Source organism: Loxodonta africana, chromosome 19 (assembly GCF_030014295.1).
Source record: "Loxodonta africana isolate mLoxAfr1 chromosome 19, mLoxAfr1.hap2, whole genome shotgun sequence".
NCBI classification, from domain to species: domain Eukaryota; kingdom Metazoa; phylum Chordata; class Mammalia; order Proboscidea; family Elephantidae; genus Loxodonta; species Loxodonta africana.
In genome coordinates, this window is record NC_087360.1 from 19195965 (window position 1) to 19322060 (window position 126096).

Here is a 126096-nt window from a genome sequence, read left to right on the forward strand (position 1 = left end):
TCGAATCCACCAGGCGCTCCTTGGAAACTCTATGGGGCGGTTCTACTTTGTCCTATAGGGTCGCTATGAGTTGGAATCGACTCGATGGCAATGGGTTTGGTTTTTGTGGTTTTGGTCTCATCTTTGGCTGAAAGGTGGACTTCAGGAGTGGCTTCAGTTCTGAGTTAGCCGGGTGTCCAGGGGCCATAGTCTCGGGCATAGAAAAAATTATTAATCCCCACTTTATAGGTGAAGAAACTGAGATTTGGGGAGTTAAATGACTTGCCCAAGGTACACAGCTTGAACCAGGCAGAGCTAATACCGGAACCCGCCTCCATCTAATTGCAGTACTGCGCTCTTTGTCGTTACACTCAACTGCCTCCATGACAGCGTGATGGAATAGAAAAGCCATGGACTTTGGATGCTGACAGAGCTGGATTTAAATTCAGGTTCTACCACTTATCAGTTGGGTGTCCTTGGGTAAATCACATTAGTCTATGGACCCTACTCTTCTCAACTGTAAAGTGGGAGTCATCCAAATGCTCCAGTCATGGGGTGGTTTTAAAGATTCAATGAGTTAACCCATGGTGAGCACCCAGCACTATGCCCAGCACATACCAAAAAAAAACCAAACCAGTTGCCAGTGAGTCAACTCCAACTCATGGTGACCCTACGTGTGTCAGAGTAGAACTGTGCTCCATAGGGTTTTCAGTGGCTGATTTTCCAGAAGCAGATTACTGGACTTTTCTTTCAAGTTGTCCGTGGGTGGACTTGAACCTCTGAACTTTTAGTTAGCAGCCAAACTTTGTACCATTTGTACCACCCAAGGACTCTTATGCCCAGCACATAAACCAAAAACCAAACCCGTTGAGTCGATTCTGACTTACAGCGACCCTATAGGACAGAGCAGAACTGCCCCATAGGGTTTCTGAGGAGCGCCTGGTGGATTCAAACTGCCGACCTTTTGGTTAGCAGCCGTAGCTCCTAACCACTATGCCACCAGGGTTTCCACCCAGCACATAACCCCAAAACCCAGTGCCATAAAATAGTAGGTGCTTAAAACATGTTGATTCCCTTCTCCCCAGTTCCTTAAATGATGAAATTAGAAGTACGATTTCCCATGACACTAGTTCCTCCCAGATGACACCATCACGAAGGTCATCAAATACACGGAGAAAGAAGAATGGCAAGACTTTTGCCTTACAGCTGTGTTTCAGTGCCTCGTTTTGTCTCTGTGTTGGAGAGGTAATTCTTGCAGACAGTACCAAAGCCAGAAGCAATGTCACTTTCCCTAAACACCCCCACCCCCACTGTCAGAATGTGGTCAGCTGAGAGCTGCTACTCCTAGAAGCAGCAGGAAAATTGAATAACCCTTTACTGGAAGTAAACCCCAGCATCTCGCTGTTCTAGAATCCACCTGTCTTAGTCAGCTAGTGCTGCTGTAACAGAAATAGCACAAGCGGATGGCTTTAACGAAGAGAAATTAATTTTCTCACAGTCTAGTAGGCTAGAAGTCCAAATTAAGGGCGTCAGCTCCAGGGAAAGGCTTTCTCTCTGTGTTGGCTCTGGAGGAAGGTCCTTGTCCTCAATCTTCCCCTGGACTAGAAGCTTCATGCAGGAATCCCAGGTCCAAAGGACAAGCTCTGCTCCTGGTGTTTCTTTCTTGGTAGTATGAGTTTCCCCCTCTCTGCTCACTTCCCTTTCCTTTCATCTCTTGTAAGATAACAGTTGGTACAGGCCACACCCCAGGGAAACTCCCTTACATTGGATCAGGGATATGACCTTAGTAAGGGTGTTAAGGGTGCTACACCTCCTCTTTAACATAACATTAAAATCACAAAATGGAGGACAACCACACAGTACTGGGAATCATGGCTTAACCAAGTTGACACATATTTTGGGTGGACACAATTCAGTCCATGGCACTACCTCAACCCCTTTGTGGGTCTGAAGGTAACCTTGGCTCTGTCCCAAATGGTGGGATTTGGGGCCAGGTAAGATGCTGAATTTGAGAGTCCTTTCCTGCTCTCATGAGTCCCTGGGTGGCAGAAACAGTTAAGGGCTCAACTACTAGCCGAAAGGTTGGCAGTTAAAACCCACCCAGTGGTGCCACAGAAGACAGGCCTGGTAACCTGCTTCCGTAAAGATTACAGCCGAGAAAACCTCCATGAAGCAGTTCTACTCTGTAATACATGGGGTCACCAAGAGTCAGAATCGGCCGGATGGCTACAAGTTTGGTTTTACTGTTCCCAGGAGTCCCTGGGTGGTACAAATAGTTAAGCACTTGGCTGCTAACCTAAAGGTTGGCGGTTCAAGTCCACCCAGAGGCACCTCAGAAGAAAAGCCTGGCGATCTACTTCTGGAAAATGCGTCACTGAAAACCTTGTGGAGCCCAGTTCTGCTCTGACACACATGGGGTTGCCATGAGTCAGTCAACTCGATGGCAACTGGTTTGGTGCTGCTCTCAAAAGCTGGTGATTTCTCAGGGGTCATCTACATCAACTGGTACAACATAGTTCATAAAGATAAAGCTCTACATCATATTTTGATGAGTAGTGTCTGAGGTATTAAAAGTTTGCATGCAGCCATCTAAAATACATCCATTGGTCTCTTACCGTCCGGAGCAAAGGAGTGAAGAAGACCAAAGACTCAAGGGAGCAATGAGTCCAAAGGACTAATGGACCACATGAGCCATAGCCTACATGACCCTGAGACCAGAAGAACTAGATGGTACCCGGCTACCACTACCAACTGTTTTGACAGGTATCACAACAGAGGGTCCCAGACAGAGCAGGAGAAAAATTGTGGAACAAAAAATCAAATTCACAAAAAAGACCAGACTTACTGGTCTGACAGAGACTGGAGGAATCTTTGAGACTATGGCCTTAAGGCACCCTTCTGAACTGGAACTGAAGCCATTCCTGGAGACCACCTTTCAGCCAGGCCCATAAAATAAACAATAATACCCCAGAGGAATGTGTTGCTTAGAACAATCCATTATACGAGATCAAAAGGGCGACATTTGCCCAAAAGCAAAGATGAGAAGGCAGGAAGGGGTAGAAAATCATGACAAAAGGAAACAGGGAGCCCAGGGCGGAAATGGGGAGAGTGCTGACGCATTGTGAGGAATGAAACCAACATTATAGAACACATTATGTGCAAGCTATCAAACAGGAAACTAATTTTCTCTGTAAACTCTCACCGAATGCACAATAAAAAATTTTAAAAAGCTGGTTATTTCTTCAGTGACTCAAAGCAGATACTGAATGAAGAGAAACGTAATAATCTGGAAAAACAAACGTGATGCCAAACCCCACCTAATACAGGTGTCAGCACATGCGGGGAAGAAGAAAGAACCATGGTGCCTGCATCAGGGCTTCAAACCAGCTCATTCCAGTTCGAACCCCTACTGAGAATATGCATTTCTTTTTTTTTTCATTATTATTTTTGTGTGTATGTGTGCTTTAGATGAAGGTTTACCGAGCAAACGAACTTCTTCTCGTTAAGCAATTAATACACATATTGTTTTGTGACATTGGTTGCCACTCCCACGACATGTCAACACTCTCCCCTTCTCGACCTTAGGTTCCCCGTTACCAGCTTTCCCATCCTCTCTTGCCTTCTAATCCTTGCCCCTGGGCTGGTGTGTCCATTTAGCCTCGTTTTGTTTTATGGGCCTGTCTAATCTTTGGCTGAAGAGTGACCCTCAGGAGTGACTTCGTGACTGAGCTAAAAAGGTGTTTTCCCGGGTGCCATACTCTCAGGGTTTCTTCAGTTTCTGTCAGACCAGTAAGTCTGGTCTTTGTGCGTGTGTGTGTGAGTTAGAATTTTTGAGAACATACATTTCTAACAAGTTCCCAGGTGATGCTAATACTGCTGGTTAGGGACCAATTCTGAGAACCACTAGTAGGGCAGTGGTTCTCAAAATTTATTATACATAAGAATCACCTGGGGGGCTTGTAAAACTAGATTCTGATTCAGTATATCTGGGGTAGAAATGCAAATTCTCGGCAGGGGTATGAACTGGTTTGAAGCCCTGGCTTGCATCCACGGGCTCCTCAGCAAATCATTTTTCTAGTTTCTCCCAGGACCAAATGGGGATGTGAGTCTTGGGTGGCCAGGGCATCCTAGCAGCTGAGCGAATTCGCTCTGTGGAAGCTTAACAAATAATAAAATTAAATAGATGAGAGACTAAAACCCCCTACAATAACATGAGTAGGCAGGACCCCTAAATGAGCAATGGAAGAGGGCAAAACTTGAAGAATATTAAAATTCACCCTACTTTAATAAATCTTGGTTCTCACTGCGTTGGGGTGCTTCTTTATAGAAAACTCAAAGCTGGAAAGGTGCTGAATGGTTGGTCCTGCCTCAATGATTGATAAGCCTGTTACACTGGAGTCAAATCCAACTCATGGTGACCCCATGGGTGACAGAGTAGAACTACGCTCCACAGGATTTTCTTGGCTGTAATCTTTACCAAAGCAAATCACCAGGCCTTTCTTCCATGGCACTGTTGGGTGGGCTGAAACCACCAACATTTAGGTTAATAATCAAACTGTTAGTGCCATCCAGGGACCTTTTTAGTTAATAGTATTATATCGATACTAGCTCATTAATTGTGACCAATGATGCTAATTATAGAGAAAACTGATGTATATGGGAACTCTCTGTACTATTTTGCAAGTTTTCAGTAAATCTAAATCTATTCTCAAAAGTTTATTTTAAAAAATACAGTTTCTGGTACATCGTAAGCCCTCCATGAAGGGTTATTAATTATGATTAATTCTTATTTTGGCATCAAATCTGTGACACTTCAAAGAGAATGTCCTTTAACTACCTCCTAGGGGAGAGAAACCAGGGCGGTTTATGATATAAACTGTGATTGCGAAACGGTCCCAATTCATCGTCCCTACCCGTACTCGCATCCCTCTGCAATGTGACTCTGCAGCTCTTCTCATCGGGACATACAGTCTGCTTCCCAGCCCTTGAATCTGGACTGGCCTTGTAACTTGCTTTGGCCAACAGGATGTGGCCCAAGGGTCTGTTGTGCCATTTCAAAGCCTAGACCTCAGAAGGTCTTGGGCATTTCCACATACTCTCATGAAACTCTGCTGCAGCCAGGTAAACCAAACCAAAAACCAAACGCATTGCCGTCACGTTGATTCTGACTCATAGCGACCCCATGTGTGTCAGAGTAGAACTGTACTCCATTGGAGTTTTCAGTGGCGGATTTTTACAAGAAGATTGCCAGGCCTTTTCTTCTGAGGCACTTCTGGGTGGATTCGAACCTCCAACCTTTTGGTTAGTAGCCCAGCCTTTAACCGTTTACACCACCCATGGACTCCTACCCGGGTAAACAAGCCTGAGAAAGTCTGCCACAGGATGGGAAACACAAGGGCCAGCCAACCCCAACGTGTTAGCGAGGCCACTGGAGCCCAGCCAGCCCCCTGACCCACCACCAGACCACAAGCACAAGCAAGCTCAGTTGAGATCTGCCAAGCCTGATCCAGATCTGTAAAAATGCCCAGCTGACCTGCAGACTTGTGAGAAATAATAGATGTCTATTATTTTAAGCCACTGAGTTGTGGAAGGTTTGTTACACAGCCAGGAGCCTAGTGAGGTGCAAGCGATTTACAATCGGCAACTAACCTAAAGGTTGGCAGTTTTTACCCACCCCATGGCAAGGTGGAAGAAAGGCCTGGCGATCTGCTTCCGTAAAGATTATAGCCAAGAAAATCCTATGGAGCAGTTCTACTCTGTATCATGTGGGGTTACCATGAGTCAGAATTGACTTGACAGCAATGGGTTTGTTACACAGCAAGAACTAGCTGATACAAACTGAAAAGCCCTCAGAAGAGGTATTCAACTTGGGCTCAGTAATTCCACTCCTAGATATTTATCATAAGGCAATAGTCATGGTCACATGCAAGGACATATGTATAAGGACACTTACCACACCACTGTTCACTACGGAAATGACCCTTCATGTCCAAAAAGAGGAGATGGGTAAATACATTCCAGTGCAGTCAATGGGAAAAATCTATTATCTAGAGACACTAACAGAAAGACAGACTGACACCAGGCACTGGAGGGAATAATACCAAACAAAACAAACCCATACTGTGGAGTCAATTCCGACTTCTAGCAATACTATATGTTAGAGTAGAACTGCTCCATAGGGTTTTCTTGGCTGTAATCTCTACAGAAACAGACTGCCAGGCCTTTCTTCCCAGGTGCCATTGGATGGGGCCGAACTGCCAACACCTTTAAGGTTAACAGTCGAGTGCAAACTATTTGCACCACCCATGATGGAGGGAATAAACAGCAGCCAAAAATGTCTGTACCTTACCATGGCGGCAAAAATGACACCCAGTACCCAGCCTCTGCCCTCGCCCTTCATGAGGCCCGTACTTTTTGGCCTCCACCTGTCCAGGCAACACCTGTAAAAGGCTGCAGTTCTACATGAGCCAGGGAGCATGGCCTCAGCATGCTCCCTCTGTGAAGCCTGACTCTTCCCAGGCTGCTGGGAGCCACTGAAGATTTTTAAACAGAAAGAAAAATTGTAGAAAAATATTTCACACAATCATACGTAAGATGTTCCCAATGTACTCTCAGGTGAAAAAGCCAGGTCAGAAAACAGTATGTTTCACTTTTATAGGATACACTTATGCACATACACATACCCACACACTTGTATATACATTTTACATATATATATTACAATAGAAATTACCTCTTGGTAATGTCGTTGTTGTTGTTAGGTGCCGTTGAGTCGGTTCCAATTCATAGCGACCCTGTGCACGACAGAACGAAACACTCCCCGGTCCTGCACCATCCTCACAATCCTTGTTATGCTTGAGCCCATTGTTGAAGCCACTGTGTCAGTCCACCTCATTGAGGGTCTTCCTCTTTTCTGCTGACCCTGTACTCTGCCAAGCATGACGTCCTTCTCCAGGGACTGATCCCTCCTGACAACACGTCCAAAGTATGTAAGACGCAGTCTCGCCATCCTTGCCTCTAAGGAGCATTCTGGACTCACTTCTTCCAAGACAGATTTGTTCGTTCTTTTGGCAGTCCACGGTATACAGAATATTCTTCGCCAACACCACAATTCAAAGGTGTCAAGTCTTCTTCAGTCTTCCTTATTCATTGTCCAGCTTTCGCATGCATGTGATGTGATTGAAAATACCATGGCTTGGGTCAGGCGCACCTTAGTCTTCAAGGTGACATCTTTGCTTTCCAACACTTTAACGAGGTCCTTTGCACCAGATTTGCCCAATGCAATGCGTCTTTTGATTTCTTGACTGCTGCTTCCATGGGTAATAGAATTAGAATAATGGGTACCTTTCCTTTTTACATTTGCTGTTTTGTATTTTCTAAATTTTTTTGCAAAGTACATTCAATGGTTTGAAATCAGAAAATGTGTGTGTGTGTTTTTTTAAGGTGGGAGGGGAATTCTATAAATACACAGTGTTGTATGAAAACTCTGAGTCCAAAGTCACCCTTTGGTAATTTCAGCAAAAACCCAGCGGGAAGCATTTCCAGTTGATGTTCCTGTGCATATTTTTCAAAATTTTAGGTATAAATCTTGGAAAAGAAAAGTGCTCGCTCAACTGTGGAAATCTCATGATTGAGGTAATAAACCTTGCAACTGCCTGTGCCCTCTTCATCGGCGCCAGCTGTAGCATCCGAAATCCAACCTGTTCAATTCTCCCTTCAAAAAACCTGTTGCCTTAGCTTCACATGAAATGGGAAAGAAAGCCCTGGTGGCATAGTGGTTAAGTGCTACGGCCGCTAACCAAAAAAGGTCGGCCGTTTGACTCCACCAGGTGCTCCTTGGAAACTCTATGGGGCAGTTCTACTCTGTCCTATAGGCTCGCTATGAGTTGGACTTCATGGCAATGTTTTTGGTTTTTTGAATCAGAAGAAAAGCTTAGACTAGAGATTCTCAACCAAGGACAACTGTCCCCCTCCCCACCATCCCACACACACAGGTGACATTTGGCCATGTCTGGAGACATTTTTGGTTGTGATAACTTGGGGGAAGGGGCACTACTGGCATCTAGCGGGTAGAAGCCAGGGATGCTGCTAAACACCCTGCAAAGCACAGGGCGGTTCCCTGGGTGGCACAAATGGTTAGGCACTTGACTATTAACTGAAAGGTTGGCAGTTCAGATCCACCCAGAAGCACCTCGGAAGACAGGCCTGACAATCTGCTTCTGAAAGGTCACAACCTTGAAAACCCTATGGGGCAGTTCTACTCTGCACACATAGGGTTGCCATGAGTCAAAATTGACTCAAGGGCAACTAACAACAACACGAAAAGCACAGGACAGCCCCCTACCGCAAAAAAATCTCCTGCCCCAATGTCCATGGCGCTGAAGTTGAGAAACTCTGGCTCAGATATATGCAGCCTCACTAAGGCTTCCTGAGCTCAGTATTTTACAGGCAGGATCTCACTGCATCCTCACACCAATCCTGGGACAAAGATTTCATTATGATATCCATTTTACAGGAGAGGAGCCCTGGCAGCACAGTGGTTAAGACCTACGGCTGCTAAACAAAAGGTCGGCAGTTTGAATCCACCAGCCACTCCTTGGAAACCCTACGGGGCAGTTCTACTCTGTCCTATAGGGTCTCTGTGAGTCAGAATCGACTCGACAGCAACAGGTTTTTGTTTTTGTTTTGTTTTAAACAGGAGAGGAAACTGAGGCTTCCAGAGAAGAAGGAATTCGAGATTATCTAGCTAGTTGCAGAATCGAGAATCACGCTGGGTTTCAGACTTCACAGCCTGCATTCTTTTCCCTGCTCCCAAATTGTTGTGTCATTGCTGTTTTGCTTAAACTATAAAAACTTTCAGATATAAACAAAAGTAGAGAAGCCAATCGAATGGGCCCCCCATGGTCCCCTACCCAGCCTCAGAGCCTCCTTGTGGGACCTCAGGCCACTGCGCTCACCTGCAGAGTTGAGAATCTCTGGGTACCCTAAGGTGAACCCCACCAGACCTGTGCCCTTTAGGACGTCAGTTCCTCCTTCAGGTGGTTTGGAATTTCTTCCCTTTTCCTCTGCAGCTTTGGCCTTTCCCAGAAGAGTCCAGTGTCAGATCATCTGTTTGCTCCTCAAGTAAAACATCAACTCCTTTTCTGGGAGGCAAAAAAATGGCTTTTCCCAAAGGAAAGCTGAGATGAAAAGAGAAAGCCCTGGAACACACTCCTGCCACCAAATTTGATAACAGCAGGAAGGAACTATTAGCAACATGGGAGCCTGAGTAGCACTCCTCCCTTTTCTGTATGCATACATAAATAAGCGGAATACATGGCAACATGGTGTATTCAAAGGAATGTCTTCTAGTTTCTACCTTGTGCCAGGCTCCACTGGGCTCAATCCTCAAATACAGGCAAGAAGCAAAACAGGCTTCTTTCAAATGAGCCCAGACCTTAAAGTTGGGATGGGAGAAACCAGGCTTGCAACCCGGATGGTTGTTGTTCTTTTTAGTTGCCATTGAGTCGATTCTAACTCATGACCCCATGTGTGCTGGGTAGAACTGTTCCATGGGGTTGTCAAGGTTGTGACCTTTTGGAAGCAGATTGCCAGGCCTGTCTTCCAAGGTGCTTCTGGGTGGGTTCGAACCGCCAACCTTTTGGCTAGTAGTGGTGGGCCCACTGAGGGACTGACTCACATGTGCTGGGAGGGCAGCAGATGGTGGTAGCTATGAACCTTTTTTTTTTTATGAACCTTGGCTTTGGAATCAGACAGTCCTGGGTTTCAATCCCAGCTTTTCTACTAATTAGCTGTGTGAGCCTGAGTAAGTTATTCAAACTCTCTGAAACATAGTTTCCTTACTTATAAAGCAGATGGTTCATTCAACATGTTTTGAGCCCCCTACTATGTGCCAATAAATGTTTCCTCTGATGTTTATTGCTACTTAGAACCTTTTCACCTTTCATTGTTTGTCCCAATCTCTCTGCCAGCACATTGTGGTAGACTGCAAAGAAGGCCACAAATTATTCTCTTTCCTCTACCTATATCCCCCAAAAAACGAGTTGCCATTGGATTGATTCAGGCTCATGGCAGCCCTTAGTGTGTCAGAGTAGAACTGTGATCCATAGGGTTTTCAATGATCGATTTTTTGGAAGTAGATCGCCAGGTCTTTCTTCCAAGGTGCGTCTGGGCGGACTCAAACCTCCAACCTTTCGATTAGCAGCTGAGCCCCTTAACCATTTGTACCACCCAAGGACTCAAATAATAAATTCCCCAGTTGTTACACGCATACCATGCACCAGTCCCTATACTGGTTCGTATGTATATCTCATTGAACTTCAAACCTCACTATGAGGTAACCAGAAAAAACCAAACCTGTTGCCGCCAAGTCGACTCCGATCATAGCGACCCCATGTGTTACAGAGTACAGCTGCTCCATAGCATTTTCTTGGCTGTAATCTTTACGGAAGTAGTTCACCCAGGTCGCTGGGTGGGTTCCAACTGCCAATCTTTAGGTTAGCAGCCTACTGCAAACCACTTGCGCCATCCTGGAACCTTCACTATGAGGTCATATGATTATTGTCCTCTCTTTTTATCGGAGGAAACCTAAGGCTTAGAGTCATATAGGAACCAGTCCAAGGTCACACAGCTAGCAGGAGGTGTAGCTGTAATTTGAACCTAGTACAAACTGCAACAGCTGTGGCCTTTTGACTACATTTTGCTGCCTCTGTGAACAACCCCAAGCACAAAGATCACCATGAATCATACCATTGAATTTTCCCAAAGCCCAACAGTGTCCAGGATATCAAATAAATACTTATGAATACATGAATGACTGAATGCATGAGCCCTAGAGATTTCTCCAAGGGCACGTGCGGGTTCCCTGGGTCTATGAATCACATGAGGTATCACGTGAGTCAGAGAAACTAAGGCCAACCTCTTCTTTTTCTGGTTGGAGGGCCTCTGATGAAATATTCCCTCCTGAGCCAGATGTTTTGGCTGACACTCCTTATCGAGGTTTTGAGAACCCAATGAAAAAAAAGGAGCAGCTAACTTAAGATTTTTTTTTTTTTTTTTTTAACTTAAGATAGGCTGGGTTTTCTCTGTTGCCCAGTTTGGCCTGTTAGATGGTTTCGCCGGGCAGAGTAACAAGCTGTGAACAGCCAGCCCTGGAAAGGCTCACAGCCACAAATCAAAATCCAATCTTCGTGTGGGCACAGCGCGGAAAAGGCTGTTGGTCACCCACAGGGCTTTCTAAATACATCTCGCATCCTCACAGCTGATAGAAAACTCCTGTCAGGTGGTCATCTTCAATCTTGTCAAAATAAGACCCAGCAACCTGGATATATGACAAAGTAAAAAGAATGGCATTGTCCATCATGAGTTTTAAGAAAGTTCTGGTCGCTGATCCAGTATGTTAGTTATCTATTGCTGTGAAACAAGTCACTCCAAACTCATAGGCTTAAAAACACCAGAGGCATTTGTGATCCCTCAAGATTCTTAGGGGTCAGATGGTCTCGGGGAACATCTAGCTCAACTGATATAACAGTTTATAAAGAAAATGTTCTACATTCTACTTTGATGAGTAGCTTCTGGGGTCTTAAAAGCCTGTCAGCAGCCATCTAGGATACTCCACTGGTCTCGCCCCTTTGGGAGCCAGGAAAAATGAAGAAAACTAAAGATACAAGGGAAAGACTAGTCCAAACAACTAATAGACCACATCTACCACGGCCTCCACCAGACTGAGTCCAGCACAACTAGATGGTGCCCGGCTACCACCACTGACTGCTCTGACAGGGATAATAATAGAGGATCCCAGATAGAGCTGGGAAAAAATGTAGAACAAAATTCTACTCAAAAAGAAAGACCAGACTTGCTGGCCTGACAGAGACTGGAGAAACCCTGAGAGTATGGCCCCCAGATGCCCTTTCAGCTCAGTAATGAAGTCACACCTGAAGTTCACTCTTCAGCCAAAGATTGGACAGGCCCATAAAACAAAATGAGACTAAAGGGGCACACCAGCCCAGGGGCAAGGACTAGAAGGCAGGAGGGGACAGGAAAGCTGGTAACAGGGAACCCAAGGTTGAGAAGGGAGAGTGTTCACATGTTGTGGGCTTGTTAACCAATGTCATAAAACAATATGTGTACTAACTGTTTAATGAGAAATTAGTTTGTTCTGTAAACCTTCATCTATAGTACAATTAAAAAAAAGATTATTATGGGCCAGGAATTTGGGAGCAGCCTAGCTGGGTGGTTCTCATTCAAGTTCTGTCATGAGGATACAGACAGATGACAGCCAGGGCTGGAGTCAGCTGAGGGTTTGACTAAGACTTCCGTATCCACTTCCACAGTGTTCACCCACATGGCTGACAAGTTGGTGCTGGATATTGGTGGGAGGGCTCAGCTCCTCTCCAGGTGGGCCTCTCTACAGGCTGCTGGAGTGTCCTCATGTCATGGCGGCTGCATCCCTGACTGAGAGATTGAAGAGACCCACCAAGGCAGAAGCTGCAATGCCTTTTATGACCTAGCCTTGAAAGTCACACACTGTCACTTCCGCCATACTCTATTGTCCACTCAGGCCAGCCTTGATTCATTGTGGAAGTGGACTACATAAGGGTATGTATAGCAGGAGATGTGGATTGTTGGGGGCCACCTTGGAGGTAGGCTGCCATTTCTGAGAATCTGGCCTAAGGAAAGATGACAGGTGCTACAAAAGCTTCAGGTACAACGATGTTCATCACAGCATTATTTATAATAGCAAGAAATGGAAAACAGCCTAAAAGTATACGAGACTGGCTAATTCAGCTTCAGCAGAGCCATTTAATGGGATAATGACAAAAATGACACACACTCTCTCTATATATATCTATATATACCCCTTGGTGGAGCAAATGGTTAAGCGCTCTACTATTAGCTGAAAGGTTGGCAGTTCAAACCACCCAGAAGTACCTTGGAATACAGGCCTGGTGATCTGCTTCCAAAAGGTCCCAACCTTGAAAACCCTATGGAGCAGTTCCACTCTGTAATTGGGTAGAAATTGACTTGATAGTACCTGCTGTTGTTAGGTGCCGTCAAGTCTATTCCAACTCATAGTGACACCATGTGACAGTGCAGAACTGCCCCACAGGGTTTTCTAGGCTGTAATCTTCACGGGAGCAGATGGCCAGGTCCTTCTCCTGTGGAACAGCTAGTGGATTTGAGCCACAAATCTTTCAGTAAGTAGCTGAGTGCCTAACCATTGCACCACCAGAACTCATACCTACTTATATATACATATGTATGGGTCCCTAGGGAAACCCTGGTGGCGTAGTGGTTAAGCGCTACAGCTGCTAACCAAAAGGTCGGCAGTTCGAATCCCCCAGGTGCTCCTTGGAAACTCTATGGAGCAGTTCTACTCTGTCCTATAGGGTCGCTATAAGTCAGAACCAACTTGATGGCACATAGCAACAACGACATACATATATATTACATATATATTTACTTATTTAAAAAAAAAGATCATCAAGTCAATTCTAACAGGGTAGAACTGCCCCATAGGGTTTCCAAGACTATAATCTTTATGGAAGCAGGCTACCATATCCTTCTTCTATCACCCTTTCAGTTAGCAGTCAAACATTTAACCCCTGTGCCATCAGGGCTCCTTATACACAGAGAAAGGACTGGGAAAATGCACCCAAGCTTTGAGCAATGGCTATTTCTGTGGAAGGATATGGGATTGAGGAATAATGAGTAGGATCCATTTCCACAGAGGAGAAAACTGAGGCTCAGGGCACCCAGACGTGGGATCAAATGAAGGAAGGAAAGAAAGAAGCTCTTATTTATAAATCCAGCTTGCCAGGGCTACTTTCTCCTCAACTACCCAGAAAATTAATGCTGAGCATTCTGGTTTCTGAGTACTTGTGTGGCTAACACAACCCTTTAACCATGCGGTGTCTACAAAGGAGGCTTAGCAGTCAGCTACTAGGTTTGAGTCCAAGCTGTAGACTGCTCACTTTGGATACGTCATTAGGAAAGACCAATTGCTAGACAAGGACATCATGCTTGGTAAAGTAGAGGGTCAGGGGTCTGCTGTCATCCACTTCTTTCATCCTCTCTGTCACCAACACGGATTAGGATCGGAGGCTCCTATCCAGCTCCCAGGACAAGTAAAGGCCACGGGGGTATTTTCTTTTTTTAGCTGTTGATTAGAAGCAGACATTCATCCACTGTCCTGTTCTCCTTCACTCCTTGGATAGGGAGTGACCAGCCATTCTCTTGACCCCAACACATTCATTATCTAGGGATTGCACAGAAAATGAGGCCCTTTCTGGAAGCAATCTATGGCCGCATTTGTCCCTATTTCCCTAAGGCTCCTCAGGTCTCAAAAAGCTTTTTGCAGACACAAATGCAGGGTCACCCCAGCCAGATTGTTGTGTTCTACCCACAGATTCAACCTGGTCCTTTCTCAGGCCTGGAACAATGACATCCCTAAAGGGAAGCAGCTGATCAGGTATAAGGATGTCAGCAAGCCCAGTGTGATAAAGAACAGACTTTTGGCTATAATTAAAAACAAGAAAAAAATTTTGTGGTGAAATATATAGACCAAAGCATTGGCCATTTCAACCATTTTTATGTGTGCAACTCAGTGGCATTAATTATACTTATGAGGTCTTGGATGGTGCAGACATTTAAACGCTCAACTACTAGCCGAAAGGCTGGCAGTTGGAACCCACCCAGAGTTGTCTCAGACGACAGGCCTGGTGATGTGTTTTTGAAAGATCACAGCCTTGAAAACCCTGTGGAGCAGAGTTCTACTCTGCACACACGGGTCACCATGAGTCAGAATCAACTCAATGTCAACAGGTTTTTTTTTTTTTTTTAATGGCGTTTCTATGTTCAATTTTTTGAGGAACCACCAAACTGTTCTCCACAGAGGCTGTACCGTTTTACCATCCCATCGACAATGGATGAGGGTTCCAATTTCCCCACATCCTCACCAACACTTGCTTTTATTTTTCTGATATAATTTTAACACTGATGCAGGAGTATGGCAGGCGAGCGCAGAGCTTGGGAAGACAAACAGACCTTGTTTTGACTTACATCTCTGCCAGTCTTCCTGTGTGACCTCCAACAAGTCACCTCACCTCTCTGTGCCTCCACTTCCTCGTCTTAAAAAGGGGAAAATAATAGGACCTATTTTTCACGGCTGCTGCGAGGTTTAATGTGAACATTTAAAGCCCTTAGCAAAGTGCCTGACATACAATAACAGCATAATAAATGCTGGGTGCAATTGTATTACTGTAAATACACAAGACTCCATACACAAATGAGATGATGGAAGGATGCACCTATTGTAAAACTGGAAATAACCCGGTAATGTGAGCAGCATTCCTTGCTATTTCTTTCTGGGTAAACAATTCCCACCTGGGAATTACGGTGTTTTTCACCATGGTGTGGTTTGTTTACCCAGAAAGGAGGGGTGGTTTGGGGGATGAACCCTGGTGTCAGAGCCTGAAGAGCTGGGTTCAAGACCAAGCCCTGCTAGTCTAGCCGGAGCCTCTGTGTAATTAGAAAAAGGTGCCCTGTGTGACAGTGGGGCAAATTGTTCAACCACTCTGAGCCTCATCTCTGAAATGGGATAAATAAGACATATCTGTCTTACTGGGAAGGAGCCCTGGTGGCGCAGTGGTTAAGCACTCAGCTGCTAACCAAAAGGTAGGCAGTTTGAACCCACCAGCTGCTCTGTGGGAGGAAGAGATGTGGCAGTCTCCTTCTGTAAAGATTTATAGCCTCGGAAACCCTATGGGGCAGTTCTCAACTCGACAGCAACGGGGTCTTACTGCAACGTCCCCAGGTGGCACAGACAGTTTGAGCTTGACTACTAACCTAAAGGCTGGTGGTTTGAACCCAGCCAGCAGCTCCTCAGAAGAAAGGCCTGGCAGTCTGCTTCTGTGAAGATTACAGCCAAGAAAACCCTATGAAGCAGTCCTACTTTGTAACACATGGGTCGTCATGAGTTGGTATCAACTCAATGGAAACGGGTTTATCTTGCTGGGATGTTCAGAAACTCAATGGTAAGAATTGGGGCAGACTGTCAAGCACTCTACAAACACTATTAGACCTCACTGCATAACCACACCGGCCTTCTCCCTTCCTCTTCAACCTCCCCTCCGCCTTTTCCATCTACCTGTGAACAGGCTCAGGTCTTTCATCTCACGGAAAGAATTTCCTTTCCCTACCCTGCCTCCCCTTTCAGTAACAGTCTTAACACCCTTCCCAGACACAGGCTTCAAGAGTTGTAGCCACTGGCTGCCTTCTCTTCTTCCATTTCAGTCCACATGGCCAGCTGTAATCTGGCTCCTGCCCCTCCAGCCCTGAAATTTCTCTTTCCAAGGTTACCTCTAACCTCCTAGGGCTGGATTCAGGGCCTTCCTGTCCTGGCCGACCGGCCTGCTCAGGTGATCTGATACTTTCTCATAGCTCTCTCCACGGCTCCCCAGAGCCCTCAGGATAAAGTCCAAACTCCTGACAATGGTGTGAGGCCCTACACGGTCTGCTTCCTGCGCATCTACGTGTTCTACTGGCCTCACACTCTACCTGTTCTACTGACTGCTTAGACTTTGTGGAAGCCACAGGGCTCGCTTTGCCTCTGGCCTGGGCCTTCGCAATAGCTGTTCCCTCTGCCTGGGAAATTCTTTTCCACCTCCCCACGCCTGAGGGTTCCAGTTTCCTTTTCTGCAGCTCTAATCCATGCATTTAGGACCCTCAGTTTTCACATCAGTAAAATGGGATAACAGCACTTTACCTCCTCAGAAGGGTTACTGTGGGAATTAGATATTGTTACATCAACAGGGTAGGGGCTCTGTAACTCAGTTTCTTTGTTGACGGCCTTATATATGGACCAGATACTGTAATTTTTTTTAATCCCACAGGTAAACCTTCCTCCCTCAGAAATGAAATCAAATCCTTGAGTAGAAAGAGTGGAAGTTCATAGTCCAACCCCTTGTGGAAGAGATAAAGAAACCAAAGGTTAGAGGGGGCCAGGAGTTTGTAGGAAGGAACACAGCAAGTAGGCGGCAGTACTGAGAATGTAGGTCTTCGGATGCCTCCTGGGATAAGTGCCCCGAATCTGTGGGCCCAGTGGTCGGGAGGGAGACCCCGAAGGCTCTTACCTTTTTGGGTCCTCCCTGAGAGAATCGAAAGCTGAGATGTCTCTCTGTGTCCCCTGGGGGTTGCTCAAGAGAGGGCGCACCTGCAGGCCTTCAGGCGCACAGGGCTCCTGTCAGGACCCTCGGACCCGAGGCCAGAGCCTCCAAGAGCTGCTGGCAGCGCTCACCCTCCTTCACACAGTACACCATGGGCCGTGGCGGTTCCAGGCTCTGGCAGGTGGCTGGAGAGGGCCCCAGAAGTCCCCTGTAGGAAGCTCAGTAGATGTTCACATGTGCAGGGGTTCATGATGTGGAGGACCGGGGGGCGGGGGCGTGGAGCAGGCAGCGCCCCATCTGGCCTTGTGCCACGCCCAGCCCTAGGGCTGCGGAAGCCGGCCTGATGCCCACCTGCCGCCCCTGGGGGCTGAGCACAGGCCTGGAAGACTTCTATGACTTGGGGGCTAGGGTGAGGGCGACAGGGTTCCCCTTACCCGCGCTTCCAATGAACCGCCCAAGGTGCCCTGGTGGCCCAAACGGTTAAGAGCTCAGCTGCTAACGGAAGGTTGGTGGTTCAACCCCTTCAGTGGCTCTGCGGGACAAAGCCCTGGCGATATGCTTCCATTAAGATTACAGCAAAGAAAAACGGCTCTATGGGGCAGTTCTCCTCTGTCACATGGGGATGAAACCCCCAAGCACAGAAGCCACAGGCATTGTGCCCCCTCCCCATTCTGGGGTTGGAGGAGGCAGACTGAAGCCCCCAAATCCTAGAACTCACCGTGGCTCGGTGGACTGGCCACTGTCTCCTCCTTCACTCAACAAACAGATCTGGCGCTGGGTCAAGAGCTTCCCTCCTCCCACTGGACACTTTGGCCAAATGCCTCTACCTCTCTGAGCCTCAGTTTCCTCTTCCGTAGAATGGGAAGAAAAAAATACCACTTTTATAGTGTTTTCAGGGTTTTATGAGAAAACAAGTAAAGTGGTTAGCACACAGTAGGCCCTCAGCAAAGGGGACTGTTCCTGTGGATACTTTCCTCCACTCCTACCCACCCGGCTCCCCCAGCCCAAGGGAGACCCCCTACCTGCAGGCTGTCTTGGGGCTGAGCAAGGAGAACAGCTAAGCCCACTACTAGAACCCACATGATACAAGCTCTGTGACCCTGGACAAGTCACTGCCCTCTCTGGGCCTCAGCTTCCCCATCTGTAGAAGACAGGTGCTGTCCTGCAAAAATTCTGATGGACAGCAACGACTGGTACATTTTTTTGGTTTAATTTTTTTTAATTTGTTGTTGAAAATATCCAAAGCAAAACACACACCAATTCAACAGTTTCTCCATGTACCATTCAGTGACCCTGATTACATTCTTCAAGTTGTGTAACCATTCTCACCCTCCTTTTCTGAGTTGTTCCACCCCCATTAGACATAAACTCACTGCCCCCTAAGGCTCCTATCTAACCTTTTCAGTTGCTATTGCCCATTTGATCCCATATAGATAGTAATTTAAAAGAGCACAATGCTTAAGGCAGACATTCTTTACTTGTGAAGCTAAACTGTTGGGTTTAAAGAAGACTTCAGCGGATATTTTTGGTTTAAGGTTTAAAGATGATTTCAGGGCAATAATTTTGGGAGTGCATCCAGTCTCAGTGGCTCCAGAAAGAATGATGGGTACATTTATGGGGCATTTACTGTATCTGCCATGTTTCACCCACTTCCCAACAGCCCTAGGAGGCCACTATACAGAAGTTGCTCAGAGAGATAGACTGTCATATCCACAGTCACACAGCCAGACGGAGTGGTGGTAGACTGGGCTCTCCTGTCTGAACAGCTCAGTCCCCTGACGTGTTGGGCCAACTTTACAGGGGCTTCCACTCCCCCCTCCTACCCTTCCAGCTCCTTTCCGTTATGCACTGGGAGCCCCCCTCCCCTAGTATCCCTCTCCCCTACCTCTTACCCTCCCATCCCCCGATGTGGAGCAGCTGCCTCACTGGCCTCCACCAAAAAAAAAAGACTAAGCATAAAAGGCAGTGACAGGACTGTGGCTCTCTCTCCACCTAGTTGGGAAATGAGACGGTGTTAAGGATTGAACTGTGTCCTTTGAAAAGTTATATGCAAGTCCTAACCCCTGTACCTGTAAATGTGCCGCTGTTTGGAAACAGGGTTTTCTTTTGTTATGTTAAAGAGAGCATACCAAAGTAGGGTAGGTCCTAAACCAAATCCCTTTTGAGTGGTGTCTTATAAAAAGAGCGGAATAGACAGACACACACAGGGGAAAGGCAGTCTTCATGCTAGTATCCCTCTCTCTGCGAGCTAAAGAAGGCCCAGGAATGCAGGGGCTACGGGCCAGGAAGGACCCTCCCCTAGAGTGGAGGCCCTGATTTGGACTTGTAGCCTCCAAAACGGCAACAATAAATTCTTGTACTCAAAAGCCAACCACTTGTGGTATTTGTTTTATGACAGCACTAGATAACTAAGACAGATGGGTAAAAACATTCCGGAAGCAGGAATTTGCCTGAGGTGAGGAGGGTGTTCTGGAACCTTTTGTTGGCTCTCCGGGCCAGTGGCCAAACAGCTGCAGAAAAGGAGACTCTTTTCCTTCAGCCATCTGTGAGCCTCCTGAGCTCCCGGCACTGAGCTGGGCCCTCAGAACAGGGCGGAAGACGCAGGAGACATCCCTGCCCTTAAAATTTCTTAGAGTTGCCATTGAGTCAGTTCTGACTCATGGCGACCTCATGTGTGTCAGGGTAGAACTGCTCCATAGGGTTTTCAACGGTTGGTTTTTCAGAAGTAGATTGCCGGGCCTTTCTTCCAAAGCACCTCTGAGTAGTCTTGAACCTCCAATCTTTCAGTTAATAATCAAGCATGTTATTGTCTGCACCACCCAGGGATTCCACTTGTTTGATTACATGTTTTAAAATTTTTTTTAGGTATATGCCTAGGAGTGAAATTACTGGGTCATATGGTCAATCCTACGTTTAAATTTCTGAGGAACTGCCAAAATGTTACCCACAGTCACTGCACCATTTTACATTCCCATGAGCGGTGCCCGAGGGCTCCAGTTTCTCCACATTCTCATTAACACTTGTTATTTCCTTTCCTCCCTTCCTCCCCACCTCTCTTCATTCCTTCTTTTCTTTTTACAGCCCTCCTAATGAATGGGAAGTGGTATCTCATTGTGATTTTGATTTGCATTCCTCTTTTTTTTTTTTTTTAATGACTTAGGGAGGAGCCTGAGGGGCCCAAAAGGTTGCTAACCTAAGGGTTGGAGAACCGAACCTACCCAGCAGCTCCACGGAGGAAAGGCCTGGTGATCCGCTTCCGTGAAGATCACAGCCAAGAAAACCCTATGGAGCAACTCTACTGTGTAACACACAGGGTCACCATGAGTTGGGGGACCAACCTGACAGCAGCTAACAACAACTAACGATGTTGAGCATCTTTTCATGTGTTTATTGGTCATTTGCAGATTTTCTTTGGAGAAAGGTCTCTTCGAGCCTTTGCCCATTCTTTAGTGGGGTTACAATTTGAGGTATGTGGCACCCCTGGCACAGTGCCTGGCTTCCACCGCATAGTGGATCCCATACATCACGAGATTTTGTCACACTACGTTGTGTTTTACTTAACACTCAGGAAAAACAATAACACCAACCAGGACAGCGTACTGTATTTTGGGAGCGGGATGGGGGACAGGGCAGCTTTGTGAGCCTGGCTGTGAGGGAGACTAGGAAGGGAATTCAGGAGGGCCCAGTCTCACTGTGCTCCTGGGATCTCCTCCCAGGATCTCCAGGAATAAATTAAGAATTAGGAACTCTTCCCTATGGGAAATGTTTCTGTTGGGGAAGTACAACTTGCTTCCCAGACAGAGCGTGTGTATGTGTGTGTGTGTACATTTGCATGTGTGTACACGTGTGTATATGCATATGTGCATGTGGGTGCATGTGCATGCATGTGCGTTGGGGGTGGAATTCAGGGTGGCTGCCCAGATCACTGTTCTTCTCCATCCCAGCCTCCCTGTGCCCAGCCCATCCAGGCCCCACCGCCAGCCGCCAGCCACAGCCGTCTGTTGTGGCAGATGTTTGGCTTCGCCATGGCAACACCGGAACAGGATGTACCTCTGGGTCCTGGCAGGGACAAGCCCACGCTCACAGGCCGCCCATGCTGTTCCCCTCCCTGAAGGCTTGTTGCAAAGAACTGCTCAGGCCCAGGTCAAGGACAAGTGGTGTTTGTCTCTGAGGAGAGGGAGACCCAACGTCCTTCTCTTCGGGTCAGTGGCAGGGGATGTGGCAGGACAAATGTGCAAACCCCAGCTGAGTTCCTCCTTTGTGAGCAAGCTTGCCTTGCTTCCCTCTGCTTGTTCGGAGATGCTGAGGAAGCAGGGTGGAGGAGGAGCTGCCTGCCAGCCGAGGATCTGGTCCGTGGGTGGCTGACCGTGACGGGCTGATTCGTGTCCTCCAAAAAGATACGCTTGTGTCCTAACTCCTGGTACCTGTGAACGGGACCGTCTTTGGAAACAGCATCTTTGCAGATGTAATTGTTAACTGAAGTCATACTGGAGTAGGGCGGGCCCTGATCCAATATGACTGGTGTCTTTACAGGAAGAGAAGAGACACAGAAACAGACAGACACTGCCAAAACGGCATGGCATCAGACCTTGCCTAACTTCAGGAGGAGGGGAGAGAATTACCATCAATATCAGCCCAAGGTTGACTCCTGTAAGATGGAGGTCAGACATACCTCCTCTCTCCAACCTTTTTACCAATTCTGACACCAGGCATCCCCCCGCCCCTCTGCTTCCCTGCGGGGTTTGATAATTTGTTGCAGTGGCCTCACAGAACTCACAGATCATACTGACAGTTATGGGGTTTATTAGGGAAGTAACAGGTTCAATTCGGGATCAGAATCAACAGGCTACCACTCAGGGTCAAGATCAGGAAGCATGTAGGCGAAGTCTGGAAGGCTCCCCCAAAGTGGAGAGCACACCCTTCCCTTCTCCAGTGCAGGACAGCTCTCTCAGTTCCTCTTGGCTGTGCAAGCAAGCAGGCCCTTCTCTCTGCCATGCGTGCCTCCTGATGACAGGCCTCCTCTAGGCCCCCTGAGGACAGGCTTTTCTTGGCCCCCTCAGGATAGGTCCCTCTTGGCCCTGGCCCCTGCCCTTCTTGGGCAAGTATTACAAAGCTCCTTAGCTCTGCAGTTAAGTGCCCGGAGACACCCCACTCTGTCAGCAAGCCTCCTGAGTGAAGGTGTTCAACTCTCGCTCCTTGGGTCAGCATGCCTAGCTTTGCCAACAAGTGCCTGGAGGCACCCCACTCTACCAGTAAGCCTTGGCCAGAAGGGTCTCGGCTTTCTTGTTCAGTAGCCTGGGAAGCCAACCATACTGTCTCACACTGGTCTCTTGGTTCCTGGCATCTCGTTCCACTGCTCCCTGCGGTGTTACTCCTCTCTCTCTCTCCTGGGTATGGGACCCTGGGTCCAAAAGAGTCGCTCCGCTCCTGGCTCTTCTTGATGGTAGTGAGATCCCCTTCTCACTCTCTGGGATTGGCTCTTTTTAAACCTAGCAGGATGGCAAAACTGACCTATCCCCTACAAGGATGCCGTACATCTTATTTGCATAGTCCTGCCCTCTCCCCAGGGTTCCATGCACCTTATCTTCATTATTAGCAGGCTGTCTAGTCCCCTTGGTGGGCCAGAGGCACCTTAGGTGCATAGTCCCATCCAATTATTTTGTGGGAGTCACAAGGTCACAGCTAAAGGAGCCATATTAAAGCAACTCACTACACCGCGGGCACACAGGGAGACTATCACATAAAAGCGAAGGCAGAGATTGGAGTGACTGGGGAGAAGATGGTGGGGTGGGAAGTGAAGGAATTTGGGGTTAGGCATGCGAGGCCTCTACCCCAGACTGGTTATGTGACCCTGACCCATGCTACCTAACTTCTCTGAGCTTCTGTCTCTTCATTTGTAAAATAGGGTCATATTGGCTGTGAGAATTGGTAATGTAAGCAGAACACCTGCAACCAGGAGATGGTCAGTATAGGTTACTTCCTTCCCGCCTCCCTCCCCTCCCTTCTGCCCATACCAACAATTAAAAAAAAAAACAATTGCAGTCAAATTGATTTTGGCTCATGGGACCCCATGTGTTCCACAGGATTTTTCAATGACTGTGATCTTTCACAAGTAGATCTGCAGGCCTTTCTTCTGAGGCAACTCTGAGCGGATTTGAACTGCCAACCTCTTGGTTAGTAGTTGAGCTCTTAAGAGTTTGTGCCTCCCAGGGACTCCTACCAACAATTAACAGCCATTTATTCTGCATGTGTCAGACAGAAGGGGTATTTCACACACTACCAGTTAATTCTCCAACGATTGGCCCTGTGAGGTAGGTAGCCTGGTCCTCAACCCGTTTTGATATCCAATTTCAAGGTCCAGAGGGAGCGGTGCTCCTCACGTGTATCACTTGTGGGAGAATTATTTCAGTGCCAATCCAGGTGCATCCTCGCCTGTGGTGGGAGGCTGCTAATGTAAACGTGGACATTTTAGTTGCTGAAACGGCCAAAAAAGTAATTTCAGGCTGAAGCTGAACTCTTTACAAGTCTACTTCAGGATTTATAAGTGGTTTCCCTTTAAATGTAAAATGTGGTGAATCCGATTTGGGGGAGGGACACACACCTTGAGTGGCTGAAATAGTCTTTGGAGCGTCAAGTGGGTCAGACTTCTTAAGGGCTGGAGGCTTCATGTTGGACTCCGGTTATCTTGCTGATGTCTAAAGGGAAATCAGGATGCCCATTTAGCTTTCTGCTACTTCTGGGTGGGAGGCACAGCTCTGGGAAGGTTTTGCACAGGGAGGGAGCAGTAGCTATATGGCTTCATCACTTTTTAGCTGTAACCTCAGGCCAATGACTTAAGACTCAGCAGCCCTTTTTTTTTTTTTTTTTTACTGTGCTTTAAGTGAAAGTTTACAAATCAAGTCAGTCTCTCACACAAAAACTTATACCTTGCTACATACTCCCAATTGCTCTCCTCCTAATGAGACAGCCCGCTCCCTCCCTCCCCTCTCTCTTTTCATGTCCCTTTTGCCAGCTTCTAACCCCATCTACCCTCTCATCTCCCCTCTGGGCAGGAGATGCCAACATAGTCTCAAGTGTCCACCTGATCCAAGAAGCTCACTCCTCACCAGCATCCCTCTCCAACCCATTGTCCAGTCCAATCCATGTCTGAAGAGTTGGCTTTGGGAATGGTTCCCGTCCTGGGCCAACAGAAGGTCTGGGGGCCATGACCACCAGGGTCCTTCTAGTCTCAGTCAGACCATTAAGTCTGGTCTTTTTATGAAAATTTGGGGTCTGCATCCCATGGATCTCCTGCACCCTCAGGGATTCTCTGCTGAGTTCCCTGTCAGGGCAGTCATGGGTTGTAGCCGGGCACCATCTAGCTCTTCTGGTCTCAGGCTGATGTAGTCTCTGGTTTATGTGCCCCTTTCTGTCTCTTGGGCTCGTAATTACCTGGTGTCCTTGGTGTTCTTCATTCTCCTTTGATCCAGGTGGGTTGAGACCAATTAATGCATCTTAGATGGCCTCAGCAGCCCTGTTTCATCTGTGAAATGGGGATAATGTCAGTGAACCCTCAACATCGTTTAGAAGATTCAATGGGATTTCTTATGTAGGAGTGCTTGGTGCATTGAAGCCCATGTTAAATATAGTTCTGTCCCCTCGATTTACGGTGGAGGGGTGGATGGTGGTGATTTCTGGGCAGGGCTAACATTGTGCGTGGCTCCACTGCCATTGTATTGGCAGGCATCTCCTTTAGAGTGAGTGTACCTACAACGAGGTGAACCCTGGAAATTCCAATGCACTCTCTGAGTTCTGCTGTCTGGAGCCTCTTCCATGCCAGTTTGCCAAAAAGGGTTTCTCTAAACATGAATATGCATGGGCATGTGGATCCTCCCCTGCAAAGCCACGCCCTCTGTAGGGGCAATCTGGGATCACACCCAACCCCGGGATTGTTGCTCAGAGGCTGAAATCAGGGCAAAAACAACCAGTGACAGGGGCACTCTGGAGCCCTAATGAGCGAGTATCTGAATTTTGGGAACACCCACATTCTATTAGGGTGATGTGAGTGTTGTCTCCAAAGAGCATGAGTGGAATGTGATTGTAACTAGGAAAATGTATGCCTACTTAATTGCGTCACATTCTTATTTTGGTGGTTTCTAAATTTGGCCGTCAGAATTCCCAGAGAATCTATCAGAAACATACTATGGCTGGGCCCCATCCCCAGAATCTGATTCAGGTTTGGAGCCCAAAGATTTGTTCATTGTCCCTAGCCTTGCCAAGAAAGGGAGTGTCCCGAACCATGAGCCTGTGTTTTAGTTTTAAAAGACATCTCCCTGACAGGCTATACCAGGTGATTGCAGCTCGGTCACACTAACCATTAGAATCATCCATGAAGTCTTTTGGATCTCATACTCAATAAGCAATTTCTAACCATAAAATTTGGCATCACATATAGATTTACCTAGAAGGACTGAAAGTGCTAGGTGGCAAACGAGATCATCTGGTCTGTTTGACAGTTACGACTCCTGTTGTAAAGTAAGAAGCTTGCATTCTGGTTTGTTCATCAGTCTCCTGTGAGTCAAGTCAAGAGACAGAGCCGCTTTAGATGAACTAAGCAAAGGACTTTCTGGATCCACTGGTGCTGGGATTTAGTGGCCAGTCAGTGCTCACCCGCTCTCTGTGTGCACCTTATGTCTCCTGGTCTCCCTGTCAGCTGGGTTGGGGCCGTGTGACTAGGTCTCACCAGTGGGATTTGATTTGAAGTGACGATGTCTCTCACCCAAAGGCAGTGAAGAGCAAATGTCAGTCCTTCATACTCCTCATGCTAGAAGCAAAGAGCTCCAAGACGGGAGAATTACAAGATGGAAGCAGCCAACTTCTTGAGGCACCTGGGGAGGACAGCCACGAAGAGCTGCTGACCTGCAGTGGACTGTAACTCGGGCACAAGATCAGCTTTCACCGTGTTCAGGGACCAAGATTTCCCAGGAGTCCTACTTTGGCAGTTCACGTTAGTGAGGCTTCACGGTCCTCCTTTCCCATGGGGTGTGGGGTGAGTAGGTTAGCTGGCTCTCTAGGTCACACCCCAAGTCCAAGTCCCCTCCTGGCAGGTAACATTTTTGGGGGTTAAACAAATGACAGGTGGGCCTGTTCTCCCTTCTTGACAAAATCAAGAGGGAAAAAGACTATTGCTGGGAGGACCTAACATTTCTTCCCCTTGGTTCTGTCTTTGGCCTAATGTGTCCAGATTTTTTTAGCACATAGTAGGTGCTCAACAAATACCACTGACGACGTTAATGATGAAGACTCAGACTCTCCTGGCAAGGGCAGAAGAGGCTGTTTCCTTCCGTAAAAGTCCATAAGTCATCAGGCATTTGTAAAGAAAAAGTTTATTTTCATCACAAGAAGCACACGGACTATATACAATACACATCAACAGATGTAAAAAAAAGTGCATTATGCCTCTCCTACTGCAAATTCACAGTACAAAAGATACTGCCTTTTAAATATGGAATATAAAAAAACAAGAAAAAACAATAGAATAAAAAAAAATCATTGATAGCATAACGTAACACACTGGAACCTACTGGCAGCTTCTGAAAACCAAACAGCAACTCTTGTGGGGCTCCAGGTGTGACCCAAGGGGGGCAGGGGGGCAGTACCTGCATTTTGCTGCAAAAGAGCTCAGGACACCAACAGAGAGGAAAAAATAGGGTGGCCTAGGTGGTAATAAGTCCCTGTGTAGCGCAAATGGTTAAGCACTCAACTACTAGCTGAAAGGTTGATGGTTCAAACCCACCCAGAGGCACCTCAGAAGACAGGCCGGGAATTCAGCTTCGGAAAGGCCACAGCCTTGAAAACCCTATGGAGCAGTTCTACTGTGCACACATGGGGTTGCCATGAGTTGGAATCGACTCGACAGCAACTAACAACAATAGGTAGTTATAAAATTTTATTACCCAAGGCTGCAATAGGGCGATTGAGGGAAATGGGCAAGGTGCTGGGCTGTGGTTCAGAGGGGGTCTGGACTTCGCCACCCCTCAGCTGGCTAGCAAATGAAATCACATTCTCTCACTGGCTACAGTGAGGCCCGTCCCAGCCTATGCCTTCCTTGCCTGCAGGGAGGACCAGTGCTGTTTCTAGTGACACTCCCTGGACACTTATGGACACGTAAGGTAAGACTGCATAGCAGGATAAACACAAGTAAGGAGTAGGGCCCGCTCAGGTCCTAACAGTCAACTACCACTGACAAGACCAAGTATCCAATCACAAAAGGTAAGAGCTTAACAGTTTCGCATAAATACATAGTATTTGTAAACGATTATTAAGGCACTCAATTGTAAAACAAAAATTACAGCGTAGAAAAGAAAAGAAGGGAGAAAGCAGCTACCTTCTCATGCAGCTAGGCCAAGAGACAGGCCAGCGGAGGACAGGTGGTCTGGTTAGAAAGACTCTTGGTGAAGACAGTGACTGGAGCCGAACTGCATCACCTACTGCAAAACCCAGACAACGCAGTCGCCCCCAGCTCTACCAAGGGCGGCACCAGACAGCAACGCTTCTGATTGTTCTGTAGCTCCGGAGACCCAGCGTGGTGTGGGTGAGAGAGACAGGATGTGCATGATAACTGAATTCAAGTTCTGTGTCTTCAAAAATACATGTGTAGCATGAACTCGGACACACAAGTGTGCAATTGTGGAGCAGACAATAAAAAAAACGACTTGAGCAGGGGGTAATCAATTACCTTTGTCTGGCATGTAACATTAGCAAGAACCCGGGTGGGGGGCCAGAATGGGTGAATCTGCACTGTGGCTGGCCAGATGGTACCTCTTGCCAGGGGTGAGGTGGGTGCCCCCAATGGGTGGTATGGGTTTGCCGGGAGCCCTGCTAGGTGGCAAGCCCAAGAGTCAGGGTGGGTGGAATGTATTCTGGCTCCAAGGATCTCCAGCTAACAGAAAGCAATTCCCTCTTCAAAAACTTCAGAGAGGTTACTTACAGGATCTTGACTATATGATGTTGCACTGGTACCCGCTGGGGAGAAATGGCCCCCAGGGAAGCAGGGGGGGTTCAGCAACCTTTGGGGATCAGCCCTGTGCGAGGAGACAAGGGTGCAGAAGTACAAGGTGGCGCTGAAGGCGTTAACGCTATCGCAACCTCGCTCCACCCTGCGGCATCCTCCGGGTTCCTCTAGAAGGAAGGGCCACAGAAAGGACTGGAATGCTCTTTAGCTGGAGGGCAGGGCGCAGCAGGACAGGGCTTGGGTAGCGCCTGCGCCCTGTGTGTAATCTGCATGCTTGAGCATCAGGGTGCCCAGGAGGAGGGTTTGCTACTTACCATGGAGCTGATGACAACCCACAGGTTGGCATGGGTCCCTGCATGGAGAACAAGGAGGAATACAAGGGAATGCAAACAAGGGGGAAAAAAGCTTGATCTTAAGAAGTTCATGCAACCAGGGACATTTCTAGAAGATTCTGAAGAAACTCGAAGACAAAGGAATAGAAGTCAGCATTGTCACACTATGATTTGGGGGGCAGCATGGTGCTTCCCTTTCTCCATGCCCAGTTTCCCCCTTTTACTTGAAAGACCTTGACACCAAGGCCTCCCTGCATCAGTGAAAGACGAACATCTAGAAAATTTCAGTCTAACTTTTGGCATGCCATATGAATTCAAGGAAAACTGAGGGAGAGGGGAGGGGAAAGGTGAAGCACGGCCAAAAGCACAGGGTATCAAGCTGACTGAGATAATTTTTCCTGCCATCCTAATTCTACCAGAGGCAGTCAATAAAAATGGCTGTCCCCCAAAGAATGCCTTTCACAGCATAAATCTCTGCCACCTCTCAAAACCCTTCTGTCACTCTGGGATTTTCACTATCAGCTAAGTTCACATACAAATATCAGTCAAGATATGGGAGATTTTACGGAGCAAGTTTTCTTTCTAGAGACCAGCGGGGTATCTGTCTTTACCAAGGTGCCCTGAGCTGGGCTGAATGCCTTTCTGGTCTAGTTAGTGTGACATTTTAAATAGCAATTTGCCATCTGTTTACATGCAACTGATTCGGGTCTCAGAGAAAAGTCTTTATCTTTTTGTTCGGTCCAGAGTGCTAATCATCAAATCATTTTGCTCTCACGATGGGGACCAGACACAGCTTCCAAAAACGAATGGCTAAGTTTGCCAAAAGCCAAGAGTCACTCGTATTTGAAACCGTCCCCCCCGCCCCGCCTTTAACTGCATAAGAAAAATTACAACTTTCAAAATAAAAGTTTTCAAAAACTTATCACTCTCACACACAGACCTGGTTGAAAAACCAACATGAGCCCGTCACTGCCAAATTAAAAATATATATATATTTTGACACAAAAATCGATCTACCACATGAAATTTAATTTGGCAAAATGTATTGAGCTTGGTATTTCTTGGAGAATAAGCTTTTGTTGGCTGAGGGAGAAAGAAAGAAAAGAAAAAAAAAAACTCCACAGGGCTTTCAGAAATGAGTGGATAATCACCTTTTCAAGTGATTTCAATTGACAATGGTAGGAAAACAAATTCCTATAAAGTAAAATAATGTATATTCAAAAAAGGAGAAGGTCAGGGAGAAAAAGTTCCTGGAGAGAGGGTTTTCTGCAAAAACTCTACCCACTAGTTGAAATATGAACTAACAACCTTGTTCCTGAAGGCCCTGCCCCGGGGGGCTCTCCAGCACAGCAGTTTCTGGCAGTCTCCTTTTGACCCATGTAAGGAGGCAACTCAGCCCCTCCCCTCCGAATGTGACCAGTCCTCAAAGGCTCTGAATTAATCTGGCTGACCCAGCTGAGGGCAAGGTGCCATTGTGGACAAGCTCTGGCCAGCAGCTTCCCTTCACACACACTGTGACGCCATACTGCACGAGAGGCGGGCACTGGCAAGGACTGGGGTCAAGAGGAGCACGGCCTGAGGTGTCAGAGAAGCAGGTGAGGCCTTCGAATTTGCCCAGTTTCTTTCTGGAAGTCTGTGGGCAGCTCTGTGCTATCAAATAAAACCAGGGGCTGGTAAACTGTTTTTGTAAAGGGCCAGGGAGTAACCACCTGAAGGAGCCCTGGGGGTGCAAGGGTTAAGTGTTCAGCTGCTAACCGAAAGGTTATTGGTTAGAACCCACCCAGGGGCTCCATGGAAGAAAGACCTGGCAATCTGCATCACAGCCTAGAAAACCCTATGGGGCAGTTCTACTCTGTCACATGGGATTGCTATGAGTCAGAGCTGACTCAATACCACCTAAACAACAACAATAGTAACTATCTTTGCCGGCCATATATGGTCTTTGTTGCATGTTATTTTATTTTTTATAAACCCTTAAAAATGTAAAAACCACTCTTAGCTCACAGAGCCATATGCCATAGTTTGCTGATCCCTGAATTAGAAATCCTTCTGTCTTTCTACCAAGCGTTTTCTGTCTTCACAATGTTTTCCCATTCTGTCTCGCTGACCAACACCAGTCAAGTCCCTTGACTCAAGCTGAGGCCACGAGTGGCCCGGGACTTGCTAAGCGTCCTCGGTTCTGCAGGGAGCCCACAGATCCAGGCTCGGTCTGCAGGTCCCTCCTTCACCCCACCATTATGCTGGCAAGAGCCAGAGAGGAACCGGAAGCAGTACCTGCACTGCAGGAAGGGGCGACTGTAAACATCTGTGAGGCTTTTCAACAGGCTCACTGCCCTCAGAGAAGCTGCTGCTGGGCTGCTCCTGGAGAAGGACTGGTAGGGATTCTCGCTGCTGAAATCTCCTTTTCTCCCCAGAGGTGAAAGGAAGCGGCCTAACAAACCTGAGTGTCAGAGCTCCTGGCGGGACAACCCGCATCCCGGAGCCACTGCCCCTAGCGGGCACACTGGCACTTTCCAAACCTAAGCACAACCAATTCGGTTCAACAGCAGGTTTCATGGGCCCTTCCCCCCAATAGGGGGCAACTTAAACGTCCCTGGGTGGGGCACATGGTTAAGCGCTTGGCTACTAAATGAAAGGTCAGCCGTTTGAATCCACCCAGAGGCTCCTCAGAAGATGGACCTGGTGGTCTGCTTCCGAAAGCCACAACCCTATGGAGCACAGTTCTACTCTGACACACATGTGGTCGCCATGAGTCAGAATGGACTCAACGGCAACCAACAACAAAAAAATTAGCAACGACAACTGAGAACATCGCGTACATTTCCCCCCACGTGATCCCAGTGCTGGCCAAAGACACAGCTTGCGGCTGTAACAGCAACCCCCGGGGCAGGGAACCTCAACCGCACGGAAGACACCACACAGCACACTTAGTTCACCCACAGCATTCAACGCCTTCATTCAACTTCATCCAGCAGCGCTTGGTACAGTCAAGTTAAGTCTTAACACTTTTTGGGGTCCCAACTCCCCCACTAAAAAAAAATTCCCCCCCCCCCCCCGGAAAAACCCTTTCTGACACAGCATTATTCTCTGGAATGAGCTGTGGTCATTATTGTATTTTAAAAACAAAAAGCACAGCAAGAACAGAGGTAGGACTTATGTTGCCATCCAAGAGGCTCCCGCCAGGGCTGGAATGAGCGAGAGCGCCCCGCCCGGACCATGAAGCCATCGTCAAGACTACTCTTGGAAATGTAGTCTTTGTGACGTGTGTGTTTAACTGGACACGCTCTTCCTAAAACATACTTCTCGTTGACAAAACAGGTCTTGAGGAGTAGCTTGGTGTAGCTTGGAGTGGCCAAGGGTTTCTGGCTCTCCCGGGCCACATGGCGGCAATCTCCCCTTCTAACTTGTGCTGCGTGTTAGTTATTTTTGTTTCTCCCCCTCTCTATGGCAAGAGAGGGGAAAAAGTTAGGGCAACTTCAGTTTTTTTGGGAGAACTCAAGATGTACGGGGTTGACCGGAATCCACAGTGAAACTAAGGGAGGGATCATCTGAGAAGGAAAGTCCAAACACAGCAGAGTGGGTCAGCTCTTACCCCCTGGTGAGGGGCTTGTCAAGTTTCCTGGGGCAGATTTCCCTGATGGCTTAGAGGTTGCGATTGTGTTCCTTGGGGTTGGCTGGGGCTCGTGCAAGAAGGACAACTCGCTTAACTTGGCTGCCTGGGAGTCGGCGATGGTGGACACGTCAGCCTCACTGGACAGGTCTTCCGTGGAGAAGTTGAGGCTCCCGAGCTTGGCGAGCGAGTGGGAGCGCTTGAGTGGGGAGGAGACCGTGAGGCCAGCCAGCCGGAGCCGGGTCTCGATCTCCTGTGTCCTCTGCTTCACCAGGCCTGGCTTCCCTCGCACACTGTGGATGCTGTCACTGCTGGAGCTCCGGGTCAGGTTGGAGCTCATGGAAGACGAGGTGGGGGTGTAGCAGATGGTCTTCAGGAAGTCTTTCGAGAAATGACTGGTGTGATCTAGGCGGCAGAGCCAGGGAGTGGGGCTCTTGAGAGAGGCTCCTTCCAATGGCGGGTGGACGGCCTCCGACTTCTCATCGCTCCCAGCCTGGCGGGGCAAAGCCGGGGGCCCCGATGGATGGGACGGAGCCAGCTCCTGGTTTTCCTCAGGAATGCTGGCCTCCAGCCTGCTGGTGACACCGTCTCTGGAGGGGGATGCCATGTCTGCCAGCACGCCCTTCAACCTTTCTAGCTCTTTGGTGTGCTTGCGAACCAAGCCTGCCTTCTGCAGCTGGATGATGGACTCCTGGTGCTGCATCAAGTAGCTATTAGTTGTCGGTTTCTCAGATTCTTTACTGAACAGGAGCCGCAGGTCCTTAGCTGGTTTCAGGTCCTTCTTGGGTGGTGGCTCTTCTTTTACCACTTCCATGCTGGGAGGGGTCTTGTCACAGTGAGAGTTCTTCACAAGGAGGGACTTTGGTAGGACTTTTTGGGTCTCTCTGGAAGGTTCCAAAAGGCTAGCTGGTAGGTCCGGGGCAGCTCCAGGCCCAGAGCCACTGGTGTCTGGCCGCCTGGCGCCTGCTGGTGGTAGAGGTGAAGGAGTCTCGGTTGGGCCAGAGACCAGCTTCTCCAAAGCTCGGCACCTGCTGGACATGTGGGCCATGGGGGAGGACGTGAGGTGGGGCAGGAAGGTCGGCTGGGTGCAGATGGCGGGAGCGCTGGGGTCCTCACACTGCTTCCCAAAGGCCTCAGGAGCCCCGCTGGCTGTAGGATACATGCAATCGGCACAGGATTTGTAGGAAGGCTTCACTTTGTTAAGGATCCCAAATATAGCATCATGCTGAAAAGGGACAAGAGCATCATGAGAGAGGGCACTAAAAAGCCAAAGACCAAAAAATCTAAGGAGGGTGCTGGGTCGGGCTGGGGGCAGGCTTGGAGAGGGAGTGCTCTCACGTCACTGGGTACAGGAATAGAGACCTCTGAGAACCTGCTCAGCTGTGAATAACGTAGGTTAGAGATGGGCTAGAGATGTCCACCTAAACTTTCTGGAAGCTAGGTGCCCAAGGTCCACAGCCAGCAGTCAAAGGGAGCAGGGTCTCCCTTCTCAACCTGCCCCTGCCACCTTCACTGTGTGACCTGCTCTGAGCCTTGCTCTCACCTAGAAACCAGAGGTATCAGGCCCTACCCTGTACACTGTGAGACCTGAGCAAGATAGAGTTTCTGGCATAGTAGCTGCCTCCGCCTTTCTTTCCCTCTCAGAAAGAATTTGCTCTGGGGAGTCTGTAGCCAGACAACGGAAGCCTTCCTGTCTACCATGAACCCAGCATGGTTCCGAATAACCGTCATCCAGCAGTGGTCTTTACAAGAGCGAAGGCCAAGCCCTAAAACAGTGTTTTGAAAGAATCCAACAGAGCCAAACACAGGTGCCACAGGCCCCGATGAAAAAGTGACTTAGGCCACAGTGGTTTTCATATTCCAAGGGAACATGCATTTACATTGTTTCCCAAGGAAAACCACCCTGCCTCTGGTGGTGGTTCTTACTGTGTGCTGCTGAGTCAATTCCAACTCATAACAACCCTATCTATAGGACAGAGTAGAACTGCCCCATAGGGATTCCAAGGCTGTAACTGTTAGGAGAGCAGATGGCCTGTTTTTTTCTTCCACAGAGTGGCTGGTGGGTTTAAATCACCAACCTTTTGGTTAGTAGCCGAATGCTGAACAATTGTGCTGCCAGGGCTCCTTCATCTCTGGTTACCAGGGGTCTAAATGACACGACACGCATCTTTACCTCCCCACCCTGAGGACAGGCAGCTCAGCCATGCACGTCCCTTATGGGCCAACTGACAGGAACAAGAGCTGCTCCTCTGGACTCTGAGAGGGAGCAAAGGAAAGCAAGAGGGAGCCAACTTTCTCTGAGGTGTTTAGCTGTGAGATTCCTAGGCTGGTCTAAAATGAAGCCTTCTTGGCAGAGAGCTGGGGCCTAGTTTTCTCACAGGGACGTCTCCCTGCCAAGGGAAACTAGGGTGATGCCAGCTGACCATGAGGGGCTAGCACCGATCTATGTGGCAAACGGAGGTCCCCAGAGTAAGAAGGCTTGGCCATGACTCTGGGAGGCTGCGGGGGACCCTGGGGGATGGGTGGGGTGTTCGATGGGGGAAGAGGGTCTTCCGCAGAGTCAGATCTTAAATGGAATCCTGGGGCCAGCTCTGGGTCCACCAGTGCGCCCTCCGTCCTGACAAATCACCTGTGGCCCTGGGTGAAGGTCTGAATTCTTGACTCAGAAAGTTTTCTGAAGCTCTTGCCAAAGTGTCTACATTTTTTTCTTCTAAAACCTTTCTAGGGTGTGGGATTGACATCAACCACAGGAGGAGATTAAGAGAGTACCTCTCAGAACCCAGTGGGGTGGAGCGGGAGAGAAATCATTCCTTCAGCACGCTCGTGGAGCACTTGTTACCACGTGCCAGGAGCTGCCCCAGGCACAGGACCATGGACAAGGCACAGTCCCTGCCCTCAAGAAGACCACTGTCCTCTGGTGGAATGGACCAGAAAAGCATGTGGAAAGCTCTAGAATAGAGAGGGAAAGGCTTCCCAGAGGAACTGACATCTCAGCTGAGAATACTGAAGACATGCAGGTGTTGCCTGGGCACAGGGGAGGAGAGACTGCACTGAAGGCCAGGGGAGCAAAACAAAGGCCATCACAACCCAGGGAACCCCCCAAATCTGTTGCTGGAAACCATTTTTAAACCTCGAACCAAAACTGTCCCATGAAGTCATCTTTAAACTAAACACCAGTTTAGCTCAATAATGAAGGTTTGCCTTGAGCACTGTGCTCTTTTACAGAATTGTCTGTATGCAGTCAAATGGACAACTGTTAACGCTAAAGCACAGACGAGAGCTTCAAGGGGCAGACAGTCTAAGGTAACAGTGGTGAAGCAATGTGGGTGGACAGTGAGGATGGTGACACAATGTGAAGTACGAAACCTCTGCCATGGAATTGCACATGTAAAAACTGTTGAATGGGACTATGTTCTGTTGTGTATATTTTCACAGGATGCAACATGCAGGGGCAGCAAGAGGCAGGAGGGATGGCAGGAGGGGCAACAGGTTTCCAGAGTGCCCCCCAGTGGTGTGCTTCTCTATCCTCCCCTGTCCTCTGAACACCCTCTTCTCAGTCTTCCAACTGCCACTCTCACTCCTCCAAGCTGCTTGTGGACCTTGGACAGAGCAGTTTTGTCACTCCCCTCCTTAAACCAAAAAAAAAAAAAAACCCAAATCCATTGCCTTCGAGTCCATTCTGACTCATAGTGACCCTACAGGACAGAGTAGAACTGCCCTATAGAGTTTCCAAGGAGCACTTGGTGGATTCGAACTGCTGACCCTTTGATTAGCAGCCGTAGCGCTTAATGACTACGCCACCAGGGTTTCCCCTGCTTAAAGCTCTCCCAAAGCTTCCTGTTAACCCCTGGAAAATGGGGGCCTTGGCTGGAGAACCCCAATGCCTCTGCCACCTCTCCAACCACTGTCCCTCAACCATGGCATCCAGCTGGTTGGCATGCCAAGCTCTCTCCGACTTTAGCGCTTGGCACTAGCTGCTCTTTGGGCCCAGAAGGCTCTCTCCCTGTTCTGCACAACCAGCTCCTTCCTACCCCCCTCCTCACAAGTTATTCTCCATCATGCCGCCTGCTTTTCTGCTGTCACACCAAGCACAACTTGCTTTTGTCTAAATCTGCTACATCCTTGCTTGTTTACCCAAGACTTCCCTGGCACCAAGTTCTCTTACCCATAGGTGTACCCCTCACCGCCTTGCAGGTCGCAGTTCACGAAGATGAGTTAAGTAAATGAGTGCTCATCTCTAGGACCTAGACCCTAAATAACGTCATTCCCTCAACCAAATTCTGCCCAGGAAAGGCAGGCTCTGTCCTTCATTCCACCTCTTACCTAGGCTTCACTCCTGTTCATCACTCTATGACTCACTCCTATGGAGTGACTGACTAACGGTAGCTCCATCGTCCTGGGCAAAGAGGTTTCACAGGATCTATGGGTTGGAGCCCTGGTGGAATACTGATTAAGTGTTTGGCTGCTATCCAAAAAGTGGGCAGTTTGAATCCACCAGCCGCTCCTTGGAAACCGTATGGGGCAGTTCTACTCTGTCCCCTAGGGTCACTATGAATGGGAACTGACTCGATGGCAATGTTTTTTTTTTTAAATTTTTATGGGTACAGGTCTCTGGTCAAATGGTTTGCCCTCAACTACTAACCCAAAAGTTGGCAGCTCAAACCCACCTAGCGGCACTCGGAGGAAAGGTCTGGCGATCTGCTATTGTAGATTACAGCCAAGAAAATCCTATGGAGCTCCGTTCTACTCTATCACATGAGGTTGCCATCAGTTGGAATTGACTCGATGGCAACTGCTTTTTTTTAAAATGGTACCATGGTTATGTTACATACTGAAGTATTTATGAATAAAATGATATATCTGGGGTTTACTTCAAAATAATCCAGTGTGTGGAGAAGTGGATAGAAGGCGAGATGAACCAAGAATAACCACATAGTAAACTTTCACCGAAAACACAATATTATTAAAAAAAAAAATAGCCGTATGGTATACTGATCAACCCTGAAGCTGGGTGATAAGTTATAGGGTTTACATTTTACATAATAAAAGGAGAAAAGACACTGAGCTGGAGGCGATATCCGAGATGTGGGTGTGGCCGCCTGGATGAAGACAGTAGGGTGTTGGGCTACCCCTATGGGTCCCTGACCCCCAACATAGGCGAGCTCTGTGCTCCATCAGCCTGCAAGAATCGCTCTCTGAACCGCACCCGAGGCAGCTGGAGTGAGAAGACTGGGCTGGCAGAGCGGAGCAGCAGGCAGGGCTCTGCAGGGGCTGTTCTGTGAGGCGGGCAGGAACGAGGTGGAGTGCTGCCCCCAAGCGCTGGTCCCATGCCTACCTCAAAGTCCTCCGGGCAGCTCCGCTTGCTGTTGTTGTTATTTAGGTTTTCCCGGTTGAGCAGGTTTTTCTCGAGCTGGGTATGGGGCCGCCCCCACCTCCCTGCTGCTGGGCCCTCCTCCCTTTCCATCTCCTCCACCTGCGGCAAGGAGCCAATCCGGGCTCTGGGAATCCCAAACTCTAGCTTCTTCACTTCCTTCTCGCAGAGTCCGGAGCCTTCCGGGGACTGCCTGGCAGGCATGTGCGCCTCTGCTGGATGAGCTGCTTCCTCGAGCAGGGTGTCCCTCTCCGGGTTGTCGAGTTGGACCGAGCCGTCAGTTCCATTGTCGGGGGAATGCAGAAGGGGGTCTGAGAGTCGCTGGAAACAGCAGGGGACAGTGGGCCCTCCTGGGAGCCCACGCTGGGCGGCATCATCCAGGCCCGGCAGCCGGGGCTCTAGGGAGTCATCCAGAGCCTCTGGCAAGAAGTCCCCAGGTCCCGCAGGGTCCTCTGTGACCTGCTGGAGGCTGTTCTCGGTCTGTTGGCGCCACAGCTTATTGTGCCGCTGTTTGCTGTGGGGAGAAAGGGCAGGCGAGGGTTAGCGGGAGTAGAGTACCCAGAGGTGCCTGGAAGATGGAGGGCAGGGAGCAAGGCCAAGGCCGTCCGAGGCTAGGCAGACGCCAGGTGCAGACCGCATGGCTCCTTCAGGTCAAGTTCCTCTCCACTCATTTGTTCTGCAGAAAGGCAAGGCTGCAAGAAATAGCCCTGAGACACTGTTATGGATTGAACTGGGTCCCCACAAATACGTGCTGGAATCCTAACCCCTATACCTCTGGGTGTAATCCTGTTTGGAAATACAATTTCTTTGTTATACTAGTTAGATCATACCTGAGTAGGGTAAGTTCCAAATCTAATCACTTCTGAGTCATAAAAAGAACAGATTTAAAAAATTAGAGTACACGTGTGCAAGCACGTGCGCGCGCGCACACACACAGGAAGAAATGCCATGTGAGACTCGTCTACAAGCAGAGGAACGAAGAACGCCTGGGGCTACCGACAAGGAAGGACTCCAGAGCACCATGACCCTGATGTGGACTTCCAGCCACCAGAACTGTGAGACCATCAAGTTCTGGTTTTTAGAGCTACCTGCTTGTGGTCTTTCTGTTACAGCAAAACAAGGAAACTAGAACAGACGGTAAATCATCGTGATTCATCTTGAACGACATTCTGGTCCCGTGGGACAAGGTGGCAGGTGCGTGACAGGAGTCTAAACTTGAAACCTATGTATCCGTGTTTTAGTCCCACCTCCTGTCACTGGTGGGTCCTGTCATCACTGCAGGCAGGTCACTTACATTCCTTCTCAGTGTCCCTATCTGCAAAGTGGGAAGAATCACCCTCTCCTAACTATATTGTGGAAACCCTGGTTGTGTAGTGGTTGAGTGCTATGGCTGCTAACCAAAAGGACGGCAGTTCGAATCTACCAGGTGCTCCTTGAGAGCTCTGTGGGGCAGTTCTACTCTGTCCTATAAGGTCGCTATGAGTCGAAGTCGACTCGACGGCAATGGTTTGGTTTTTATCTAAATTGTGGGAGGAGCCTGGGTGGCACAGTGGTTAAGCACTCAGTTGACTGTTGCTCAAAAGCCTGGTGGTTCAAACCCACCAGCCACTCTGTGGGAGAAAGATGTGGCAGGCTGCTTCCCCAAAGATCAAAAACTACTGCTGTTGTGTCGATTCTGACTCGTAACGACCCTACAGGATAAGGCAGAACTGTCCCATAGGATTTACAAGGCTATAAATCTTTACAGAAGCAGACTGCCATATCTTTCTCCCACGGAGCAGCTGGTGGGTTTGGACCGCCGAACTCTGGTTAGCAGTCAAATGCTTAACCACTGTGCCACCAGATTACAGCTCTGGAAACCCTGTGAGGCAGTTCTACTATGTCCTATAGGGTTGCTATGAGTCAGAATCACCTCCATGGCAACAAGTTTGGTTTTTTCTGGTTTATCTATATTGTAAGTAAGGTATGGGAATCAGAGCAAAGAAAAAATCCCATTGCTGTCAAGCTGATTTCTACTTATAGTGACACTATAGGACAGAGTAGAACTGTCCCATAGGGTCTCCAAGGAGCGCCTGGTAGATCTGAACTGCCGAATTTTTGGTTAGCAGCTGAGCTAACTGTGCCAGCAGGGCTCCATGGCGATCAGAGCAAAGAGCACGCGAAAATGCATATGCACTAAGGTAACTATTTAAACACATACAAGACACAGGAATAAAGTCTGGAAGATGCCAGAAAACTGAAAATACTTAAACAGGTTGGAGAGACTACAGGTCAGTTTTTACACTATCTTTCTAGACTGTAGTATTGTCTGTTTCTAACACATTTTCAAACATTAGGCTAAAAGGGAAAAAAGGGAGAGAAGGGCTGAGAGGAACATAAGGAAAATAATCCACCTCGGGAGCCTCATACAGAGGAATGCCGACATCTTGGGGTTGTAAGGGTTAACTGCAGCAAGGAAGAGAGAAGTAAACTCAAAAGCGCAGTGTAAATTAAGGATTTGCTGCTGTTCTTCAAGGAAAGGGAGTACCGGTGATGATTCATTCCCATGCGCATTCCAGGCAAGGCCAAGAGGGCCCTCAGAGTGGGCTGCAATTCAAGGTCAGTGTCATGCTGTTTGAACCTGCCCTGGAAGCCTGTGGTTAAGGCTGCAAAGGGTATGGATGGGCTCAGGGAGTTGAGCAGGCTGCACACCCCTCCTCCTCCTTGCCGCCCCTCCTCCAGCCAGCCTGGGGATCTGTCCAGGACTCTCTGGCTGACGGTGGAGGAGTCCAGAAATGCCAGACCTATCCTCTGGGCTCTACTGAACCCTGCCAGGGCGCGCCTGCTTTCCCAAACTTGGCTAAGAAGCTGACAGCCAGGGCAGGGTGGACTTAGACTGTGGCTTCCGTCCAATACCAGCCAGAGATCTGCTTCTCATACACAGATGGACTAGGAAGGGAGCAGGGAGAGTGGGGTCTGAGTTGCTAGCTCCTGACTGGATCGTGTGGTGTGTCTGGATCTTCCTGGGATCTCTGTAGAACCCTATGAGGGGGCAAGATCATTTCAGGCCCCCTGCATGGAGTGCCCCCTACCCTGGAGGCAGACAGGCCTGGGCACATAGCTCCCTTCTGCTGTCCAGTGTCTGTGTGACGTGGGACACACTGACCTCTCAGGGTCAGTTCCTTATCTGCAAAAGGGGCAGAGGCTCCACTTTGCAGACTTCTTTGGGTCAGGATCAGAGATGTAAACGCCAGGTAGGTTTACTGAACGTTTACCACGTGATGTGCCAGGTCTGGCAAAGTATTTCTCAAGTTAAGCTTGCAAGGTACTCACGCAAGCCTCACAACAACCTACCAGGTAAAAAAAAATAGGTATTATAATTCCAACTCAAAAGAGGAAATTGAGGGGTGGGGAAGAGTGCCCAGCTTGCCCCTGTGTGTGCCCTGTGGCAAAGCCTGCGCAAGGGCCCCAGCATGAAGCATACACTCCTGAAATGGGAGATAAACACACCCCTGCTGCACACAAGGTCCGACCTTGGGCTAGAAACTAGGTGCCAGTCTCTCCAGCAGCCAAACTCCCTGTATGCGTGTGCCAACAAAATCAAAATGGATCCCTCCTGGAAACTACTCATTAAATCCCAAACAATAGTTGTTTTTCTCCTGCTAGCTCTCCCTGAGAGGCAGGATTTTAGCTGGGGAAGCTGGTGCCAGGATGCACGGTAGCACACTCTGATGCCGACTGGCCCGGGGCTGACATGGCTGCAGGCTCCTCACACACAGCTCTGCCAACCCATCTCTCCAGACAGCCACCCACCCACCTTGCATCCAAGATGCCTTCATACTCAGACAGCTGCCTCATAAACCCGGCGTTGGGCCGCGTGATGCTACGCTTCTGCTTCACATAGTTATACGCCTTTTCCAGAGGCCAGCCAAATTCCTTCATGGCGTAAGCGATGACGGTGGACGCCGATCGGCTGACGCCCATCTTGCAATGGACCAGGCACTTGGAATGGTTCCTTCTGCAGTGGTGGGGAGGGGGCGAGAGGGTTAAGAAGCTGAAACAACTTCCTTCGCTGAAGTTTCACCCAACAGATTTTTTTTACACCCTGAAGTTCTCTCTCCTGGCCCAGATCCTCCTGCGTCCTAATATTTATGGAGCAGACATCCATCCACCCTCGAAAGGAAACAGCCTAACTGCACCTGCTCAAGCAATTAGCGCACAACGGGAAAGCAAGATAAACCTGGCCTTTCCTAGCCAAGTTTTTCAGGGAGAGCTCCAAAAAGGGGGCTGCCTTCAGGGACAGAGTGGGAGGTTTCAAAAGACCTGCTGAGGGAAGCAACTGGGTGGCCCCCGGAGATTTCTACCAAAGCAGCTCAGCCGCTCTCTCGGACAGGGAGTGAGCTCCTGTCAGGAACAGAAAGCTGGAAGGGCCCTGGCAGAACAAGATACTCGCCAGGCAGGAGGGTCAAAGAGCAAGAGCAGGGCAGGGCAACACCCTGATGTGGGCCAAGCGAGAGCGGAGCCAGTGGAAGATGGCACTGATACGGTATTTGTAAGGAGGCAGTACTGGCCCAGGAGTGGCTGATTTAACAGACAAGGCAAGGCTGGGGAACAGCGTATCTCTAAATATCGCTTGCTACGAACACCTGTGCAACTTCATTTGTACAGCGGGTGGACCCACCAGCCTGCCTGTTTACATCAGAAGCAGCCCACCTGTCAGGTGGTAGCAGACTCGCTTCCTACACCCCGTGCTTACAGTGCTTCTTCTCAAGTTGCGGGGCTCATTTATGACTGCTGCTCTGGGGTCTCCCTCCATCAAGGGCTCCAACTCTGTACCCTAGGAGCTAAGATCCGGTAAGGACACATTACATAGCTCTGACCCAGGGGGCTGCAAGAATGAAGGTGGTGTTTCTCTTGAAAGCATCTCAAAGGGTTTATCACTCTGTCCCTGACTTCCATAAAACAAAACTGTTCCATGGAAGAAGAACCTGAGGACAACAGAAGGGTGAGAACGATGACAGGCTCAGGTGGAGGGGCTGTCCGCATCCTCTGCCAGAGCTGCCCCATTGTACGCAAACAGGAAGACGGCACTGACTCAGGCAGGGACAGCAGGCGACAGGCGCAGGGCGTCGGCCACGAGCAGGTTTCTTTGGGGAAAGCAGTCCCAAAGGGGAGCTCTGTCCCTGTCCGAGCCGTTCTCTCCCTTCTCCTGCCTTTGGCTCAGCAGCTCCCAAGGGGCAGAGCTCCGTATTGGCTCCTTGCCTTGAGCCAGTGCTGATGACGGAGCTGGGGTCCAATATCGTGGTCAAGAATAGGTGGAGAGATCACGAGGGCCTTCATCTGGAGACCAACAACGTCTCCCCTTTGACACTTGGGGTCTTGTGGTCTGAAGTCAAAGGTCTATCAGACACGGAAGGCCCTTCAGACTTGTGAGTCTGGGACCGCCATTCATTGCTGTCCAACCAACGTCTGCCCACCAGTATCTTTCAGGCCCTGTTCTGTTGTTCCTCCCTCCACTTACTTTGCTTTGTTTATAAAATGATACGCTTCATTCCAGTGGGCGAGAAGGTCTGTGGTCTCTTCATCATAGACTCGGATATTATGGTACGCAAATAAGCCAGGGAAAAAATTATCTATTTCTCTCGTTACGTTCAAAATGTAGTCAACGCTGCAATGAGAAAAAAACAAACGAATTTGGAGAATCAGACCCAGGAATGACAATTAAAAAAAAAAATGTAATAAAACACTGGGCAGAGAAAAAATAAAATACATCAAAACGTTAATAAAGGGCGTATGGTTGTGGTGGGGCTTTTATTTTTACTTAGAAGTAATTTTTTTTTTCTAAATGTTTTCTGTAGAATGAGAATGTATTATATGTATGCTAAACACTCCAAATGTCCTTATTTAAAAAACTTACAAAAAGAAAAAATCATTTCAAGGTATTGCAAAGCACCGCTGGCTGACTCTGCAAAGTAAAGGAATATATTAATTTCCAAACTTCTGAAAGCTTCAAAATGTGTAACTATAAGGAGTATACAGAGGCTTTAGGAAAAAACACGATCTCCACTTGTAAAGAGTTAAAAAGTAGATGATATACACCCATTATGTCCTTGAGAATCACCTTAAATTCTTTTTGAAGGCAGGCAAGATCTAAATAAATAAAAACTTGAGAGGGTCCACTAGCCCAGGTTTGGTATTTCTCTAACTCAGATCAGTACTTACATTTTCAGAACACATAAAATAATTTCAGGAGTTAGAAAGCATCTCAAACAGATTTTCTAAGAAAATAGTTATAAATTCTTTAAAAAGACCTTTTAAAACCCGGTGTAGTCAATTCCAACTGATAGCGACCCTATAGGACAGGGTAGAACTGCCGGATGGGGTTTCCAAGGCTGTCATCTTTACAGAAGCAGACTGCCACATCTTCCTCCTGTGGAGTGGCTGGTGGGTTCGAACCGCTGACCTTTCAGTTAGCAGCTGAAGGCTTTACCCACTGCACCATCAGTGCTCCCTGAAGACCTTGTAAAAGTGACTTACTTATTGCCAGCAAGATGGACATTATACACACTATTACCACCCTACATCTTAAGAATACGTTCTGCTGAAAGAACACATCTTAACCAGTGACTCTCAAGATGTATTTTAAGATTTGTTTAGTCTTGATTTTTAAATGCAGTAATTCAAGAAGGCCATCACGTCAGGCCCGCAGGATGGTGATTTTGTGGCTTTGTTGTTTTGAAAAAAAAAAAAGTCCAGACATCTGTTGTTGAAGGTCCGGATTGTCATCCCTGCCGCTGAGCATCCAGTGCTCAGACTAAAACAGGCATATGTTTCTGGCGGCAAGGTTCCCACCAGGCCCAGACGTATACACTGAGAAGCAGAAGCAATTCAGGGATCCAAGTTGCGCACTGCCAAAACGGACAATAGATCCGTGTGTGCACACCGGGGACTCTCAGTATCTCCGAAGGACGGGGCGGTGGCGGGAGAGGATACCCAGCTTATCGGCATCTAGGCTGTCTTTACCATTTCGGTATGATCTAGAAACGTCCTCTCTGATACACACAGTCACACAGACCCCAATCAAATCTGAAACTCATGAATTATTCAGGAGGTGGCATTTTGAACCCCATCTGTTTTGCTACACAGAACAGCCCTGCCAGCTACTTGAGAGACCTGGGTGCTGGCAGAGCCTAGCATTTTGGGGCTACCTGAGAGGATGATGGGAGACAAGGGGCGCAGACTCACCCTGAGCCCTGCAGCTCCTCCAGATTGGATGCATTCCATTCAGAGCCCTAGGGGACAGACCACACAGATCCGTGAGTGTCACATGCCGGCCTCAGCGCTGCTTGCGGGAGGCACGCTTTGCCCTAGCCCTGGTGGGGGTGGCATTTCATGGGCCTCAGGCTCAGAGAACACAGAGGACTGAAGAGGCTCCTACCACAGAAGGTTCCCCAGATGCAACAACGTGTGCGACAGGGAGGGAAGACAACAGGCCCTCACCGGCCCCTAGGCCCTAGGGAAGGAGAAAGTCCAGGAAGACCCGCTCCCTGTCTCTTGTTTGTTCCCTTCCTCAGCTTCCAAAGTGGTCCCGGAGCCAGAGATAAGGACCTCTGACTTCCCACTCAGGAAAGAGGCACTTCCACATGCCACTAATTAACGTGGGGCTCCTTACACTTTTTCTGGGAAATATTTTGGCAATTTAAAAAAAAGTTCACATCCTCTGACCTAGTAATTGCGCTTACGAAAAGCTCTCCTGAGGAAATCATTAGCATTCACACAGAGATTTATGTACAAGGACGTTTACAGTTATTTATAGTAACAAAACTGTGGAAATAACACAAAAGCCTGGCAAGAGGAAATTAGTAACATAAATTATGACTAATCCATACGAAGGAACCCCTAAAATAAGTCACACTTCTGGAGAATATTTGATGACATGGGGAAATAATACATAATGAAAAACATAAAGAAAAGCAGGAAAGAAAACTATACGGTATGACTCCTTTTCTTTCTTTTTTAAAGAAGTTATATATGCATACAAAAATGAAAAGATGGGAAAATAAATATACCAAAATGTCGACAGTGATTATCGCCGGATCTTGTGGAACTGAGAACACTTATTATTTTCTTCTTTAGACGGATCTATATTTCCAAACTTTCTACAACACGTTTTAATTGAATACTTTTTAAATGAGATCATTAAGAAACAAACTCTGTTGCTGAGTGTTCAAAGAACACGGAAGGGAAAAACGGTCGCTTTGCTCTTAAGAAATACAGAAAAACGGGAGAGCCCAGCCTAGTCTCCCCACAAACTTCCTTTCCCAGGGGGCCACTCCTGCGGGGCCCAGGGCTGCAGGGCCCCTGATGGCGCTAGCAATCTCTAGTGCAAGCTGGGCTTTCATATTTTAGGGAGAGGCCCAAACATAAAAATTCCTTTAGTATCTCTCATGGAAAAAGTGACAGAAAGGACCAAACCACACCAAGAAAATAAGGAAAGCACCACTAGAGTTGTGAGGGTCCTTCTTGCCGTGACCGCCACCTAGTGGAGAGAGACAGGAGGAGGCGCTTTCTGCTATTTTCACTGGGAGAACAATCTCCTTTAAGGTGGAAGACCAGTGCCCAGGGGTCCCCAGGGAGTTTTCCAGATATACTCTTCAAAGCCACATATTTACATACTTACTAAATAAATAAATATCTATACAATTTTTTTTTCCATTTGCCATCAAGTCAATCCTGACTCATGGTGATCCCACGTGTAGAGAACAGAGCTGTGCTCCACAGGGTTTTCATGGCTGTGACCTTTCGGAAGCAGATCCCCCAGGCCTTTCTGCCAAGGCATCTGTGAGTTCAAACTGACAACCTTTCAGTTAGCAGATGCGGGGCTTAATCGTGCACACCACCCAGAGACTCAGTGTATCTATATACCTATGTCCATCTATTCATCTATCGGATACACGCTTGGACAACTATTAATTACTTCCTACAGGTAGAAAGCACAGTTACTCATAACTTCAGTGGCAAATACATTTTCTCAACTACCCTAGCAGGCAATTCTTCCTCTAGTAATAATGGTTACCATTTACGAGTGCCTACAGAAACTGTACTCAGGGGTTGTACATGTATCTTGTCTCGTCCTCGTAAGGACCGGTGAGGTGCAGGATGAAGACAAGAGGGGAGGGCTTGCTCCCAGCGTGGCAGGCACTGGGGCCTGGCGGGTCTGATTTCCACCATGCCATACGGCCTCTCTGACATTATTAGAAACACGCCTCCTTCCCCATGGTCTCTCTCTGAAAACGTGCTAGTTGCCTCCTATGGAAATTTACACCATCCACAGAATCTGAGCAAGACATGGCACTAAAGGGAATGGCTGTGACCCCCGAGGTTTCAGCACCAGGGTCTGTTCTCGCTGTGGGCTCTGGGATGGGAGCAGGGAGTGGCGGGGTGGACGAGCCCAGAGGGGAAGCTGCGTCTCAGTTGTTTGCTGTGTCTCCCCTATTGGTTCTCATGTTTTGGGAAGGCCAGGCATGCTCTGGGGTTCGGCGAGTATGCTCCGTTTAGTAACTGGGGATTTTTAGCCCACCCCCTACTGTTTGGAGATAACATGATGGGGTCCCTGTGTGAATGCCTGGAGGAGACAAAGGCTGTGAGAGTCTGAGAACAGTTGCCAGCTGACTATGCCAAACAGCTTTCAAACAGCTGCCCGCAGCTCAGCTGGGTGCCGCTTCTCCAACATCTGGCTCAAGTGCAGTGCAGCAGGGCTACAGGCCAGAGAAGAGGGTCAATGCGGGAGCCCCTAAAGAGCTGAGATCGAGGCCTCCAGGAACTCAAGCTCTGGGCCTGCTTTTCCCCTCTTAATCACTGCCAGCTCCAAACAACTGAGGTCTGATTTATGTTCCCCAACAGACATTGCTGTGTGAGGTGCCTCTTACGAGATAAAGGTAGTCGAAGATGAGGGAGGGTTTGTCCATCTGTCCCAGAATAAGGAGCATCTCGTTGTCTATGAATTCCTTGAATTCTTTCAAATTACAGTTCATCTGTTTCTCTAACTCGTTACGTATCTGTGGAGTGGAAAATATTAGGAAGAGTGATTTGTTAAAAAAAAAACAGTTGTTCACCTACAAAGAACTAAAGACTCAAGGCAAACAGGTTTCAAAAAAGGTCGTGTTTTCTTTTTCCCCACCCCGAGTAAGCCTTTTCATTTAGACACACTCAGAGTACAGGCGTGGGTGGCGGGAACGCAGGCTACTCGCTTAAAACTAAATCTGGCTGGGGAGGTTTAGTCTCTCACAGGATACACGTGACTCCCATGAGCTCTTTCCTGCTGAATTTAAAACATCCATACTTTTACAATTACATGTCAAATACATACGTCACGCACTCAACACTGCTAAGTGAAAATTGAAGATCCATTTTATCTTGCCTCACGAGGTAACCCAGTAGGATTTTATTGTTATTTGTTAATTGGTAAGAAGGCCCTACGTGACTTTTTAGAATGGCAACTTCAACTTCTCAGGTTCACCTAGTTTCAACCGTTATTTCTGTTTAATTCTTTGTGTTCCTTGAACATTGAATTCCTTGAACAAACAGCAACGGAAAAAAGAAAAAAAGTCATCTGTAGGAACTCTCTGTACTTTCTGCACATATGAAATATTAAAAGGCAGGTGGGAAGGCTGTCCAGGATTCACAGCTTGTCCGTAAGTTGTCATCGGGTGGAGAAACAAGGGTTTGCTACATCTCAAATAAAACAGAAAGGGGTGTCGGGCTGAGGAGGAGAGGGTGCTTAGGTGTAAATGCTTCTAGAGGTAACCTATGTACCTCACTGAATTCTCACAAAAGTCTTACGAATGAGGCTCGGAGAATCTGCCCGAGTCTCTTAGCTGGTAAGCGGCAGAGCTGAGTCTGACTCCGAGACTTGTGCTCTTTGCACTGAGCCCTGCTGCCTTGGTAGAAGGAGGCAAAAACAAGCCCCTGCAAGCGGATGGGCAGATGGCGGGGGCAGATGGGGGAGGCCGATGGGGGAAATAGACGGGCTGGACATGCTTCCGTCATGCTCTTGGGAACAGGACAAATGAACGCCGGACGCCCGTGACCCACTAGGAAGGTAAGTTCTCTTACTTCTTTGGAGGTCACGTTCTCTAGATCCTGGCTCATCATGATGCTTCGGAGCTTGGCTTTGATGAGACGCTCGGTCCTCTCCCCTTCAGTTGGCCTGGAAAGGAATTCCCGTTACAGAAACACAGAACTATTGGCAGCCTCATGTCAGAGCAGACAGAAACCCCAGGTGCTCCCGAGTCTAAACATGTGGTTTGGGTGTGTAGAGCTAACTCCTACCTGTGTGTTCCTGGGGTGGCAGGGGAGAGGAGAGAGGTACACAGAAAACCAGCCCTGTCTGGAGAATTCCCACAGGGGTCAAGAGAGTGGAGAACAGACCCAGAGGATAGACACTGGTTTATGGACTCGCTCCTCCGTCAGGTCCTGCGGAGACGCTCAGGGCACGAATGCCGGAGTGGCCGGTATGGCATCTCCACGCCATGGAGTCCTTCAGTCTCTGCTCAAGTGCAACTGGGCACGGGAAAGCCACTGTGCTTGTCCCATCAGTGCCTTCTCTCATGGAATCAAAATCTGTGTTTCCTGGTAACTTCTACACATCAGCCCTAGTAACTCTACGGGCCACACACATCAGTAACCACGTTGGCATCAAGTTGACTCCAACTCATGGCAACCCCATATATGTCAGAGTGGAACTGTGCTCCATAAGGTTTCCAATGACTGGTTTTTTGCAAGGAGATTGCCAGGCCTTTCTTCTGAGGCACGTCAGTCATTTGCATCACTCAGAGACCCCAGGGGCCACACAGACCAGGATAATCCTTCCACATGGCAACCCTTCAAATATTCAAAGCTAACTCATTTTTCCCTGGCCCTTCTCGGTGGTTTTAGGCCTTGTATCACATGGCTTCACGCTCTCTCCTCACTCAGGTTTCTCCCCTCTGAACCTGTTGACGACGAGTCAATTCCAACTTACAGGGACTCCATGTGTGTCCGAATGAAACTGGGCTCCATAGTGTTTTCAATGGCTGATGTTTCAAAAGCAGGTTGCCAGATCTTTCTTCTCAGGCACCTCTGGGTGAATTCAAACTGCTAACCTTTTGGATAGCAGCTGGGTGCTTAACTGTCTGCGCCACTCACAGCCTCTATTCCCCTCTGAACACCATGTAGTTTGTCTACGGTCCTCTGAATGCAGTGTCCCAGAGGAACAAACAGTGGAGGGAAAGAAACACCCGGACCAAGAGAGAAGGGGAGAACGGCTTCCTTCTTCTTGCACTAGGCTTTAACGAGTATGGCCTCGGATCGCGTTAGCTCTGATGTGGCCATGTAACGCTCCTGATTCACTGCTGTGCTGCTAAGGCAGGCTGCCCTCGGCTTGTGTTTGTACGGTTGTGTTTTGGGATCCAAGGAACAGGACATCTTGGGGCCTGCCTTCCTCCCTGGGGCACTGCACGAACACTCCAAGGAAGCAGGCAGGCTCCAAGATGTGGAGGGTACAGAGGAGCTGTGGCTATGACTTATTTCACCCAGAGCAGTCTTCACCCACAGCTACACCTCATCTGAGGAACAGAATTCACATTCCAAATTCTCCTAATGGCAGAGGAAGAGATTCCAGAACGTCAGTCTTGGGCAACCTGAAGAGGGAAGGCCAGACCACAAAGCACTGCCAAGGAGCCAGTGAGATACGTAGGCGCTTTGAGAATCTGATGAAAAGTTATGGACCTGCTCCCCAAAGGCGTGCTCACACGCAAATGTGCCTAGCATTTTAAGAGGGGGTCACAGGCCCTTCCCCCTGGTAAAGACGCCCCATGGGCCCTGGGTCAGGAACCCCTGCTTTCAATGCTGGATCTGCGAACACCAGCCCTCAGTCACAACTCTAAGGACGGATGTCCGGTGCAGACTTGGGGCTCGGGGTACAGAGTGGGCACGAAGGCAGCAGGTGTCTGTGGGCACAGGTGCACTCACCCGGAAGGATGCACCCGCACTTACTTGTCCACGAACAGGGCTGGGGAGTCGGGCCGTGTAGACTCCAGGTCCTGCATGGCGTTCCACTCGTTGACGCAGCTCTGCTCGGAGCCGATGCAGCTCTCGTAATAGGTGGCCCATATCAGAGCCACGCCCCCGGGGAAGTAGTTGTGCCTCCGGGCTACTTCGCAGGCCTTGTGGAGGACCTGCAGGGCAGACCTGGGGGGAGAAGGCAAGAGGGTCAGGCCTGGGAGGCACAGGGAATGCTGGGTTCTCCGCTCTGACTCGGTGTGTAAATGGGGCTGAGGGAAGGGCAGGTCATAAAGGACTCATTACTAGGCTCGTCCTTGCATGGAACCGCGGCGGGGTGGGGGGCTACACGGCAGACCTAAGCCGACACCTCCCAGTTAACACACTCAGTCTCCGTGACACATGCATTGAGTCAAGAGGGCAGACAGAACATTCTTCACCGTTTCCAAGATGGGAAAAAACTTCACAGCTCTCCCAGATCAACCTGGTTAGCTTGTTATTTTTAATTCCCTCATTTAACTCCAAAGAATTAAGATCTACTTCTCAGAAGTTGTGGTGACCTTGAACACAGGAGCCATAATGAAGCCTAGAAGTTGGAAGGAGTCTTCAATACGCGGCAGACATTTTACTGCATTCTAAATAATTCTCTTTCTGTATCCTTGACCCCCCCCAATCAATGTGATAGTAGCATCGTTGTTGTTGTTAGTTGCCATCCAGTCGATTCAGACTCATAGTAACGCCGTGTGTGCAGAGCAGAACTGCTCCACAGGGCTTTCAAGGCTTTTGGAAGCAGATCGCCCGGACTTTCTTCCAAGGTACCTCCGAGTGGGTTCAAACCGCCAATCTTTTGGCTAGCAGTCAAGTGCTTAACTGTTTGTGCCACCCAGGGACTCTGATAATAGCGTAGATGCTTAGATTTCCTAAGGAAATGAATTCTAGAAACCCATTGTAACACAGAAACTAATTGAAGGAGACGTGTGGAGTGGCGGGCAGAAGAAACAATATCGAAAATGTAAATATTAATGGTCAATTCAGTCACTCTGTTCTGACCTGTTGTTACAAAAACAGAGGCTGAACATTTCTCAGTGCATGGGGTGAAGTACATATCAGTCAAGGGGGGAAGAGTGAGGCCTTGGAATAGATGGCGCGTGATCAGAGAACGGCTCACCCGCTGGATAGAATACGCTGCAATCCACTCAACTTTCCCAGGTTTACATGTTTGTCTTATCTCTAGGCTGGCTGAGGGAACAAGCTGGAGCTGAGTGCTAAATTTAGATCTGGTCCAGAAGTTTTTAGAAAAACACTGTATTTTTTTACTTGCCTGTAGAAAAAGAGAACAAATTATCTGGGGACACCTATTGGTTCACCGCCCGAAAATGAGGATCTCGTAGTTTTCCCAAAATGATCCTGAATTGACTGCAGTGGGGAGTAACAGATGGGGTGAAGAGGAGGCACGACACTCATGCCAGTGGGAGAACGCTGCGTGAGTCTCACGGTCCCAGAGAAGGGCGTTATTTTGAAACACCGGGCAGAGCTCTGCTCGTTAGATGCCACCAGATCTCTCCTGAGTCTCCTCCAGATGACTCGAGACAGGCTGTTGTGCTGAATTTGCTGCCTCAGTGGTCTGTGCGACGCTCCACGAAGAAGGCAGGCTCTCAGGTACGCGGGGGACGGGGGAAGCTGTGGATGCGGCTACCTCACCCAGTGTGGCCTTCACCCACAGCTACGTCATCCCAAAAAGCAGAGTGTCCCAGTGGGGGGCCTACCCTAATCAGGCCCCCAGACTGCACTATTCTGTGGCCCGGCACCCTGTGTGGACGCCCCCCCAACAGCACTTCCCTCAACAGACTGTAAACGCGAGGAGGACAGGAGCTGTGTCCGTTTTATGCCTCCCAGATGCTCTGGACCATCCCCTTCACTGAGCAGACCCTCCACTGGGGGCCAGCTACACGGAATGAGTGGACTAATGCCGGACACTTTGCCAGCGGGAGCTGTGCTGCTGTTGTTAGATGCTATCAAGTTGGCTCCAACTCGTGGCGACCCCACGTGTAACAGAACGAAAGGTTGCCAGGTCCTGTGTCACCTTCATGATTGCTGACATGCTCCCGTCCGTTGAGTCTGCTGTTGCAGCCATTGTGATTTTAAGTGCCTTTCAGCCAAGGAGACTTATCTTCCAGCACCACCTTGGACAATGCTGTTGTGATTCACTGACTAATTTCCAGCGGTAGATCGCCAGGCCTTTCTTCCTAGCCTGTCTTAGTTTGGAAGCTCTGTTGAAACCTGTCCACCATGTGTGACCCTGCTGGTTTCTGAAATACTGATGGCACAGCTTCCACCATCCTAGCAACACACAAGTCACCACAGTACCACAAACTGACAGACGAACGTGTAAGAACAACACACCTAAGCAAGCTTCTAAGTAGATTGCATTTTTCTATCCATACCGTCGGCTAGGAAAGTGTCTCAGTGGCTGTGATTGATAATAGCCTTGTCCCTGAACCACACTTACCACATGGCCTGGACGGACACAGGCTTAAAGATGTGCAGCCTTCCTGCTGTGCTCACGCTGAATCCGCTGAGAACGAAAAACAGAAGGAAAGACAGCGTGGTGAGAAACCAGACCCTGCAGTCAAACCACCTCAAGACAATGGGAGCAGGCCCACCGTGGGCACCCTGAGAGCAAGAGTGACTCCTGCTGTCTAACGAGATTCTGTGAACTCTGCCAATGCAGAAAGAGATACGTTCTCAAACCAGAAAGGCTTGTTTTTCACACAGTAACGTGAGTTCTACCAAAAACTGAAAGCCTGGCAGAGTGCAAGGTACCAGCTGCATGTGACAACTTCTTTTTCCTTCCCCACAGCTGTCCCACCCGACCCACTTCTTCCCGCCTTGCACACCCCAGCTGCTTTTTTGGGTAACTGCACTGAAGATACATGAATGGAAAACACTAAATTTTGAAAAGCAGTACTTCCCCCTAATTTCACCACTTCAACAAATCAAAACTTAATTTTTCCCTTCTAGTCCTATCTATGAGGCAACGTAACTTTTACCTGCTTGCAATCCCAGTATAGGGGCAACTTCCTATGTGGCTTCTTTCTATGCATCAGAGCACCATGCATTTCCCCTGGGAGCCAACGCACCTGGACCCAGACAGCCCTTCATCCCTTGTCCCCCTGCTCGGGCCATACAGCAGAATTCTTCCTCTGTAGCCTCGAGGTGGCGCCTGAAACCTTGTTGTACCTGTTGGTTGTATGTCTCTGCCCCTAGACTCCCACAAAGACTGAGCACGTGCTGTGTCATATTCATCGACGGGCCTTCAGGCACCTGCCATGTGGAGGGCACGTTGGGAGTCCTCGATTCGCAAATCAAGGTAAATGAATGAGTATCTTTACCTATTGCTTTTCTTCAACCCTGTACAGTGGCAGGTCTCCTATAACTCGCTTCCTCTGATACTTCCTGACCTGAACTCCCTTATAAAAAATACAGCATCCAAAACATACCCTTCCTCACACAGATCACAACAGGCCAATATTATTTCTCCTAAGGCTGCTAACCTAAAGGCGGGCGCTTTGAACACATCTAGCCGCTCTGTGGGAGAAAGGCCTGGTGATCTGCTTCCCTAAAGATTATAGCCAAAAAACCCTGTGCGGCAGTTCCCCTCTGTCACACGGGGTCGCCATGCGTCGGAACGGATTCAACGGCATCGGGTTTGGTTTTGTTGGTTGTGTGATTAACACATCACATGGGTGGTTCTGCCGCTAATGTTAATCTGAGGATACCCAGACCAAGTTGTGATTCAAAGGTGTGTCTGAAAGAATCTTTCAGAAAACCCTCCTCACCCGTCTCCATCCAGGTGGATTTTCGTGTCACTCCACAGTCGGAGCACCATCCCGATGGTGCAGCTTTTACTATGTGGGAGGAAAGAAAAGATGTCTGCAGTTAGCATCACCGGCTTACACTCACAGTCTGCCCTCTCTTGGTCTCTTATCAGCCCTTCCAGCCCACGATGGGTGACACTACTCCACCGGGGGCAGGCTGCTGGGAGTGTATCTGGGAGAGGCTCCTAGGCTGTCTGGGCAGGGGCCGCCCATCACTGAATTCTAGAAGACACAGGTCTGCGATGGCAGCTCTAGAAGGAGGTGCCCTGTAACCTCTGCTTGGACCTGCTTCTCTGACCGTTGCCCCCAGGTTGGTTCCCACCCATGGTCAGAGGCACAGAGTGCTCTGACCCCATCGTGCCAGAAGCAGCGGGCCTCAGCCAAGGCGCTCAGGGTCCAAGGAGCTCCAGCTGACCTCATGCCCACCCTGTAGCGGGGGCTGAAGCCACTCAGGGTGGGCGTGCTGCTGGCCGAAGCCTGTTCGCCCTCAGGGGCACAAAAGGAAGGCACGGTGATCCTCTGCCCTAGAGCGGCAGTACAGGGAGAATGCTAACACCGTTATCGGGGTTCATTTTTGGAAATAAAGCCTTTTGTGTTGCTGTCGTTTTAAAAACCAGCTTAATCCAGTTTTGTTCTGCCCATCCTAACAGTGAAATGATACTGAAGGACACTAGAGACTGGCGCCACTACAGAACTCAGATGGGGGAGGGAGGGCTTTATCAGAGGGTCTCCTCAGATTATGATGAAAACCCTCCAGGCATTTATGAAAGAGTCGTCTTGTGAGAGGCCGCTGTAACTGTGCCAAGGGCCAGCCCTGACACCCACCAGCAATCTGGAACTTACATCTCCGCCACCACTTAACAGCGCTTTGGGGAGGAATGCTCTGTGCCTGCTCTCTGAGCCAGACCCTCCCCCAGAGCAGCACCCACCAGGCAGGCTCTTTTCCACCCTCTGCTCTGTCTCAGTGGGTGAACTGGTTTCTAGCCCTTTAGATTACGAAAAATTCTCAGGTCCCACCCTGCGGTCCTACCCGTTCCGGGTGGGTAAGAATTGTGTTTCCTCCACAGAGCTGCAAAATAAAAATGACATCGAGGCTCACGCAGCTTCTGGGGCTGCTCAGCTGTGTCAGTGCATGGAGAAGGCAGGGAGGGGACCGTGAGGAGCCCAGCTCTGTCCTGCAAGAGCCCTGGGGAGCCTGCAGAGAATGTTCTGAACCATGGTGGGCAGGCCTCTCTGCAGCACTGACCATCCACACCAGAGGCTGGAACCAAGGTGTGAAAACAGCACAGAGAGCTAGGAGATGCACAGGATCTGGGAGCCCAAAGCCCAGGCCCAGCTGAGCTTGGCTTTCCCGTTTGCTAGCTGGAGACCTCATTTGAGGAGGAAATGCCAGAAGGGGAGCCTTCCTAGGCAGGCAGAAGCTGAGGGCTCAGAGGTCAAGCTGCCCATGTGAAACCAGGACGGCATCCAAACTGCCTCCACTGGACACAGCGATGGGGAGGGGGCTGCTGAGGGTGCACACGGGGGTGTGGGTTCACGGAGGGCTTCCATGTACTGAGACCAGGGATGTGACCACAACAACTCTGTGAACTCCCTAGCATTCCCACAGTTGTTATTTTGACAGTTTCTAGTGGGTTGGGTTTAGCATTCCTTAGTGAATGTCATCATTAACTGCCGTTGAGTCGGCTCCGGCCTGGGAGGCCTTATGTATAACAGAACGAAACGTTGTTCTTGCCCTGTCCCCTCAGTGATTAAGAGGGCAATCTTTACAATGAAGGAGGGCCTGTGGGTTTATATACAAGGGAAGAAAGAAGGAACATGCAATTAGGGAAACTGAGTCCCTTTTAGAAGAAGAATGACCTCACAGGATGAAGTGAGGGTGGGGACAACTATAGGAGAAGAAACCAGGTTCCAAGGCCCTGGGGCCTGGACCACCAGGGAGAAAGAAGTCAGCTGGCTTGTGACAGGACTCAGGTCCAAGCAGAAGGCCTGTCACGAGGTCCCATTTGTGGAGGTCCCAACAGACTGCAAAACACTAACAAAGAGGACAGCTTCATATGCCCATGGCCACAAAACATTCCCACATCTGACACAAAAAAATAATCTCTAAAACGGAGCCCACAGCGTGGCTGCTCTGGTCTCCCAAGGTAGCAGGTGCAGACAGAAAACTCTGGAAGCAAACTCGTGGCCCTGCTGTGGGAGTCACCACTCCAATGCTCCTAGCTTCTATAACACGGTATTGGAGTCCCTCTCGCTGGAGCCCACTGACACCGCCCTTTGGGGGCAATGCTTATCTCTCTCTTGTTTTTTTTGGAATAGGGTAACAAAATCTCATGGCAGGAATTTAGAAAAACAAGCATATCATGCTCTCTGCAGGCTAAAGGCTTCTAGTGAGGACCAGGACTTTGTTTCCAAGCCAGGGGTGAATATGAGGGCCTGGCACTGGGTGGGTGAGAGCTGCAGAAGGTTGCCCAGTTCCCACTGCCCTGTAGTGCCCCGGCGCTCAGGCCTAATAGCAGGAAGGCCCCCTCAGCCCCCACTTGCCCTCGGTGACCCCTTGATTCCCCTCCTCTAACCATGGGGTTCTAGCACTGGCCTTGGGTGTGTGCCTGCAGCAGGCTGTGGCTCCGGCTCAGGGAGCTGAGGGGGGCGGCTGGCCTGGAAACAGAGTGTGCAGTGGGGGCAGGAGGAACATGGGGGGAGGGTGGGGAGTGGGACTCAAAGCCTAGGTGCAGAGGGGAGGAAAGGGAGGAAAGGGCCAAGGGAAGGGGACTTAAGAGTGCGTGGGAATGAGCACCCAGGCCTGCCGACTCAGCTGGCTGAAGAGTGAACCGGGGTACACATCTGAGTGTCTAACAAATACGTTCATGACTGTGAGACTGCAAGCTCTGTGAGAGCACAGGCCACCTCTGTCACGTTCCTGATGCAACCTAGCCCCTGGCAGGGTGCCCAGTAAACTGCAAGTGCTAGTAAGTACACACAGGACCCATCTATGAACGGATGAATCCACGAACAAGGAGGTATAGACGAGAGACCTCCGCTCAGTGTATCGGGAAAGGATGAGTAGTGGGTGGGTCTACACTGCAGAGCTACAGTACAAGACCCCAGTCTGAGTCCCAGCTCTGCTACTTGCTGAGATGCTCTTGGCTCAGTCACTTCAACCTCTCTGAGCTTGTTTCCTCATCTGTAAAACAGGAGTTAGGGGTACCCACCCCTAGGAAGAGCTGCTGGGTGGCACAAACAGTTAATGTACTCAGCTGCTCACGGGAAAAGCTGGAGGTTTGAGTCCCCCCACAGGTGCTCCTGAACAAAAGGCTGGGAGGTCTACTTCCAACGAATCAGCCACTGAAAGCCTTATGGAGCACGGTTCTGCTCCGACACATGTAGGGTAACCATGAGTCAGAATCGACAGCAAATGGTACAACTGGTACCCCCAGAGGGCAATTTAAGGATTAAATGAGATGTTTCTGAAGGCGTTCTGTAAACTATTCTGTGCTCCACAGCTTAAGCAACAGAGAAGACTGGAGGAGAGCAAGGCTTCTGTGAAACTCCTGAGGACAGGATGGAGCTGAGCACACTCTACAGGGAGGCAGATTTCACTTCAGGATCAGAGAGCACTGTCAGAAGGAACCATACAGGGTGAGGAAAGTTCCTGCCCCTGGAGGAATTCAGAAAGGCTGGATAATCATTTGAAGAACAAATATAATGGCGACAGTGTGAAATATTAAACGCCTCTTTACCTCATAACTGTAAGGAAAATGGCCAAAAAGGCAGGGCTCTGATCATTTCTGAAAGTATTGCCCAGTGATGTCCCCACAGGAAGGACCAAGTCCTGGGTAGAGCCCTAGATAAAGCAACAAGCTCTTGAGTCTCCATGTAGCTCTTTGGAGCTCACTTCCAAAGACATGTTATGCTACACATTCTTCCAGACCCTTCTAGATTTGCCAACCAGTCCAAGGCCACAGATTTCAGCACAAACCCCATCTCCCTCTGTGTACCACAGAGAAGTTTCTCATTTTGCTATCATCTACTGGAAACTAAAGTCATGAAAGAAGTATCTGCTTCTAGTTGAGTTCCTCGCCTTTGCATTCACTTATTTCTTACGAGCATGTGGTTACCAGCAGCCGGTCAGCTCTCTCACAGGAACAAGACAAGACCCCACAGTTACCATGCTGTTCACGGCCTCCGCGACATTTTTTTCTTCTATCAGTTCTGCCTGAAAGGTTCTTCATATATCTCCCTGCTCTGCTCCTACCCTGGAGCTTGCTTGCTTGTCCACTGGTCCTTTAAAACTCGGCCTGGGCACCACGTCCTTCAGGAAGCCCTTGGCACGACCTCTCCTGTGTTCCCACAAAGCCCCTCGCGTCTCTCCATCATTCAGCGTTATCACCCTAGACTCCAAGTACCTGGTGGTTATGGCTGTCTTCCTCACGCAGCCCATAGGCTCTCTGAGGTCAAGAACGATGTGTACTAGTGTTTCTTTGTTTATGTGGGCCAAGCCTATTGCCTCATACGCTGGGGAATGCAAATACATTGTTTGCTTAATGAATGAGTAGGCAAATGAACGATGAATAAAGGGAGTTTACTTGAATCTAGTTTTAACAAATCAAGGTTTTGCAATGATCTCACACACATTAATTTATCCTAGAAGAAACGAGCTGTTCACCCTCATTTCACACACATAATAGAGGCTATGATATAACTCACTTGGCCTCCAAACAGTTACTGGGAAACAAGCCTCCGTTAAAGCATCTGACAAAGGATCTGGTAACAAGTACTTGGAAATCTGTCTTAGTTATCTAGTGCTGCTATAAATGAAATACCATAAGTGGATGGCTTACAGCAAATTTTTATTTTCTCACAGTTAGGAGTCTAGAAGTCTGAGTTCTGGGTGCCGGCTCTAGGGGAAGTCTTTCTCTCTCTGTTGGCTCTGGGGCAAGGTCCTTGTCTCTTCAGTTTGTTCCTGATTCCTTGGAGATCTCCATGTGGCTTGGCATCTGTCTTCCCCATCTCCACTTCCTTAATCTGCTCCTTTTGTATTTCGTAAGAGACTGACTCAAGACCCACGCTAATTTGTCTCATTAACAGAACAAAGACAACCCATTCCCAAATGGGATTATAACTACAGGCATAGAGGTTAGGATTTATAGCACATATTTTTAGGGGACACAATTCAGTCCATAACAGAATCCATGGATTATCAATCCTGGATCAATTGCCTGATATGATGCCTACAAATCACATGTATTTAACGCTGTGTTAAATCTCCAATCACTGTGTAACTTTTCTAGCCTCTCAGTAGACTCTGAGCATCCTGAGGGCGGAGGCTGGGTCCACCACAGTGCCTGGCACACAAGAGTGGACTTGGTGGGCCCTCCTGTTCCTGGTGCCATGGTTACACCCTTCCATTTATCATTATGCCTCCCACCATCATCTTCCACAGGGATGGGACCATGGAGAACTTTTTCCAATAGCAACTCTTGTTCCCATCTGTTACGGACTGAATTGTGCCCCCGCAAATACATACTGAAGTCCTGGCCCCGTACCTGTGGATGGGATCCTGTTTGCAAACAGGGTTTATCTGCTTTATTAACGAGACCATACCAGAATAGGGTGGGATGTAAACATAATCACTTCTGAGTTATAAAAAAAAAAAGCAGAACAGACTCAGAGACACATACAGAGGGCAGACGCCATGTGAAGACAGACACACGGCCGATGCCTCCGTACGCCGAGGAACACCAAGGATTGCCAGCCGCTACTAGACTGAAATAGACAAAGAAGAACCTCTCCCCAGGGCCACACCCTGAATTCAGACTTCTAGCCACCTGAAATGTGAGAAAATAAATTTCCATTCTTTAAAGCCACCCACTTGTGGTATTTTTTATAACAGCAGCACTAGGTAACTAAGCCACCAGGCCAGAAGGGAGCTGCCTTCCCCATCAGACTCACCTTTCCTTACTGGAAAAGTCGACTCCCAGTAGGATGTTCTCCTCCGTGTCCTGGCGCCCGCTGCTGTACACCACCACCATGTACCGGACGCGGTCCGCCCAGGCACTCTCTAAGCGCACGGCCTAGACCGGGGAAAGACCTTCCATGGTCAGCCTTTCAAGGCTGTACCCCACATCCCTCGCCAAACCATGATGAAGTTTTCTTTTCTACCTTTCCCCCTGTGAGTTTAGGAATTAAGATGAAATTCTTGAGGGCGAGAGCCATGTCTCATTTAGATCCCCAGCACCAAGGACAGTGGCTGGTTCTGAGGGGCACTCGAAGTTTGGTAAGTGAGTGACCAAATGGAAAATTCTAACCTAACCCAGGCTAAAATCTGATACATTCTCTTATCAGCCCGTCTGGAAGCTATGCCACTGGCGTTTCAAATACCAGCGCAGTCACCCGCGGTAGACAGGTTGCAACAGGGCTTCCAGACTAAGACTAGGAAGAAAGACCTGGTGATCTATCTCCAAAAATAGGGCCTAAAAAACCCTGTGGCTCACAACAGAACATGGTCCCATCGCCAACAATCACGGTGATGGTGCAGGATTGGGCAACGCTTCGTTCTGTTATATGTAAGGGCACCGTGAGTCAGAGCCACCTCGGGGGCAACTAACATCCATGATGGAGAGACCTGATACATTCCTTCACCAGCCCTGTGGGTTAGTGATGAGCAAACGTGGCTTTGGCTTTTGTGAACAATTTGAGAGAATTCGTTTTGACATAAAAGCTTCCCTCCTCCCACTCACTGTTCACGAATGATTCCCGCCAAAGCTCCCAATTAAAACTTGCCCCTCTCATCTCTCCTTACCAGCTTGATTCTGTCTTCACAACGCAGGAGATTGATCATTACTTGAAGATGTTGGGGCAAGTCGCCTGTTGGACCAACAAAGAAAATGTTTAAAGCTCACCCATCTACTTCCCAGGCAAAAACCTATGCAAGGCGGACTTTTGAGGACCCGGGACAAGATTCAGAAGTGAAAAGTACTTTAGCTACGTCACCGGAGAAACATCACAAAAATGTACAATTTCCATTTCTTTTGGTCCACTCCTAACACCATGTAATATGGACGTGTGAGATGCAGCTTACTGTGTCGAGCTTTGAATAGTTGTTTTCATTTTCTGAAATTCTTGCAATATGGGTTTTTATACAAAATTTGGAAGATACAGACAAGCCTAGAGAAAAGCGTTATTTCATTCAAGCAAACCTGCCTTTTCAGCAAGAAGTAGAGACACTGCCCCGAGTAATGGATTTGTTAAGAGTGAGTCTGACAGGAGACCCTGGGTGCCACAAGTGGTTGAGTGCTCAACTACTAGCTGAAGGTTGGCAGTTCAAATCCACCCAGCGGTGCCTCAGAAGACAGGCCTGGCGATCTGCTTCCAAAAGGCCACAGCCTTGAAAATCCTGTGGAGCTGTTCTACTCTGCACATGCGGGGTCGCCATGAGTTGGAATCGACACAGTGGAACCCAACAACAACAGCCTGGGACTGGTGTCATGGACATCATTTTGCCTCTTTAAACTTTTCTGCATTTTTCCATAAGAGGAAGATATTTCTACAACCAGAGGAAAACAGTGGAAGGAAGATGCGGCGGCAGTCTGCTTCTGTAACGCTGTCCAGCGTTGGAAACCCTGCAGAGCAAACTCTACTCAGCGCTATAGGGGCGCTATGAGTCGGAATCTACTCGATGGCGGTGGGTTTTGGAGAGGGTTTGGGGGGAAACACGTTTAAATGACTCTATAGATAGCAGCTACAGGAACGCCCTTTTGGGTAGAAACAATCTATCATTTTTTCTTTTTTTTTTTTTTTGCTAAAAATTATGTACTTTTTGTTGTTGCTGTTGCTGTTATTTAAAAGAGGCGGTAATCCAGAGAGGCGGCTCTCGAACTTCTCTGAGCTGCCTCAAGAGGTGCCTCTGGGCTGCAGTGAGGGCAGGACAGTTCCTTACAGGGGGTGAGTCTCTGCGGCCAAGCGGGAGCGGACTAACTAAAGGGCCGGGTGTCCCAGCAGAGTGGCACGGCAGGTGTGCTCGTAGCGTTTTCAGCAGAGCAGCATCGTCAGTAAGCGGCACGGCAGGTGTGCTCCGCAGCGTTTTCAGCAGAGCGGCATCGTCAGGAAGCGGCACGGCAGGTGTGCTCCGCAGCGTTTTCAGCAGAGCGGCATCGTCAGTAAGCGGCACGGCAGGTGTGCTCCGCAGCGTTTTCAGCAGAGCGGCATCGTCAGGAAGCGGCACGGCAGGTGTGCTCCGCAGCGTTTTCAGCAGAGCGGCATCGTCAGGAAGCGGCACGGCAGGTGTGCTCCGCAGCGTTTTCAGCAGAGCGGCATCGTCAGGAAGCGGCACGGCAGGTGTGCTCCGCAGCGCTTTCAGCAGAGCGGCATCGTCAGGAAGCGGCACGGCAGGTGTGCTCCGCAGCGCTTTCAGCAGAGCGGCATCGTCAGGAAGCGGCACGGCAGGTGTGCTCCGCAGCGTTTTCAGCAGAGCGGCATCGTCAGGAAGCGGCACGGCAGGTGTGCTCCGCAGCGTTTTCAGCAGAGCGGCATCGTCAGGAAGCGGCACGGCAGGTGTGCTCCGTAGCGCTTTCAGCAGAGCGGCATCGTCAGGAAGCGGCACGGCAGGTGTGCTCCATAGCGTTTTCAGCAGAGCGGCATCGTCAGTAAGCGGCACGGCAGGTGTGCTCCGTAGCGCTTTCAGCAGAGCGGCATCGTCAGGAAGCGGCACGGCAGGTGTGCTCCGCAGCGCTTTCAGCAGAGTGTCATTGTCAGGAAGCGGCACGGCAGGTGTGCTCCGCAGCGTTTTTAACGGCTGACTTTTCTGGAGTAGATGACCAAGCCTTTCTTCTGCAGCACCTCTGGGTGGACATGAACCTCCAACCTTTCAGTGAGAAACTGAGTGAGTGAATCATCTGCACCACCCAAGGGCTATGACACTCGTGGGGTCGCGAGGAGGTAGAACTGAGTTCATGGCAACCGGTTTGGGGGCAGTGGTGGCTTGGTGGTAGAATTCCTGCTTTCCATGCAGGAGACCCAGGTTCAATTCCCCGCCAATACACCTCATGCGCAGCCACCACCTGTCTGTCAGCAGAGGCTTGTGTGTTGCTTTAATGCTGAACAGGTTTCTGCAGAGCTTCCAGGGTAAGACAGACTAGGAAGAAAGGCCTGGCAATCTACTTCCAAAAATCAGCCAAGGAAAACCCTACGGATCACAATGGTCCAATCCACATCCCGTCATGGGGATGGCATGGGACTGGGCGGCATTTCATTCTGTTGTGCATGAGGGTCAACTCAACTGGGCCCAAAAACCAAAAACCAAACCCACTGCTGTCGAGTCGATTCCGACTCATAGCGACCCTATAGGACAGAGTAGAACTGCCCCATAGAGTTTCCAAGGAGCGCCTGGTGGATTCGAACTGCTAACCTTTTGGTCAGCAGCCATAGCACTTAACCACTGTGCCACCAGGGTTTCCAACTCAACGGGACAGCAACTAACAATGACAATGTAACAGGTGTGGCTCTAATCCAGAGCTCTTTTCCTATCGTATACATTTTATTGAATGCCTGCATGGGTTTCTTTCTGAAGAGACGATTCAGCTGTAGAAATGCTGATCTAGAAGGTTTAAGGATTAGTTCACAGAAAATCTCTATCAAATACAATTTTGTGAAACACCCCCCAAAATAAAACTCTCTTTTGAAAAATTACCCTAGAGATCGTAATTAGAACCCCAGAAGGATCAATACTGCTATGCGCCCAAACTCTCCGAAAGGAAATGTCGTGTTTGCTCCTCTTATAAAAGTATCTTTTCCCTCAAATTCTCGTAAAAAGACCAGACTTAATAGTCTGACTGAGACTAGAGGGACCCTGGAGGTCATGGTCTGCAGACCTTCTGTTAGCCCAAGACTGGAACCATTCCCAAAGCCAACTCTTCAGACAGGGATTGGACTGGACTATGGGGTAGAAAATGATACTGGTGAGGAGTGAGCTTCTTGGCTCAAGTAGACACATGGGACTATGTAGGCAGCTCCTGTCTGGAAGGGAGATGAGAAGGCAGAGGGGGACAGGAGCTGGATGAATGGACATGGGAATACAGGGTGAAGAGGAGGAGTGTGTTGTCTCATTAGGGGGAGAACAACTAGTAGTACATAGCATGGTATATACAAATTTTTGTATGGGAGACTGACTTGATTTGTAAACTTTCACCTAAAGTACAATTAAAAAAAAGTGTCTTTTTCATTTTAAGGCAGCATGATTGGAATCAGGTCATCAGAAACTCTGTATCTTATCTGTTCTCTCCAGTGATAGGATTCCAGTATAAAACACCGTACACTGGCACCACGTTCAGTCAGGAACACTTTGGAAACAGTGGTTCACAATCGAAGAAGGACATGAGCTTGCCACCCCCATTCCCACACCTAAACGGCACCCTTGCCTGCTGTGTAACCAGCCCCAGGGTGGCACACCACACCCTGGGTTGGCTCTTACCTGCCACCATTCCACCTCAGGTCATAGGACTGCTCAGGTGAAAGCAAAAACAAACTCCTTGTCTGATAAATGCTGAAATGAAATGGACATTTTCCACACAGACTTCCTTCTGTGGGATTGTTGGCTGAGGTGTGGAACTGCTCACACACAGGAATCCCAGCCCGTCTCGTGTCCACACCAGGCTCTGTAGCTGCGGTCACTCAGCACGGACATGCAGGGCCGCATGGTGCCTTCCCCAGGGTCGCTGACTGCCACACTCGGACAGGTGGCGGCCTTGACCCTCCCAAGCTCGCCCCGTCCACGTGTCAAGGGCACAGAGCCAATCAGCCGGTGCTTTCCTCCTCCTCTCTGGCACATTCCAGAGATATACTGTTGTTGTCAGGTGCTGTCGAGTTGATTCCACTCACAGTGACCCTACAGGACAGAGCAGAACTACCCCCTAGGGTTTCCAAGAAGCAGCTGGTGGATTTGAACTGCTGACCTTTTTGGTTAGCAGCCGAGCTCTTAGCCACTGTGCCACTAGGGTTCCTCCAGAGATACAGGAACCGGCTTTACAAAGGATTTTTACAAAGTGGTTTTGCACTTCTTCAAGCTCACACTCACTAAGAAATAGCCTTTGAAAATGAACAAGAATGACGACACATTGTGAAAAATGTAACCAGTGTCACTGAGTAATTTGTGTAGAAATTGTTAAATGGGAACCTAATTTGCTGTGTAAACTTTTACCTTAAACACAGTAAAAAAATATTAAAAAGAAAACATCCTTTGAATTAAAGGACGGAGACCTGTCATACCTAGTGAACGCCGAGCGCCGCTTCGTTGTATGTGTTACGGCTAAGACCTGGAAGATGGCTACATTTCCAACAGGGCAGAGCCATTAAGAAACTCAAGAATGAAGGCTGTGTTTATAGTGTTACTGTCCTAGGAGTCGCCGTAGTAATAATTATAGCTACCACACACTGAGTACCTATTATGAGATACGCAAATCATATACATAATTCTTAATTTCTCTAAAACCGTGTGAGGTACTAGTACTGGAAGCCCATTTTAAAGGTCAGGAAACTAAGGCTAATGAGCAGTTGGAGAGTTGACCTCGCCTGCTTAGTTAAGTTGTAGAACTGGGATCAGAAGCCAGGTCTGTCCTAACTGCTACCAAGCAAATACTCTTTTCACAAACCATCTGCCTCCTGAGGCAGGAGGAGAATTTCTTAGCTTCAAACAGACTTAAGTCTTGATTAATTACAAATATCAGTCTGTGAAGATATTGACTGCCTTGTCGCTATTCTAATTTTATTTTTATATTATTATTGTACTTTAGATGAAGGTTTACTGAATAAACTAGCTTCTCATTAAACAATGAGTACACATATTGTTTTGTGACATTGGTTACCAACCCCATGACACGTCAACACTCTCCCCTTCTCGACCTCTGGTTCCCTATTACCTGTAACACATGAAATTCTAACCTATGCACTCAGATCCGAAATGAGGTTGGACGACTTGAGATTAAGCAAAGCGATTACAGGTGGCAAGAAAGCGGGCCCCTACTGTTAGCTGGCTTCGCCTGTGGTTGTCCTCCAAGTCCAAGCCCTTCCAGCTCTCAGACATTCAACATTCAAAACGTGCAGCCCTTCCCTCCCTCGACAGGCTGTGGCCTTTTACAAAGATTCACTTGTATGCAAATGTTTTTTGAACTCCTCTTTTCCAGTTGCCTTCAGTTTCAGAGCCAAGCCACCTAAGAAAACCAGTCCTATTACTTCAAAGGTATTTCTAATTTGTTTGCTTTTTGACCTAAACTAATACTCAGTTTAGTACTTTTCATTACTTTTATCCACTTCCAAAAACCAAATCTTCCACCACAGTGGATGCTTTTAGAGTGTCTGTCAAAGGCCCTTAAAGGAATTCCTCAAGTGGGAGTTTTCCAAGTGCTCAGGGAAATGAGAGCATCCCCGGACTAGGTATATAGCACCCCTGGGTGGTCATCTTCAAAGGGCCCAAAAACCTAAAAACTAAACCTGTTGCTGTTGAGTCGATTCTGATTCACGGCTACCCTATCAGACAGATTGGAACTGCCCAATAGGATTGCCAAGGATCAGCTGGTAGATTCGAACTGCCGACCTTTTGGTTAGCAGCTGAGCTCTTAACCACTGCACCATCAGGGCTCCTTTAAGGGGACAGCCTGTGGCTGTAACGTGTTCTGGTGCCTTCGTTAAAAAGTCAGAACTTAACTTAAAATCTGCAGTCAAGGGACACAATGAGTGTAGGAAATCTTTACACCCAAACAGGACACTGCTGGCCACCTTATTCTCATGCAGACACACCCGGTTCAAAAGGCTCACTAGCTCCCAATACCACCTGGAAGAGCCTCTACCTGCCCCAGTCATGACAAACCTGGATTCCACTCGTTCTCTGGCCTTGAAAACTAGCAAGTTGCTCACCACCAATAGTGGAAGGATCCTCCGCTGCACAGAAAGTTAGTTCCGATTTAAGCATATCAACCGAGAGCCATCACCTGCATGCTTGTGGGGGTGCTGAAGACTCCGCGGGCCTTGAGGGCTGCTTCCCTGCTGTAAGAAGAGGGCTGCTCCTTTCACCATGAAAAAGCTCTCACTTAAGCTGGGAAGAACAAAACCAGAGCACGGTTAGTCTGGAATTCAGGGAGCAAGATGGACAAAGACATGCTACAAAGGAAAAGCCTGAGAGGGGACAAATGGCATGGAAAATGCAAACGGAATGAAATTGGTTTTAATAAAACTTCACGTCGTACAAAACCTTTGCTAAAAGCTTGCTGCTGCAGAGCGTGTATGATGAGATAAGGTTGTCGGGTGCCGTTGGGGCGATTTTGACTCATAGCCACCCTATGTGACAAAGTAGAACTGCCCCGTAGGGTTTTCTTGGCTGTAATCTTTACAGGAGCTGACTGCCAGATTTTTCTCCTGCAGGGCCACTGGGAGGTTCGAACTGCCAACCTTTTGGTTACCAGCCAAGTGCTTAAACACCCAAAGTTCCTTCTGGGTTCTACCCACCCAACATGATCCTGCAAAAGGAGCTCACTGTGATCCGGCCTCTTCCAAAAACAGAGAACAGTTCTCTGGTTGGGCGACGGTGAGCCGCTTTGTGAATTTTTCACACTCTTGCTGCTGATCTTTGTTTCCAACTCCCTGACTTTTTGTCTGTTATTAAACTCGTACAAAGCGCTCAGAATAGTGCTTGGCATGTAATTCTTTTTAAAAAAAAAAATAATAATTTACTTTGTTTTTGTAGTTGTTGAAAACATACACATCAGGACATACACCGATTCAACAATTTCTACATGTGCCATTCAGTGACATCGATCACACTCTTCAAGTTGTCCAGCCATTCTCACCCACCTTTTCCAAATTATTCCTCTATCACTGATATAAACTCACTACCCGCTAAGTTTCCTATCTAACCTTTCGAGCTGCTGTTGTCAATTTGGCCCCATATGGATAGTTCTTTAGAAAAGCACAATGCTCAAGGTAGATGCTCTTTACTAATTAAGCTAAACTATGCCTTGGTTTAAAGAAGACTTTGGGAGACATTTCTGGTTTCAGGTTTAACGATTATCTCAGGGCAATTGATCTGGGGATTCTTCCAGGCTCAGTGGCTCCGGAAAGTCCCTGACTTTTAGCAACTTCATTGCTTCTTGGTGCCTTTCCTTGATGAAATACAAGGGAGGTGAAATGACATTTTTACTCTTTGTTTGCATGTTAAAGAAAGCTACTGCCCTGTGATTTAACTTAGTCATAGTGGCTCTGTCCTCTATTCCTGCAGAAAATTGAAAGCTGGCCCAATGAATCTCTCAGTGAAATGAATCTTTGGTGTTTGCTATTTTAACTAGTAATACCATCTACATGCAACCTATCATATTTTTAAAATTATAATTAAAAAAATGTTCACTTTCATGATTTGTCTATGAAGAAAAAAACTTTGGCTTATGCAGAAATTTAGATGGTATAAAAAGAGAAATCTTCGGCTCTTAATGACTACCAATTGTTAAAAAATGCTATTATCTCTAAACATTACCCACACGATACACCAAAATGTTAACAGTGATTCTTTGGGGTTGAACTACCTCCAATTATTTTCTTTCTACTACTTAGTATTCCCCAAGTATTCTATACTGAGCAAATATTAACTTTCTTAGATGACTATTTTTGATTTTCCAAGAAAGCACATACTATACTTTACAATGGCATAAAGTACAGTAAAAAATATTTTTATTTTTACTAATTTTACAGAAGATCACAGTTCAAATTATGGGGAACTAACTCCCTCTTGAGCAACCATGCAATATACAAATGATTTGAGGGGAAAATCTCTAAGAAAGAGAAGTCTCTTTTTTTGTAAAACAGAACTCTGGACTTAAGCAAATAAAATCCCACCAAAAATACAAAGGTGTTTGCTGTGCTATCAAAACCAAACAAGATCACCTATGTCCCAGACATCTAAAATTAGTAAACATCTAATCCTGGAATAAGAAACTCAGCTAAATCTACAAGTGCACTTCAGGTACTAGGAAAACACACCACAGAACTAGCATTTAATGTAGCCGAATCAGGAAAACTGTGATCTTCTACAATATGAGGTCCACAATAAAATCTGCTCAGTTGTCTGGCTGAATTCTTATGCTACCCATAGTGACTGTTCAAATGCTAAATGATAAGGCTTAGTTTGACTTCTCTTGTTCAGGCCTCTGAGTGACAGACAACTGGTCTTGCCTGATAATGCTAAGACTTCACATCTGTAGAGCACTCCCTCATCTACTGTCTCCAACCTGCTGCCAAACTACTCTGTTCACACTGTCCTGTGCCATCGAGTTGATCTCAACTCATAGCAACCCCACGTGACAGAGCAGAACTGCCCCATGGGGTTTCCTAGGCTGTAATCTTTATAGGAAGGAGCCCTGGTGGCATACTGGTTAAGTGCTCAGCTGCTAACCAAAAGGTCCGCGGTTCAAACCCATCAGCTGTTCAGTAGGAGAAAGACGCAGCAGACTGTTTCCATAAAGATTACAGCTTTGGAAACCCTATGGGGCAGTTCTACTGTGTCCTACAGGGTCGCTGTGAGTCAGGTTTGGTTTTTCTGGTTTAATCTTTACGGGAGCAGACAGCCAGGTCTTTTCTCCTGTGGAGAGGCTGATGGGTTTGAACCGCCAGCCTTTGGGTTAGCCACTTAACCACTGAACCACCGGGGCTCCTACCACTCTATGACAGCTGTATATTTGTGCTGCAAATCTCAAGGGCTGAGGAGCTCAGGATTATAAACAATGAAAGAAACGAGAAGCACCCTTTTTTGCAGTCTCACCCTTGCTCAGGGGAAGCAAAAAGCTCTTTAGCACCCACTTGGCCAGTCCAAGATCCAGACTGTCTCCTTTCAACAGGCTGCTGAATCGCCTAACACCTTTCCCTTCCATACCTCGAAAATGTCAGCCTCTCCTTCCTTCAGATTTGACAACCAAGTTGGTTTTCAGAATTCTTCTGTTTTAGACACAGATTAAACAAACAAAAAAAACCTGCTGCTGTTGAGTCGACTCCTATAGAACAGGGTGGAACTGCCCCATAAGGGTGGAATCGAAATGCCGACCTTTTGGTTAGCAGCTGTAGCTCTTAACCACTGTGCCACCAGGGCTCCAGACACAAGATTACTATTTATGCTCATCAAAACTTGAAAGAGCTACCCAAGGGACTCCAAAATCCGTAAAATTTAAAATCAACAATCCATTCGTCGAAGCAGCTGGGGAAATCCTTCCAAGGCGCAACATCAGCCTCTTTTGTTCATGAGTTAAAAAAAAAAAAAAGGTGGGGGGGGGGAGCCCATAGTGACCAGAAACCCAAGCGCTCTGGAAACAGCCAACCACTAACAGTGGCTTTTCCCTTGGAAATCACAGGCAAAAATTTCCCCTCGGTGTCCCTTACGTTTCCTTTGGAAAAAAAAGGAACAATGTGAAAGAGGAGGCAAGTTTTATCCCACGATCACTTACAAGGCCAGTTGTTCCTCAGTGTCCCCGGGGCTGATAAGAATCAGTGCCTTCACCCCTACATATGAAGTCAGGGGGACTGTATTGATCAGGGCCCTGGAGCACCTTGCCTCTGTTCTCCTCATGACGGCCGATAACAGGCGTTTACTGTAAAGAGCAAGAGTCCGAGCTGCAGGGAAGCCCAGAAAACACATTAACCAAAGCTGTGTGAGGTCAGCCTGCGCCCTGGGAATACAGTAAGCGGATACGGTGGGGGGACAGCCACACAAGACGACTCCTGGGGATGAGATTCATGGGGCGGGGAGGGGGGATGCTGAGCAGGAGGCCACAGAACACAGTCACAGGACTTATGAAAACAAGATGCAGAGATTCTTGGTGACCCTGTTTTCCGTCTTCAGGACTGAGTTCACCACAGGCCCAGCTCCCGACGTGCCCTCTGGGCGGCTGACTCAAACACTGCTTCCCACTGCCAGGACGTCATGCGGTTCCCTACGTCAGGACCCCGATTCATCAGTCTCAAAACTCCTCGCTGGGGCAGCCCTTTAAAAACCCATGTTGGTGATGACACACACACTTTGTTCCATGTGGCAGATCTTAGGCAGTCAGGGCAAGGAAATACAAACCACCCTCCCAGCTATAGAAAAGCCAGCCTTCCCACAAAGGATTTTAGCCTCTTAAAAAGAGAGTGACTAAAGTTACAGAAAGGCGGCTGGGTGATGCAAAAAGTTAAGCACTCAACTACAAGCTGAAAGGTTAGTGGCTCGAACCCCCCGTCCTGCCGAGGCACTTTGAAAGCCACATGTGGCAATCTGCTTCTGCAAGAAAACCCAATGGAGCTGTACTACACTGCAGATGTGGCGTCACCATGAGTCTGAACCGACTCGATGGCAACTAACGACTAAGTTACCGAAGATCAGGCCTAACTGGTAACACCAAACCCACTGCCACTGAGGCAGTTCCCACTCACACGACCCCATGCGTTACAGAGGAGAGCTGGGCTCCATCAGGTTTTCTTGGCAGTAATCTTTATGGAACGAGACTGCCAGGCCTTTCTTCCATGGCACCGCCAGGTGAGTTCAAACTGCCAACCTTTCAGTCAGTGGTTAGGCGTAGACTGTTTGTGCCACCCAGAGACCTTTTTAAGGTCAGACCCAGAGGGGAAAAAAATTGAAGTGTTTTTCTCTATCACTTTAAGACAAATCTTGATGAAGGATTAAAAAAAAGGTTTAGCGGTGGCCCTCCTACCCCGTTCTATCCTCCATGCTTTTATCTCCACAATACAAATATGTTTTCAGACACTGGTTACTGCCATTTTAGAAGATCACCCAAGATTAAAGTTTCTACAAAGCATTGAAGACAGATAAAAACCTCAATCAGTACTCCTCACAAAACCCCAACCCTCAGGATATAAACAGCCAGGGTCGCCCAGAAACCGGTACACGGTAGGAAAACAGAAATCAGCGGTGGTGATACATACTAATCTGGGCTGGAAACCTCTGAACAGCAGAAGTCCTGAGCTGGCTGCAGGGAGACGCAGGAAGTCAGTGAAATAAAAAAGGTTCACGGCTGCTGCGTCCACAACCTTACCGCTACCTCTAGCTGCCCCTGGCGCCCCGGCCCTCCATTCCCGGCGGGCAACAGGAGAGGCCAGGAGATGGCTGGCGGGTCCTGCGGCGAGGATCAGGGAAGTCCCTCGTCAGATGATGTTTCCACCCAGAGCAAATGGCTCTTGTGGAACTCTTGTCTTCCCCTGATATTTTGGCTTAAAAAGGCCCTTGTCCCGGCACATCCTGATGAAAGAAGGCCATTCAGAGGGAGCAAAACAGCTGAAGTTCCCTAACCACTCACTCCTACGGGCTTTCCTGTGGGCTTAGGGACAAGCCATGGGGTGTGGATTAGGGGCTGTAAGGACACACAGCTGGCCAACAAGGAGCAAACCCCAAGCCACGAGGTGCCCGTTCGTTAACATCGATACGTTGAAGGATTTTTCTTTCTTTCAAACCACCCTCCCTTTACTCAACAGTGACACAGTGACACGGGCAGCTGCCACAATTAGCTCTTCCGCCTTTTCAAAGCACTTTTACATTCTGAAAATTCTTCGGTCATGTTAATAGCCATCTGAGGAGGCAAATCAGACATTCCAGGTAGAGATAACCATAGGTGCCAAATGAGGTGCTTTGAGAGATGCCAATGCTGGGGCAGCCCAGGCTGCAAAGGGAAAGCAGGCCCAGCTTCCAAAGGGCTCGGGACGTGATCCCAAAAGCCACTCGGACAGAGCCAGATGAGCACCACCTGTGTTTTTAATGCTGCTTTCAGCCCAGATGTGAAATAAATTAAGGACGCCTCATCTCCATAATGCAAAGCAGAATCGAATAAGCACCCTAGGAGAGAAACCCTGCTGGAGTTTAGAAGAGGGAAGAGAGGGCACCTCAGGATTCTGGAACATACCATGAAGGAGGCAGCCCTGAGTAGGCATTTCTGGAAAAGCCTTGTCTGGAAGCTTCCCCAGCTCCCAACAAATCAATTCATCCTCACAAAAGGATTAAATAAGACGCGTACTACAATTATTCTTATCTTGCAATTGGGAAACGACAGGTTCACATCTTTAGAGGAGACTAGACCAATGCCTGCCTGTCCCAAGGCCACGTTCCTAAGCCCCAGAACGCTGTTTCTACTTGTCCAGAGTGAGTATCAGAACGCTCATCCGGCGGCCCCCCTGCCTGTGGGGCCCCGACGGCTAGCTGCAGTGCAGCCGCTTGGGTTCCACCAAAGCGTGTGTCACTGCGGGGTCAGGATACGGACCCCGTCTTCAGGCCTTCTTCCCAAACTCAAACGCACTGTGCATGGGGAGGGGCAGGGAGGCGCAATTCAGGAAACTAGAACGTGAGGAAGAGGAGACTTGCCGTCAGACTGTTCCCAACAGCCCAAGGGGCAATCCAAAGGGTTGGGGGACCTGCAGTAATTACCCTAACCACCGCCACCACTGCACTTACGGGGCAGGGCACTATTAGATCCTTGGGGATTGAATGGGGATTGGAGGAGGAGCTCGTGAGCCACGCGGCCACGCGGGCCAAGAAGCTGCTTTCCAGGCAGGTTTCTCGTCATCAGGACTATCATTTATGGAACAAACCCACCAGCCGCTCCAAGGGAGAAAGATGTGGCAGTCTCCTCCCATAAAGATTACGGCCTTGGAAACCCTATGGGGCAGTTCTACTCTGCCTTAGAGGATCGCTGTCTAAGTTATCTAGTGCTGCTATAACAGAAATACCACAAGTAGATGGCTTTAACAAACTTATTCTCTCACAGTTTAGGAGGCTTGAAAGTACGAATTCAGAGCACCAACTCCAGGGGAAGTATTTCTCTCCTGTTGGCTCTGTGGGAAGGTCCTTGTCATCAACCTTTCCCTGGTCTAGGAGCTTCTCAGTACAGGGACCCAGGTCCAAAGGGTGGGTTCTGCTCCTGGCTCTTCTTGCTTGATGGTAATGAGGTCCCTCTTCTCTCTGCTCACGCTCACTTCCTTCTTTTATATCTCAAAACACGATGACTCAAGATACAACCTAGTCCTATAGATTGTGTGCTATCTCATTAAGACCGTAGAGGTTAGGAGTTATGACCAAAAAAAAAAAAAAACAAACAACCAAACCCAGCGCTGTTAAGTCGATTTCGACTCATAGCGACCCTATAGGACAGAGCGGAACTGCCCCACAGAGTTTCGAAGGGGCGCCTGGTGTATTCAAACTGCCAACACTTTGGTCAGCAGCCATAGCACTTAACCACTATGCCACCAGGGTTTCCAGGAGTTATGATACATAAGATAATTACATCAGATCATAAAACGAAGGTCAACCACACGATACTGGGAACCACGGCATAGCCAAATTGATACACATTTTGGGGGGACACAATTCAATCCATAACATTCCACCTTTTGCCCCCTACCCAATTCATGTCCTTGCCACATGTAAAACACTGTCACTCCATCATATCATTCCAAAAGTCTTCAATCAACTCCAAGTCCAAATTCCATCCTGGGGCAGAATTCTTCTTCATTTGTGAAATCTACTACAAGTTATCTGCTTTCAGAGAACAATGGTGCAAGGTAGATATTTCCATTACAAATGGGACAAATTGGACAGAAAAAAGGAATAAAGGGCATCAAACAAGTAAAAAACCCAGCAGAACAATTTACATTAGATCCCAAGGCTTGAAAAATAATCCTAAGACCATTTAGGCAATGGACCTGTCCTCCAGACTCTGGGTGTTGACCACACTCTCTGGATTCTGGAGGCCCCTTGGCCGTGGGCTTCAGCTCCGCCTTCCAAGCCCACTGGGACAACAGCTCTGTTCCCTTGGATTTGGGCAGTCCCATTCTCCTACTCTGTCTGAGTGGCAACCCTACCCCCCGGCCCTGGCAGGCCCCATTCTTCTGCCCTTTGGGCATGGCAGCCCCACTCCCCTCAGCTTCAGGCAGTGGATCCAGCTCCACCCCACTGGCACCTGTGAAAGGCAGCCCCATATTCCAGAACTGAGCTGATGAGGATCTGACTCCTTGAAACCTAAGAGGCTGTGGCCCCACCCTTTGAAATCTCAGAGGTCATGGCCCCATTCTTTGAGACTGAGGCAGCTCTGCTTGCTGTGCTCCTTGTCTCTTCCATTTCTGCTTCCTGGCTCCTTGGACTCTTGGCCCCTCAGGCTGGCCCGACCTCTTTCCTGCTCAGGCAGGTGTTACAAAGCTCTTTAGCTCTACCAATAAATTTGGAGGCATCCCAGTCCACCCGTAAGCCTCGGCCTGAAGGCACTTAGCTCTCTTGCTCTGTGGGTCAGCTCCTGCACTGTCTCACACTGGTCTCCTGGTTCTGCTACTGCTGTTTCTCTGCTGCTGCTTCTCATCGACTGCGCCGTCTCCAGTGTTACAGCTCTGCAGACCTCCTTCTGAGCCCTCACCAGAATTGCCTTTGGTGTCCATGATTTCCCCACAAGTCTCTTCAAGGCAATCTAGGCTTTTACTGTTGGGCACTTTAAAACTCTACCAGTATCTACCCATTAATTCCAAAATCACTTCCACATTGTAGACATCTGTTAGAGCAGCACCCCACTCTCATTACCAAATTCTGTTTTAGTTATCTAGTCCTACTATAACAGAAATACAAGTGGATGGCTTTAACAAACAGAAATTTATTCCAAAGTTCAGGAGGCTAGAAGTATGAATTCAGGGCACCAGCTCCAGAGGAAGAATTTCTCTTTCTGTCAGTTCTGGGGGAAGATCCTTGTCACGAATCTTCCCCTGGTGTAGGAGCTTCTCAGTGCAGGGACCCTGGGTCCAAATGATGTGCTCCATTCCTGGCTCTTCTGTGTGATGGTAATGAGGACCCTCTCCTCTCTGCTGGCTTCTTTCTTTCATATCTCCAAAGACACTGACTCAAGATACAACCTAATCCTGTAGCTGAGTCCTGCCTCATTAACATAAATACCTCATTAACATCACAGAAATTATGATTTACAACAGATAGGATAATTACATCAGATTACAAAACGTAGGACAACCACACAATACTGGGAGTCATGGCCTAGCCAAGTTGACCCACATTTCTGGGGAACACAATTCAATTCACAACAGTTGCTATGGTTTTGGTTTTTGGTTGACGATGTGGCAGAGACTGTAGGAGGCTCTTAGCTATTCCCACACTATCTAATTTCCACAGCTCTGCAATTCAGTATTATTTTCTTCATACCACAAATGAAGGAAGCTGGTCAAAGTCTGTGATATAGGATCTCCAGGGACAGCCAGGGCAACCACGTTCTTTGGTGATCAAACTCCTGAAGTGACTCTACTGCACATCAAAGTTTAATTAAAAAACGCTGCCTGGGAACCCATATTTCTGGGTTCTAACTATGTTCTATCATATGTATGCTCTGATACTAACTTACAGGGTTCTATTCATTCATTCAAATATCCCAATGTTTGCGGAGTACAGCGCTAAGCCAGGTCTTCCCAATCATCGATAAGGGCAAAGACAACTACCCTCTTTAAAAGACGGCTGTACATCTGGATGTGTGCCGTGCCACTTAGAAACACAATTCCTTGAAGAACAAGAAATAGTAGATATAAAAACATCACGTTACAGAATATTATGCTAAAGCCTCTGATTTTCAACTCTGCCTATACATCCAAATGACCAGTGAAACTTCTAAAACATATGCACGCCCAAGGTTCAAACCAATGAGATTCTAATTTGGAAAGTCTGTACCACTTTTTAAAAAGTTCCAGAGGCAGCTACCACTACTGAATGTTTGGATCAAAGATTCTACAGAAAAATCCTAGTTAAAAGGGGAAAAATGTAGAACAGAATTTCAAATTCTTATCGAATCCAGACTTTCTGGAGCCATTAAGGCTGGGTGAACCCCCAAAACTGCTGCCCTGATATAATCTTTTAACCTTAAACAAAAATACCGCCTCAAGTATTCTTCAAACCAAATTTTAATAGTAAATACTGTCTGCTTGGAGCACTGTGTTTTTTTGTTTTTTTAATTTTTATTGTGCTTTAAGTGAAAGTTTACAAATCAAGTCAGTCTCTCACACAAAAACTTACATACACCTTGCTACGTACTTCCAATTGCTATCCCCCTAATGAGACAGCCCGCTCCCTCCCTCCACTCTCTCTTCTCGTGTCCATTTCACCAGCTTCTAACCCCTTCTACCCTCTCATCTCCCCTCCAGGCAGGAGATGCCAACACTGTCTCAAGTGTCTACCTGATCCAAACAGCTCACTCCTCACCAGCATCCCTCTACACTGTGTTATTTTAAAGAACTATCTATACCAAACCCTTGCCACTGAGTCAGTTCCAACTCACAGCGACCCTATAGGACAGAGTAGAACTGTCCCACAGAGTTTCCAAGGAGTGGCTGGTGGATTCAAACTGCCAACCTTTCGGCTGGCAGCCAATGGGATCCAATTGACAACGGCAACTTGAAGGACTAGACAGGAGCCTTAGGGGACAGCAAGTTTAGGTTAATGAGGGAGGAACAATTTAGAAAAGGAGGGTGAGGACAGCTGCACAACTTGAAGAACGTAATCAACGTCACTGAATTGTACGTGTAGAAACTGCTGAACTGGTGTATGTTCTGCTGTGTATATTCTCAACAACAACAACAAGTTCCACAGGTACTTCTGGCACACAGGCAGGATTCAGAACCCCAGAACTTAATAATAGAAGATTACAAAGAAAGCTGGCTTCCCTACAGGTTTCATAAAAATGCCTGACATACGGTTGTTGTACAATAAATGTTTTCTGCTGGTGAGAGACATCACCAGGAAAAAACACCAAGGTTCTCTCAGAAGGGGACTCACACAACTAGGTACAATGAAGGGAGGTCATGCTAGGGGTCAGAGAACAAAATAATAGCCTCCTATGGAAGCAGCAAAACAGAAGTTAGCTGATAACTGCATTTGCCCATCTACTAGCAAATCCTTCAGAGTCACAAGCCTTCCTGCCCTTTGAAAGACGCTCTGCTCTGCATCTCGATTATATGAGGTGATAACAGTAACAACAACAAAAGACCAGACCTTTGATAAGCTTTGCTGTTGACAAAGCATTCGGGAAAAGTCTGACTCAACTTGACCTTCATGAAACTCTGGGAGGCAGACAGCTGGCATTATTATACTCATTTTACAGATGAGGAACTGGGAAGTTATTTCAGGGGTATGATTTTAGGATTTCTGACACTACATCTCACACACACACAAAAAAAGAGAATACGAGCCTACAGCATAGGCCTTAAAACCAAAACCAGTGGCCGTAGAGTCAACCCCAACTCATGGCAACCCATGTGTGTCACAGGAGAACTGTGCTCCATACGGTGTTCAGTGGCTGATTTTTCCTAAGTAGGCCACTGGGTCTTTCTTCTGAGGTGCCTCTGGGTGGACTCAAACCTCCAACCTTTTGGTTAGCAGCCAAGCACATTAACTTTTTGGACCACCCAGGGAGTCCACAAGCCCTAAAAAGGGTCCCACATTGACTGGACTGGCTGCAACGAATCGAATTACTTTTACAGGGATAAAATTAACCCTTGATTGTACTCAGCTCTACACGGTGATTATGAAGGGACTGGTGCTCATCAGGGGCCTTGGTGGTAATTCCAGAAAAAACAGAAACTAATGTGAAGTTGTCACCACTGAAAGGACTGGTGCTAACAAGAACCCCAAAGAGGTTCCATTAATTCAGTCTGGTTTAATAAGTGTTTGCTCAGTCTCTATGGTGCCTGGTCACTGCTAAGGAATTAGAAATGGAAGAGACTGGTTCTTCCCCTGGAGTAACGTTACAACCAGTGGGTCAGATAGGCACCAAACCAAACCAAACCCAGTGCCATTGAGTCGAATCCGACTCATAGCGACCCTACAGGACAGAGTAGAACTGCCCCGTAGAGTTTCCAAGGAGCGCCTGGTGGATTTGAACCACCGACCCTTTGGTTAGCAGCCGTAGCACTTAACCACTACGCCACCAGGGTTTCCCAGACAGGGACAGGACAGGGAATTCAGTAAGTGCAGAAAGTTCCACAGTGGAAGAATCTGTAGGATGCTGCAGACACACACGGGAGGGACACCAAGCCCAAGGGTCTCCCTGGAAAAAACGGCACCAACAAAGCCTCGAAGGCTCAGTAAGGAAAGAAAAGGGAAATAGAAAGGAAGGGAGATTACAGTCCATGTACTCTACAGTGAGCACAGGAGGACTTGGTCTCTGCTGTAAAAGACCCCACTGCGATTTAGAAATGTCTATTCTGGTTTGTAAGTCAGTTTCTTGTAAGTTTGGTTAGCATAAGTTGGTCCCTCGGGACATGATCATCTCTGAGTGAACTAATCGTAATAACTTCAAGCTTCGGAACATCCCAAGCTGAGAACCAGACCTTGGGCTTTTGGTGGAGTCATCAAGCCTGTCAACGTAACATGTTCTCAGCACCCAAATGCTACGCTACTCAGCGAGTCTTTTTTAAAGTAACTAAATGATACCTTTAATCCGAACGGTACTTTATAGTTTACAGAGAATTTGCCCCTACGTTTTTTCACTAATTCTTATAATTCCATTCTTCTGACGAAACAACGAAGACTGAAAGAAAGAAAGAAATTGACTTGTCTGTGTTCACGCAGCTAACAAGTGGGTGGCAGAATGGGCTTGGGGGCTCCAATCATGGGCATCTCCTGCTACGTACCTATGCCAAAGGGCGGCATTATCCAAGCTCGAGCAACAGCGGGTTGTATGTACGGAGATACCTCGTCAGAGACATATCTACCTCAAAACCATTGGTGGTGATTTACAGCCCCATTCCTGGAAAGCGAGCTTTGTAAAGACGGGCAGTGGTAATTCAGAGGTAGGATTCTCACCTTCCACGTGAGCGACCTGGGTTCAATTTCCAGCCAACACACCTAAGGCTTAGCCAAGACCTGTCAGTCAGTGGAGGCTTGCCCGTTGCTATAATGTTGACCAGGTTTCAGCTGAGCCTCCAGACTAAAAGAGACTAGGAAGAAAGGCCTGACGATCTGAAATTCAGCCAGTGATAACCTTGTGGATCACAGTGGTCCAATCCACAACAGAATATGGGGATGGCGCAGGACCAGGCAGCGGTTAAGTCTGTTGTGCAGGGAGTCGCCATGAGCCGGAGACCAACTCCAAATCAGCTAACTACAAAAATGAAGACTGACGACTTCTTGGAGAGCGATTAGCTAAAGACTACAGGGAGAGACAGAAAATTCTTTCCATTGCTCTCCCAAAGCTTCTTCCCTCATTCTGAACTCAGGTTCAAAAGTCACAAAGACCCTGAGGTGCAGCAAGATCTTGTTCTTTCTTTATTTCGTGCTTCACAGTGCAATCTGGCAGGGTCTTGTTCCAAAGCACCATGCTTCAGAGTAAAAGAAAACAAGTAACTCTAGGGACACACCTGTCAGCCAAAGCTCCCAAATTGTTCCCCTCCACAAGCTGAGAACAGGGAATTCCAGCTCCGTAGGGCATTATACTTAGGAAAAGGGGTCACAAACAAGAAAGCTGGCAGGGCTCATTACAATGTCTTTGCTGCTGGGGCATGCATTGTTTGGCGAGAAGGCGTGGGCTTCTCTCAGAGAGAAGGAATGTCCAGAAGTATTTCAGACAGTAAGAGATAGTCTCTGAGCCAGCGACATAGCTCTCCTTCACACCAACGGGTGGGAGCGGCTGAATCCGCTAGCAAGCTTGCAAAAGCAGCGTTTTTCTGCCTGTATAAATAAGATAGCAAGCGATGTGCCTTGACTTGGCACGACAGACCTTAGGATTGCTCCTTGACGGTCCCCCAGGGCTCTCGGGCCCCATGGAGGAGAGAGCCAGCGCGTCCTCCTCTGTGCCTCTGGTACCCCAGGAACTAAGGCCTTAATGAGGGGCAGGAATTATAAGGGCTGCATTGTTCGGGGAAAGGCAGCGGCAGCAAATACGACCTAGCCAGCCAGAAATAACAGACACACGAAGAGAATGTTTTTGAAACAACTCAGAAATTCCAAGAACAGACTGTCTCTCGACTGCCCCAGGTTCTTAGCCCTTTCCAGGGTATGCAGCCTCATCCCCGAGGTATTAGTCACCGAGTCCTAACCTTTCAGGGGCCCCTTCCTTCCTAGTCTCCCAGTCCCCTTTCAGGCCGGTGAGCCACGCACCCCCGCCCAGCCCCACCGTGTACCTGGCTCTCTGCTGGGTCCTCAGAATGGCCCTCCAGGACAGCACTGACCAAGAGCCTGGGGATCTCTCTATCCGTGCTGCCTACTGTGGTCACACTAGCCACGTGTGCCTACTGAGCACCTGAAATGGGGCTAGTGTCAGGACCTACATTTGTCATTTTATTTAATTGATGTAAAATTGATTTTAATTAGGCACATGTGGCTAGCAACTACCATATTGGACGGTGCAGTTCCAGGAGTCGCATGCAGACTCTCTGCCTGGAGGCCACCTGCACCGTTCCTAACCACTGCTCTCATTACATTAGTCCCCAGCCCAGCAACTTCCAAGGGTGTGACGTTATCTATAGAGCCCAGATTTCTTATGCTGGCTGCCTATGGTAGTCATGGTGAGCCATTACATAGCCTTCATCCGACACTCCCTGACTTCAAGAAGCTTATGATACAGTTTTTGTTAGTTGCCATCCAGTTGATGCTGACTCATGAGGACCCCACATGTGCAGAGAACAACTGCTCCAGAGGCTGTGGCTTTACAGATGCAGACGGCCAGGCCTTACCTCCTAGGTGCCTTTGGATGAATGTGAACCGCCAACCTTTTGGTTAGTAGTCCAGCGCTTAACCATTTGCAACATCGAGGGACTCTCATGATATGGTTAGAAAAAGTACATTATAAAGAAAGCCTTTCTTATATTACCTCTCGGGGTCTCTTCCCTACTGCACCCCACGTCTTCCCTGCTCTGTCTCTAACTGCATGCCTGCCCTCATACTCTGGGTCTCTGCGCACAGCCTTCCCCCTCCCCTGTCTGCCTACTCAGGTCACGCCTGTCTTCCAATGGTCATCATTCTCCAGGAAGCCTTCCCATGCCACCCGTGCTAGGGTTCCTCCCTATCAACCTTCTCTCGTTTTACGGATAAGGAAACTGAGCGGTTGGAGGTTAAGTTACTTGCCCAAGGTCACATGCACCTAGAAAGTGGCAGGAATCCAAGCCTGTTGACTCCCAGACCGTGTTCCCTGACCTAGTCACCTATTAACTGGTGGTGAAGTTACCTTCGTGCTGATATATCTCAGCTTCACAATGGAACACCAGGCCAAAGCACATTAATTTTTTATCATCTCCTCCTGTGCCTGACATAGAGTAGATTCCAAGTAAATACTGGTGGAACAAATGGATGGAGCTGTCCTCCTCTACAGCCTCAAGGTACTCCTTGACTAACTCACCTTGGTCATCTCTGAGCAGCAGAAACGCTGGTCACTCACTACACACAGGATGAGCTGGACAAATAAGACTCAGCATATAAATGCTGTCGGTTTAGCCACGGGCACCTGGTGGTCAGATCTTGCTGGCAGCCAATTATTTCAAACAACAGCAGCAACGGCTAAATTCTCCACATCACCCTGAGCACCTTGGAGCTAGGGCCGTGACTTTTCCATCTCTGGATCCCTCCTGGTGCCCAGAAGGCAATAAATATAATGCTAATAATAAATACCTTTGTTGAGTGTCACCCTAAGCATGTTACACGTGTTAACTAATTTAATCCTTGGCACAACCCTGTAACCCACTGCCGTCGAGTCAATTCTGACTCATAGTGATCCTACAAGACAGGGTATAACTGCTCCATAAGGTTTCCAAGGGGCGGCTGGGGAGTCCAACTGCCGACCTTCTGGTTAGCAGCCATAGCCACTGCGCCACCAGGGATCCAAATATATCCTTGGCGTGTATCTACAAATATTTAATATATGTGGAAACTGAGGTTCAGAGAAGTTAAGTTCACACGGCCGAGAAGTGGAGAAGCTGGGAGAGGACACAAGGCAGTTTGACTCTGAAACCCCTGCTCTTAAACATTATACCATCTGTTGAGCTGACACCTTGGTAAAACACAGTATTCCCTTCCTCTTTCCCCTACCTTCTTCAACAATTCAGTCCTAGGCGTTGAGTGGGGCAGAGCAAAGTGGGTGTCTGAGCTGGGGAGGGGGTGCGGTGGTCCAGACTGGGGTTTCTGGTTGTGAGCAGGGTGAGGAGGGCATTCCTGCAAAAGAGGGGTGACAGCGGAGATGGGAGGTTGGTTACGTTCAGGGGGGTTATCACACCAGCATATATCTTAAGGACAATGAGAGCCAGGTTTCCCACTGTCAAGAGAAGGGAGCTACAAATATGGAAGGAGAGAACACTAGAATGAACCCTGTGATGATGGACTGGAACCGAAGGTATCGGTTTCCAATAAAGTTAAATAAATATAGATGCAAACGTGCACATGAATATATATATATAGATACGTATACACACATATATATCACACACATACAAACATATATTCCCTAATTCTCCCCACTGAGATTATCTGGGAACAGTGACACCCCAATAGCAATGAGCACACCTATTTTGGCTTCTAAACTCCATTCTCCATTAGCAGGAACCAGGGTTCCTTGCAGAATTAGTTGATTCCAGGGTTGGAGCTGGGAAAGTCCAAGATGAGCCTGGAACATCTGGTGCCAGAAGGCAAGGGAGTGGTTAAAGAATGATGCGGGCAGGGCAAATGGACAAGAAGCCAGCTTGGATGAGATTCCACTGGCCAAAGCCAGGACAATGTAAACACCAACATCTATAATACAATTTATACGTTATAAGCCACTGCATAAAACAGGAAAAAAAGAGAAAAAAAGATTTTTTACAGACATAAATAAATAGGAAAGTTGATAGAGGACAGCACAGTAACAAAACTGCCAAGTATCTTCTTACTTTGAAATACTTCTTAATGCACAGGGAAAAAGGAAAAAAGAGTAACTTCACAGTGGAGAAGCCAGGTAGATGCCTCCTTAGTCACAGGATCATCACAGTGAAGGGACAAATCCAAATCACATGGCACCTCTGGGCCACTGCTGTCAAGGACACACGACCTGAAGCTCATCACAAGGAAACATCCAAACCAAAACCAAACCTGTTGCTGACCCCATGTATATCAGAGTAGAACTGTGCTCCACAGGGTTTTCAATGGCTGATTTTTCAGAAGTAGACTGCGAGGCCTTTCTTTGGAGGTGCTTCTGGGTGGACTGGAACTGCCAACCTTTCAGTCAGCAGCCGAGCATGTTAACTGTTGATACCACCCAGGGACTCTAAGTATACATCAGTCAACCCAAATTGGGGGACACTCTATAAGATGATGGGCCTGTCCTCTTTGAAAGTGTCAAGGTCATGAGAGTCAATATACAGGACAACTAAATGCAACGTGAGATCCTAGACCGAATCCTTTTGCTACAAAAGACGTTATAGGGACAAACAGTGAGCCTTGATCAGGGTCTGAGGATGAGATGGTATTAATGTCCTGCATTGAAAAGACAACATCTTTTCCCAAAAACAAGTTCTCTGTATTATGGTTTCGTAGGAAAATGTCCTTGTCTGTATTCAAAGGGTGATGGATGGGGCATCAGGCTGGCAACTTACCCTTCACACGGTTCAGAAAAAAGCTCTTTGTATAGTATCTGCAACTTTTCTTTCGAGTGTGAAATGGTTTCAGAAAGTTTTTAAAATATGTTTTTTTAGAATTCCACTTAATTGGATTTTGGTACAACACTACTTGAAATCTTTCTCTATTGGGAAATATCACATGAGACCTTAATATCATTCAATTGATCAATGTTATTAACATATTCGTGGCTTTCCCCTTCCATCTTCTGGATATTCTACCCCTCACCAACCTCGGGACCGTTTCCCTCTTGGAGTTTTCCAAGACGGAAGCAGGAACGAGCTTTGCTCTGCACACAAAGCAGTAGTGCATGATGGGAAGCTCCGCTCTCCTGCTCCCGCTGGTCTGTACGTATGTCTACGTTCTGAGAGCCTCTCGCATACACAGCCCTGGCTCATGAAAGACCTCGTTTTAGCATTTTTCCACACTCCTGGAACAGCGGGGGCTGGCCTGCCCTGTAGGCCTTCCATTGTGAAGGGCACGCGGAGCCAGGATACTGCAGCCCTGCCAGGATATGACTCAGCATCCTGTTTTCAATGTTTGGGCAGCCGGCAGCTTTGGCACCAAGTGCTGCTGCTGACTTCACCTCGAAGACCACAAATACCTGGTTAATTGGCAGGATGGGCATGCAGCAACAGCTCTCCCTGTGGGCATCAGGGCCAAACCTAAGTCAACTTGCTTGTCCATCCATCACACTGGGTCTCCTTTCGAACACCCCAGACTTACCTACTGGGAAGGGTTCCTTAGAGGAACTGACCTGACTGCATTTTAAAGACACCACGAATCACACAATGGATCTACTGTGCCGACTCATAGCGACCCCACGTACAACAGAATGAAACATTGCCTGGTCCTGCGCCATCCTCACAATGGTTGTTATGCTTGAGCCCATTGTTGCAGCCACTGTGTCAATCCATTTCATTGAGGGGCTTCTTCTTTTCTGCTGACCCTCTGCTTTACCAAGCATGATGTCGTTCTCCAGGGACTGGTCCCTCCTGATAACATGTCCAAAGTACGTCAGATGTAGTCTCGCCATCCTCACTTCTAAGAAGCATTCTGGCTGTACTTCTTCCAAGACAGATTTGTTCGTTCTTCAGGCAAAAAAAAACCAAAACCAAACCCAGTGCCGTCGAGTCGATTCCGACTCATAGTGACCGTATAGGACAGAGTAGTTCTTCAGGCAGTCCATGGTATATTCAATATTCTTTGCCAACACCATAATTCAAAGGAGTCAATTCTTTTTCAGTCTTGCTTATTCGTTGTCCAGCTTTCGCATGCACATGAGACGATTAAAAGTACCACGGCTTGGATCAGGCACACCTTAGTTCTTAAAGTGACATCTTTGCTTTGTAACACTTTGAAGAGGTCTTTTGCACCACATCTGCAATGGGATGTTTGATTTCTTGATTGCTGCTTCCATGGGCGTTGACTGTGGATCCAAGTTAAAGGAAATCCTTGACAGCTTCAATCTTTTCTCCATTTATCATGATGTTGCTTACTGGTCCAATAAGCAGCTGGACCAATCATCTTTGCCGATTAGGAAGCTCCAAGTCAGACCTGCAGCCAAGCTCCAGTAACTCTACCAACAGCCGGCCATGCATTCCACATGCTTCACCGTATTTCCCCTTGCTTTCTCCATGCCCCAATTTTCTAATTTAACGTTTTATTGTTCCCTATAAATTTTATAAGCTGTTTCAAATTCCTTTTAGAATGAGCACTGGTAGACGAAAACAGGCACATCAGCCCCTGGAGGGTAAAGATTTATTTTTACTCAATGTGTAATCCCTAGCACTCAGCACAGAACCTAACACATATACAGACAGTAAATACACGTTGGCTGAGTTGATAAATAAAGCAAAAAATCCTAAATAGTAACTGCTTCTGTCTTCAAGTTGCTTTGCAAGCGATACTTCTCCCTTCTACCTGCACGGCTGCACGGGAGTTCTGAGGGCCTGGGGTGCAGGTTCCTCAGGGAAGCCTCTTGCTGCTTAGGGTGGCTGATGGTTCGGCAGGCCTCAGCCCCAGGCCTGAAAAGCCACTCCCAAATCCCCCACCTGCTACAGACACAGCACAGGGCAGGCAGGGCTGGGCCATCTGGGAAGTGACAAGTGGTTTCCAAAGGTGGTAGCCAGCCTGGCCCTCTCTCCAAACCACACCAATGGTGCCCTCCCGTCTGGGAATTCTGACTGGGCCCAGATTTGGGGAAACATGTCTTGAGAAATCTTGGCAAGCAAGTGGCCAGCCTCAACTAGGAATCACTTTTGTGGGTGCAGAGTGGCCCCTAGCAGGGGGAAGACCAGACACGTCTTAACACAGGGCCTCCGGACAGCCTTCTTCAAAAGTCTTTTAAAAAACAGTTCAAAAGTAGCCATTCAAGGAAAAAAAAAAAAGGAAGATAAAATCTGTAAAAATAATGGCATACGAGACATGATTTTTCCCAGATAAAAAGCGTGGTGCCCTGGACCAATTTCCAGTACGTGTTTGCGGTCCAGCGCCAACCGCAGCCTGAACGGTTCAGTGGAGCTTGGAGGGAAAATAGGTCGAGCGTTCATTCTTTTTCCCTCGTAGGTTCTACTTGGTTAACCTTTGGGTCTTGTGTGGTGAAGCTGTCTCAAGTCCAACCGTGGAGGGGAAGGTCAGGAAGGGCTGCTTTGCCCGCCACCCAGGAAGGGCTTTCACTTGCTACCATCAGTGAAAATGATGGCCTACCGACACAGTGGCTCAGTGGTAGAACTCCCACATCCCATGCAGGAGACCCAGGTTCGATTCCCAGCCAATGCACCTCATATACAGCCATCACCCATCTGTCAGCTGAGCCTTGTGTGGTGCTGTGATGCTGAACAGGTTTCAGTGGAGCTTCTAGTCTAAGACTAGGAGGAAAGGCCTGGGGATCTACTTCTAAAAATCAGCCATAAAAATCCTATGGCTCACAATGGTCAGGTCTGCAATCAGTTGTGGGGAAGGCACAGGACCAGGCAGCATTTTGTTCCATTGTGCGTGGGGTCCCAATGAGTCAGCGGCTGATGTGACAGCGGCCAACAATGAGAAGACACTATAGGAGTATATGACACTCTATCAGTATAAGAGCCTCTCAAAGCCTACAACAGCCCTGAGAGAGGGGACTTTTCTTCCGTTTCAGGGAGGGGAGGAGGCTGGCCTGAACCTCACCCCAGAGGCCCTGCTCTTCCCAAGCACCAGGGCCGTGTACTGCCCTTGTATATCTCGTGGTGATTCTCATGCCAGCACTGTGAGACAGGTGAGTGCAATCTTCTCATCAGCACATTCGTCTCAGTCTTGGGAGCCATCAGCAACCCCAACTGAGCCCCCAAAGGCTGTGGGAGCCCCCAGTCCAGACTCACAGCCTTGCCCTCACCCGACCACTCAGCACGCCCTGTGTATGGCTTCTCATCGGTGCTTTGATTAATCCTGTTTTCTCATTTTCAGTTTTCTTTGACGCAGAACAACCCGTTTGGATGTTCTCCTACTCTAAGGAATTTCCTAAGAAGCTGTCCAAGTCCAGACATCTGTCCACAGCACAAATGATGCCAAAGACAAGATCTAAAGGCAGGAGTCCTTTCTTCCTAAAGGGTGTGTGACTCTGCTGCCAAGGGTGACGCGTGGCTGATACCGCTTAGCCGAGGAGGAGGAGAGCCCAAGTCAGGGGCCTACTTTCTTTCAGTGGCCAGACGAGTTCTCTGTCTCAGGGTCAGACCATGACCTTGACCCGGATGGATATCCCACAAATGCATGACCTGCTCTCACTCACTTTGGGAAAACAAAGACTCTCGGCGGTCTGCTACAAACCTACAGCGAAGGATTAGAAGTACCGTATAAACACAGAACCAGATTGGTGGCTTCAAGGACTCTCAATCTTGCATTTGGAGGCCATAATTTAATCCTGTCTTTTCATAGTTTTTTTTTTTTTTTCGTAGTACATAGGAGGAAACAGGGGACCAGAGAGGTGAAGTGACTCGCCTAAGGTTGCACAGCAGATGGTACACCTCAGGACAAAATCTAGGTTTCCTGACACCCCCCTACCCCACTCCCACACACCTCTGTCCCATGTACCATGAGGAAGATCACTGGTACCATCACCACCTCCCTGCACAGAGCTGGCATGAGCATTCCCGGTATTTGCACACGTGCACACACACTCCCCTGGCATGCACAGTACCTAGGAAGAAGGACCCCAGGGTCCCATGGCATTCTTCTGAAGTCTAAGCACTGGTACTCCGGACATTTAATGAAACCTACTAGACTCGGAGCGCGATTCATTTAAAGTTAACCTTAATAATACGTTTAATTAAGTTTCAACAGAATCAACGTAAAATTAACTCTTCTCCTCTCTGTTCTCATTTGTCCCTTGTCTAGAATGAGTTTTCTTATAAAAAAAGAAAAAGTGAGGGGTGTCAAGAGTTTCTCCTTTATACTGAGGCCAAACTGATTCTAAAAATCAAATGTCCCTTCAACTATATTAGATCAAACAGTCAACATTTACCCTAAAGCAAAGAGGAGAGGGAAGAAGGGGCAGGGAAGCTAGATTAACCAAAACAGAACAAACAGAATGGAAATAATGAGAATGCTGCCACACTGTGAAAAATGTAACCAATGTCACAAAACCATTTGTATACATTTTTAAAAATGGGAACTTAATTTGTTGTGTAAACATTCACCAAAAACACAATATTACTAAAAAAAAAAAGAAATCAAATGTCCCAACAAACTGCCAGAACAAATACCTGTTTAAACTGAAAGAAACAGCAAAGCCATATAACAGACCCAGAATTTTGAGTACACTTTGTATATCTTATCTCAGTGTTTAAAACTGGGAGTCGGTGGGAGGCTATTACCTATAAAGGGGGGAAGGGACAAGCCTGAGCAAGAATTTGCACATCTGCCATGAGGAAGAGCAGCCAAAGTGAGGAACATGGGTTTTTTTTTTAGGCACAGAGACCTGTGTTCAAATCCTGGCTCTGGCCTCTCACCAGGCTCTCTGATCTGCAGTTTCCTACAATGAGGAGAGTCCCTACTTTGCAGGCTTGTGATGTCAAAGCTAGATAAAGTGCATAATGCCCACACTACACAGGCACCTGGTTAACAGAAACTAGCTAGGTTACCCTTGCACTCGACTACTAACCTAAAGGTTGGTGGTTTGGACCCACCCAGGGGGACCATGGAAGAAACGCCTGGCAATCTGCCTCTGTAAAAGATTACAGCCAAGAAAACCCCATGGAGCAGCTCCACTCTGTAGCACATGGGGTTGCCATAAGTCGGAATGGATGTGGCAGCCACAGGTTTGGTTTTTTGGTTTCACCTAGCTTACCTGCAACAATTCTCGTTTTAAATAGGAGAAGGAAGGGCAGGAAGGTGAAGGGATTTGCCTAGAACTCACAGCTCACGGTGGTACCACTGGGTTTCGGGAGCAAGAAGACTGCAAAGCCATGGTTCTGCCCCCTAGTGAGAGATCTGAACCATCCAGGGGGTAAGCGGAGATGGCTCTTGCTTGTGGGGCTAAAAGCACAAGTTTTGGAGTTAAAAAGACATGAAACGTGGCGGTATTGGCTCTAGCACTTACTACTATATGGAATTAGGCCAGTTACTGAACTCTCTGAGGCTCAGTCTTCTCATCCGCAGAATGGGACCAAAAACGGTGCATTTCTTACACGATTTTTTTGTGTATATTAAACAAAATAATACACATAAGGCAACTAACAAACTGGACTGTGTTTTAAAAGTGTTCATATCCCCTGCCCCTGCTTTATTTTTCTCCTCAGCACTTAGATACACCCTATTATCATACTTGGTGGTCTTACTGTCTTGTATCCCCCAGCAGAATGTCAGCTCCTGAGGACAGGGATTTTGTCCATGTGATTCCCTGCTATCTTCCCAGCTACAAGACCAGTGCTTGCACATAGCAGGAGCTCAATAATTCTTTACTGAACGAATGACTAGTTACTCATAAGCAGACAGATCAGAACAGAGGGCTGCTGAGTCTGCTCTGACAGAGCCTATGTATATCACTCAACTGTAGGGGAGATCTCTCCGTTGTTTCCTGTTGTCCAAGAACACCATGAGTTCCTCAACATGAAACAATGGAAAATTCAATTTACAGACTTCTACGGAGTGGTTAAGAGCTCGGCTACTAACCAAAGGGTCGGCAGTTCGAATCCACCAGCTGCTCCTTGGAAACCTTATGGGGTGGCTCTACTCTGTCCTATAGGGTAGCTGTGAGTTAGAAACAACTTGATGGCAACAGGTTTGGTTGGTTTTTGGCCCATCCAGTGCAAGCCAGGCACTGTGAGGATAGAGACGAAGAAGGACCTGTGCTCAGGGTGGGCTCACAGCCTAGCAGGCAGGGCCAGGTCCGTGGACAGGCACCCTGAGCAGACGCTCGAGGCCCCGCCCTCAGAAGGCTCTACACTTGGTTTAATGTTCTGCTGTCACCATCTTGGAAACCCTGGTGGCGCAGTGTTTAAGGGCTATAGCTGCTAACCAAAAGGTCTGTAGTTTGAATCCACAAGGCGCTCCTTGGAAACTCTATGGGGCAGCTCCACTCTGTCCTATGGGGTCGCGATGAGTTAGCATTGACTTGACAGCAACTGGTTTGGTTTTTTTTGGCCACCATCTTGAAATTCTTCATAATTTTTTGACAAGTGGATCCACATTTTCAATTTGCACTGGGCCCCACAAGTGATGAAGCTGGTCCTGGTGGTGAGGGACATTCATGCACTTAAATAAATATACTACAGGTCAAGTATATTGTCCCAAGGGAACACCAGTGAGAGAAAATGCCTGTGGGAGAAAAAGGAAGCCTGATGACGCACTTCCTGCAGAAGAGGCCCCCTGGAGGAGGTACGGGCAGGGGGTGCCTGTGCAATGTCTGCTAAGTGAGGAGAAGTTCATGAGATTCTCACACTTAATTCTGACGGCAACCCAACAACCTGCATATTATTACACCCATCTGAAATAGCCTTGGCCAAGGCCACACAATGGTCCGGTGAAGTGACGGGGTAACCAAACCCAGGTCTGTCTCTCCCATGGGAAAAACTAAGAATCAATGGAGGTGATATTTCAGAGGCTGAAATATTCAAGGTGGGGGCAGCGCCAAGAGATCCTGTGACCCTAGGTACAAACAAGCATGCAGCTTGCCGAGAGGAGAGACTGTCATTCACTAGTGTGGCAGTCAAACGCTGTGGGGCACCCCAATGCCACTTGGCCTCTTCCCACAAAGACTAGGCATACCTGTCAGCATTACCTTTACATAAAAACAAACAAAAATAACCATTGCCATCGAGTCGATTCTGACTCATGGCAACCCATTGTGAGTCGGCGTAGAGCTGCTCCAGAGCGTTTTCAATGGCTGTGATCTTGCAGAAGTAGAGTGCCAGGCCTTTGTTCTGTGGTGCCTGTGGGTGGACTCAGACTGCCAACCTTTTGGTGAGCAGCTGAGCACAAACTGTGCCACCTAGGGCTGTTACATAATACATCCCCATTATATTCGTAACTCTGAATGGGAAGCCTACTTGTTTACATGTCTGTTTTCTCTACATAGACTGGGGGCAACTAAAGAACACACACACAGACTGAGACTGTAAGTGAGGGCCCGTGAACATGATGAGATAGCAGCTTCCTTAATTAGCTTGTGTTGCATAGAGAGGAGATGGGAGAAGCACTCTGAGATTACATTCCATTACATAAGACGCCATAGTGGCTGACTCCCTTCTTGGTCTTGAAGAAACCACCATGACTTCTACAGCTGCAAGAAAATGAATTCTGCCAACCACCATGTGAGTTTAGAAGAGGACCCCGAGCCTCAGATGACGCCCCATCCCCAACTGACATCTTGATTGCTGCCTTGTAAGACCCTGAGTAGAGGACCCAGCTAAGCCGTGCTCGACTCCTGACCCATGGAAACTGAGATAACGCGTGCATGTTGTTTTATGCCACCCAGTTTGTGGTAACTTGTTACACAGTGCTAGAAAACTAAATCAGTCACACACTTCTCCATCTACAGAACCTGGAGTGGGCACGTACTCATCCACTGCTGGCAGGACTCAATCGGACAGACCATCAACGGGGGATGGCTGCTGTGGTTCAGTGGTGAAATTCTCGCCTTCTGTGCGGGAGGCCCAGGCCTGCTTCCCGGCCAACGCACCCCATGCACAGCCACCACCCCGTCTGTCAGTGGGGGTTTACACGTCGTCGTGATGCTGAACAGATTTCAGTGGCGCTTCCAAGCTCAGACAGACTAGGAAGAAAGGCCTGGAGATCTATTTCTGAAAACCAGTGAATGAAAACACTATGGGTTACAAGGGTCCAATTCCTTTGTGCATGGGGTCACCATGAGTAGGCGGGCTGACTCAACGGTAGCTAACGACAACATCAACAGGGACAGTTCAGGCTAAGAGACACCGTCAAGAAGGGCACGGACAACTCTCCAGACATGGATTGGACTGGACAGTGGGTTGGAGAGGGATGCAGGTGAGGAGTGAGATTCTTGGATCAGGTGGACACTTGAGACTATGTTGGCATCTCCTGCCTGGAGGGGAGATGAGAGGGTGGAGGGGGTTAGAAGCTGGCGAAACAGACAGGAAAAGAGAGAGTGGAGGGAGAGAGCGGGCTGTCTCATTAGGGGGAGAGTAATTGGGAGTGTGTTGCAAGGTATATATAAGTTTTTGTGTGTGAGACTGACTTGATTTGTAAACTTTCACTTAAAGCACACTAAAAATTATATATATATAAAAAAAAGATGGGCAGAGAGAAACCCAAAAAGGTGGTAAGGCTTCAAAAGAAGGCATGATGAATGAGGCCAGGGGAACTGTAATCTAAAGAGCAAGGATATGCCAGCCCCATACCATCTTGATGCTGTCGGGTTATAAGGAGAATGGTGTCCCCTGGGAACTCCAGATTCAGACTGAAAGGAGAAGGGAGTGAGGAAGAAAAGGCTGAGGTGTAATGGAGTTTACAGCTTACCAAAGCAACCAAATAAAAGAGAAGGGCAAAATTCTGCTGCTCTGGCCCAAATGTGTGCCCGGCCAGGTGACTGAAAAGAAGAAAAAACTGTAAGAATCCCAATGAACATTTTCATGTGCTTGACTTGGAAACACTAGATGAAAACAGCAACAGCAGCATTCGTTCCTGACCCACACTCTGGGGAGAACACAGCCAGAATGAAAACAGCAACAGCAGCATTCGTTCCTGACCCACACTCTGGGGAGAACACAGCCAGAATATCTCCCCAGTGCCTGGCCTGGCACACAATCACGTATGTCTCATGCCAGACTGGGGCAGCTCCCAGGATGGTGCGGGAGCCAGGAGCAGCTGCCAGCGGGGCCATCTGCTCACCAATTCCCACAGTCTGAGCAGCACGGCTTCCGACGGGGCACTGATGGAGGCCGGCAGCAGTCTGCGCATGCAGAAAGCACAGAAAGGGAGAGAGAGCTGGGTCTATGCTGTTCCTTACTCGGCATCTTCGTTCTGGGCATGAGAGGGTCAATTCTTGAGGCATTTCCCAGAAGGCCTTAAGAGAAACTGATGGGATTCCAACAGTGATCCTACAAGGCATGCATTCCTATTCGTGTCTTCTAGGAATGTCACAGGGTAAAGCCTGCAGGCTGTTCCAAGTGCCAGGGCCTCCACAGGGTGCCCTCTCAGGCTCGGATCCACCATGACGCAGTGGCCACGGCCCCCCGAATTCTTCTACGCTGTGACTGTACACGAGCAGCACCTCATAACGACTGAACGTAGCAACTGTTCCCAGCGCCCATCGTGCGTCTGACTCTGTACAAGGATCTTGACACAAACTACCCACCAACAACCCTGACAGGCGGTAGCGTTATCTCTGTTTTACAAATGAAAAAGAAAAAAGACGTACAGAAGTCTAGTAACTCACAGTGGTAAAGTAACTTGTCCACTAGTGCAGAAGCCGGATTTCAAACCTAGATGTCCCCAACTCCAAACTCTATGCTCTTTCCTTTACCTTCCTATGCCTCATGGTAAAAACTCACGGCTGTTGAGTCACTTCCGACTCATGGCGCCCCCATATATACAGAGTACGGCTGCTCCAGAGGATTTTCAAGGCTGTGATCTTTCAGAAGCAGGTCACGGGCCTTTCTTCCAAGGTACCTCTAGGTGGGTGTGAACCGCCAACCTTCAGGTTAGTACTCAAATGCTTAACTGTTTACACCACCCAGGGCCTCCTCTATTCCTCATACGTGAGTGCCATTTACTGTACAGTTACAACAAAGTTGACAGACTTCACTTGATTAAATGCTACACACACGTAGGCACGTAGCTGAGGCCCCATCACTAATGGTAGCATCTAGGGTTTAGGATGGGACAAAAGCACATGTGCCTGCCACATAAGGCAAGTGTGGCATCTGTCACACAGAGATAAACCAAGAGCGACATGCTTTCTCTGAAGAGAGAAGTCACAAAGGTGTGGGGTGGGAGCCAACGTTTAGCTGACCACTAGGGTTTCTCAGAAGAAGGACCCAGCTTAGGGAAAGAGCATGGTCAGGGAGCAGGGGGTTGAACTCGAGGTTGAGAAACAGCAGACACGGGAGGGTGGTAGGAGGAAATGACCAGCACCATACGGTGAATGCAGAGTGTGGAGAAGGCTCTGGGGACCAGAAGGAGGAGGCGAGATAGGTGCTTCAAGTGGAATGGGGGAATGGTACTGCGGTAGAAGGATCAGTCGGGAAGGGTGGCCTGCAATGGAGCAGGGCAGGTACAAGGGCCTGAATGATGGTGTCACCAGGGGGACTGGGAAGAGGAGGACAGGTGAGGCACTGGGAAGAGCTGATCCACATGGCTCAGCAATTACTGCACATGGATGAGTCAAAGATGACTTCCTGGGTGACCAGAACAATGAAACTACTCATTCAGGGTAGAAGGAGGGGGGCAAGGAGGAGAGGGGAATACCCCGCTACCTCTAGTTTTCCTTACTACCAGTACTCCTTAGTCCGTGGGTGGTGCAAATGGTTCAGTGATTAACTACTAGCCGAAAGGTTGGTGGTTCAAACCCACCCCAAGGCATCTCGCAAGGTAGACCCGGTGATATACTTCTGAAAACCCTATACAGCAACTGTGCTCTGCACACATGGGGTCGCCATGAGTCAGAATTGACTCCATGGCAACTAACAACAAGGACAGCACTTCTTAGATACTAAATAATGTCAGTTTACCTTCAGGATCCGTCTGAAGCAAGGAGAATCTCCTCTCCCTAAACTTCCTTCCTCTAAACAAACAAAAATAACTTACTATTCCATAAAATTCTCCACGAGGAGGGGCTTAGAGAGCAAAGGCCTGAAAACGCATGTTAACATGCAAGTGTGACTGCGCTTCAGCCAAAGCTTACGCCGGGACACAAGAGCTTTTCTTGTTTGGCTTGAAAGGTTAGAAAGCAGGAGGGTCCCTGGGTGGTGTAAATGGTTAGCATGCTTGGCTGCTAACTGAAAGGTTAGAGTCCACCTAGAGGTACCTCAGAAGAAAGGCCTGGCTGCCTACTTCCAAAAAATCAGGCATTGAAAACCCTATGGAGCACAGGTCTCCTCTGACACACATGGGGTTGCCATGAGTCAGAACTGACTCAGTGGCAACTGGTTTACCGGTCCTTTGCCTAAAAAAGAGCAGGGGGGCAGAGAGAGGGAATGAAATATGACTGAAAAGAGACCTAAAAGAGAACCTGAAAGGACAAGCTCAGAAGGCAACATCACACCTGGAACAAGAACCCAGTCCCCGACTCCAGCCCAGGGTCTCCCAGTGATCACAATGGCGTTGGGACCTGCTGAGAGCAGCAAAGATGGACTAACAGTGGTCAGAGTTGTTTGACATCCTTTAAGGTACCCACCCTAAGTTAGCAGGAGTCCCCAGTTCTGGCCCAGGCACTTCCTCTAACAACTTAGATAACCTTAGGCAAATTCCCTCACCTGTATGTCCCAGACGGCTGACTCAACTGTACAATTAAACTGGTCTCCAGCAAGGCAGCATGGGGTGATAAACTTGAGTGTCAGAGGCAACAGAGGCCTTGGTGTCAATACAGGAGCTCCTTATAGGGTCGCTATGAGTCAAAATGGACTCAGTGGCAATGGGTTTGGTTTTTGTTTTTTTATGAACAACCTGGAGTCCTGGTGGTACAGGGGTTAAGCGTTTGGCTGCTAACCAAAAGTCAGTGGGAGCCCACTGACCAGCCCACTCCGTGGGAGAAGATGCGGCAGTCAGTTTCCGGAAAGATGGAAACCCTATGGGGCAGTTCTGCTCTGTCCTATAGGGTCACTATGAGTAATAGGTATGTACGACCTTGGGCCTCAGGTTCCTTACCTGTAGACTAGGAAAACATTTCGTCATAGGGTTATTATGAGGATGAAATACGGCAATGTGCAAGGCTGCCATACAGTGGTAGCCAAGGAGTATTACTTCCCTTCCATTTTTCAGGTTCCCTGCAGCCCCAAACTATGACCAGAAAGAGGCCTTCTTTTTTTTTTTTTTAATAATTTTTATTGAGCTTTAAGTGAACGTTTACAAATCAAGTCAGTCTGTCACATATAAGCTTATAAACACTTTACTCCATACTCCCACTTACTCTCCCCCTAATGAGTCAGCTCTTCCAGTCTCTCCTTTCGTGACAATTTTGCCAGTTTCTAACCCTCTCTACCCTCCTATCTCCCCTCCAGACAGGAGATGCCAACACAGTCTCAAGTGTCCATCTGATACAAGTAGCTCACTCTTCGTCAGCATCTCTCTCCAACCCACTGTCCGGTCCCTTCCATTTTGTGATGAGTTGTCTTCGGGAATGGTTCCTGTCCTGGGCCAACAGAAGGTTTGGGGACCATGACCGCTGGGATTCTTCTAGTCAGAAAGAGGCCTTTTATTAGCCACAAGGGCCACATACACATTTTCAAATCACTGCCATTTGCAAATTCTTATTTATTGTAAACAACTCAAAGTGGTATGCTGTCAACTAATAAAAATCAAGGAAAAAAGAGAACGGTGATGGCTGAACCAACACAAGCGACATAACTAATGTCACTGAACTGTACATGTGAAGACTGCAGAAATGGCAAATGTTTTCCTATCTATATATTCACTACAATTAAAAAAAAAGGAGAGGAAAGATATAAGCATGAAGTACCTGATATATGCTGTTGTTGTTGCTGTATGCCATTGAGTCGATTCTGACTCCTAGCGACCCTACAGGACAGAGCAGAACTACCCCATAGGGGTTGCTGGGATGTAATCTTCACAGGAACAGATCACCAGGTCTTTCTCCCGTGGAGTGGCTAGTGGGCTTGAACTGCCAACCCTTCTGCTAGAGGCTGAGCTCTTATCATTGTACTACCAAGGCTCCTTACTTAGTACATGTTGTTGCTGTTAGAAGCCATTGAGTCAGCGCCGACTCATAATGACCCCATATGCAACAGAACAAAACACTGCCCAGTCCTACACCATCTTCACAATTGCTGCTTCAGCCCACTGGTGCAGCCACTGTGTCAATCCACCTCCTTGAGGGTCCTCTTTTTCGCTGACCCTCTACTTTACCACGCATAATGTCTTTCTCCATAGACTGATCCCTCCTGAGAAAGCCCAAAGTGAGATGAAGTCGTGTCGTCCTCGCTTCTAAGGAACATTCTGGCTGTACTTCTTCCAAGATAGATTTGTTTGTTTTTCTGACAGTTCACGGTATATTCAATATTCTTTGCCAACATCATAATTCAAAGGCATCAATTCTTCTTTGGTCTTCCTTGTCCGGCTTTTGCATGCATATGAGACGACTGAAAATACCATGGCTTGGGTCAGGTGTACCTTAGTCCTCAAACTAACATCTTTGCCTTTTAACGTTTTAAGGAGATCTTTTGCGGCAGATTTGACCAATGCAATACTTAATTTCTGCTTCCATAGGCGGTGATTGTGAGTCTAAGTAAAATGAAAATCCTTGACAACTTCAATCTTCTCTCCATTTATCATGATATTGCTTATTGGTCCAGTTATGCAGATTTTTGTTTTATTTATGTTGAGATGTAATCCATACTGAAGGCTATTTTTTTTCCAGAGAGGAAACTAATTTTTAATAAGCACCTAGTACCTAATAAGTGCTTAGTAAAAATTGGAAACCCTGGTGGTGTAGTGGTTAAGAGCTATGGCTGCTAACCAAAAGGTTAGCAGTTCAAATCTACCAGGTGCTTCTTGGAAGCCATATGGGGAAGTTCTACTCTGTCCTTTAGGGTTGCTATGAGTCGGAATCCACTCGATGGCAAGGGGTTTGTTTGTGTGGGTTAATAAAAATTAGTTTCCTCTCTGAAAAAAAGTTCTTTGCCCCCAAAACAATCTAAATCAGAGAGCTAAATGCTATCTCCTGGGCAAGTACCCCAAAAGAAAGGGATGGGGTCAAGGGGTGGGTGGGATTCCTAACCCAGGTCAGGCTAGAGGGAAGCTAGGAGAAGGCTGATGAACCCATGCCGCAGTCAGCAAGTCCCCCACCCTGTTCCTCCTCTTCTACTTCCTCCTCCCACAGTCTCCACAGAGCCGACTTCTCCCCTTCCGCTTCCCCGCCCCCCCAGAGTCTCTTCTAGAAACTCAGCCCATTACCGCCCCCATGGGGAGTCTGGCTGTTTCCAGCCTGCAGGGAGCTCTAAGCCCCAATCAACTGAAAACCCTGAGGTCAAAGAGCAAATTTGTCACCGTCACTAGCCTTCTTCTTGAGAGTAACATTAAAAACAGGGATCCAGCAATTGAATTGAGATGATGCTTTGAGTTTTTCAGCCTCTTATTTCCCTACTCATATCATCTTTATAAATAATGGGTGCCACAATAAAAATGGATGTTTTCCCTCCCGTTACTTAAATACACAGAAACTTGAAAGAAAGGCTAAGGATACGTCTACCACCTCTGCATACGAGTTTAACCAAGACAACCTGCTGCTCTTGGTAATAGATGGTTGACCCTGGTTTCTAAACACATGCTTCCTTTTTCAATTAATTTTCCTCCTCCTCACAAGACGAAACAGACATTTTGGTAAACAAACAATATCCCTTTAACTGTCTACTTGTTTTAAATTCTGAGAGTCAGAGTTTAAGACTGGCGTCCTTTTCCAGAGGAATTAAAAAGGAGTGCTGAATCTTTGGAAAACCAACAAAAGGCCCAAAGAAAGGGAAACCCAACCAAAACCAGTTGCCCTTGAGTCAATTCTGACTCATGGCGACCCATGTGTTACAGAGTAGAACTGCGCTCCACAAGGCTTTCCAGGCTGTGACCTTGACCAAAGCAGATCACCAGGCCCTTCTTCCAAGGTGCCTCTAGTGGGTTTCAAACCGCCAGTCTTTGGATTACTAGTCAAGCAGTTAACCATCTGCACCACCAGGAACTCTTTTTGATAAAAGAAAACAAAAAATGCCTTTGGTGTCTATTAGTGAATAAAGCAACTGAGGACTGCAGCTTCGGGAGTTTTAAAAACAAGCATAGCTAAAGATTTCTCACAAGCACGCGCATACACAAAAAACACCTCGAACTGATAAACTTGGGGGGCTGTGTGCCTGTTTCAAATCAGTGATGTGCTTATCTAAAAAGGCATACCCTATCCAAAGGAAAATGAAACAGTGAAGGTATTTGAAAAAAAAACATTGCCATTGAGTCGATTCTGACTTACAGCGATCTTACAGGTCAGAGCAGAACTGCCCCATAGGGTATCCCAGGGTGAACTCTTTATGGAAACAGACTGCCACATCTTTCTCCCTTGGAAAAACCAACCTTTTGGTTAGCAGCCGAGCACTTAACCACTGTGCCACTAGGGCTCCTTAAGTGAAGGTGTGACCCAGTACCCAGTGCCGTCGAGTCGATTCTGACTCATAGCGACCCTATAGGACAGAGTAGAACCGCCCCACAGAGTTTCCAAGTGAAGGTGTAGTATGATTATTTTTCAAATAAACAGGAGCTACCGAATTACACATTTCAAAATAGTGAAAACAGCAGATTTTATGTTATATATATTTCACCACAACAAAAAATTGACAATAACAACTAGAGAGGTTAGACAGGAAGCTTAGAGGGTACTGACTTTATGTTAACGGGGGAGGAACAATTTGGAAAAGGACAGGGAGATCCATTGCGCAACTTGCAGAATGTAATCAATGTCACTGAATTGTACACAGATAACCTGTGGAATCGGTGTATACTCTGCTTCATCTATTTTCAACAACAACAAAAATAAATTAAAAAAAAAGTAGATGTAAACCCTAGAAGAAAATGTATAAAAATGCCCGTCATGATAATGTAAGGGTGGAAGGGTGACAGGCAATTACATATCTTTTGCAAGTGATATGCAATGTTATTAAAGTCTGCTTACAATGAAACATATATATACTTTTTTTACTGTGCTTTAGATGAAGGCTTACAGAGCTCATTAGTTTCTTATTATATGTATAATTTTTAAATTATGCATATAATTTTTAAATTATACATTCTTATGGAATGTTCTCCCTTGGAGTAAGGAATAAGTGTATTTCTTACCTGCTAGGAGGAAAAACTTAAGAACAAAAAGTTAAATTCTGCTTACCTGAGGTTTAACTTTCGATCATCATCACTGCCAGCCTCCAGCTACGGAGAAAAGAAAGAGAATGTCACACCACAGACACCCGTCTCGACAACTCCAGGACACAAGTGTCATGTTTTCTGTTCTGGTGCCCGAGAAAGATAAAGATGTCCCGGAAACCTGGCTATTTCTCAGCAGCCATGCCCTTTCCTTACCAATCCTGGTCTGCCGCTCCTCTGAGTAATTTCCTTGGAGGAATTTTTCAGGTTCCCCAATGTTTCCCCACATTCCTGCCACAGTAGAGGGAATTGATCCTTGTAACTTAACATTTCCTATCTGGCATTGTTACTCACAGACTCTTTGAGCCCACAGGTCTCAACTTTCCAGAGTTGTTCTGGATCTTATCCTGTTTTTTTCTTTTTTAAGGGGAGGGGAAAGTATTTGAAAAGAATCCATTTTCTCCTGCAAGCCAGGCAAGAGCTAAGTGATCATCATCATATATTTGGAAAAAAAAAAAGATTCCAGGCAAGTCTGCCACCATGGAAGGTGGCCAGGGTCCAACGGTCTGTCTGTGGATCTCAAAAGCTTTTGGTGGTTTGCAAACAGGCTTAAATGTTTAATATGAACCTTTCCAGGCAATGGCTTTATTTGTATAAATGAAAGTAAGGGACATTTAATATTTTCTAAAAGCTAAAAGACCAAGAGGTTAGACTCCAAAAGTAGCTGCAACTTAAGCCCCGATAGCGATTTTTCTTTATTATTTTTCCTTTCCGAGAGAAAAGTGAAATAGAAGAGAACACACACACACCCCAAATAACTCTGCACCGCTGGGACTTGGCATGTTTTGTATGTTACACAGAGGCGCCCACTGAGCAGGAACGAGAAACCTGGAAAGCAGCGATGGCTAGGAGAGATGCAAGGCTGACCGAGGACAGAAATGAGACAGAAGCCAACGGTGATGGGAAAAGGACACGGAACTCATGCCAGGAGGGACCTGGGCAGCAAGGACACATACCAGGAGGTGGCAATTTCATCAAAGGGGGCGTAACTAAAGAGGCCTAGAGTTCCTGAAGTTTATTAAGATGATGTAGGTGCAGGAGTCCCTGGGTGGCACAAACGGTTAAACGCTGGACTACTAGCTAAAAGGTTGGTAGTTCGAACCCACTGAGAGGTGCATCAAAAGAAAGTCCTGGAGATCTGCTTCCAAAAGGTCTCAGCCTTGAAAACGTCACGGAGCACAGTTCTACGGGGCACGCGTGGGGTCTCCATGAGGCGGAGCTGACTCCATGGTAACCAACGGTGTGAGTCTAGCATTATGCAGAGGCACACAGCTGGTAGCTACTTAGTTCCCACTTTCCCCACCCACACTGAAGGGGAAGTGGGAAAACCCGGGAAAGTTTTGCTAGCTATAGGGCCAGGACCTTCGATTCTGGAGTGAAACATAAAACAAAACAATACACACGACAACAACCTCTAAGTGAACGTTGGGTCCAACCCTGTAGTTCCCAGCCAGGGGGGCAAGTTTGCCTCCCAGGAGACTCTCTCTGGGCAATGTCTGGAGACATTTTGGGGGGACTGATACTGGCACCTAGTGGGTAGGGCCCGCTAAGCATCCTCCAATACACATGACCGCTCCTGACAAAAGAGAACTTTCCAGCCTCCAATGTCAGCAGTGCTGAGGTTGAGAAACTCTGGTCCAACCCCAAAAAGTGCCTGGAGATCTGCCCATGAAAATGAGTCACCTTGAATGTTTGTCAAAAATAACAATGTTATGATCCATTCCTGAAAATTACTGATGTATCTCTTCTGTGCTCCGCCTAGTCTCACAAAGGAGCTCAGGTGGTTAACAGTAAAATGACGTCAATGAGATTAAGGATTGAAGAGGAAAAATCAAAAGAGAGAGGTGCTTTACTCTTGTGGTGACTTCCCTGGGTTTCCCACGCCATTTCCCATGCTCAAGGCATGTGTCCCCTCCTCCCATTTGAGCTGAGACTCAGAGAGGCAACCTGATTAAAGCCAGACCAGAGGCAGGGCCGGGCCAGGCCCCAGGTCTCCTGGTCCTACACACAGGCTCTTTCCCTTCTATCTCACTTCATGGCTCAACCCCGCCTGGAAGAAAGCCTCACCTTCCCGGGAACATCCCAGGGTCCCTCATTTGCTGAGCCCCTAATGTTGACCATCTCCTGAAGACAAGTAAGTTTTATTCTATGTTTATCAAGTCACTGGCACTTAGGGGGAGCCCTGGTGGCCTGGTGTGTTAAAGCACTTGGCTGTTAACCGAAAGGTTGGCGGTTGGAACCCACCAGCTGCTCCCTGAGAGAAAGATGTGGCAGTCTGCTTCTGTAAAGATTTACTGCCTTGGAGACCCTACGGGGCATGCGGTGTGACAGATCACTTTTATATGGCTCTTCTACCATGGCCTGTAACTCCCACCAAATGATTGGGTGGCTTTATGCAAATAAGGTGCCTGTGGCCCACCAAGGGGATTAGACAGCTTGCTAATAATGCAAATAAGAGACGTGGCACCTTTGTTGGGGTAGGACCATGCAAATAAGGTGCATGGAACCTTAATAAGGGGATTGGTCAGTTTTGACATCCCATTAGGCTTAACATGAGCCATCCCAGAGGCGGAAAGGGGGGACTTCATTACCACCGAGAAGAGACAGGAGCTGGGCACATCCTTTGGACCCAGGGTCCCTGCAGGGAGAACCTCGTAGACCCAGGAGACCGAGCGGTAACACTGGAGATGGTGCAAAGCAGTGACAAGCGGTGGCAGAGAAACAGCGGCAGCGGAACCAGGAGCAGTGGTGTGAGATGAAGCAGTGGGCTTGCAAGCCCATAGAGCAAGGTAGTTACATCGGGTATGCCAACCTGCAGAGCTAGAGAGCTGAGCGCCTTCAGGCAGGTGGCTTCCTGGCAGAAGTGGGGTCCTTTGGGCACTTACTGGTCAAGCTAAAGAGCTCTGTAACACTTGCCTGAGCAGGGCAGGGCCAGGCCAAGGGGCTGAGAGGCAGAGGGCTGGAAAGGGCTACCTACAGGCACAGCCGAGAAAAGGTTGTCCTGTCCGAGAACTGTATCCTGGGCGTTCCTGATCCTGAATTGTAACCCGTTACTTCCCTAATAAACCCCATAACTGAGAGCATGATCTGTGAGTTCTGTGTGGCCATTATAACAAATTATCGAACCCAGCAGAGAAATAGAGACTGCCGTGGGAGGGACAGCTTGTGTCAGGACTGGTAAAAAGGTCCGAAGGTAGAAGTATGTTTGACTTTCGCTTCACAGGAATCAGCGTAGGGCTAATGTTGATAGTGATTGTCTCCATCTTGAAGTTAGAAGACTTCTGACGCCACCATGGCCATCTTCACAGGGCAGTTCTACCCCGTCCTATAGGGTTGCTGTGAGTTGGAATCGACTCGATAGCAACGGGTTCTGGTACTTAGTAAAAATAATGCTTTAATTTGGAAACAAACAGTCGTGACGGTCGCACTACATGGTGCACATAATTAATGTCACTGAATTGTATTCACACGTACAGCTGAACTGGCAATGGCTTTGTTACATGTATTTCACCACAATAAAAATTTTCTAAAATAATGCTTTAAATAATTAAAGATGCATCCAGTGGAAACAACCGAAATGTCCAACAAAACGTGGCATAACCAAACAATGGAGTACTGTTGTCGTTAGTTGCCATCAAGTCGATTCCCGCTCACCGCGACCCCACGTGTGCAGAGGAGAACTGTGCTCCACAGGGTTTGCAAGGTTGTGACCTTTCCGAAGCAGATCACCAGGCCTTTCTTCCATGGTGCCGCCAGGCGGGTTCGAACCACCAATCCCTTTAGATGAGTAACAGAGAACCATCTGTACTACTCAAGGACCCACACCTTGAAAACACGATGGTACATGAAAGAAGGCAGACACAAAAAGGCTACATATTATACCACCCCACTTATATGAAAGGTCCAAAGTAGGTAACAGCGACAGCAAGTAGATCAATGGTTTCCTAGGGTTAGGCCAAGGAACAGGGAAAGGGGGGACCCTGGAGGGTGATGAGGGGTGAGGGCCAAAGGGTACAGGGTTTCTTGGGGTGATAAAATGTTCTGGAATTAGATGGTGGTGATGGTTGCACGAAGCAAAAAACCAAACCCATTGCTATCGAGTTGATTCCAACTCATAGTGACCCCACAGGATAGAGGAGAACTGCCCCACAGGACTTCCAAGGAGCAGCGGTGGATTCTAACTGCCGACCTTTTGGTTAGCAGCCTGAGCTCTTAACTACTTGTGTCACCGGGCCTCCAATGGTTGCACAGCCTTGTGAATATACTACAAACCACTGTACACTTTAAAATGGTGAATTTTATGGCATGTGAATCATATCTCAATGAAAAATTAATAAAATAGCTTTTTAAAAAAAATGTGTCTAAGACAGGAACAGATCAGGTAATGCCCTGATGGCGCAGTGGTTACAGCACTTGGCTGCTAACTGAAAAAAGTGGTTCAAACTCACCAGGTGCTCCACAGGAGAAAGATGTAGCAATCTGCTTCCATAAAGATATCTGCCTCGGATACCCTATGGGGCACTTCTACTCTGTCTTATAGGGTTGCTATGAGTCAGAATTGACTCAGCAACAATGAGTTTTTTTTGTTTTTTTTAAGTAATGCAAGCATCTTGGACTTCTGCGTGAGAAGAGCTGGCTGAGAGGCTCTCTGGACACCCCCTGCCTGAACCCAGGTTCTTCACCATGTATCACAATTCTGTGCTGAGAACATGAGGTTAAGTGCACGCACTGCTTTGCAAACTGCAAGACAGCAGTCATAGGAATGATGCAAGAGAAGAGATGCCGCTGTGGGGAGGAGAGAAGCTACTGCAATCTAACTTCTCAGCTGCAGGCAACTCGCCACCAGTGTTCCTTTGCCTCTAGTCAGCGTGCAGAGAAGGAACTACTAGAACCTTCTGTCTACAGACAAGATAACTCGTTAATGGCCTCTCCCAGGAGAGGAGGGAGCTGCAGAGTTTCAACCTAACAGCCACTCTGCAAACATTCCTGTCAGTCACAGCAAAATGAGGCCAGGAGACAGCAGGACAGATAGTGCTGCTCTATCAAGTACACCTCTCCCTGCCACACACACACACACACACACACACACACAGACATACACACAGCCACCCCTTTCTAGTGTTATCAGTCAGCTTCCCCCCTCTCTCTCTCACAGGGAAAGAGCCTGTGCAGCCCAGATGCTGGTGGGATGACTTCCTGGGCCTTTGGGGCTCCTCCTCCAGCTGTTTGTCCCTGCTCCTGCTCTGAACCCAGTTAATGATCTCCTTTCCAGCTGCCCTCACCTCAGGCCAACACAGTCTGCTCATGGGTTCCAGTTTAGACCGGAGAGGCCTTGAAGTCTTCTCCAAAAGCAGGTGTACAAGGGGGAGGCGCAGGAGGGTCAGCCCTGCCACTGCAGAGGGGTGACCTGCTCAGCGGCCCCAGAGGCCACAGCCTAGGTCATTCCAGCTTGATTCTGCAGAATTATCGTTGCTGCTGTTCTGTGCCATTGAGTCTGTTCCAACTCAGAGTGACCGCATGTGACAGGGTAGGACTGTCCCATATGATTTTCTAAGCTACAGCCTTTATGGAAGCAGATCCCCAGGTCAAGTCTTTCTCCCTCAGAGCTGCTGGGTGGGATCAAACCACCAACCTTTTGGTTAGCAGCCAAGCATTCACTGGTAAATACTATACCACCAGGGCTCCTCAGAGGTAGGTGCCAAGCCCCCAATCTGCCTCAGAGTAAAGGGACCCACCAAACACAAACCAGTACCATCAAGGTGACTCTAACTCATGATGACCCCATCTGTGTCAGAGTAGAACTGTGCTCCATTGGATTTTTAATGGCTGGGTGGATTCGAACCTCCAACCTTTACGTTAGTGGCTGAGAAAATCAACTGTATGCACTACCCAGGGACTTCCACAGGCAGACAGACCCACAGAAACCCACACCAGTGCAGAGAAATGGAGAATCAACTACAATCAAGGGATTCATTCTCAGTCCCCAAATGCACCCATGAACCTCCAAAACCCCCAAATCGGTCACAGCCACATGGTCAGACGCACATAAACATACAGTCCTAAATATTACAAAAGGGAAAAGCCCAGACTCAGCCACACACCAACACAAGACACACGGTCACACAGCGTCCACAGCACACTCAGTCACTGTCACACAGTTACACATCACCCAAGAAGCACAGCCACACACACAGCCAAAGCTCCAGCGGCACAGGGTCTCACACACTCAGGAACGACCACCTCACACACTCACAGTCACCCCTACCAGCCTCTCTCACAGCTCTCACAGCATAACACAGCACCATCTCCAGCAGAGAAGTCACAGAGTCACACACAAAGTCTCACATACACACATCAGGCATGCAGGAGAGGGGGACAGAACAGTCACAGGGTCACCTCAGAACCAGCATCTCAGTTATCCAGTAGGAACCCCAAAACCACACTCAGGGTCACACACAGTCACCCCGAGATAGGGGTCAACCACACACCCAGTGTCATATACAGTCACCCCGAGATGGGGACTACAACCACACACACTGTCCATACAGTCACCCCGAGATGGGGCTACAACCACGCAGTGTCACAGTCACCCCCAGATGAGGGGTCACAACGCCAGCGTCACACACAGTCACCCCAAACGGGGGTCACACCCGCACACAGTCTCAGCCCCATCACCCCAGTCCGGCTGCACCGACGGGCTCGCACAGCGGGGTTCCCAGGCCCCCGGCCCTCGCGGCCGCCCCCCGCGGAACCCCGACACCCTCCCGCCCCGCATCGCGGCCCCGGCCTGGCAGCGTGGTGGGCGAGGGGCCCGGCGGCCCAGGCCTGGTGCGGCGGCAGCTCGGCCGGGCTGGGGCGGCGGGCCCGGGGCTCACCTCGCTGTTGCTGGCGGAGGAGGCGGCGCTGGGCGTGGGCGAGCGCTGCAGGGTCACCAAGGCCATGGCTGCGGCGCGGCGTGAGGGCGCCGCCGAGGCCCCAGGCTAGAGCTAGAGCCGCCGCCGCCGCCGCCGCCGCCGGGCCGAGCCCGGGGCCCCTCCAGCAGCCGCGCTCGGGCGGCCGGGCCGAGCCGGGCCAGGCCCGCCCCTCCCCTCCCCCTTCCCTCCCCCTCCCCCTCCGGCCGCCGCGCTGCCCCGCCCCCGCCCCCCCACCACAGCGCCGGCGCGCGCCCGGCCTGGAGCGCGGGGCGGGGAGGCGGGGCGGCGCGGAGCCTGGGCGCGTGCGCGGCGCGAGGCGGGGCAGGGGCCCGAGAGGCTGCTGAAGCCCGGCCGGTCCCGCGGGCCCTCCGGGCACCCAAGCACGCATGCCTCCGCTCCCGTACCCACGCACGCGCGCCCCCGCGTGGGCGGCGGGCGCGCGCCCGAGAGCACTTCCGCCCCGGGGGCTCTCAGATGGGGAAACTGAGGCCCGGCGGCCGCGCAGCCTGGCCTGCGCCCGGGGCACTCGGGGTCAAGAAAATAAAACCCGTAATGCAGTGTTTACAGAAACGTATTCGTTTATTCACTCATTCACGAAATGTTTACTTAGCACCGGCTAAGTGTAGAGTGTTCAACAGTGAACAAAACCGAATAGACCTCGCCCCCAGTTACGGAGGTCAATCAAATGATTAAACACATTTTTTTTTTTTTTTTGTAAATCTTTTTATATTAATTACTTCTATGTTTTCAGGAAACCCTCCTGGCACAGTGGTTAAGTGCTACGACTGCTAACCAAACGGTCGGCAGTTCAAATCCACCAGGTGCTCCTTGGAAACTCTATGGGGCAGTTCTACTCTGTCCTATAGGGTCCGTATGAGTCGGACTCAATGGCAACGATTTTTTGGTATGTGTTCAGGAGTCTAGCTAACTTCTTGGGGGTGTCAGGAAAGGCTTCCCTGAGGAAGTGGCGTTTGACTTGAGGCCTGAACGATGAGTAGGATAACGAGGACGAGGTGGCTCTCCAAGGGGAGGGAATTGCCTGGACAAGGGCCGGAGACTGGAAGGTTGTCCCTTAGAGGCTGGCACCAGGGCCGGCAGGGTTGTGGGCAGAGTCAGGGTCTGCTCAAGAAAGATTGCTGTGGCTACTGCATGGAGAAAGGACTGTGGGGGACAGACGGGCAGAGGGAGACCAGGGAAGAGGCTCCTGATGTTGTTTTCCTGAGGAGAGATGGCCAGCATGGGAATGGAGAGAAGAACATGGGTTGAGATACTAGAAAGGTAGTACTGGCTGGACGTGGTGATTGCAATCAAGACATAAGATCTTATCCAAATGCCCTTCCTCATGTCTGTCTTCATGTGCACCTGCATGAGAACCCCAAACTTAGTGGTCCAGTCCTGCTCCCCAATCTTAGAGAAGTGCTCCACCATAGTCTCACTGCCAAGTGGAAACTGTGCAGCCTCCTGGCTCCCTCTGCCTGCCTCCTCTAGGTCCTGGGGGTTTTGACTGCCTCCATATTCCTGGGGTAGGGCCCATGTTCCTGCTGGTTCTCAATAGGGGCACACAGCCCACCTGGGGAGTGTTTTGGGACAGTTACGGTAATGTTTTTGGTTGTCTCACTGATAGGGGAGAAGGGAGCTACTGGCACGTAGAGGGCAGGAGCCAGGGATGCTAAATGTCCTTCAATACACTGGACCAAAAAAAAACCCAACCCCATTGCCCTCAAGTGGATTCTGATTCACAGCAACCCTACAGGACAGGGTAGAACTGCCCCATAGGGTTTCCAGGGAGTGGCTGGTGGATTCGAACTACTGACCTTTTCATAAGCAGCCAAGCTCTTAACTACTGCGCCACCAGGGCTCCAATACATTGGAAGATTTCCTCTAAAAACAATTGTTTCATGTCCTAGGGGACTTTTGAGTGCCCCCACAAGATACCCGTGTAGGTGAAAAAAACATTTATGATGACCTGAAGCCAAAGCCTAACTCTATATTTTACTGAATTTTCCAGGAATATAACTCCTGTTAAAACTGACAGAAGAAGATACTGGGGTCTGTTTGAGAGCTTTGTCAGGAGCTGTTCACTATTTGGGAAAAGGTCACGGATAACAACACCACGCCTGGTATTAAAGCAGTCAGCACAGCGCGCCTGCCTTTGTAGCCGCACGCTTGGAGGGCACACAGCCATAACTATTTAGCACTGATTTTCAAATGTCAAATATATGACAAAATTGTGCAAAATTGTGAATTATTCAAAATTCAGTTGAATAATGAATGTCTTCTCAAATCCAAATGCAATTGCTATAAGTTTGCTGTATCTTCTAGGGGAGTTGTGTTCAAGCATGTACATATTGAAATACATATTGTTTCTTTATTATTTGTTTTCCTTTTTGTTATGGTTGGGTTATTATAGTTTTTTTTTTTTTTTAAGAGATGTGTACCAAAAAAACTCTGTTGCTGTCGAATCAATTCCAACTCAGTGACCCTAAAGGATAGAGTAGAACTGCCCGTGTAGGGTTTCCGAGGCTATAAATCTACTGAAGCAGACTGCCACACCTTTCCATTCATGGAGCCGCTGGTGGGTTCAAACTATTGACCTTTTGGCTAGCGGTTGAGCACTTAACTACAGAACTACTAGGGCCCCTCTTAAGATATGTGACCAAAAAACCCAAACCCTTTGCCACTGAGTCAATTCTGAATCATAGCAACCCTATGTGTTAGAGAGTAGAACTGCTCCATAGGTTTTCCTTGGCTGTAATCTTTATGAAAGCAGATCACCAGGCCTTTCTCCCACGGTGCCACTGGGAGGGTTTGAACCGCCAACCTTTAGGTTAGTGGTCGAGCAGCACCCAGGTGGGCTTTATCATCTATGAATTTTGTTTTCATTAATAAATAAGTATTGCAAACTATTTGCTGTAAAAAAGGGGGGAGGGGAGAAGGGTTTAGGGTCAAGTGAATCTCAAATTTGAGTGTTTGAGAATTCCCTGGGAAAGACAGACTGCCAAACCCCATCGCTCAGATTTCTGATGTGGTAGGTCTGCAGTCATGCCTGCATTTCTAACATGTTCCCAGGTTGTGCCCCTAGTCTCCCCACTGCAGTCCTGGGGAGCCCTGGTGGTATACTGGTTAAGAGCCTGGCTTCTAACCAAAAGGTCAGCAGTTCGAATCCACCACCTGCTCCTTGGAAACCTTATGGGGGTGATTCTACTCTGTTCTATAGGGTCCCTATGAGTCAGAATCGACTCGATGGCAATGGTTTTTGGGTTTGGGGGCAGTCCCTGGATGGTGCAAACAGTTAACGTGCTTGGCTAACTGAAAGGTTGGAGATTCAAGTTCACCCAGAAGTGCCTTGGAAGAAAGGCCTGGCAATCTACTTACAAAAAAATCAGCCACTGAAAATCCCATGGAGCACAGGTCTACTCTGACACACGGAGAGTTGCCACTAGTAGGAACTGAGTCAAAGGCCAACTGGTAGTAGTGCTAGTGGTCCCAGATAAATGCTGTGGCTTCTTCCCTGGTCTCCCTTTCATTCTCTGCCTCTCCAATCCATCAACAAATCCTCACCTAAATCTGATCTGGCTACCCATCCCTGGCTCCCCATAACCTATGAACTAAATCCTGATCCCCGTGTCCTAACCTTGCCTGCCTCTCCACCCACCCACAGCCATTCTTTCGGAAGCCCATCCCACCTCCCCTTACTTCCTGCTACAGCAAATGGGACCTCCTCTCTCCCACCACTAACTCTGGCCAGAGGCCACCTCTAGAAAGTCCTCCCTGCCCCTGGGCAGGGTGCAGCATCCTCTCCACCTCTCCCCCCTCCCCGCCCCCACCACCAGTTACCTTCAAGTGGCCTCCGACTCCCGGCAGCCCCACGTGTGGCAGAGTGCAGCCGTGCTCCACAGGGTTTTCAATGGCTGATTTTTCAGAAGTAGACTGCCGAGACTTCTTTCCAAGCCACCTCTAGGTAGACCTGAATTTCCAACCTTTTAGTCAGCAGCTTAGCAAGTGAGCTGTTTGCTGCTCCCACCCTACCCCAAACAGAGCAAATGGCACCCTACTTTGGGATAATGTGTCTGTCTCCTCTAATGGGGGACCATTCCTGGTTCTATGGTGATGTGACATCCAGGGGCAGGGCTGGGAACAGGGTGAGGGTGCAAAATTAAAGGGGGGAGGTGTCAAAAAACAATAATCAAGGTAAATAATATTTTAACACAATCTTATAGGAAATCAAAATTAATGCAAAAAAATCCATGATGAACAAAACACCAACATTTTTAAATAAAGACAGGAACAATACAAAATTACTGATTTTTCCTTTTGCCCCAGGCTCCAATATGGCTTGGTGGCAAGCCAGTGGTTCTAAACCATTTCATGTGAACAGCCTGTGGGCTTAACTGCTCTGGCTGGTAAGGGAGTGGGGAGGAAAAAGAAGAAGTGAAAGCCCCCCTGGCCCCAGTGCAGGCCCCAGAGAGCCCCAGGAGGGGAAGAGGAGGACCAAATGCAAGAGGCCTCTCTAGTTTTTTCTTCCAGTGGAGCCCTTTCCATTCGGTATTGTAATTTGTCTAATTATCTTTGACCTCCTCATTAGGGTTTCAGCTCAGATTTGCAACTACTAAAAATGGTGAGTTACTGCATGATTGCTCTCAGCCAGGCACTGTGTAAAGTGTTTTGCAAGGGTGCTGGGGACACTATCTACCAACATGTGAACGTTTCTCACCCCTGTTCAAGGGCCATCTCCTCCAGGAAGCCTTCCTGGCCTGAGGCTGGGTTAGGTGCCCCTTCCCTGTGCTCCTGCAGCCCCCATGCTTCCCTGCTGGTAGCGGTGGCATTATGGGCCCATTCCTGGGTTGGGCTATTTTAGGTGTATTATTTCATGTCTCATTGCTGTGATTCCCAATTCACAGATGAGGAAACACACGTACAGAGTGGTTAAGTCAAATGCCCAAGGTCACACAGCTAGAGAGTGACAAAGCTGGGACTCAAACCCATATTTTTCTGATTCTAACACTCAGACAAAAGACAGATTCTTCCAAGGCAACCTAGTAGGGGGGAAGGGAACAGAACTCTACCGATAGTTCCCTTTTGCTAGCAAATAATTCTTCCCCTAATCGCAAATAATTTGCAATTCCTCCTCAACTATTCAGAAATGAAATTCAGAGGTAATAAAACTGTGGTGAGCTGAATAATTCTTCCCCCCCCCACCTAAGCTGAATAATTCCACCCCCACCCAAGATGACCACATCCTAATTCTAGAACTTGTGAATATGTCACCTTACTTGGCAAAGGGACTTTGCAGAGGTGTTTAAATTAAGGATCTTGAGATGGGGAGATTCTCCTGGGTTATCTGGATGGGCCGTTGTAAATCACAAGTGTCCTTATAAGAGGGCAGCAGGAGAATCAGAGTGAGTAGTAAGAGATGTGATAATGGAAAAAAAGAGTTTGGAGTGATGTGAGGAAGGGGCTGTGAGCCAAGGAATGCAGGCAGCCTCTAGAAGCTAGAAAAGTCAATGGAACGAATTCTCCCCTGAATACTCCAGAAGGAACACAGCCCTGCCCACACCTTGAGTTTAGACTTCCAACCTCTAGAACGGTAAGGGGATAAGGCTGTGTTGTTTTTAAGCCACTAAGTTTGTGCTCATTTGTTACAGTAGCAACGTGAAACTAATACAAAACCTGACCTACACATACACTCGTTAGAAAAAAAAAAAATCAATATAATACCCGATCCAGTATGTTCCAGGTACTTTCTGGACATTATATCATTTTCTCATTCCTTCAACTCATTCAACAAACACTTACGGAGTGCCTACACTGCTGGGCACTGTTCTAGGATTTGGAGTACTACTACCTGTCTGTCAGTTTGTCATACTCTAGTGGCTTGCATGCTGCTGTGATTCTGGGAGCTATACCACCAATATTTCAAATATCACCAGGGGACCCCAAGACTATGGACCTCAGACACCTTTCTAACCCGGAATTGAAGCCAGTCCCAGAGATCGCCCTTCAGCCAAATAGTAGTCCTATAACAGTCTGGGGGCCATGTCTTCTGGGGTTCCTCTAGTATCAGACAAACCATTAAGTCTGGTCTTTTTATGAGAATTTGAATCCTGCACCCCACTTTTCTCCTGCTCCATCAGGGATTCTCTGTTGTGTTCCCTGTCAGGGTGGTTATTGGTGGTAGCCGGGCACAACTAGTTCTCCTGGTCTTAGGCTGATGGAGTCTCTGGTTTATGTGGCCCCTTTTGTCTCTTGGGCTAATATTTTCCTTGTGTCTTTGGTGGTCTTCATTCTCCTTTGCTCCAGGTAGGTTGGGACCAATTGACACATCTTAGATGGCTGTTGCTAGCTTTTAAGACCCCAGACGCCACTCACCAAAGTGGGATGCAGAACATTTTCTTAATAAATTTTTTTATGCCAGTTGACCTAGATGTCCCCTGAAACCATGGTTCTCAGACCCTGCCCCCACTACACTGTCTCTCGAAGTGTTTGATTGTGTTCGGGAAACTTCTTAGCTTTTGGATTAATCCAGTTGTGCTGACTTCCCTTGTATTTTGTGTTGTCCTTCCCTTCACCTAAGGTAATTCTTGTCTACTATCGAGTTAATGAATTCCCCTCTCCCTCCCTCCTCACCCTCGTAATCAAGAATGCTTTCTTCTGTGTTTAAAGCATTTCTTGAGTTCTTATGATTGTGATCTCATACAATATTTGTCCATTTGTGACTAATTTCACTCAGCATAATACCTTCCAGATTCATCCATGTTGCGAGATGTTTCCCGGGTTCATCGTTCTTTATCGTGGCATAGTATTCCATTGTGTGAATATACTATAATTCTTCTGTTGATGGGCACCTAGGTTGTTTCCATCTTTTTGCTATTGTAAACAGTGCTGCAATGAACATGGGTGTGCATATATCTGTTCATGTAAAGGCTCTTATTTCTCTAGGATATATTCCAAGGAGTGGGATTGCTGGGTTGTATGGTAATTCTATTTCTAGCTTTTTAAGAAAGAGCCAAATCAATTTCCAAAGTGGTCATACCATTTTACATTCCCACCAGCAGTGTATAAGTGTTCCAATCTCTCCACAGCCTCCCCAACATTTATTATTTTGTGTTTTTTTGATTAATGCCAACCTTGTTGGAATGAGATGTTATCTCATTGTAGTTTTGATTTGCATTTCTCTAATGGCTAATGATCGGCTAAATGATCGTGAGCATTTTGTCATGTATCTGTTAGCTGCCTGAATATCTTCCTTAGTGATGTGCCTATTCATATCCTTTGCCCATTTTTTAATTGGGTTATTTGTCTTTTTGTTGTTGAAGTTTTGTAGTATCTTGTAGATTTTAGAGAATAGACCCTGATCGGATATGTCATAGCCAAAATTTTTTTCCCAGTCTCTATGTTGTCTTTTTACTCTTTTGGTGAAATCTTTTGATGAGCATAAGTGTTTGATTTTTTGGAGCTCCCAGTTATCTAGTTTCTCTTCTGGTGTTTGTGCATTGTTAGTAATGTTTTGTATACTGTTTATGCCATGTATTAGGGCTTCCAGCATTGTCCCTATTTTTTCTTCCATTATCTTTATCATTTTAGATTTTCTGTCTAGGTCTTTGATCCATTTTGAGTTACTTTTTGTGCATGGTGTGAGGTATGGGTCTTGTTTTATTTTCTTGCAGATGGATATCCAGTTATGCCAGCATTATTTGTTAAAAAGACTGTCTTTTCCCCATTTAATGGACTTTAGGCCTTTGTCAAATATCAGCTGCTCATAGGTGGATGGATTTATGTCTGGATTCTGTGCCATCTTCATGATCGTTGGTATGTCTAAGTCCATTGTTACGGCTATTACCTTAATAATTAAAAAAGTTATAATAAAGCTAATTTCATTTTAGGGAGAGAGCAAAAAACAACACCAGTTGTTTTTTGAGAGTCAGTCCATTCTGACTCTTGAGAGTCGGAATTAATATGTTTCTCTGTAACCTTCCTTGCCCCTTCCAAATTTGGGCTCTGCACAGAAATCTCCAAGTAAATGATTCCTCTGCCTGTTCCTGCCAGTATTTCAGAGCTACTAGGAGGCCATGTGGTTGATCAACCAGCCAGTGGGTCAGAAGGGCCTTGGACTGTACAATTTCAGCCAGATAAACAGAAATGGGATCCAAAGGTCTGAGATCCATCCTCCCGTTTGCATGATGGATGAACTCTGGACCACAGAGTATACAGTGGAAAGGACCTTCCGGACACCAGGCTGAGGCTCCAGCCTGGAGCTCTGAGTGAGTTCTACACTCCTGCAGAATTTGGATCACATTCCCTTCTCTCTTTGGTCTTCAGTTTAGTCAACTAAAAAATGGGCAGGGTCACCCAGATCAGCACTTCTCAACCTTTTCTTCTCCTTTTTTTTTTTTTTAACTCATACCCACTCCTGATTAAGATAAAAATTTCACTTCCCTCCTGAGGGATATTTTCTACTAATGCCAATAGCCAAGAAGATTCTGTGGAACTTTTTTGTAATTTATATTATGAGAATAACAGGGGCCCCCTCCCCACCCCATTTTCCAAAATTAAATAATCTGAATATAACTTTGGCCCACAGCACAAGACTGTCTGATAGCCCTACCTACAGCCCTACCTGGGGAGACACTGGTGCCTCAGGCCCTTCTCCAGCTCTCATTTAAGCTCTGTCTGTGGTGATTGAGTGCTTCTGGGTGGGGGTCCCCAGATAAAATAAAGGTCACCCTGAATTTTCATTTGCTAAATGTGGCAATTCTAGTCTTGGTTCAAGTCTGGGCCCCTGTTTGTGAGCAGTGTGACTATGGACAAGTTCTCTTCCTTCCTTCCTTCCTTCCTTCCTCCCTCATTCCCTCCTTTTCTTACTTCCTTCATTCTTTCTTTCTAATTGTGTCAAATACATTGATATTTTCTTTTTTAGTGACAGATGTACTGATATATGCTTGACATACCATACAATTCACTCTTTCAATGTTTTTTAGTTCATTCATAGAGTTACACAACCATTGCCATTATCTAACTTTAGAATGTTTTCATCACTCCCAAAAGAAACCCTAATAGCGTTCCTCCCCAGTCCCCCCTTCCACAGCCAGAACAACCGCCAATCTACTTTCTATGTCTGTGGATTTGCCTGTTCTGGACATTTCATATAGATGGGATCATACAGTGTGTGACCTTTTGTGGTTGGCGTCTTTCACTTAGTATAATGTTGTCAATGTCCAACCATGTTTTAACATGTCAAAGAACCAAAACCAAACCTGTTGCCATCCAGTTGACCCTGACTCAAAGCAACCCCATGTGTTACGGAATAGAACCACTCCATAGGGTTTTCTTGGCTGTAAGCTTTATGGAAGCAGATTGCCAGGCCTTTCTTTCACGGCACCACTGAGTGGGGTTAAACCACCAACCTTTATGTTAGTAGTTGTCTTGGGCTGGATTCTCTAGAGAAGCAAATTATTATTTTTGTTGTTAGGTGCTATTGAGTTGACTCCAACTCGTAGTGACCCTATGTACAACAGAACAAAATACTGCCCAGTCCTGCACCATCCTCATGATTGTTGTTACACTTGAGTACATTGTTGTAGCCACTGTGTCAATCCATCTCCTTAAAGGTCTTCTTCTTTTTCGCTGACCCTTTACTTTACCAAGCATGATGTCTTCCTCCAGGACTGATCCTTCCTGGTAACATGTCCAAAGTATGTGAGACAAAGTCTTGCCATCCTCGCTTCTAAGGAGCATTCTAGCTGTACTTTTTCCAAGACAGATGTGTTCATTCTTTTGGTAGTCTACGGTATATTCAATATTCTTCACCAACATGATAATGCAAAGGCATCAATTCTTCTTTGGTCTTTCTTGTTTAGTGCCCAGCTTTCGCATGCATACCAGGTGATTGAAAACACCGTGGCTTGGGTCAGGCGCACCTTAGTCCTTAAAGTGACATCGTTGCTTTTCAACACTTTAAAGAGGTCATTTGCAGCAGAATATATGTATAGATTTATATTAAGGAAATACCTCATGCAGTTGAGGAGGTTGGAACGTCCCAAGTCCGTGGGTCACCCTGGAGGCCGCTCCTGATTCATGTAGCTGCAGGGGCTAGTGAACCCAAGATCAGCAGGTCAGACAGCAGGGCTGTGGCTCACAGGCTGTGAAGACTGATAAACCCCAAGATGGGCAAGCAAGACAGCAGGGAAGCAGCTAGCTAAGTCCCAAGAACCAGAGGTCAGACAAACAGGAACCAGCTGCAGGATCCAGAGAGAGCAAAAGCCCATGAGCCTTGATAGAAAGTCCACTTATGTTGGATGCAGGCTGCACCTCCAAGGAAACTCCCTTTCAACTTACTGGCTACTCACAGCAGATGCCATCATGGAGGTAACCACATTATATCAAATCTCATCATGGAGGTGATCACACCATTATATGACTCCCAAGCTAGATCATAACTGCCAAACCACTGAGAATCATGGCCCAGCCAAGTTGACACACAACCTTAGTGATCACAGTAGTCACATGCATACCATTTGTACCACCCAGGGACCTTTACATGTGAAATACTTGAATCTTAATCTCAAAAGTGCAGCTCGATGAATTTTTACATGCATATACTCATGTAAGCACCACCCAGATTAAAGGACACATTTTCTTGTGCCCCTTTCCAGTCAATACCTGCCCCAGAAGTAATCACCCTTCTGACCTTTATCACCATTGGTTAGTTTCACCTGTCCTTGAATTTCATACGAATGAAATCATACAATATATTCTGTCTTGTGTCTGGCTTCTTCTCAACATAACAACTGTAAGATTCATGTAGGTTGTTGTACGTAGCAGTGTTTTTTTTTCCTTGATGTGTAATATTCCATTGTACGAATTGTGTGAATATGCCACAACTGGCTTATCCATTCTCTGGTTGAGAGGCATTTGGATTGTTTCTAGTCCAGATCTGTGAACATTCTTCTACAAGCCTTTTGGCTGGTGTATGTTTTCATTTCTCTTTAGCGTATTCCGAGGAGTGGGACTTCTGGGTCTTAGGATAGGAGCACATTTAACTTTAGTAGATACTATGAGCAAGTTTGGAGCCCTGGTGATGCAGTGGTTAAGAGCTTGGCTGCTAACCAAAAGGTTGGCAGTTCAAATCCACCAGCCATTCCTTGGAAACCCTATGGGACAGTTCTATTTTGTCATATAGGGTCGCTGTGAGTCGGAATCAACTTGACAGCAATGGGTTGGGTTTTGTGAGCAAGTAATAATAACCAAAACCAAACCCACTGCCATCAAATCGACTCCAGTTCATAGTGACCCCATAGGGTTTCCAAGATGTAAACTTCTGCGGAAGCAGACTACCACATCTTTCTCCCACAGAGCTTCTGGTGGTTTCAAACCACCAACCTTTTGGTTAGCAGTTGATTGCTTTAACCACTGTGCCACCAGGGCTCCTTGATAATAATAATAACACTTATCTTATAGGACTGTTGCAAGATTAAATGAGATAATACGAGTGAAGTATTTAGAACTGGCACATAGATATTAATACAACATAAATCATTGCTATGATGGGAAGGTCATGAAGATATCTAACAACTGTGAATTTTTAAGTGCTGCCCTGATGAATTAGATGCAAAAGGAACTTTCCTAAAGTCAACTGATATATAAGTGTTACATAATCATTGTAAAAAATTTCTAACAAAATGGAAGTATATAGAATATAAATAGAGATCATCCCATCCCTTTTTTTTTTCCTTAAATAAAAAATACTGCACACTAAGTATTTTGTAAGGAGTCTCTTGGTGGTGCAAAGAGTTAAGAGCTCAACTACTAGCCAAAAGGTTGGCAGTTCAAACTCACCCAGAGGCACCACAGAAGAAAGGCCTGGTGACCTGCTTCTGAAAAGTCTCAGCCTTGAAAACCCTATGGAGCAGTTTTAACCTGCACACATTGGGGTCACCGTGAGTCGGAAGCTACTAATGGCAACTAACAACAGCAAAGTATTTTGCATATTTTTTCTTATTTAATCTTCACCTTTTTATTTGATGCTGACAGTGGGGGCGGGGGTAGAGGCTGGATTTTCGTAGCTGACTCAAAAGGTAACATCACCCAGGGCTGGTGGGTCCCACTCTCTGAGCCTTAGTCTGCTCCTCCACACACACTGAGGGACCTGATGCTCTTTGGGCTTTAACCATCGCGGCTCCAGGTCTAGCCCTGGCTGAGGAGGGACCTGGCGTCCTGCCGCTCGCATCTCTGGGATATACCAGCAAAGAGCCATGCATCTTCATGGCCTCAAAAGACTTTGCCTCAAGTATGTCCTTGGCCTTGCTCACCTAGTTTCCCAGAATGACATTGGGTTGGCCCTGGGAACCCACATCCTGAGCCTCTGGCCTCCGCTCAGAGGCTGCCAGGCTGACCAGCCCCACGGTGGCTCAGGGAACAGCTCTTCTCTCCCCCAGGGTGGCGGCAGCAGGAAGAGGGAAGAAAGAGGAGAGGCTCCAGCTGGCCCGGGAGCCAGACCTCCGTGTGCCCATCAGCTCTCCAAGAACCCCCACTTCCACAAGGACTTGGGGTCAGCCAGAAAAGTCAGGCAACTTTTCAGGGGCTGGGAATGAGAGGAGGCGAGGTCTCCAGGCCTGGGCCGGGGTCCAGCCCCTGTGGGCAGCCCAGCGCCCAGCTCCACCCCTTTGCACTGTGCCCTGTCCAGAGTTCCAGACTTTGACCCTGCTCGCCAGCCCCAGCTGGGCAGGCAGAGGGCTGAGGACAGGACGCCCCAGAATCGGGAGCCTCCTCTCAGAAAATAGGACCCCGCGCCTGAGCTGCCTGTGTTCTCCAGAAATTTGGCACACCAGGTGAGTGGCAGATCCACCTTTGAGCTGGGGCAGGTGGGCAGCAGGACTCAATGTCCTTCTGTGTCCCCAGAGAAGGCTCCACAGCAGAGCCTGGGGCAGGTGACAGAGGAAAGGACAGGCCCAGCCTTCTTGGGGTAGACTTCCAGCAGAGAGATGAAGCTGTGGCTGGGACCACTCCTCACCTCTCCTAGCCTCAGTTTCCTCATCTGGAACACGGGGATCATAACGCATCTCTCCCAGGGTTAATTTGAGCACTAAAAGAAACGCTGAATGTAAAATGCTTAGCACAGAAAAAAAAAAAAAAACAGTTGCAGTCTAGTAGATTCCGACTCCTAGTAACCTTATAGGACGGAATAGAACTGCCCCACAGGGTTTCCAAGCAGCGCCTGGTGGATTCAAGCTGCTGACCTTTTGGTTAGCAGCCATGGCTCTTAACCACTAGCAGGGTTTCCTCAGCTTAGGACAGAGCCAGGCCTTAATAAATGGTGACAGTTGCTGTTGTTGTGAGTTGCCATTTGTTGATTCTGACTCATGATGACCCTATGTGTTACAGAGTTGAACTACTCCATAGGGTTTTCTTGGCTATAATCTTTCCACAGCAGATCACCAGGCCTTTCTTCCAAGGAGCCTCTGGGTGGGTTCAAACCCACCCAAGAACCCTTACAGTTGCCATAATCAGTATCAAATTTGATTTACATAGTGTTGTTGTTTTTGTTTTTTAACGATAATTGAGTCAGGACACACATTTTTCCTTTCCAATTCTGTTTCTACCACTAACCAAAAAAAAAAAAACCCACTGCCATCGAGTCGATTCCGACTCATAGGGACCCTATAGGACAGAGTAGCACTGCCTCACAGGATTTCCAAGGAGCACCTGGTGGATTTGAACTGCCAACCTTTTGATTAGTAGCCGTAGCTCTAACCACTATGCAACCAGGGTTTCCTTTCCACCACTGACACAACAAAAATTCCCACAAACGTATTTTATGTTCTTTCAAATGTAGGTTATTGAACCCTTGGCTGTTTGTCTTCACCTGCGGGACCCTCAGAGTTTTCAAATGGTGTGTTTTGCCCTTGTTTGGTGGGGAGGGGGGGTAGCATAGCATGGTTTGAGCACATAGGCTTTTTTTTTAAGTCGTTGGGTTATGGTAAATATGTATGTGTGTATATATATATATATAAAACAAAACATTTGGCAATTCGGCATTTTTTACACGTACAATTCAGTGACATTGGTTGCATTCATCATATCGTACAACCATCACCACGATCCGTTTCCAAATTATTCCACCACCATTAACAGAAACTCAGTAAACACATGGACTTTTGAGCCAGGCTTGGCCTGGGCTTGACTCCCAGCTCTGCCACTCACCAGCTGGGTGCCCTGGGCGATGGCCTGCATTTGTCTGAGCCTTGGTTGCCTCATCTGTAAAACGGGCATAATAATAACATCCAGGGTTGTTATGAAGATTAAATTAGATAAAGGTCTTAGCACAGTGACTGACACAAACTAGGGGTTAAAAAAGTTGGAGCTGTTCTTATTTTGGAAACCCTGGTGGCGTAGTAGTTAAGTGCTACGGCTGCTAACCAAAGGACTGGCAGTTCAAATCCACCAGGCGATCCTTGGAAACTATGGGGCAGTTCTACTCTGTCCTGTAGGGTTGTTATAAGTCAGAATCGACTCAATAGCACTGGGTTTTTGCTCTTGTTTTTGTTGCTACTTTTGTTATCTCCATGTTGCCATTGTTTTCTTGACGTTGTTGATCAGCCTCCACAGGCCTGCCTTTTTTTTTTTAACATAACATTTAAAAAAATAAGAATATTTAATTGAGTTTTTGGTGAAAGTTCACACAGCAAGTTAGGTTCCTGCTTGACAGTTTCCACACAAATTTTTCAGTGACGTTGCCCGTTGCCGACAATTGTATTCCGACTCATAGCAACACTATAGGACAAAGTAAAACTGCCCGTACAGTTTCCAAGGAGCGCCTGATAGATTCGAACTGCTGACCTTTTGGTTAGCAGCTGTAGCACTTAACCACTACACCACCGGGATTTCGCAGTGACATTAGTTATATTTATCACAATCTGTCAACATTCTTTCTCTCTCTCTCTTTTTTTTTTAACAGTTTCTACGTGTACAATTTAGTGACGTTGATTACATTCTTTGGGTTGTGCAACTATTCTCACCCTCATTTTCTGAGTTGCTCCTCCCTCATTAACAAAAACACACTCTACCCTAAAGTTCCTATCTAATCTTTAGAATTGCTATTGTCAGTTTGATCCCATATAGTTCTTCGAAAAGCATAATGCTCAAAGCAGACCTTTTTAACTAGTTAAGCTAAACTGTTGTTTGGCTTTAAGCAGACTTCAGGGAATTTTTTTGGTTTAAGGTTTAAAGAGTACCTCAGGGCAATGGTTTCAGGTATTCCAAATGCCTGTTTTTTAACCCGAAGTCACCACAAATCGTTTTATCATAGCCATGTGACATGGGCTGAGTCGCTCCTCTCTTCTGGGCCTCAGTTTCCCCATCTGTATAACAATGGCTAGCTCATCTTTAGTTTTTCACACTCTACTTGTCCTATTTATCCTAGACAGCTTGTTCTGGAAGTTTCTGCCAGGCATGGGTCTTCCCTTGGCCCTCCTCTTGGGCTTGTGCCACCTCTCCTGACCAGCAGCTTTGACACTAGCCTAAGCCAGCCTTGTTTTAGTAGATGCTCCACGTGAGGACTCTGCTTTGGTCAGAAAGCTGTTTCCTTCTGTCCCAAAGCTTCTTAAGGGTCTTTCGTTCCCTCTCACACATCTCTTTTATATAAAACCTGTTGCCAGCAAGTCACTTCCAACTCATAGCAATTCCATAGAATGGAGTAGAACAGCCCCATAGAGTTTCCAAGGCTATAATCTTTACGGAAGCAGACTGCCACATCTTTCTCCCACAGAGCAGCTGGTGGGTTTGAACCGAAGACCTTTCAGTTAGCAGCCAAGCACTTAACTGCTGCACCACAAGACTCCTTTTTCTTATTATATACCTTTTGCTGGTTTTCTAGGAGGTGTGAGACTGTAGAAAGTGGTAAGCCCTGGAAAAGCCAAAGCTGGGTCCACATCTCACCCCTTTCTCCAACTGTTGTTATGACTTCAAACACTTTAGCTTGCTCTCTGTAGAGTTTCAGCCGGCTCATTTATAAACAATGACAATCACCGCTGTCATTCATGAGCTCCCAAGTATTTTCTCTTTAGATCCTCATACGAACTCCATTCTTTCATTCATTTGTCAAGCCCCTGCCAAGGGCCAGACACTGTTCTAGGCCCTGGGGATACACACACACCCCACGCCCGTTGCCACTGAGTCAATTCTGACTCATAGCGACAGTATAAGACAGAGTAGAACTGCCTCATAGAGTTTCCAAGGAGGGCCTGGTAGTTTCAAATGGCCGACTTCTTGGATAACAGCCGTAGCACTTAACCATTACACCACCAGCCCTGGGGATAGAGGAATGAAAAAGAGCTGCTATTCAGGTGGGGAGACAAAGAGGCAAGGAGCTTCGTTGGCCCTAAAACTTTACAGAAGAGGAAACCGAAGCTCAGTCAGGATGACCAACTCGTCTTGGTTTGCCCGGGACTTTCCTGGCTTCACCACTGAACATCTTTTCATCCTGGAAATCCCTCAATTCCAGACAAACGGGTGACTGGTCACCCTCAGTCAAGTTAAGGGACTTCACCAGGCCGCACAGCTGATGTATACCAATGTCGGACTCTCGGCCTGGGCTGAGACTGCCCCTCCCCATGCCATGCCACCCTGGATTCGTTACAGGGAATTTGGAAAATCCAGAAAAACCCTTCTACTCCTCTGCTTTCTTTTTATTAACGTACAAGAGTGGTTGGCTCTCCAGAGATGACACCTTGATCACTGCTGAGACAGTCCGATGTGGTGGCAGAATCAGAAGGCCCAGAGAGGGAGGTGACTGGGCCAAGGTCACACAGCAAGGCAGAAGGAAATCCAGGCTAGACTGTCTCGCCTCCTCACTCCTCCTTGCTATGTCCAGTGCTTTTTCCACTTTTATTTTCAGGGTGCTGGGGGGCAAACGCAGGCAACTTACTATTTCTTTCTGAAGACTTAAAACAAGTGTTTCTTCTTCTTCTTTATTGTTTTAATGGGGGCTACTTACTATTTACTGAGGGCCTCTCTGTGGCAGGTACCTTACCAGGAACTTTCACCAAGATTGCCATTTAATCCTTACGACAACCCCATGCGATTGGGGTGCCCCTATTTTATAGACAAGAAGATCAAATCTCCCAAGGCAAACATGGGGCAAGAGGGAGGAGAGGGTGCAAGGGGCCCCTGAAGGGTCTGCCCCCCAACCAAGCCCAAGACCGCAGCTGGAAGGTGAACTGTAGAAGACGGATGCCTTTCCATTTGTTGGTTCTGTCCCCAACTTGGCTGAAGAAACCCCAATGATGTCCAGTTCTCGTGGACTGGAGCCGTTTCTTCCCCCTTTCCAAAACTAGGGCATATTGAGAATGTCCTGCCACGCAGGGCCATAGGCCTGAGTTGCCAGGAGCTGAGGTCTGTGGGAGGGGTGTTTGAGGCAAGAGGAGGGGAAGCTGAATTTGGCCATTCGGGGCACAAAAAGTCCTCTTGTTCCCCCTCAGCAGGGGCTGGCAAAACATTTCCCTGCTGGGCCAGCCCAAGCTGCTTCAAGGGCAAAAGCTGCTCAGCTGTCTAAACTTCTGAGGGCCAGCCAGCCCAGCACCCCAAGGCAGGTGATGAGAAGGCACCCGGGTAGAGCGGAGGTCTGAGGGCAGGCAC

The 126096-nt window shown here is 47.9% G+C and overlaps 1 protein-coding gene and 2 long non-coding RNA genes across 19 annotated transcripts; 1 reads left to right on the plus strand and 2 right to left on the minus strand.

Moving 5' to 3' along the window:
* Positions 1-20240: 20240 nt before the first annotated feature.
* Positions 20241-108548, minus strand: SSH1 (slingshot protein phosphatase 1). 17 transcript variants are annotated; one of them, XM_064272314.1, is made up of 18 exons: positions 108427-108547; positions 101517-101557; positions 70821-70964; positions 67329-67432; positions 61151-61215; positions 60301-60422; positions 54310-54378; positions 52980-53045; positions 50465-50659; positions 48545-48638; positions 47359-47487; positions 44675-44721; positions 42951-43097; positions 41247-41447; positions 37415-37964; positions 25903-33304; positions 24576-24666; positions 20241-23839 (listed from the first exon to the last, which is right to left on the minus strand). In XM_064272314.1, exons 1-16 carry the CDS (start codon positions 108490-108492, stop codon positions 32051-32053), a joined length of 3294 nt encoding a protein of 1097 aa, XP_064128384.1. In that variant the 5' UTR covers positions 108493-108547; the 3' UTR covers positions 20241-23839; positions 24576-24666; positions 25903-32050. The 17 variants fall into 17 exon arrangements, with proteins under 17 accessions (XP_064128384.1, XP_064128383.1, XP_064128381.1 ...); XM_064272313.1 differs by having other exon boundaries at positions 25867-33304; XM_064272311.1 differs by having other exon boundaries at positions 24576-25694; positions 25794-33304.
* Positions 88859-101506, minus strand: LOC135228232 (uncharacterized). The gene is made up of 2 exons (XR_010318592.1): positions 100611-101506; positions 88859-97816 (listed from the first exon to the last, which is right to left on the minus strand). It is a non-coding gene; the product is annotated as an uncharacterized LOC135228232 (long non-coding RNA).
* LOC135228233 (uncharacterized) lies at positions 98783-107946 on the plus strand. Its single transcript, XR_010318593.1, has 2 exons — positions 98783-103685; positions 106149-107946. It is a non-coding gene; the product is annotated as an uncharacterized LOC135228233 (long non-coding RNA).
* Positions 108549-126096: the final 17548 nt, after the last annotated feature.

Excerpts from the sequence above, each read along its gene's own strand:
- SSH1 (XM_064272314.1), bottom strand. The coding sequence starts at position 108,492 with ATGGCCTTGGTGACCCTGCAGCGCTCGCCCACGCCCAGCGCCGCCTCC. Across the intron at positions 70,965-101,516 it reads GATCGAAAGTTAAACCTCAG|TAAACGCCTGTTATCGGCCG; the intron begins GTAAGCAGAATT and ends TGCTCTTTACAG. Across the intron at positions 54,379-60,300 it reads GACTTTTCCAGTAAGGAAAG|TAAAAGCTGCACCATCGGGA; the intron begins GTGAGTCTGATG and ends CCTCCCACATAG.